Source organism: Lolium perenne, chromosome 4, assembly GCF_019359855.2.
Source record: "Lolium perenne isolate Kyuss_39 chromosome 4, Kyuss_2.0, whole genome shotgun sequence".
Taxonomy (NCBI): Eukaryota; Viridiplantae; Streptophyta; class Magnoliopsida; order Poales; family Poaceae; genus Lolium; species Lolium perenne.
This window is the reverse complement of record NC_067247.2, coordinates 192,006,512-192,150,690: the sequence shown is the minus strand read 5'-3', so window position 1 is coordinate 192,150,690 and position 144,179 is coordinate 192,006,512. Positions and strand designations below refer to the sequence as shown.

At 45.2% G+C, this 144,179-nt stretch overlaps 5 protein-coding genes and 1 long non-coding RNA gene across 6 annotated transcripts; 4 read left to right on the top strand and 2 right to left on the bottom strand.

Annotated features, from left to right (window-relative positions):
• Positions 1–27,180: 27,180 nt before the first annotated feature.
• Positions 27,181–30,577, top strand: LOC127295330 (uncharacterized). The gene is made up of 3 exons (XM_051325265.2): positions 27,181–28,499; positions 29,330–29,404; positions 30,211–30,577. The coding sequence occupies exons 1-2, from the start codon at positions 27,209–27,211 to the stop codon at positions 29,386–29,388; spliced, it is 1,350 nt and encodes a 449-aa protein (XP_051181225.1). The 5' UTR covers positions 27,181–27,208; the 3' UTR covers positions 29,389–29,404; positions 30,211–30,577.
• A 10,197-nt stretch (positions 30,578–40,774) lies between these two features.
• Positions 40,775–42,511, top strand: LOC139830576 (uncharacterized). The gene is made up of 2 exons (XR_011743167.1): positions 40,775–41,094; positions 42,265–42,511. It is a non-coding gene; the product is annotated as an uncharacterized lncRNA (long non-coding RNA).
• Positions 42,512–49,162: 6,651 nt separating this feature from the next.
• LOC127348911 (uncharacterized) lies at positions 49,163–51,647 on the top strand. The gene is made up of 2 exons (XM_051374769.1): positions 49,163–49,571; positions 51,323–51,647. Exons 1-2 carry the CDS (start codon positions 49,175–49,177, stop codon positions 51,406–51,408), a joined length of 483 nt encoding a protein of 160 aa, XP_051230729.1. The 5' UTR covers positions 49,163–49,174; the 3' UTR covers positions 51,409–51,647.
• Positions 51,648–54,328: 2,681 nt separating this feature from the next.
• LOC127295332 (uncharacterized) lies at positions 54,329–59,399 on the top strand. Its single transcript, XM_051325266.2, has 3 exons — positions 54,329–55,732; positions 57,359–57,434; positions 59,095–59,399. The coding sequence occupies exons 1-2, from the start codon at positions 54,469–54,471 to the stop codon at positions 57,430–57,432; spliced, it is 1,338 nt and encodes a 445-aa protein (XP_051181226.1). The 5' UTR covers positions 54,329–54,468; the 3' UTR covers positions 57,433–57,434; positions 59,095–59,399.
• A 79-nt stretch (positions 59,400–59,478) lies between these two features.
• On the bottom strand, positions 59,479–120,869 carry LOC127347596 (BTB/POZ and MATH domain-containing protein 1-like). The gene is made up of 2 exons (XM_051373763.1): positions 120,691–120,869; positions 59,479–59,743 (listed from the first exon to the last, which is right to left on the bottom strand). Exons 1-2 carry the CDS (start codon positions 120,867–120,869, stop codon positions 59,479–59,481), a joined length of 444 nt encoding a protein of 147 aa, XP_051229723.1.
• An 88-nt stretch (positions 120,870–120,957) lies between these two features.
• LOC127347598 (BTB/POZ and MATH domain-containing protein 6-like) lies at positions 120,958–121,542 on the bottom strand. Its single transcript, XM_051373764.1, has one exon. The coding sequence runs from the start codon at positions 121,540–121,542 to the stop codon at positions 120,958–120,960; it is 585 nt and encodes a 194-aa protein (XP_051229724.1).
• Between the last annotated feature and the right edge of the window lie 22,637 nt (positions 121,543–144,179).

Here is a 144,179-nt window from a genome sequence, read left to right as displayed (position 1 = left end):
AATCAAAAACAGGTGTTTATTGAGCAAATGGTTGTTTAAACTCCTGAATGAGGATGGAGTGTGGCAGGAATTGCTACAAAATAAATATCTGAGATATAAGACTTTATCGGAGGTTCATGCGAGACCTACTGATTCGCCTTTCTGGAAAGGACTCATGGAGGTCAAAATGGAGTTTTTTTCCAGGGGTTTTTTCAAAGTGGGTAATGGTAGCAGTACTCGTTTTTGGGAAGATACCTGGTTAGGCAAGACTCCGTTGGCCCAACAATACCCGTCACTATATAATATTGCTCACCACAAAAATGTCACTGTCGCACATGTCCTTGGTCAGTCGCCTTTAAATATTACATTTAGAAGATTGTTAAGTGGTACCAAGTGGTCGGCCTGGTTACAGCTTTGTCGGAAACTAATGATGGTACATTTGAATGATGATGAGGATCGTTTTGTTTGGAATTTGACAACAAATGGTTTGTTTACAGTGAAGTCATTGTATGAGGATATTATGTGCGACCATACCCCTTTCCTATGGAAATATTTATGGAGGGTTAAAGTTCCGTTAAAAATAAAAAATTTCATGTGGTTCTTGAGTAATAAGGTGTTGCTAACAAAAGATAATTTAGCTAAACGTCATTGGAATGGGTGTACAAAGTGTGTCTTCTGTGGGGAACAGGAGACCATTCAACATCTGTTTATTGAATGTCCTTTAGCTAAACTCTTATGGCGCACGGTTCATTTTACTTATGCTCTTCCAACTCCTACCAGTATTACTAATATGTTTAGTAACTGGTTGAATGGAGTAGATAGACAATCTAAGGCATTTATCCGGATTGGGGTTTCTGCTTTATGTTGGTCTATTTGGAGGACCAGGAATGATATAATCTTTAACAAAAAACCTTCTTTCCATTTTTTTGCAGGTTATTCATATGGTTTCCCATTGGGTTCAGCTCTGGGCCCTACTCTCACCGGAGGGGCAGCGGGATGCCATGGCTACTGGATGCACACGGCTCCTGATGGTCGCTCAGGATATCTTGTGCCAGGCTGGCTGGCATCTTTCTGAAGACTATGTTGATTAGTAGTCTTCTTATGCGTTTTTTTCGATGATTGGTTATGGGACCAGTCCTCGATGATTAGTGTTTTGTAAACTTTGTTACTCTAAATTCTATTAATAAAAGGCTGTGTGCATCATCACGATGCAGAAGCCGGGGATACTCCCCATTTCGAAAAAAATAAGCAGAACCAGGAAGCCGGCGAGTTCGACGACAACCGCGTCTCATCTGGCCCTATGACCAAGTCCGCCGCACAAGACGGAGAGGCGCCAACACGGCGGCCCCAAGTCCAACCAGAAACACGCCGCCGTTCGAAGCGGAAGCCGGCGAGTTCCAGGAAGACCACCCAGTCACCCAAACCCCTCCCCCAGTCGGCTCCACCGGAGCGATCCACCACCAAGAGGAGGAAAAGGGCCCGGGCCGCCGTGACGAACAGCAAGGGCGATGATAGGAACGCGGCGGCGCAGGAGGAGGAGGAGGAGGAATTGGCTTCCGATGCCTCCTCCGTCGCCGCGGGCGGGGCCTCGCCCACATACAGCTCCCCCCTCTGCGTGCCGAGACTCCACTACCAAATCACCGGGTACACTTCCGACGGGGAGGAGATCTACAAACCGATCGACGACGACATGAGCGTGCTCCGCGAATATGATGACAAAGATGCCAAATATCAGGCCAAGCTAGGTTTGCTACTCGATTCCCCTTTCCCCCTTTTCATTCCCATATGCAAGAACCAACACAAACATCATCGCTGCACTTCTATAAAAGTTGCATTTTTTCTCCTCTGCCTGCGTCTGAATGAACGCTGATTATCGACGCCTGCCCTGTGCATATCTGCTTGCAGCTCGCCGAATGAAACTGCCAACACTTGATATGAACATACCTTCTTCCTTCCTGGATGAACCGGAGATGGTTGCCACCCGTGTGGCTGCAGCAAAGACAATCCTTCGTGCAGCAAAATCGGTTCTGGCACTTTCCTCCTCTATAGGTACACCGAATCCTGCCTCTTACTTAAGAGCGTTCCAGATTCCACAAGTTGCTCTTGTCAGTCATCTAATGTGCACATATACATCTGCAGACGGTAGGATGTTACCACGGTGCTCTGGTTTTCTTATTGAGTATGATGAAAAGAGTAAAAGTGGCATTGTTGTGACAACTGCTGATTTAATCTGCTCAAGGAAATCCATAGACGATTGGTCAGGCAGAGATGTACATTGTCCTAATGCTAAGGTGAGTTGCTAAAATGACACCATGAAAAGTACTTGCGGTGACTGACTACTTACTGAAATTTGTGTAAAACCAATTTGCTACAAGATCTTATAGGAGCTGCTTGTCTTCTAAAATGACACCATGTCTTCGGACTTCTAGGTTCTAGTACCCTCAGTTCTCCCAGCAGGCTTGCCCTATTGATCATTATTAGGTTCAGGACATCAGTTACCAACACAAAGAATGCTGGTGATAATAACATGCTAAATAGATGGTCCATGCTGTTCAACATGATCGATGTGAGCGCTGCCAAACAGAGAAACAAGACTTTTGGCTGTACCAGATAACTCAAATAACACGGCTTTTGCGTACAGTTTTGCTTTAGCTGTTCTAATTTTGGAACAGCTCAATGAACTCTTGCTAGTGGTGTGAGGTAGCTAGTTGCATATTAAACGGGTTATGTTTGGCTTCTCTCCATAATATAGGAAATGTACTTATTTTGTCCAGAATGGTTGTCATCATGTGTTGTTGGTCTTTTTGGTAGCCATTCTCCCAAAATATAATTTTCTACTTCTTGCAACCACTGTTCCAGGTTTATGTTCACTTACTGGACAGTACTTCTGTTGAAGGATGCTTGATATGCTATCAAAAGGACTACAATCTTGCTTTCTTCAAGATTTCAGTGGGTCAGCCTATGCAGTTACTAGCTATTAATCGCAGAGTGGAATATGCTCAGGAGGTTTTCTTGCTCGGAAGAGATGAAAGTTTGTATCTGACCATAGGTCATGGCAGGGTGTTGCATTGTGATCGAAACTTGAATAACCGCCATCACTATATGAATGTGGATAGTACATCCTCTGAGGTGCAAATCATTCTCTGTCACGGGAATATATTTTACATGATTTCCCCATTTTAAGTTATACACCATGTTTGGCTGTACAAAGTACAAATGATCTTTTTATCTTGTATTGTAAATTTAATATTGTAAAATTTTCAGTGTGTGACCGGAGGGCCAGCTATTGATTTAAATGGAGAGGTTGTGGGAATGGCCAGTATGTATGCTAGAGAGGCTATTATACCTTCTTTCATTATACTCAAGTGCTGGCATTTTTGGAGGAGACATCAGTATGTTTTCCTTTCACCATAGTGTTGTAGTTATTTTTGTTTTGAACTTTTTGCTTGTTGGGGAGTTGCAATCTACCTATGCCAAATAGGTTAGTTATAAGAAAATAGTCATTACAATCTCATTGCTCATGTACGGCTGTTACTCTTAATGGCTTTTACCTGTTTTTTTTTTCTCTTGTCACATTTAAAAAATACAAAGTAGCTCACCTATGTGATTGTTGTCTTGTTTTATGTCCATGATGAAAAAACTGAATGTTTAAATATATTATTGTGAAAAGGGGTGGAATTGCAAAGTATTAGTTGGGCCAAAGATCAAAATGAATATATTGTGAAAAGGGATGGAAGGAAAGTACTAAGTTGGGCAGAAGAGGAAAAAAAATTCCTTCTGTTAGCTTCTAAAACGTTATTTACAATTGCATGATTTGTTAAACATGTTCTGTTTTGTCAACTTCAGATTTAGACTAAATTTTACTTCCTACAAATATGGTTCATTCAAGGGTTATATGCTCTCTCATGTCCCGTTCTGAACTGTAACCAATGATTATATGCCACAGGTGCATCCCTCGGCCTCATCTTGGATTGAAATTTTCAGCCATGAAGTTTCGAAGTGTTCCTCAGATAGATAAGATATCACGCGAGTATAAGATTGAGGATGGACTTATTGTTCAGGAGGTATATGTTCTTTAGTTGTAAAGTTATGTTTGCTTTCCTGGAGTTACTTTCCTTATCATGTATATTTTGTTAATCGATATTAGTTTAACTAGGTATCAGAAGGATCACTTGCTGAAGAACTTGGAGTCAGAGTTGGTGATATTGTTACATCTTTCAATGGAAAGTGCATTTCTGATACAGTCGAGGTAGGGTTTTATCATGGATTGCATGAATATAAATCATATTTATATTATGTTCATGGCTTATGTAATTTCTTGCTGCTCATATCAGTTGGAACATGTGTTACTGCGCATGTCCGAGGACCATTTCTACAAAGGAAAACGCCTCAATTCCAAAATGGATGTTAAGGTATTCATCTGTATCTTTCTAATCCCGATCTGGCTATTCATTCCTTCGTACAGATCAATAGTTGGCAAAATATTGGCACACTCTAACGGAATGTAATATTACAGATTGGTGTATTTCATATGCGCAATCGTGCTAAAAGAAAAATAACGTTATCAGTAAATGTATCTGACAGTGGAGAAGTAGTTTTGAGAGGTACATATATATCTTCATTTGATTCCAATTCTCAAGATGGTGCATATCGTGACATTTTCATACCAAGTTCTTAATTTTGTTCTTTTGTGGATGATTTGTAGACTAATAGAAACTCATAATAAACATCATATGTCAATTGTTAGGGCTGGAGCCAGAAATTGGACATAGGGGTGTGGGGTGCGGGTGGAAAGAAAGACACATTAATCCCATCAACTTTTTTGAATATGCATTTGACACAAATATTAGTCTTGAACACCGTGTGCAGCATAAATTTGTAGAACAAAAATTCATGTACATTTTTATGCCAAAGCATCTTGTGAGCTTTGTTTTCTCCTTACTAGGAAGTTGTAGCCATTTGGGGCCTAAAACTGTATTATGTTCCCTTAAAAAAACATCAGAGATTAAGCAGTAGTTGATAATATTTCCGTTAAAAGTATGGCATGAGCCCGTGCCCAAATTTTGGATGTCTAATAGTAGATTGAATTGTCATAGGTTTCTCCAGTGATTTCAATAAATTAAGCAACTCAACTCCTGTTAAATTTGTTACATAGCTCTACTAAAATAGAGAGATACTGTTTAGAGAGTGGTGATGGTAAACCGTAGACCATCATATCTTAGTATGCTTGATTTGCTTCCGTTTAAATCGAAACAACACATTTCCTTTGATAAATAAAGTTTTTGTTATCTAGGTTCTTATCTCATCAATCCCCCTTCTGGAGAAGAGATTCCGGTTCCACCCTGCCCAGGTAAGTCGTTCATGCTGTTTCTCTATTAATCTTAGCCTTGATGACCCGAGTTTATAGGGTATAATAGAACTTTGAGACAACATGGTTACAATCCTATTTGGCAAAAAAAAAACATGGTTACAATCCTAATTCCTGATCCTGACTTGGAGCGTGTATGTTTGGTCTGTGGCTTTTGTGGATGCAGTTCAACGAGGCTGGCTGTGCGATTGAAGCAGCTGGATTGAAGGAAGCAAAGCATGTTAGGCTAGCTTGCTTCTTGATTGGAATGGCTGGCTGCCAAAGGCATGGCTGAAAAATGATTTATCTGGGATACAATTTTCTGATTTTATATGAGGTAGCTTTTTATAAAGTATCGGATGTTCCTTATGATGATTTTATCCCTACATATTATGGCATGACCGTGTGCGGCTCGTTCTCTACATGTTTTTTTTTGTCAGTGGTTTACCATTTTATGACGACCTAATTTCAAAACATGGGCACCAAATGAGTAGGCTTGAATTCATAAATCTACATTTATGGAAAATATCTATCACTTGCTAGTTAATTTTACCTTACGTTTACATGAGCTTTCCAATTTACTTTGTTTCATGGTTGTGTCGGTGGATGGAAATAGGCCAGGCTAAAGTTTCACCTGCAGCTATGCATATATATAGGATAAAGATAAAGTTAAGATTTATGAGCAGCACATCCGTAAATACTATAAGATCTTGGTTTAACTGTCGCAGCATCAGACCAAAGCATTAAGATCAATGATGTTCTTGTTACTTCCAAGTGAAACTGTACCCGTCTTGCTGTCACTGAGTTTTACACTAATAGGAAAAAATATTATAGGGGCACGACTAATGAAAGCGGGCCACAAAAAATGCACGCTTGGGGAACGTTCGACCATCTCGTCGGAAAAGAAGTGCGGTGGGAAGCGAGAGAATGTGCGGAGAGTGGTGCTTCGTCGGCTGTTTGTGGAAGAAGAGGGGGGAAATGGTGGAATATATAGCTCCGACGAGTAGTGGCCACGTGGCGAGTAACGGCGCGCTGAAGCCGAGAAGGCAACGTTGTGTGTCCACTGGCCTGCCGCTTCGGCGAGTAATCTCGTGCGGAAGCGAGTTGATGCGTTGAAGCTGAGGAGACGATGGTTGACCGCGTCATGTGTCGCTGACCGGACGTGGCAGGGTGGGTTTCTTCGCGCGTCTTCTCGGCGATTCACACCCATTTTCTCTACATCGTTCGCTCCTGGGCGCTCCACGGGAAGTTGGGTTCGGCTTGGAATCGCCAAATGAAAAAATGGCTTAATCCGGCGAATTATGGGCTACTGGGGCCGCAGTTGGGAGTTTTAGATGAATCTGGCGATAAAATTCGGCCCGGGGAGGGGGTGCTAGGGAGTCGAGTGGAGATGCCTCTAAGGCTTAAGATCTCACTTCCTGAAGAGAAGACCACATCCTTATTCAAACATACTTTGGACCACTCGAACCTCGCTAAAGTTGTGAAGCGGTATCCCTAGGGTAGTGCACTGAGCATGCCCTAAGACCTCTCTAAATTTTCTTATTAATTAATAAAACTGATAAGTCTTTTGATTTGTTTCAAAAAAAGAAAAGGTATAGACGTAGTGTGCAGGCTTTGCAAGGGGCAACACATGTGGGGTGTGTTAGAACTGGTCCGATCTAGCGACGAAGTCTACCGTGTACTTGGTGAAGCTAGTTGATCTAGATTGCTTTCCTAGATAGCTAGCTTCAGCTACGTATCAACACACCAGCGAACGATCGATACTTGTGACGATTTATGTCTCGTCGGAACACACACGAAAAGACACGATTGTTGGATTGCTAGTAACTCCTAATCCTACACAAACTGGACAACACAAGACCTACTCGTATACACGGACGTATACCACTCATATACGACAATGCGCACGATGCCGTATTGGCATCGACGTGCTTAATTCCAACAATCACCCCCCTAAGCACGACATGCGCTTCACCACGACCCGGGTCCCAAATACGCCACTTACTTTGCGTAGGTGTTACCCTCGGTATTGCTTTTACCGTTTCGGCCGTCCTTGTCGACATTGCTTTCGTCATTCCTTGGATCTTCCATGTCACCGTCTTTTCTTTCGCCGGTTTCTCCATGGCATGACGCCGACCGTCCTTATTATCTGCGTCTCCAGTCGTCACATCTTCCTTGGTTCGTAAACACCGAGCTTGACCTTGCCCTTCTCCACGCTTTGTCCGGATTGGACTAACTATGAGAAGAGCCTCCGGTGAATACAAATCCAAAACATTACGGAAAATTTCCGCAGTTGGCCTTCGTTGTCTCTCTTCCTGTACTGTCGGATGAGATACTGAACTCACCATGGCAGGTGCGCTTGGTCCTAGCCGCTCCGGTGGCGACCCACAAACAGAAGCTGAAACTGATGATTTTTCTTCTGCCAACATGTGGCTAGCTGATCCGCTGCTTGCTGCTACACCACCTTAATACCTGATGCACCCGGTTCTTTTGGGTTGCATTCTTCTTTCACGTCTTCTGGGTTGGATGCCCCTAATCCTTTTACTTGCCCAAGCTCCTCACGTGGACCATTTCCTAGGCCTTGCCTCTCTCCTGGCCACACAACACACTGGATGTTTGGCCTCTTTGCTGGGTTGCACGAAACATCACCAAGTGCACCCGACACAAATTCTTCTGGCCTTTGTGGCCAAGCACTGCCTCTAGACGTGGTGCCTAGAGAAAATGCATCTTCTGGATCGTCTGCTTCTGCCGATGTCCTACTCCTACTCGCTTGATTACTTCCAAGCGTAGCACTGTCTTCTGGCTGTCTCGTACATGTACAACCTTCACTGGCAACAGCAAAGTTGAGTATTTCTTGGCATAACCGAGGCAATATAACGTGCATGTTTCTTCGCAGCTGGATGCCTTGATTTTTCTTCCTCGCAAATTATGTCATGCGTGACAGACTTGGATTTACGATCCAAGTCTAGGTAGTAGAGTCTGTTCTTCGACCTCTCCACCTTCATCATAAGCTTCCTTTGGCGATCATATCGCCATAGATAGTCATCTTCGATCACAATCTTGCATCCACGCTCCGCAAGGGTACCAAGACTGATGATATTTCTCTTTAACTTGGGAATATAGTACACATTAGTGAGTACCTTAGGACCGCCATACTGCATCTCAAGCAGGACATTGCCTCGCCCTGCGATATCGACCGTTGACCCGTCACCGAATCGAACGGTGCCTCCCACCGAGAGATCTAATTCTGAGAATAGGGACTTGTCGATGGTCATATGATTGCTCGCGCCCATGTCGAGGCACCAGACGTTGCCATCCGTCTTCGTCCCTCGTTTATCATGAAGGTAAACCTTCTCTTCCACGAGCGTCACAATCTCCATAGCCGGCACCGGAGGAGCTAACTCCTCCTTATACATCTGCTCGCACTCCTCGAGCATCAGCATCATCGGTCCATCATCTCCTTGCTGGGCCATGAAGGCCCTCTCCTTCGGTGGTTCTCGGCAATCAGATTTGAAGTGACCAAGCTTCCCGCATTTATGACACCTTACTTTCTTTATGTCTAACTTCCTTCGCGGTGGAGCTTCGTCATCTTCCTCCTCCTGCTCAGCGATGTACTTTTTCGCCGGGCGTTGCTTCTCCTTCCCGTTGCTGCGGCTTGTGGACCCTCCTTGCTTTTCTTTCGAAAGAGCTTCGTGAGCATCAAGTGCTCACTCTGGTCCGGGTCATCGAAGCTAAGCCGGATTCTCTCGTCGTGGGCCTTGAATCTTCCGACGAGATCATCAACCGTCAGTGTATTCAGGTCGAGACACTGTTCGATCGAGGTAACGATCTGCATGTAGCGCGTCGGTGCGGCACGCAAGAACCTTCTGACGTTCTTGACCTCATCCAACATCTCGCCATATCCCCTGATTGCGTTGATGAGGGTGACGAAACGGGCGGCAAACTGATCAACCGTCTCGCTTTCCTCCATCTTCAGATCTTCATAGCTTTTCGTCAAACTTTGAAGATGCGCTTCTCTCACGCGGATATGACCTTGGTGTAAGGTCTTGATCGTCTCCCATGCATCCTTCGCCGACTTCTTTCCGACGAGGTGATGCATCACGTCCTTCGGCACGACGGAATAGATCGCCGTTAGTGCTTTGCGATCCTTCGTATACTTTGCGCCTCCCTTGACGTAGTCATCGCCGCCGGGATCAACGGCCTCCTAGATCTCCGCAGCTTCCATGGCCACCTCCATGTTGAGGGCCCAAAGCCCGTAGTCCTTGCGATCAAGGCGCGGATACAAAGCCGGCCCCACTGTCTCCACCACCGGTGCCGATGTCTCACCAAACTTGGCCATCGCAATGACCTTCTTGTACTTTCAACAGATCACGGACGATGAACTCGGGCTCTGATACCAATTGTTAGAACTGGCCCGATCTAGCGACGAAGTCTGCCGTGTACTTTCCGGCAAGACAGACGCGTAGTGTATGTAGCGAAGCTGGCTTGATTCCAGGGAGACGCGCAAGTGCTAGCTGGTGAAGCTAGTTGATCTAGATTGCTTTCTAGATAGCTAGCTTCAGGTACGTATCAACACACCAGTGAACGATCGATACTTGTGACGATTTCTGTCTCATCGGAACACACACGAAAAGACACAATTGTTGGATTGCTAGAGGCCCGTGTCGAGCCTCTCGTAACACCTCTTTCTTTCTTTTTCTTAGCACAAATTACATGGGTTACAGGTGTATATATAGTAGTTTTTGTGTAGCTAACCTAGTAGAATTAGGACTCCTAATCCTACACAAACTGGACAACACAAGACCTACTCGTATACACGAACGTATACCACTCATAATTGGCATCGACGTGCTTAGTTCCAACATGGTGGTTTGCAGCATGCTGGATGCCTCTCATAATTTGAAGTTGAAAACAATTCAAGGAAAAGTGTGCGGATGAGATTAGGATGGGACTGGTGACGTAGTAGGCCCGGGGAGGGGTGCTAGGGAGTCGAGTGGAGATGCCTCTAAGGCTTAAGATCTCACTTCCTGAAGAGAAGACCACGTCCTTATTCAAACATACTTTGGACCACTCGAACCTCGCTAAAGTTGTGAGGCGGTATCCCTAGGGTAGTGCACTGGGCATGCCCTAAGACGTCTCTAAATTTTCTTATTAATTAATAAAAATGATAAGTCTTTTGATTTGTTTCAAAAAAGAAAAGGTATAGACGTAGTGTGCAGGCTTTGCAAGGGGCAACAAATGTGGGGTGTGTTAGAACTGGCCCGATCTAGCGACGAAGTCTACCGTGTACATGGTGAAGCTAGTTGATCTAGATTGCTTAACTAGATAGCTAGCTTCAGGTACGTATCAACACACCAGCGAACGATCGATACTTGTGACGATTTATGTCTCGTCAGAACACACACGAAAATACACGATTGTTGGATTGCTAGAGGCCCGTGTCGAGCCTCTCGTAACTCCTAATCCTACACAAACTGGACAACACAAGACCTACTCGTATACACGGACGTATACCACTCATATATGACAATGCGCACGATGCCGTATTGGCATCGACGTGCTTAATTCCAACAGTCACCCCCTAAGCACGACATGCGCTTCACCACGACCCGGGTCCCAAATACGCCACTTACTTTGCGTAGGTGTTACCCTCGGTATTGCTTTTACCGTTTCGGCCGTCCTTGTCGACATTGCTTTCGTCATTCCTTGTATCTTCCATGTCACCATCTTTTCTTTCGCCGGTTTCTCCATGGCATGACGCCGACCGTCCTTATTATCTGCGTCTCCAGTCGTCACATCTTCCTTGGTTCGTAAACACCGAGCTTGACCTTGCCCTTCTCCACGCTTTGTCCGGATTGGACTAACTATGAGAAGAGCCTCCGGTGAATACAAATCCAAAACATTACGGAAAATTTCCGCAGTTGGCCTTCGTTGTCTCTCTTCCTGTACTGTCGGATGAGATACTGAACTCACCATGGCAGGTGCGCTTGGTCCTAGCCGCTCCGGTGGCGACCCACAAACAGCAGCTGAAACTGATGATTTTTCTTCTGCCAACATGTGGCTAGCTGATCCGCTGCTTGCTGCTACACCACCTGAATACCTGATGCACCCGGTTCTTTTGGGTTACATTCTTCTTTCACGTCTTCTGGGTTGGATGCCCCTCTCCACCTTCATCATAAGCTTCCTTTGGCGATCATATCCCCATAGATAGTCATCTTCGATCATAATCTTGCATCCACGCTCCGCAAGGGTACCAAGACTGATGATATTTCTCTTTAACTTGGGAATATAGTACTCATTAGTGAGTACCTTAGGACCGCCATACTGCATCTCAAGCAGGACATTGCCTCGCCCTGCGATATCGACCGTTGACCCGTCACCGAATCGAACGATGCCTCCCACCGAGAGATCTAATTCTGAGAATAGGGACTTGTCGCTGGTCATATGATTGCTCACGCCCATGTCGAGGCACCAGACGTTGCCATCCATCTTCGTCCCTCGTTTATCATGAAGGTAAACCTTCTCTTCCACGAGCGTCACAATCTCCATAGCCGGCACCGGAGGAGCTAACTCCTCCTTATACATCTGCTCGCACTCCTCGAGCATCAACATCATCGGTCCATCATCTCCTTGCTGGGCCATGAAGGCCCTCTCCTTCGGTGGTTCTCGGCAATCAGATTTGAAGTGACCAAGCTTCCCGCATTTATGACACCTTACTTTCTTTATGTCTAACTTCCTTCGCGGTGGAGCTTCGTCATCTTCCTCCTCCTGCTCAGCGATGTACTTTTTCGCCGGGCGTTGCTTCTCCTTCCCGTTGCTGCGGCTTGTGGACCCTCCTTGCTTTTCTTTCGAAAGAGTCATCTACTGCTGCTTCGTGAGCATCAAGTGCTCACTCTGGTCCGGGTCATCGAAGCTAAGCCGGATTCTCTCGTCGTGGGCCTTGAATCTTCCGACGAGATCATCAACTGTCGTTGCCTAATCGACGGTACCTCGGAGGAGGGATCCTCACGAGGGGGAGAAGAAGTAGGGGCCATAGGGCGGAGTGCACACGGGACGGTGGTACGCGAGTTACCCAGCTTCGGAACACCTGCACGATGACAGGGCCTACTGCTGCTTGTCTGGAATTATCTGGGCGCTTTCGCGTTGTTACAATGAGTTGTGGTTGTGCCTCTAGGGCTCCCGGGATCCGGCTTATAAAGGCGCACGGATCTAGGGTTTACATGGAGAGTCCTAGCCGGATTACAGACAGCCTAGCTACGGTACAATATCTTGCCGCGCACGTCACGGATCCGCCTCCCATACACGTCGTACTGGATCCGGGTTCCTCGTGGGCCTCCATGGATCCGGGTTACTCCTAAGGTCGGTACGGATCCGGCCTGCTGATCCTGGGCTGGACTTCCTCCTTCATGATCAACAGCAACTGGGCCGCCCGATGGGCCACATGCCTCATCACCGTCTGTGGGCCACCCGGGCTTGCCGGATCTAGGCACTGTCGATGGTACACCCATGAAGTATACCCACAACAGTAGCCCCCAGAGTTCTCCGAGTTTCCCCTGCAGTTTCCGCCTTGCTGGTCCATCATGATCTCCGGCAAACGTCGGTAACGCGGAGAAACTTGAAGAGCTCCAACTTTGCATTTTCTTCTTTTTCCAACTTATAGCCGGAAAATGCTCCCATCCCGCGGGACTTCATCCATCGACGTTCCAAAGAACATTTCCGGGTTACTCCCTGCTTGAACGAAAGCCAATCTTATCTTCACAGAATTACCCGGAATCTTAAAAGACTCTAACGGTTTCGGAAATCCTTCATTTTCAGATCATGCTTAACAACGGAAGTTCCGTATTTCCCGCGCACAACTTCCTCATTTCCCGCGCTAAATTTTCGCAGATGCAAATCTTCAGCCGGAATTTTCGGGAGTGCATGGTTAAGTTACCTCCACGTCGTTTTACCGCATTTGACCTAAACACGTGTCATCCATCCAACGGCGCGACCGTTCAGTTTCCACCGTTGGATCCGGATCCCGAATCTCCGAGCGCGGCCTATAAATACCCCGCGGCCCGGTAAAAATTCATTCTTTCACCCCCTCTCACCACATCGTCTTCCTCCTCGCGCCGCGCCGCCCGCCAGATCTTGATTCCGGCGAACTTCGCCCCGGTGAACTTCGAGTGCCGCCGAACCAAGGCTTCCCTCGCTCCAAGATTCTCACGTTTGAACGGGAAACTCGCTCCGCCGCCGATTCGTGGTCACGCGGGCCGATTTCCTTCAAGTTCGGCGACCTCATCTTCCGCCGGACCTCCGTCGAGCCACCGCGCCATTAGCGGTAAGTACGCCGGACTTGTAGAAGACAACCTAGCGTAGAAAATAGGCTTAGTGATCCGGGTACTCAAACACTTTGTATGGGTGCAGCCGGAAGCATGCCACTCGAATCGTCACTTTGTACTGGTAGCTCTTCGAGTAGCCCGGATCCCAACCAAATAGAACCCATATGCCCGGATCCCATATCATTCCTGCCACCGTATGTTTCCGACATCAGACTAGCTCAACCTTTTTCCGCATCTTCCAGCACCGCTCCAAGCCGGATCCCTACCCTCCAAGAGCTTCAAGAAGAACTCGAGGGTCAAGCTCGGATGGCAGCAAAGGTGCAAGAGGCGGAAAACAAGAGGGCGTCCAAGGCCCGGATCCGCGAAGGAGAACGAGGTCAATGGTGGCCTTGCGCAACCACCGACGTGGAGCTTAGAGAGCTCCAAAACGAGGGAATGATCTCCACACACTGGAGTTTCGTTCGTGATTCCGACGCCCCCAAGCCAGAAGCCGGAGAAGTTGTCATGACCAAGGCTTGGGTGGAACGCGGACTTTCACTCCCTTGTTCGGAATTTTTTCTCTCCATCCTCAACACCTACGGGCTCCAGCCCCACAACATTTGCCCAAATTCATACCTTCTCTTGTCCAACTTCGTGACTCTCTGCGAAGGACATCTTGGGATCCGGCCAGATGTCAAATTGTGGCAATTCTTTTTCCGAGTGAAGAAAGAAACTAAGGACAAAGCAATGGTGAACTGCGGAAGCATGACGTTTATGCTCCGCCCCAACCGTATGTATCCTCCCCATGATTCACACGAGTCCGTCCGGTACTGGAATGCCGGATGGTTCTACGAGAAGAATGCTCCTGTTCCGGATGTCCACGAAGGCCTTCCCCAGTTCGTCAACGAACCTCCGGAAGAACTTGCAAGCTGGAGCTTCGTCCCTCCACTCGCCCTGACTCCAACCTTGGAGAAAGCTGCGCGGAGGATCTCCTGGCTAGTCCACGACGGACTTACCGGAGCCCAGCTTACACTTAGCTGGTTTACCCGGAGAATCCAGCCCCTTCGCTACAACGCGCGGCTGATGTGCGCTTACACCGGGGCGGATGATCTTCTCCGGGTTACCCGCCATGATCTTCCGGCTGACTCTCTGAAAAGAAGATTCAAGACGCTGGTGAAGATTCCGAGGGGCCAACAGGTCCCGGAACTGTTCAAGGATATCTACACGAACGATCAGTGTCCTCCGGTAAGCTTCGTTCTTTCCGTTGCTTCAAACTTCACAAGTTTTTAACTCTAACTTCTGTTCATTTTCCTTCCAGCTCAATACTTTGGCGGAGGACAACTTCCGCACCATCATTCGCGTCCCCGTCACCAGCGACACGGCGGAGGAGGCTCCGGAAGACGACGAGGAGGAAGAGGACCAGGCACCCCGCAAGGCGGCCCCTCGACCTACAAAGCGTCCCCGCGCCAAAGCTTCCGGCTCTGAAGCCGGAGCTAGCGGCGAGGCCTCCGCCAAGAAGCCAAAGACGACGAAACCACCTCCGCTTGACTCAAGGAAAGCGGAGCGTGCGCGTCTACGGATGCTCTCGACGGCTGGCCAGGGCACACGCCCCATCATTCCCGGCGCCCCGTAAGTTTCCGAGCATGATGCGATTTTTACTTTAGCGAAATTATTTCTTGTCTAAACCCTTTCACTTGTTTGCAGGAATCCGAAAACCGCTGCCACGCGGACCACCAGCCAGGAGCCCATTACGAAGTACATGAAGAAATCTCCGGCTGTTGGTCCCTCTACTCAGCCCACCCGCCGCTTCCCACCCAACTCCTCAACCGTCGCCTCCTCAGGCTGACCCATCTCCCCCGCCTGCCGCAAACACTCCACCGGAAATAATTCCGGTTAGCAGCGGGCATGTGGAGGAAGAAGATCCCAAGGCCAAAGGCCCTGCCCAAGAAGAGGCGGAAACACAAGGCCAAGGAGATGCGGAAGTCACTTCCGAGAAGGCTGGAGAGGGCGCTGGCGACATAGTCGTTTTTCCGAAGAACTTCGGAGATCCGGCGGACACCACTTCCACCCCCAAGGCGTATGCCACCAAGTTTTTTAACAAGCTGACTGAGGCGGAGAAGTGGGAACTTGAACAAGACCTGCTCAACGCCATGCTGAACAACGCCTGGGGGAAGCCGGATTCCAGGACATCGGAAATCCAGGACTTCAAGAAAAACATTGGCCAGTTCTGCGATCAACTTATCTGCAAGCAAAAGGTACTCCCCAGTAGCCCCCAAGCATGTAGGCGGAAACTCAAAAAGTAGTTAGCGCTTAAATGCTTAGAGAAAAATTACTTCCGGGAAAGTTTTTTAGAATGGACCAGTAGCCCCCAAGCATTATGGCGGAAAAGTTCCGGCAAGGATGCTTTAGAAGAAACCACTGCTACAGGCGGAATTTTTACTCCTGCACTGTTTAAATTTTACAGGAACAGCAGGCGCTGCACTACGAGCTGCACAAGAACATTGCCCTGCAGCGCCGCGTTACTCTGAGTCGCGGAAAATATCCGGACTCGAAGGATGAGAATGTGGAATCTGGCTAAACAATCGGCGGACGCCCAAGGTTGGTTTCCGCTTCATTGTTATTAACCAAATTCCGACTTCAAATTTGTCGTTAACGTATATTATTATAGGCGCATCCTCCTCCCTTGCAACAGCTTCGATCGAACTTGAGAACCTGCGCTCCCGTACCAAGAATTGGAGACGAAGCTAAAGGAGGCGGAACTTAAGAGGGAGCAGGCCGAAAGCAGCCGGCGGAGAAAACTCCGAGCATATCGGGAGAAGGGCGAGCTGGAGCTGAAAAAGAAAGCTGACAGCGAGACCATCAGAGGCAGCAAAAAGAGCTCAACGGACTCCGGAAATTTATGGAGACAGCGGAGCAACACTCGGGACTTGCTCAATGAGAACATCTTGGGTATGATATCGGAACCTTGTCAAGATATTTGCTCCGATTCTTTTTTACTTTGCGCTCAAATTGCATGCTTATATCCTGATTATCTTTTTATGTAGAGCCGCTTGGGTACCCGGAACAGCGCCGGAATTTGTTCCCACGAGACGATCTTCTGCAACTCGCGGGTGATGACTGCAAGGATCTCATCTCCGCCTCCCGCAAAATATGCCATAACTTGAACATCAAAAGGAGCCGCACTTGTGACGTGCGCAAGCTTATTGGTAAGATGGACGTTCTGCCGGAGCTGGTGACTGATCTGCAAGCATCTTCAGCCCGAGGCGCAGCTGCAATGGCCTTGACCATGTGCCTAGCACATACTCCGGGTCTTGATCTTGATGAAGTGACCACGGGCGTTCCTCCGGATGCGGACGTCGCGGCGCTCGGATGCAAAGTGAGCGGCTACGACACCCGCATCGCGCGCAGGATCCGGCACGAGGAATTCTACGACAAGGTCGTCCTCGCTGCTGACGAGCCCTTAGAAGCGGAACTTTTGAAGGAACTCGACGCCCAGGCGCAACCTGCGGAATCCGGAGCCGAGTTTACCTGGACCAGCTCCAAGGATGCGCCCCAAGAAGAACCCAAGACCAGCACTGCTGCTTCCGAAGAAAAGGAAAGTGAAGAAGATGTATCTTCTCCGGCCGAAGGCGCCAAGGAACAAGATCCAGAGGGCAAGACTTCTCCGGCTAAGGGGGAGTGAGAACTTTTATTCCTGCGGGAAAAACAATGCATCATTTTGGCCCCAGCGAGGGTTTGTAATAAGACTTTAAATTCTTAAGTAGCTAGGAACGAAACAATTATGCATGGGGCGGAAACACTTATCCTGCTATCCGTTAAATATTATGTGCATGTTTCGTTTTATGTCGGAAAGCAAGTGCTGACTTCGTTATTTTCCGGCTTGCTCGCTTGACCTTCCACGAGCCGGAAAACCTTAGCCGGAACGCCGCCAGCCGGCGACGAAGCCCAATGGCAGTCCGTCCATAACCGCGGAAACAAGCCCCCAGGCATAGGTGCCGGAAATCGCTACTAGGAATCCACGAGTTCGCAACAGATAACAACTTAATCAGAAAACTTAAGCTTACGTCCTAAAGGACGATTTTGAAAATCACAACTTTCATACACGCCTAGGCGGAAATATCCAGCTCTGCGGTTTTAGTCGGAAAAAACATACACGATCTAAAATGAACAAGTAAAGGAGGTAAAAGACTCAAAGAGTGAACCAGAAGCTTTATTTCATTGATCATGTATAACTATTACAGAGTTTAGAACTCGGAAAATATATGCTAAGTGTAGAAAGGACGTAGCTGTGCGATATTCCAGGGGCGATTTGTTTCATCGTAGATGTCATCCGGATCCTCACGCTTGCGTTTCCGGTGCCAGTTAGCAGGTCTATCCTTTAACTCGCGGAAATCAACAAGGTAGTACGACCCGTTATGAAGCACTTTGCTAACGACGAAGGGTCCTTCCCATGGAGATTGCAGCTTATGGTCTTTCACCTGTCGAAGGCGGAGGACCAGGTCTCCTGCCATAAAGGAGCGTTTCCGGACTCGACGACTGTGATAACGTCGGAGCTTTTGCTGGTAGATGGCGGATCTCTGGTCTGCTAAGTTCCGAGCTTCCTCGATCAGGTCCACAGATAGCTGTCTGGCCTCGTCAGCTGTTTCTTCATTGTAGGCGGAAACTCGCGGTGAATCGTGGATGATGTCGGAGGGAAGCACGGCTTCGGATCCATATACCAGGAAAAAAGGGGTAAACCCTGTCGATCTGTTAGGGGTAGTTCTTAAACTCCACAGAACAGCTTCCAACTCATCAGCCCAAGCTCCAGCTGCTCGTCGCAGCGGTCCTTCAAGGCGTGGTTTGATTCCTGATAATATTAGTCCGTTAGCCCTTTCAACCTGACCATTGGACTGTGGATGGGCCACAGATGCGAGGTCCAGCCGTATCCCCATTGTTTCACAATAATCCCTCAATTCTCCTTGAGCGAAGTTCGTGCCATTATCTGTGATTATGCTGTGTGGGATGCCGAATCTCATCACGAGGCTGCAGACGAATTTTAGTGCCGTAGCACCATCGGCTTTTCTCACTGGCTTAGCCTCGATCCATTTGCTGAACTTGTCAACAGCGACCAGGAGGTACTCAAAACCGCCAGGAGATGATCTTTTTAACTTACCAACCATATCGAGCCCCCAGACCGCAAATGGCCAGGTGATAGGTATGGTCTTCAGCTCTTGGGCTGGAGCGTTTGGTTGAGTAGCGTAGTACTGACAACCGCGGCAGGTCTTGACTATTTTATCAGCGTCTTCTTTAGCTGTAAGCCAATAGAAACCTAACCGAAAAGCTTTTGCAACGAGTGATCTGGGAGCGGCGTGATGCCCGCAGTCCCCTGCATGGATCTCTCTGAGGATTTCAATGCCATCTTGATTGGAGACGCATTTAAGAAATACCCCTGCTGCACTTCGTTTGTAGAGCTGTCCATCAACTATTGTGTAGGTTCTTGCTCGTCCCGACGATTCGTCGTGCGAGGACCTCGTCCTCTGGCAACTTTTGATCGATGAGGTAGTCCAGGAAAGGCTGGGTCCAAGCCGGAATGATAGCCATCACTTCCCTAGCCGGAGACACTGCCACCTCTGGGTTTTCCGGGTTAGCGCCCTTGACTGAGGGTATCCGGAGATGCTCCAGGAAAATGCCAGGCGGAATTGGTTTCCTGCCGGATCCGAGCTTGGATAGCATATCTGCCGCTGTGTTGTCGTCTCTTCTGACGTACTTGACTTCGTATCCGAGGAAGCACTTGGCGAGCTCGTCAACTTCGTCTCTGTAGGCCGCCATGACGGAATTTCTGGCGTTCCAGGTTCCGGCTACTTGCTGTGCCACCAGGTCGGAATCTCCACAACATATGATGTGCTTGATCCCCATTTCCTTAGCGATGCGCAGACCGTGAAGTAGAGCCTCATATTCCGCCATGTTGTTTGTAGCTTCGAAGTGGATCTGCAAAACATACTGCAGTTCTTCTCCGGTAGGGGACTTCAGGGTGACTCCGGCTCCTGAGCCTTGATGCTGCTTGGATCCGTCGAAGTGCATGACCCATGTTTCTGGTTCCGGCTCCAGACTTGCATCCGGAGCTTCTGTCCAATCTGCAACAAAATCTGCCAGAACCTGGGATTTTACCGCAGTCCTTGGCTTGTAGGCGATGTCGAAGGCAGATAACTCGATGCCCCATTTAGCTGTACGTCCTGATGCATCAGCGTTGTTGAGAATTGTTGATAGCGGAGCCTTGCTCACGACTGTTACTGGATGCTCTTGGAAATAATGCCTCAGCTTCCGGCTGCCTAGGAACACGCCATAAGCTAGCTTCTGAAAGTGAGGATATCTCTGTTTTGATTCCGTCAGCACCTCGCTAATGTAGTAGACAGGTCTCTGGACGTCATATTCATGACCTTCTTCCTTGCGCTCCACCACGATGACGAGGCTGACGACTTTGTTGGTAGCTGCCAGATAAAGGAGCATTGGCTCTGACTCTACTGGAGCTGCCAAGATAGGTGGGGAGGTAAGTATTTCCTTCAACCCTCGAAGAGCTGCATCAGCTGCGTCATCCCAGACAAATTTGTCTGTTTTCTTCAGCAGCTTGTACAGAGGTAGTGCCTTCTCGCCAAGACGGCTAACAAACCTACTGATTGCTGCAACACAACCAGTTAGTCGTTGCACATCTTTGAGACAAGTTGGCCTTTTGATGCACAGGATTGCCTTGATCTTTTCCGGGTTAACCTCAATGCCTCTGTGAGAGACTATGAAGCCAAGGAGTTTTCCGGCTGGAACGCCAAAGACGCACTTCAGCGGATTCAACATCATCTTGTACCTGCGGAGGTTGTCGAAGGTTTCTGTGAGGTCGCTGATCAAGTCGGATCCTTTCCGGGTCATGACCGCGATGTCGTCGACGTAAGCGTGCACGTTCCGGCCAATTTGGTCCTTCAGGCACCGCTGCATCGTACGTTGGTAGGTAGCACCTGCATTTTTCAAACCAAAGGGCATGGTAACATAGCAGTAAGTACCGAACGGGGTAATGAATGAAGTCGCCTTTTGGTCGGATTCCTTCATCCGGATCTGATGATACCCGGAATACGCATCAAGAAAACACAAAAGTTCCGCCCCCGCCGTCGAATCAATGACTTGGTCAATGCGCGGCAAGGGGAACGGATCCTTCGGGCAATGTTTGTTCAAGCCAGAGTAATCGATGCACATTCTTAGTATTTCAGTGTTCTTTTTGGGTACAAGGACGGGATTCGCGACCCAATCGGTGTGGATAACTTCTATTACAAAACCTGCTTCTAATAACTTTGCTAGTTCCATTCCTATGGCGCGGCGCTTCTTATCTCCAAAGCGTCGCATAGCTTGCTTCACTGGTTTGGCCCCCGGATTTATGTTGAGGTAGTGCTCGGCGAGTTCCCTAGGTACTCCGGACATGTCAGAAGGTTGCCATGCGAAGATATCCATGTTAGCGCGGAGGAACTCGACGAGCGCGCTTTCCTATTTGGGGTCCATGTTGGCTCCGACTGAAACCTGCTTGGAAGAGTCACCCGGAATGAGGTCATGCTTCTTGGTTTCTATCGCGGGCTTGAAGGAGGTTTTCTGCTCGGAGACTTGCTTCTTGGTGGTCTGCATCTCAGTCGGATCCACCGCGGCTCTGTAGCCTTTCAGCTCTTCTCCGGATATCACAGACTCTGCGAAGGCGGCTTCGCCTAACTCGCACTCATGAGCCTTTTTGTAGTCTCCGGATACGGTAATCATACCTTTAGGACCCGGAATCTTGAGCTTGTTGTAGGTGTAGCACGCTCTAGCGTGGAACTTGTGGTAGGTGGGCCTGCCGAAGATTACGTGGTAGGAGCTCTTGAAGGGCACAACTTCAAACGTGATCTTCTCTTCGCGGAAATTATGAACATCGCCAAAAGCCACGGGAAGTGTGATGCTGCCGAGGGAGTTCGCCTTCTTACCCGGAACCACGCCATGAAACTCAGTGTTGCTGTGTTTGAGCTGTTCCTTGGTGAGGTTCATCCGCTCTAGAGTCTCCAGGTACATGATGTTCAAGCTGGCTCCACCATCCATGAGGCACTTGGAGAAGTCATACCCATCGATGCGGGGACTTACAACCAAGGCGTAGCATTCCTTCGGCACAATTGCGGGATGATCCTTCCGATCAAATGTGCACGGGATTTCCGACCACCTGACGTACTGCGGCACAGCCGGAACTATGGCGTTCAGGATCCGGGTAGCTGACTTGGAGGCGCGTACTGTTGGGGTTCCGAGGAAAGTGTGGTAAGCCCCCACGCTCTTTTTGTCGAATGGATTGGATTTACCTGCGGCTCCCGCCTTGGGATCCGGCGAGTTATCATCCTCATCCATCGCCTCGGAACTATCGTCCTCCTTGTCTTTGTTCTTGCCCTTGCCACCTTTTCCGCGAGGGCGGTGCTTCCGGCGCGCTTTGTATCCGGCCTCCGGGTCGTTCTTTAGATCATTGACCCACTTGCAGTTGCGGTTGGTATGAGTGGACTTCCCTGTAACCGGATCCAGGTGGGCCAGGCAGGGCATGTCTCTGTACTCCTCATAGGTTTGCGGTGCGCGGGATCCGGCAGCAGTGACCTCGGAGGTATGCTGCTGACCCCTGCCGGCTCCGCCTCCGCGTCCGCGTCCTCTTCCGCCTCCTGGACCTCCGCGTTGAAATGCCATGGCGACCATCTCGGATCCGCCACTCTTCTGGTCATCAGGGTTCTTGCGCTTATGGCTGCTGCTGCCGCCGTTGTCACGGTTCTTCTTTTGTTGGTGCAGGGGGATTGTCAGGCTGCGAGATCACCGCCTCGCGTCGTCATCGGCGGCAGTGTGATCGCTAGCGATGGTGATCATGTCATCCAATGTCGGCTGATTTGCGTTGACCATGCAGTGTTAGCTTGGGTCGCCGCAATCCTCCTCGCGGCCAGCCCCCAATGAAGGCGTGCATTGCCGTGCGGTTGTCAACGTTCTCGCACTTCGCTTCGCATGCCAACCATCGGGTGAGGAAATTCCTCGATGTTTCGCCCTTCTTCTGGATGCAAGCCTGTAGGTCGCTTGTTGTGGCAGGTCTCTTGTAGGTGCCCCTGAAGTGTTTCTCAAAAGCGTTCTTCAGGTCGAACCAGCAAAAGATGGAATTCTTCTCGAGGTCACTGAGCCAGATCCGGGCTGGACCTACAAGGTACAACTGGAGCATGCGGCAGGCGATGTTAGGGGTTCCTCCGGCGAAGGTTACAGCATTGTAGTAATCTTCAATCCAGGTATCCGGCCTTTCGGTGCCATCATAATGCTTCAGATTTTCGGGTAGCTTGAGGTTCATCCTTGGCTTTGGTTCCTCTCGAATCATCCTGCCAAAGCACTTCGGGCCGATGTAGTCGGTTCTGTACTCGTTAAGGCGGTCCCGTGCGTCGCGCGAGCCGTGGCGAGGGGACTTTGAGCGAGAGCGAGATCTCCGGCCATTGCCTCCGCCTCCACCTCCGCCGCCACCGCTAGGTGGTGGTGAGGGAGACCTGCGAGGTGGGCGGTCTGACTTCTTGCTTCCGCCATCTGAATCTCCTCTGCCTTCCTGGTGCTGACTCCGGCTCCTGTGGCTGCCTTCGCCTTGGCGCTGGCTGCCCTGGTCGTTCCGGCGAGGCTCCGGGTCACGGCTCCGACGAGGCTCCGGGTCCCGGCGAGGTTCTGGGTCGTGGCTCCGACGAGGTTCTGGATCGCGGTTCCGGCGAGGCTCTGGGCCGCGGTCTTCGTTCCGACTCCTCCTGGGCTCGGGCTCATGAACATTGTTCTGATTCCGGCGAGGTTCCGGCGAGCGCTCCCTGTTTCTGTTTCTTGGCAGCACGTTGTCGCGGATAACGAGCGCACCATGCCCTACGGGCCTGGTGTTTCCGGCTGGACTACGGCGGCGAGGGGGTCGCGGGTAACCATTAGGTGGAGGTGAGGGGTTGCGGTATTTGTCTCTTCCGGAGTACATCGCGTCCTTTCCCTTTCTTGGATCCGACGGAGGCGTCTGTGACGGAACGGGGATCGGATTTGGGTGCTCCCTGGCCTTTCTTCTGCGCTCCGAGGATCCGGTGTGTGATTCATCGTCCTTCTGCGCGGTGGATACACAGTTATCCGGATTGGATTCCAACCTGCGCGGGCATCTCGCCTTGCTCGTCGCTGCACCGCCGAGGCGACGAGTGTGCGGAGATAGTTGATGTCAACTTCTTCGTCCGTCTTCTTCAGCAATTCCGCTGCTTTCTGCATGTTGTCCTTTGGAGTTTCCAGCGGCTGGTGATCTGCGGGCGTGTTGAAGGGTATCCTGCGAGGCGGAATTGCTTCTCTAACAATACGATCAGCCTCCGCCTGCGCATAGGTCATCTTTACCTCCCACTCAGCCCTCATGTTCTTGACCAGCTCGAGTGTGGCAGTAATCTCGCGGTCCTGTCTCTCGAAATTTTCCGTCCAGGCTGCATGATCTGCCCTTCCTATCCTTAACGCAGCTTCGGTATCGGCGAGCCTCTTGGCTGTGGCCAGCATTTCCTTTCTGGCGGTCTCTAGGGCCTCCAGATCTGCGGCGGCGCCCGGGGTTATAGGTGTGTTAAGAACTGCTCGCGCGGCCATCTCCTCTGCTGACAAGATTTCCTCCGAGGGAGAATCCCTTTGGGGTCGCACCCGAGACATTGGAGATCCTTGATGGGATGGTTGGGGGTCAGATTGGCTGACTTGGTCTCCGGATCCGGTTTGTCCCAGCGCTGCTACCGTTGCGAGAACCTGCTTGGGCTGGGCGGAGTCGACTTCAGGCTGCTCGCCGAGACCGTACTCTTCCAGCTTGCGGACGAAGTCATCAGATTCCACGGACGGGGTGTCTCCGGACATTGGGCTCAGATTGCCCAAAATCGACTCTTCAACCGGATCATCGCTTTTTCCGACAGGCTGAGCCTGATCCGGATCTGCGCTATTTTCCGGTGCCTCTACCTGCTCAGGACCAGCTCCGTCTTCTTGAGGGGCGGTTCCGGCGGTATGGGCCAAGAAGTGTACGAAGTGGCACCTCTGCTTTTCTAACACCTGGGAGACCCAGGCGGATCTCGCATTGGTCTTCCACCTTTGGTTCCTCGCTCGGGGCGGATTGGGTGGGCTTTGAAATTTCCAGATCCAAGGCGGAATCTTCCTTGGGAAGCTCCTGCATCTCAGATCGGATCTTCGCGACAGCGTCCAGCTCTGCGGCGGTCGCGTCTGCGTTACTTACCAGTGGGTTTCCGTCGGAATCGACAGTTTCCCCGATGAAGATGTGAATGCCGCCAATTGGGACGATGGAGAGCTTGACGGGGTTTGTCCTAGCCGGAATCCAGCACTCATCCGGAGGGACGATCGGCAGATTTCCGGCGTAAAGGACGCGCCCCACAGCGATGGTGTCGTCGTAGCTTCCCATGGCGGAACCCTCCCGGTTCCGGCCTCCAGACGCCACAGGCCCCACGGTGGGCGCCAACTGTCGTTGCCTAATCGACGGTACCTCGGAGGAGGGATCCTCACGAGGGGGAGAAGAAGTAGGGGCCATAGGGCGGAGTGCACACGGGACGGTGGTACGCGAGTTACCCAGCTTCGGAACACCTGCACGATGACAGGGCCTACTGCTGCTTGTCTGGAATTATCTGGGCGCTTTCGCGTTGTTACAATGAGTTGTGGTTGTGCCTCTAGGGCTCCCGGGATCCGGCTTATAAAGGCGCACGGATCTAGGGTTTACATGGAGAGTCCTAGCCGGATTACAGACAGCCTAGCTACGATACAATATCTTGCCGCGCACGTCACGGATCCGCCTCCCATACACGTCGTACTGGATCCGGGTTCCTCGTGGGCCTCCATGGATCCGGGTTACTCCTAAGGTCGGTACGGATCCGGCCTGCTGATCCTGGGCTGGACTTCCTCCTTCATGATCAACAGCAACTGGGCCGCCCGATGGGCCACATGCCTCATCACCGTCTGTGGGCCACCCGGGCTTGCCGGATCTAGGCACTGTCGATGGTACACCCATGAAGTATACCCACAACATCAACCGTTAGTGTATTCAGGTCGAGACACTGTTCGATCGAGGTAACGATCTGCATGTAGCGCGTCGGTGCGGCACGCAAGAACCTTATGACGTTCTTGACCTCATCCAACCTCTCGCCATATCCCCTGATTGCGTTGATGAGGGTGACGAAACGGGCGGCAAACTGATCAACCGTCTCGCTTTCCTCCATCTTCAGATCTTCATAGCTTTTCGTCAAACTTTGAAGATGCGCTTCTCTCACGCGGATATGACCTTGGTGTAAGGTCTTGATCGTCTCCCATGCATCCTTCGCCGACTTCTTTCCGACGAGGTGCTGCATCACGTCCTTCGGCACGACGGAATAGATCGCCGTTAGTGCTTTGCGATCCTTCGTATACTTTGCGCCTCCCTTGACGTTGTCATCGCCGCCGGGATCAACGGCCTCCTAGATCTCCGCAGCTTCCATGGCCACCTCCATGTTGAGGGCCCAAAGCCCGTAGTCCTTGCGATCGAGGCGCGGATACAAAGCCGGCCCCACTGTCTCCACCACCGGTGCCGATGTCTCACCAAACTTGGCCATCGCCATGACCTTCTTGTACTTTCAACAGATCACGGACGATGAACTCGGGCTCTGATACCAACTGTTAGAACTGGCCCGATCTAGCGACGAAGTCTGCCGTGTACTTTCCGGCAAGACAGACGCGTAGTGTATGTAGAGAAGCTGGCTTGATTCCAGAGAGACGCGCAAGTGCTAGCTGGTGAAGCTAGTTGATCTAGATTGCTTTCTAGATAGCTAGCTTCAGGTACGTATCAACACACCAGTGAATGATCGATACTTGTGACGATTTCTGTCTCATCGGAACACACACGAAAAGACACAATTGTTGGATTGCTAGAGGCCCGTGTCGAGCCTCTCGTAACACCTCTTTCTTTCTTCTTCTTAGCACAGATTACATGGGTTACAGGTGTATATATAGTAGTTTTTGTGTAGCTAACTTAGTAGAATTAGGACTCCTAATCCTACACAAACTGGACAACACAGGACCTACTCGTATACACGGACGTATACCACTCATAATTGGCATCGACGTGCTTAGTTCCAACATGGTGGTTTGCAGCATGCTAGATACCTCTCGTAATTTTAAGTTGAAAACAATTCAAGGAAAAGTGTGCGGATGAGATTAGGATGAGACGCTGTCTGCACAGCACCAGCTACTCTCTCTACCAGTCTACCACGGGGAAGGCAAAATGGGCAATTCAAACCTCTCGCTTTTTGCACAAAGAGCTAATGCACCCGCCGCAGTCTCCTTATATGGAAATTTATCTTCCATGGATTAACCCCAGTGGACGTGTCTAACTGACATATGGGCCCTCTAGATGCTCCACCAGCAAGGACCACGATGGAACAGGACCACGACGCTTTCATCGTCCATTCCGCCAGCCCTCGGTATCATTTGTGCTGTGCACACCCAGTACGTCCACAAGAACCGGACCTGCAAGAACAGAGAGCAGCAAAACCACCAGCTCCGGCGCCGCCCACCAACTCCGGCGCTCGCCGCCATGTCGCTCCGCCGCCTCCTAGCCTTCTCCAGCGCCTCCTCCGGCCACCTCCGCCGCTCCCTCTCCACGGCCGCCTCGGATTCTCCAGCTGGGGGCCTGTCTTGGTACATGCTCGAGAAGGTCACCATGGCCATGGGGTCGGCGGCGACCCCGTCCGTGCGCTTCGCCGACCCTCCGCGCGTCTCCGAGCTGTACATGCCCGAGAACCTCTTCGATCCCGGCGCCATCCCCGTGCCGGGCCGCCAGAGCGACACCGTGCGGATGCTGTCCGGCCAGGCCGGCTCCGCCAGCCAGGACGGCCTCCTCCTCCTCAACTACAAGGACATCCGCATCACGGCTCCCATCGTCGCCACGGAGCACCGCGGCAACCTGTCGAGGGGCATCCGGAAACCTACCGGCGGCCGCCCTGACCCCGCCGAGGTCCCCGACATGGCGCACTTCGTCTTCAACCCTTTCACCCGCGAGTTATCGCCCCGTCTCCCGGAGATCCAAGGCCCGGTCAAGATCAGCGACGGCTTCGAAGTGGGCCTCCTCACCCAAGCCGATGCCGGGCGCGGGCCGCCGGACAGGTACGCCGTGGCCAAGCTAGAGGGCGACGTGATGCTCCGGTTTCTCTCGGAAACAGGGGAGTGGGAAACCGTGCAGGGCTCTCCGTGCCAGCTCCCGGCTGCGGGGCGGCGGTTCTCGCCGTGCCAGGAGGTGGTGGCCTTCGGCGGCCGGCTGTGGTGGGTGGACGTGACCTGGGGCGCCGTCTGCGCCGACCCGCTCAGCGACCGCCCGGAGCCGCACTTCGTCGAGCTGCCCAGCGGCAGCGTGCTGCCTGCAGACGCATGCGAGCAAGCCATCCGCAGCTCAATCTTTCTGACTGAAGCTAACGGCATGAGCAAGATGTACATGCGGCTGCCCAACATGTGCCGCCGCGTGGGGGTCAGCGGGGGCTGCCTGCGCTACGTTGAGGTGTCTCAGACGGCGCCGTTCGTCCTCAGCTCCTTCGCGCTCGACGCCAGCCACAGCGGCTGGACGCTGGAGCACCGGGTGGCGCTCAGCCGTCTCTGGGCGGACGGAGCACACCCGTGGCTTCCCTTGGAAGGGGCCAACAGGCCGCAGATTGGCGCCCTTCACCCGTATGAAGCTAACGTGGTGCACCTCATTGTCGGCAAGCACATCCTAGCCGTGGACATGCACAAGGGGGAGGTCACTGAGCATGTTCCCTATAGAGGACACCATCAAGTCAGCATTTTACCATGTCCTGTTCCATCCTGGCTTCCAACAGCACGTATCCCTTCCATAGGTAAGTCAATCAATTGCTCCTTTATTTGCTAGCTCGGATATGTACGTTCATCATCATAATGCGGGAGTAGTCAAATTGTCGAGTCCCTATAATCTGTACTAAGCCAACGTGCGATCAGTTAGTACTGTACTAGTTTTAGTAACAGTACTCCCTGTCTGAAATTATTTCCCTTGATCTGTTTGGCATCAATTACTAGGATTTAGAATGGAAAAAGAAGAAGGTTTGATGGGAGAAAATGACAGTATGATCTCTTAGTAATTAGAAATGTTGATGCATTGATCATATCTGCTAGAATGTCGTAATACAAGTAAGGATGTATCAATGTTATCTAAAGCACAGTTCTAGTCTAACTAGTGATTCCCTTTCTCTTGTTGGGGTGCATGTATTTCGATCTTTAGCTCCCAATTCCAAACCATCTCCTTTTCCCCACGAGTCAACTAAGCTTAGAGGGTAAAATGCTTGGACTAGACAGGTTACTAAACATTACTTTGGTGTGAGTATTATAGAAATGGTAAGACTGAAATAGTTGAGAAACAAGTGTGTGGCTCAGTGGTAGAGAGTTGTTAGGAGTATAACAGTAACATATTTCCTTAGTATAGAACAAAGTTTGATAGCCCAATTTTGTTACATCATTTCAGCTAATACCATGTTAGGATTATATATCTCATGTTTGTGCATACATGCTATGTATACATGCAGATAGGCCAGCATATTTCAGCTCACTTATTATGCGGAGTGTACCACCTATACATTAGCATTACTAAATTTTGTGCATTATCATGTGGATGTTGTTTAAATTCTTGGACTTAATCAAAGGAACTTCTTTTCAGGCAAGAAGGACGTCTCCAAAAAGACTACATTGGCAGATGTTCTAGTCCGTTCAGACTGATGCCCAAAGAACTGAGGTATCAAGTTACAAGACAATGTCTGTTGGCTAATGCTTCTTTATTGACCAAATCTTACTAGAAGTCATACGTTTAGATGTTTAGAATGATATATTCTGCTTACATATATCTCTGACCCAACCTATGCAGCTTATGACTAGCACAAATACTTGGTGCACGTATGTATTGTCCAATATATTGGCATCACTAGCTTATCATTGGTTGGTTTCAAGTTGGATTTTTAATGGAACACACATGATTTTTTGGACTCAGAATAGTTACTGAATTTTATTACAGTATTGATGCCAGAAGCTGTCATTTGTTAAACAAAACAAGAATTATGCATTACTGTCTTATAGCAAACAACATCTGTTAACGCTGCTGCTGGAAGTTATTGACTGGTCCTAGTTTTTGTTAACTAGGAGACATGATTAAGTGCAAAACTACAAATTAGGCAAGACATCATTTAATGTATAAGATCCTGTCGAATGGTTAGCATTGTCATTATTATGATATTTTGTCTTACTAAATGTAGCCATTGGTCAAGCCTGAAATTCAAGCACGCTGTTGTTAACAAGTGATCACCGTGTCATACTCTGTTCCAATCAAGACATGGATAGATAATGAACATGTTCCCATGTGCCAAATACTACTATATTATCATTACTGAATGAAAGAAAGTAATATTATGTTAGTTTTGTTGTTTACTCATTTGTTTTGTATTTTTATGCATCACTTTTATTAATCCATTTCATTCTTTGCATTTGTTCATTTGAAACATCACTAAATTTTCTTATTTTCACCAATCTCTCTTATTTCATTTTCAGGTAACTACTCATTTAAGAAGCTGATGATGGTAATCTGCTGAAGTCTCTTTTTGCTAAAAAAAATCTTGAGGAGTTTAGCTGTTTCAAGAATTTGGTAACATTTTGGGGATACACTTGAGAAGCTTGGTTGTTGTAGCTTGCTGATGAACTATCTCGCTTTGGGGAAGATGTTGTGAGTTGTTCGGTTTCGAGTTCAAAGCTGAGACATTCCAGTAGATTTGCTCAACTAGTTAAGTATGTACTGACCATCGCTGAATTTTATGTTCGTTTCCAAAAACATTGTGCTCAGCTTTTTCATAGGAAAAGTTCAATGGAACCGCATGTTTGATTCTATTATGTTAAATATCATGCACCATCATCTACGATATGAGACATTTGTGATGGATTGATGAATTTCTTTTCAGTTTAACGGTATTCACCGTTACTATGAAAGGATTGGAGCCGGGAAAGAATAACCATGCTTAGCTATATTAAGATGAGACGCTCGACTCTTTGTAGTAAGTCACACGGAATTAACTTTTACCTACAAATTTAGTACTCCCAAGTATACTCTCAAGTATATATTCGCTTTTACTCTTATCAACAAACAGTGCACGACAATGCAGTTAGTGTACTACCAAGTATATATTCGCTTTTACTCTTAGCCTTTTTCCTCAGCATGTATTAGTGAATTAGCGAGTAGTGATCAAGGTGAGCACGGAAATCCTGAGTTTTGTGTTGTCTGGGACGGTGATGGCTGACAATCTGACATTCAGTCGTCGCCACATAATTCTGAAGTAACCCTGCTTGATGCTGCGTTTTGGAGCCTCGCTTGTGGGGCGATCATCTTGGTCTTACAGTTATCTCCCGGGAGAGATTTCTGAAACTTCTGCTAGTTCTCCAGTACAGAACTCTAGTCAGGGGCAGTCCGATCTTTTCCGTCCTCAGTGTTACGTTTCTAATCAAAGATCCATTGTGCTAAACTCGGACAAATTTCAGCTAAACTGAGTAGTGTAGGTGTTTCTTTGGATAATTCTGCGAATGAAATTATTGTGAGGTGTGTGAGGCCAACTTAGATGAGGTGGTGTTTGGTTCAGTTTATATGACCTAAAAAGCATCAAACCAGAAATCTAAGTCCACTTTCACAAACAAAATTTCTACGCCTAATAAAAAAGAAAAATCTATCAAAATCTACAATTATTTCCAAATGAATGACCTGTTTGAGAATAGCAGAGGTTTTCGTGAATTGCCTAAACACTTACATATTGTTGATTGTGTGTGGGAAAAATTGTTTGGATTTCGTCGCTATTTCTAAAATAGGTAGACGGGATTACTCATCAAGTCTCCTTTCTGGTCATTGACTTTACATGGATATGGACGCACAGTCTCCCGTAACCAACATACAAAAAGTTAGACTGAGTACTTATGGACTCAGACTATGAATCTAAATCGCCCAGTCACGGTATGGGCTCTCCCACGCATTGAGATTTTGTCGGACAATGCTCCACTCCTTTTGTCGGACCATGTTTCAAATGAGACGAAACCAATTTCGTTGTAAAGAGGACGACAAGAGATACACCCATAAGTGGGGGGTGATTTTCTATGAATTTTAGAGTGAAACCTCTGAATACGAGAAACTGGAAAAAACACTGAACTCAAAACCTCAACAAGTGATACAAGCCAAATACGTTTTCGATGAACTAGAGCTTGTCATTAAAATAACCACAAGCTCTAAAACACCACATTGAAAAGATCCAAATAACACCAAGAAAGATAATGCAAGGATTCAAAGGTTTGACCGCACTCCGAACGATACGATCTAGTTACTCACTCAAGAGCCTCTTGATAGAACGACATCTAGCCTATAAACCGGTCTCCAACTAAACCACAAGATCGGTAATAAAGAAACCCTATCAAGAGCAAACCGTAACCTTGCACATTCCATTTGAGCTCGATGATTACGATCTTGTCCCTAACAAGATGGAACATATTTCCTGATTGTGCTTGTCTGATGAACTCTTGCTGATTGCTCCCCCATAATCCACTATGGGAGAGCTTCTTCTTCGGTGCTTCTTCACATATCAACGAGCACCATATGAATGGCAAGCTTCAAGCATATGATCTCTATGAGTTGGCTTATCTTCAACTTGCACCTTATTTCTTCTTATTGTAACCTTGAAGCCAACATATGGTCCAAGCATTGCCTATGAATAACTCTACAAATATAACTCAATGCTCATATTAGTCTATAGGGATTGTCATTAATTACCAAAACCACATTTGGGGGCTCTATGCTCTTTCAATCTCTCCAATTTTGGTAATTGATGACAATCTCTATGAGAGTGTTTATATAAGAAATTTAAATAGCAAACAAGTTGAATACCTAGAGCAAACTCTCCCATAATATATGCACGTGTGAATAAACTTGAATTTCATTGCATATATTGGCAATCAAAGACTAGTGGAGTTTCCTCTAAATATTGAATCATGCAAAGCAACAAGATGCAAAGCATGAAAGGCAAATGTTTAAGCACGAAGCAAAGACATAAACCAAATTCCCTTAAACCCTCCAAACTTCTCCCCCATTGGCACCAGTTGCTGAAATAGGTGAAGAAATTTAGAAGGCCAATATAGTGAGAGCTCCTCCATAAGTTGTGAATTTCTTATAATGTGAGTGAAATCAAATGCACATATCCAATGACGAATATCCAGAGGAAATCAAACTATTACGAGGATCAAAGATTGCGAAAAGATAACAAAGTCAAGAAGCTTCAGCAAATAAAGAAAGCAATCAAATGAACCCAAGAAGATATCAAATGAAAGATAGATATTATGATAAGATCAAGAAGATTGCTTTGAATGATATGAGGAAGCTCCCAAGGTTTCTGCTCAAAATAGACAATTTGCATTAGAGTATCAAGAGCACAAACATGGAATCATCACTCTCACAACATTATTCAAAACAAAAGATACCAAGTGAAATAAAATCTTATGATCACCGCAAAAATGTAATTTAAATAAAATGAGTAAATTCCCCAAGGTACATGCATAAATTAGATTGGACTATTTTCGATCATGATTCTTTTGGCAATGAGATAGTGAGAAGAAAAAATACCAGCATATTAAATGGAGTGTTGTTTCCCATCCAAAGGATCAAGGAGCTCGAGGGGTTCATGTCCTTGAGGTTAAGAACATAGCCCTCCGAGGTAAATGGTTGTCTAAACTACTAACCGAAGATTGGGTTTGGAAAACCATTTTTAGGAGAAAGTATGTTGGCTCATGTGCGTTATCCCAAGTATATTGGAAACCTGGTGATTCACCTTTTTGGGCTGGAGTTGTGGCAACAAAGAAGTTCTTCTACCCATATGAATTTTTCTCTATTAAGGATGGATTTGAGATAAGATTCTAGGATGATAAACAGTTGGATAATACCACTCTTTGGGAACAATATCCTGAATATCACAAGGCTGATACTTTAGCTAAGGTGATGAAATATTTCCCACCGAATGTGACGCCGAGGCGAAACCTTGTTGGGCCCTGACCTGCATCTTGACATGCCTTGCTTCAGCGTTCGGCTTCTGTTCAATTGACACAAGGGTCTGATGAGTATCGATCTAATCTCAGGGAGAACATTATATTCTCTGTCAATTCCAAGTATAGAGCCTTGATTGCGCCGAGTGCGCCTGTAGTTAATAATAAAATTATCTGGAAAATGAAGATATCATTGAGGACTAAGGTCTTCGCCTAATAATTTCTTTGGAATGCCATCCATCGTCCTACAAGGAATGGTTCCATGAGAACTTGGCTTTATGTAGCTCTTCGAGCTTCTTGGATATACACAGATATATGTATCAAGATTTGAATCAAGATTTATTGGAAAAAAATGTATCAACATTTGAATGTAAGAATGCTTTGAGCTTGAGACTCCTAATTCGAAGTTCAAAACCTGTCAGGGAAAAGCTAGGCAAGTAGAGCCGTAGAGCAATCTCTAGGATTGGTAACACTATGCACGGTCGTGACGTCTGAAGAACAAGAAAGGTTGCGGAGCGCTACGGCCAAAGGCAATGCAAGGGAAAAAAACATCTCCACTTTATGGAAAAAAAGTTCAATGGAATAAATCCCGGTGGACCATCTTGACTGATCTATGGGTCCATAGAAGTTGTACGAGCGAGTGTCCAGTGAAACACGATCAATCGCCTCCGGCGATCCTCCACCACCACATTCCTGTGGTATCTAACCTGTTGCCCTAGCCTGAAATGTGGTAGTTTTCTGTAATATACTTTACTACAATGAATGGTTACATGTAGAAAAAGTTGGCTCTGCGTAGCTCTTGGATATATGCAAATGATTGCATCAAGATTCGAATTTAAGAATGTCTGATCCGGAGACTTGTAAGTTTTACTTGTATGTTGAGCCGGAGTTTGCAAATTCTCCTAAAATGAAAGTTGAAACTTTTCAGGCGAAAGCTTGGCGAGCAGAGGAATCTCTAAGATTGGTAACAATCTGCACGGTGATGAAGAAAAGGACAAGGCTGCGCAGCTCCACGGGCCAATGGAAAAAAAAAAGCGATTCAAAAATGAAAACCACCTCTTCTTTATAGTGGTATCTACTGTAAAAGCTGGGCGCACCTAGTTCACGTGAACCGGCTCTGCCGCGACCAAGAGCAGCAGCAAAACGGCAAAACCCTCTCCTTTCCACCAATTCCTGCTCTCACCAAGATGCAGCTCCGCCGCCTCCTAGGCCTCTCCGGCCACCTCCGCCGTTCCCTCTGCTCAGCCGCTACGCCTCCCCGGGATTCGGGTCAGTGGCACGGCTGGTCTTGGTACATGCTCGGGAAGATGATGGCGGGCGTGGGGTCGTCGCCGAGACCGTACGTGGTCATCGGCAACCCTCCGCGCGTCTCCGATCTGTACATGCCTGAGCATCTCGCCAAGACCCGCGGCCTCTCCGACCCCGACCCCGATAGCGACGTCGTGCGGGTCTCCTTCGGCCAAGCCTGCTCCGCGAGCGTGGATGGCCTCCTCCTCCTCCACTCCTACGACATCCGCGCCACAACTTCCCTCCTCGCCAAGCAGGGCGACAACAAGGTGCGGCAGCTGACCGGGCTCGCCGATCCCGACCGCCTCCCTGGCATGGCGCACTTCGTGTTCAACCCTGTCACCGGCCAGCTGTTCCGTCTCCCGGCCATCCAAGGCCCCAAGCCCAAGAAGAGCTTGGTCGGCTTCAACCTGGGCATCCTCACACACACCAAAGCCGATGCCGGGCGCGGGCCACCGGACAGGTACGCCGTCGCCGAGCTGGATGGAAACGCGGACGTGATGCTCCGGTTTCTCTCAGAAACAGGGGACTGGGATCTGGTCAAGTGCTCTCCGTGCCCGCTCCCGGCTGCAGAGCGGCGAATGGTGATAAGCCAGGAGGTCGTGCCGTTCAAGGGCCACATGTGGTGGGTGGACTTGACCTGGGGCGCCATCTGCGCCGACCCCTTCAGAGACCGGCCGGAGCCTCGCTTCATCGAGCTGCCCAGCGGCAGCGTGTTGCCTGCCGAAGCCGAAGCGATCCGCCCGAGGAGCCTGCTGCCTGACGCTGACCACTACTAGGGAAAAGCCTATAGGTGGAGGCAAGTTGTGCCGGCGCACCACCTTGTGCATGCGCCGGTGGAAAGGATTGCCGGCGCACCACATTTCAGCCGCGCCGGCGATGAAGGGCTACTGCCGGCGCACCTCGGGGAAAGGCTCGCCGGCGCTATTTCCTGGCATGGCCCCGGCCGATTCGGGCCAGGCCGAAGAATCATTGCCGGCGCACCGGCCCAGTGGTGCGCCGGTGGAAAATTTGCTATTGCCGGCGCACCCCTGGGCGTATATGTTGCCGGCGCACAATGGTCCAGGTGCGCCGGCAATAACCTGGCAGTTATTTCAGCCACCAACCAGCCCACTCACTCACACACTCACTACACTCCACTTCTCCACACAAACCCGAGCCTTCTCCCAACCCAGCTCATTTTTGCCCATTTCTATCCCCAATTTCACCAATTTGACCAAGCAAAATCAAATTTTTTGAGCAAATCTTCCCTTCCTACATGCATCTCCCACATCCCCCTATGTAGATCTAGATCTACTATCCCGCATTGACCGCTCAATCTAGATCTAGATCTAGAAAGTCGGCTTCCATACGCCATTGTCGCGGCGCGTCGTCTCGATCTTATCGACGAATATATCAAACAAATAGGTGATTAATAAACAAATTAAGGAATGAAATCGATGTATGTTGGACATTTGAAGAAAAGCTCTCGTGTGTGGCATATATATATGTTGTGCTTGTGCTTGTGTGTGTGTTGGCGTTGAAAATGAGTTGCCAACGTTGCGCCGAAATGTTGATTCTTCAAGTTTCCGTTTCGGCACATTTCTGGCGCTCCTATGTCCTACCGTGTAGGAAGGTCATGCCGAAATTTTCCGTGAAAACTACCGACGGATGCATGGTTCTAATGAATTATGTAATCTTACCATGCAGACGATAATGGTTATCGAGATGAGTGAAAGCATCGTGATGAGATATCTGAAACACGCGATCATCGACATGTATGAAAATAACCGCATGGAGGTATTGTGTCCGTGCCGGAGATGCAAACGAGGGAAATGGTTTGACCCGTATTCAGGCAAGTTGCAGGGGCACCTGCTCACTAATGGTTTCATGCATGGACACACTCAATGGATGAGTGATGATGGCGCGGAGGTCAATGGGGCGACGGCGGCAGGTGGTAAAAATGGCCGGCAAGAAGGAGGGCATCATGATACTGATGACGATGAAGAGTTTGTCGCACATGACGATAACCTTGACGACGACAATAACCTTGACGACGACAATAACCTTGACGACGACGAAGAGGTGCCGCTAGCTTCAGTCGTGCGAGACCCTCATCTTCAAGATCTGCTTCTCGAAAAGACGAAAGGCGCCAAGCGGAAATCAAAGCTTGAGCAACTCGAGATAGACTCGAATACTCGTTGTACGACTCAGGTCGCGGGTTGGGGAGTCTCGCTTGAGAGTAGCTCTCGATGTCTTTGCAGATGAAGGCGAAACACGGATGGACGGACACAAGCGTCGACGACATCCCGGAATACGTGAAAGATCTCCTTCCCGCCGGGAACACGTGTCCCGGTAGTCTAGCCGAGGCCAAGAGAATCACGTGCCCTCTCGACTTACCCCACGAAAAGTATCACGCCCGCATCAACGATCGTATCATGTATCGCAAGGAGCACATGGACAAGACCAAATGTCCCGTGTGTGAAGCTGAACGGTACAAGAAAGGGAAGAAGAAAGCTCCTCGGAAAGTTGTGTGGTACTTCCCGCCGCCCCGGCTTCAACGGTTCTACGCGGACCGCAAGGAAGCAAAGCTCATGCGCCGGCACGCAGAAAGAAAGGAGGCGTGTTGAATGATAAAGAGCGGATTGAGCACCAGTGCCGACGCACCCTTCGGATGCAAGCCAGTGGAAAGCATTAGACAATGAATTCGGAAGTTTTGGGGCAGATCCCGAAACATCAGGTTGGGTGCGAGCACGGACGGGTTCAATCCGTTCGGAAACCAGAGCAGCACACATAGCACATGGCCCGTGTTTGTATGGATCTACAACCTCCCGCCCTGGCTGTGCATGAAGAGGAAGTACATACAGATGAGTATGCTAATTCAAGGGCCGACACAGCCAGGAAACGATATCAACATGTATCTCGAACTATTAAAGGAGGAGCTTGAAACGTTGTGGGCGGAGGAAGGGGTAGATACATGGGATGCCGTCGCGGAAGAATATTTCCCTTTGAGAGCCGCGTTGATCACGACGGTGCAGGACTACCTCGGATACGGTTACATTTCGTGCTGTGTGCCATGGACACAAGGCATGTGTCGTGCATGGAAGAGACGATGTTTTTGCAGCTTGGTAAGGATGGCTCTTCGAAAACAGTTTACATGGGGCATCGAAGGTGGCTACGTAAAACTGACCCGTGGAGAAAGCGTGGAGATCTGTTCGATGGTACAAATGAACCCCGAGGACCTCCACGTAAGAAGAGCAGCGAAGAGATCGATACATTACCGAAAGGTTGGAAGGAGTGCCTGCGCCGGAAAGATTCGTCAAAAGCCCGGAGATAAGAAGAAGAAAAAGGAAACGACGCCGCTCATTGGTGTATGGAAAAGGAGGTCCGTGTTTTGGGACTTGCCGCATCGGAAAATTCTCGATACACCTCACTGCCTTGATGTCATGCATATTACAAAGAACGTGTGCGAGAGCTTGCTTGGCACTCTTCTCAACATGCCGGACCGGACCAAAGATGGGCCGAAAGCAAGACAGGACCTGAAAGTTTTGGGCATCAGGGAAGAGCTTCAGATCCCGCCGGCCCAAGAGGGACAAATGGAGGAGGAGGCGGACGGCGGTCGAAGCGCAAAAGGATTAAGCAGCCGACTATTACCGTCCCCCTCCCGCTTCACTTTTAGTCCGGCCGAGGTCGATCAATTTTTCAATTGCCTTGTAGGAGTCAGAGTGCCCTTCGGTTACTCCGGGGTAATAAGCAGATACATGGACCCCAAGAAACGAAACTTCAGCGGCATGAAGTCTCATGACTGTCACATGATGATGACGCAGATTCTTCCGGTTGCAATCCGAGGTATAATGGATGACCATGTCCGTGCAACGCTGATCGGGCTCAGAACTTCTTCGACGTCATAACTCGGAAGTCGATAAGCGTGAAGAAACTCGCAAGGCTCCAGGAAGAGATCGTGGTGATCCTATGTGAGATGGAGATGTACTTCCCGCCTGCATTCTTTGACGTGATGGTCCATCTGTTGGTCCATATAATGGATGATATCGTCAGTCTAGGGCCGGCATTCTTACACAACATGATGCCGTTTGAAAGAATGAATGGGGTCATTAAAGGATACGTTCGTAACAGGTCACATCCAGATGGAAGCATCGTACAGGGCTGGCTCACCGAAGAGTGCATCTCTTTCTGCACGAATTATCTAGACATCGAGGACCCCGTTGGTTTGCCTCAAAACAAGTACCTCTGTAGGTTCGAGGGAGTAGGCCACAAAAATGGAAGGAAGGAACTGCACGTGCACATGTCTGGTCGGAGTTCCGACTTTGACAGGGCCAACTTAGTAGCGCTACAACACATTGACTTGATCGATCCTTGGTTGAAAGAGCACAAAACCATGATAGAGAACAGTGGCAAGCCGATGATGACGGAAGCAGAAATATACAGAGAGCACAACTCCTCTTTCGCGCGCTGATTCAAAGACCACATTGTTGCTAATCCCCCACCAATGGATTCTGACAAGGATAAACTAGTATTGGCCTTGTCACATGGCCCCGCGCCCAACATCATGACTTACCAAGCGTACGATATCAACGGGTACACATTCTACACGGAAGAAAAAGACAAGAACAAGGTGTTTACTGTAACTCAGGGGTAACGATGGATTCCTGGACGGGTGACGTAAAGACTAGATACTACGGAAGAATCGAGGAAATCTGGGAGCTTAGCTACGCTGGGGAGAAAGTGCCGATGTTCCGTATCAGATGGGCTAAGAGCGTCAGAAAAGAAGACCGGTATTTCACCACCATGTTTCTACCCGAAGCCAACAAATCAAAGTCCACGAACGCCACCGCGCAGAATGAGCCATGGGTACTGGCAGAACACGTGCACTAATGCTTCTTCATAACCGACCCATCCAGGCCTAGCCGTGTTATCGTGAGGAGAGGCAAGAGGACCATCGTCGGAATGGATGGAGTCGCCAACGAGGAAGACTTCGAAGGACAAGTCGGAGACCCAATGATGGAAGAATCCGAGGACGAAGACACAACATACACCACAAGAAGAAGCAGGACCACGCTACCGAGGTCAGGTCGACCCTTAAAAAGAATAAGTCACGACACGGGGCTAAATTATTCAACGACGAGCAAGAAAAGCAAGAAGAAAGCGAAACACTCTTCTCAATCGATGATGTAAAACTTTATTTGCAATGTATAACTCATATTTTGTGTAATTCATAACTACTCATATTGTCATGGCCAATATTTTATGTATGACTAATTAATATTGTGTTGGTCAATATTTTATGCATGCATATATTTTGTGAAACACTCTTCATGTTTTTTACATAACTCATGCATATTGCTTTGTTATTATCTTGAAAAGTTAAGAAAAACAAAGATATAAAGAAAGAGAAAAGAAATAAATAAATAAAAATAGTATAGGATTTTGTAATGCAATATTTTATGTATGACTAATTAATATTGTGTTGGTCAATATTTTATGCATGCATATATTTTGTGAAACACTCTTCATGTTTTTTACATAACTCATGCATATTGCTTTGTTATTATCTTGAAAAGTTAAGAAAAAACAGTATACAGGAAAGAGAAAAGAAATAAATAAATAAAAATAGTATAGGATTTTGTAATGCAATTGTATACTGCTAATTAAACATGTCCCAGGTTATAGCTGTGCCAGGGTTATTGCCGGCGCACCACGTCCTTGCTTCGCCGGGGGTATACTTGTCCCCGGCGAACGTGTGACCTGGTGCGCCGGCAATAACCCTGGCACAGCTATAACCTGGACTTAACCGTTTTTCTTCCTTCTCCCCTGCCACATCTCGATCCCCCCTCTCTCTGCGCACATCGAGCACCGCCGGCCGGAGCTCTGCCGCACATCGTCCCCTCGCCTTAACCGCTCCGCCGCCGCCCATCCCCACAACCTTCCCGCACCCGTGCCCATCGCCAAAGCCGAAGCAACTCACCGAGGGCGCCGCCGCACCGAGGGAGCAGGAGGGCGCCGCCGCACACCGAGGGAGCAGGAGGGCGCCGCCGCACATCGAGGAGCAGGAGGGCGCCGCCGCACATCGAGGAGGAGGAGGCCGCCACGGTGAGCTTCCCTCTCCCCTTCCCTCCCCCTTCCCTCCCCCTTCCCTCCCCCTTCCCTCTCTCCTTCTGTTAGGGTTCTTCCTCGTAGGTTGCTAGGGTTCTTCCCTCTGATTCAAATTGGAAGAAATAGGGTTCAAATTGGAAATAGGGTTCTCTGGTTTGAATTTTTGAATGCTAAAAATTGGTTTCAAATTCTAGCAGTAGGTTTCAATTTTTCATTATAAGTTATATATAAAATTTTGAATGCTAGCAGTAGGTTTCATTTAATTGATTTAGTTAAATGCTAAAAATTGTTCTCTGGTTGGAAATTGTTCTCTGGTTGGAAATTGTGATATAGAAATAACTAAATGAAAAAATGTAAATAGCTAGTATTAGTTGGTTTAGTTGATAAAATTTGTTCTCTGGTTGGAAATTGTTACAGAATGCTAAAAATGTGTTCTCTGGTTTGAATTTGTTAGTTGAAAAATCCTAAAATGCTATTTCTGTGGAAGTATGTTAGTTCTTGATTAAATGTTAGTTCTCTGGTTTAAAAATGCCCAGGAAATTGATGCTCAGATGCTTCAAATTGATTTTGTTTAGTTAATTGGCCAGTGCATGTACAAGGTGAAGGAATGTCACTTTAATGCCAAGAATGCTAGCAGTAGCAAGTGTTAGGGTTAGGCATACATTTAAATGTTAGGGTTAGGGTTAGCCAAGAATGCTAGGGTTAGGGTTAGCCAAGTGTTAGGGTTAGCCAAGAATGCTAGCAGTAGTGGTTCTTCATTTAAATGCCTACTGCCAAGAATGCTAGCAGTAGCAAGAAAATTCATTGGTATTTGCTTCTTATTTTTTGAATAAATAAAAACTAATTAAGCATCAAATGCTACCAGTAGCAAGTGTTAGGGTTAGGCATACCTCACATTTATTCACTAGCAGTAGGTTTACTTTATTTAAAAAGAACAAGTGATATGTTCATTCTCTGGTTCATTTAAAAAGAACAAGTGCTATGTTCATTCAGAGAACTAGTATACATTTAAATTATATCCTACAATGATAATTATTACAATGGAAAACAAATCATTTTCAGCAATGATGCATGCATCAATGTAATTACATTTTACTCTCAATGTTAAGATACTGCTATTTTGATACCTCCTCTGTCTGCATTGTTACACGTTGTCTCAAAAAGTAGGTTGCAGTGGGATGGATGACAAGTTGAAGTGAGCACAGAGCTATTCTACCAATTTGATGCAAATGTTTGTGCTGTTTCTTGTGCTTATTTTCCTGGTACATTGCTGCTATCACTATGCTACCAAATGATGAGGTGCAGAAAAGTTGTAAACTGGATGTTAGTCTCATAGTTTGCAGAATGTTACACTGTGCTTGTCTTCTTGTTTGCTGAATGGAATAACTTGACAATGTTACTACTACTACTACTACTACTACTACTATTTACATTGTCAAATATGACTAATTTTTAGGCTTAAAAAAATATTCTTTTTGCTGATCAAAAACTAGTACTAGCATGTAAGGCTTGCTTTGATTCTACTATGCACTGTCATATCTGAATTTTCGAGTCACTAGTAAGGCCTGTAAACCAGGATGTTACTAGTTAGCCCTTTTATCAGTAGCAAGTACTAATAGCCAGTATTAGCATGGTATAGCTTTATTTATCTAGTACATATAACTCGTCCATGTAGGTTGAAAAATGCACACTAGTTAGCTCTGCAAACTAGGATGTGACTAGTAAAACCTTTGATCAGTAGCAAGAACTAATAGCCAGTACTAGCATGTAATAGCTTTTTTGATCTAGTACATGTAACTCGTCCATATAGGATTTGGCAAATGCACACTAGTTAGATATGCAAACTAGGATGTGACTAGTTAGTCCTTGGATCAGTAGCAAGTACTACCAGCCAGTACTAGCATGTACTCTGCCATTTATATGTTGTATGAAATTTTGTATGTCAGCATTTCCATTTTTATTTTAGTGTTTGGGAAATCTGTCTTATGATAGTAGCTGATGCTGCTGCTTATTCCTGTATCATTCATATCTTATGTTGCACTGAGCACTAAGCAGAGTTTGATGGAGGTTGTCAAGTGTTATTCACTATGTTCATTCTCTGGTTTTAAATGGAGGTTGTCAAGTGTTATTTTTATGCTGATGTAAAATGCCACTGTAATGTATATGCTAAAAAGCTAGCTACTGTAATTTATGTGGTGATGGTTATGGTGATGGCATGGTTATGGAGATGGTTATGGTTATGGTTATGGCATTTATATGTTTGCATTTCTGTTACAGGGATTGAGTTGCTATTGAGTGCCGGAATGTCGATTCATTTCCGTTCCGGCAATTCTAGCACTCGGCATGACCAATTTTTAGCAAAGGTCATGCCGAATTTTTCCGTGAATTCTAACTCTTTTTCGTCTTCTATTAGTGCAAGCCACCATGTCGTCTCAAGAAGAGTTAGAGGAGCACTACAATAGGCACTTCTTTAGGACGGAGGAGGATGCCGAGGCCGCTGGTGTTGGCGGCGACGAGGACCATGAGATGGAGGATGCCGCTGGGGGTAGTGCCGACGAGCCGAGCGGCAACGAGGCAAGCGCCGCCGCCGGGGGTAGTACCTACGAGCCTAGCGGCGATGAGGCAACCGGCGCCGCCGGGGGTGGCGGCGAGACAAGCGGCGACGATCCTAGCGCCGCCGCCGGGAGTAGTGGCACCGGGACAAGTGGAGCCAAGAGGCCGCGGAAGGCAAGGCGCCAAAACACGGTCGGCACCGGCAGAGACACAGTCACAGAGGTGGACCCCGCCAGTGGTTTGCCGGTGTTGCCTAAGGATGTTGCCAAGGGGTACGGCAACCAACTGGCATGTATCCTCCGAGAGGTCGTCAATCTCAACGAGACGGACCTCCGAGCTGAGAGCAAAGCGCCTTTGCGAGCCCAGCTCATTGCGAGGTTGCACGCACGATACAAGTTCCTAGGCGACTACGCCTCCAGTCATCAAACCAACAACATTGTGAACTCACAAGCCCTCCTGAAGTTCACCAAACACCTCAGCAGCTATAAGTACATGGTGCGGAGGCTGATTGCTGAGGGCAAAGGTTTCGAAGAGGTCCACTCCGCCTTTCCGCATGTCACCCAGGCGGACTTTGATGCTTTTGTGGCCAATGAAGAGCTACAAGCAACCAAGAATCGCAAGTTGTGGGGGAAGGAAATGCGGGAGCTTAACATCGGCAACCACAACCTTGGGAGCCGTGGGTACGAGGGAAAGGAGCCCTATTGGGCGAAGGAGGACGAGGCGTATGTAAATGCCGGCATTGAGAACCCTGGCTCAAGTACAAGGACCCGCTTGAAAGAAGATTCATCAGGTCCCGGTACCATAAGAAGAAACTAACCGGGGAACTTGTCACGGACCCGAAGGTCGTAACCGACATAATTTGGTTCACGAACGACCAGAAGGTCCTGGCGTTGGAGAAAAAACTGGTAAGCAATTTACCGGTTTTATTAGATCAAGTATCGTTCATATAATAGTAGCAACATTTCTAAATGGTTCGCGTTTCTTCCGCAGGAAGAAGAAAGACAAAGACTTTCTCAAGCCTCCCAAGGTGACGAAGGCTCCTCGTCCCAGGCGTCGACGGGCAGGGTAGCCTAGGACAAGCCTCTCGTACGGGCGCTAAACATCGTTAATGAGCATTCACCGACGAGAAGGCCGCATAGAGGCCGTGTGGCTGGCGCCGGTACAGGCTACAAGCATGGTCACTATGGCTTGTCGTCTGCGGCCGATAAAAATGCGCGTAATGAGAGGAAGCAGCGGGAGGCGGAGGAAATGAGGGAGTCAATCCTAGCCCAAGTCCAAGCTGGTTTGGTACCGCAACCGGTACCGCAACTCAAAGCTACACTCGCATTCGAAGTCAAAGCTGAAGTCGCCGCTGGAGTCCAAGCAGATTTCAACGCTCTACAAGCGTGGTATGAGGGTGGCAGACAAGGCCCCGAAAATGCAAGTGGTTAGCTTCAACGGCAGCAACTCGATGGTGCCGCCGTCCGCCGGCAATGACAATGTTATAATGGAGACTCCTCCGGCCGCCGGCAATGTCGCTGATGCTAGGGATTCACCGTCCATGCCGGGTAGCAGCCCCTCCGTCACTTGCACGCCCGCCGCCGCATGTGCTGGCCCGTCGACATTAGCCGAGCTCAACGCCCTCACGGTAATTAACTAATGTGTACATCAAGTTAATATATTAGTTTCGTCATCCTTGCCCTCTCTCTAACGCCATACACATGTTCTCGCAGGCGCTCGACGCCATGCACCTTTTTGATGAGAGTAAACGACGAACTCAAAGACGTCGCGAGGGGGTCCATCATTCGGCCCCTGGATAAGAAGTGGCACACACGAGATATGGCGGATGACGTTTACCGGGTTGAAGTGGATCGGGCGTTACCGGGCTATGAGGATTTGTTTCCTCCTAATCAACCGCATGGTGCCGATGACGATAGCCCGTTGAATCCGGCCTCACTGAAGGGTTGGGTACTGCTATGGCCGAAGACCCTAATTCGGATCAACACCTACTCGGGTCGACGGCAAGCAAAGACAAGCACCTTGTGGCGCCACATGTCAGCGTCCCTCCACGACAGCCAGCCGGCGCCCGTGGTCATCGCCCCAGAACGGCCACCATGCGCCAGAGGTCAGCGCCCCACCACAACAGCCACTGCGCCAGAGGCCGAGGAATATGAACGTGACAACTTCCAATGGGATATTCCTACGTCTTCACAAGTTGTCCATGAGGATGCGCCGGGCTTCAAATATGTGTGCTCCAAGAAGCTGTTCGATTCTCAAGAAACGGCCGATGAGGAGGAAAATCCCGAGGAGGTCGCCACCGCCGCCGTCAAAAATATGTTGAGCCCAAACACACTCCGTGCTACGGCCACTACGGCGATGGATGGTCCAGCACTACAACCCAAGAAGAGGAAGAGGGCAAATAAGAAGGACGCCCAAGACAAGGCGGCGGCGGCCAAATCCAAGGACAAGGTCCCACTCCTTGACAAGTTGCCAAACAATTGGCGACCTCTGCATCACTTGGGTCAACCGATGCTGCGGAGCATGTCGTGAAGAAACTCACCCCGGATATGAGGAGCTTGCATGAGACTGTCTTGCATGTGGAGAACCTTCTTCTCAAATCAAAAGATCCTGGTTACCCTCTCTTCGTGGCGAAGGTGCCAATCGGCATGAACTTCGTCGAGAAGTACCCCGCGGACTTGTGCTTCATCCGGTTCAACGACATCTTCGCATCTATCGCATGCAAGCGCTCCACTTTAGTGTGGTTCGCCTAGTTGCTCTTAGCATGTCTTCCCGCATTGTTAAGGAGGGACGCCGACCATCGCGATCATGGACCCCTTCTATATGCGGGAGAGCATCATCTGCAACCCCGGGGATCGCGCGATTGCCACCCAACAGGTCGAGGATTTCATGTCGGCGAACATTAAGAAGGGCGCCATTCTCATCCCTTACTTCCCGAGTAAGTAATCACTGCTAGTCCCCCATCACCATTCTATCCTATATCTCCATTTGCATTTCCAAAGGTTAATCCGTGTGTTTTCCGCAGAGACAAGTTCTGCACCCTCATCGTCGTGCACCCGCAACACTCGCATGCAGTCTATCTCGACTCGGGTAGGGACCGCAAGAAAGACTACTCCCACATCAGGGCCCTTCTCAATGATGCTCTCACCGGCTTCGCCAACAAGGCAGGCCCTCAAAGTAGAGAGGAAATCCCGAGGAGGCTTCGTCTTAACCCACACAACCAACTTCCCTGCCTCAGTGCAGCCGACGCCCGACAATGGGATGGACGCGTGGTACGCCATCCTTCGATGCAGGAGTACATAAAGTACGCAGATGACATGTTGCTGCCAGATAATCTCGTAAACAGGTTTGCAAACATGGCGGATGTCCCCGATAGAGAGATTAGAAAGAACTGGGGTCGCATCCAGCAGTTCATTTGCACGATAATCCTGCAGGATGTCAACAATAGGTCTGGCGAGTTCTTCTACGGCTATGGTCTACCACCTAATGACGAGATAGACCTCCGCTTGGAAATGTCGCGTGATGAGAGGCCGTTCAACTCGCTTGAGGGCTGCCGTCCATTCCCCCCTAGGCGTACAACCTGATCCTACGACGGGAACACTTGCTAAAGCTTGAACGATATGTCCTTGAACTTCCGTACTGTAATAATTGTTATATATTCCCATAGAATCGACTAGTTGCTTTTATTTAGTTGTATGAATGTGCATGTGAACATGTGTCTGTAGTTTCATTTACTTTGCTATATATTTCAAGATTATGGCGTACATAGCTTAATAATTATTTGCATTTACTCGACCACTACTTGCCTCGTATTTGGAGTTCGCCGATGATTAGAATGTTCGGTCAATCGTACACTCGGGGGTGGAGCCAGTGAGCCTTGGTGCGACGGCCACAAGTATCAATCTATTGTGCATCCTACCTAGCCTCACTGACTCCATCCCTGGATGTTAATATTTGTTTTGACCGACAAAGTATGAGGCACGCTATTTAATTCGTACTACTTGTCTTCTATTTGAGTTCGCACTTCTTAATTGCATTGGCCGATGATTAAAATGTTCGGTCACTTGTACACTCCGGGGTGGGGCCAGTGAGGCTTGGTGTGATGGCCACAAATATCAATCTATTGTGCATCCTACCTAGCCTCACTGACCCCATCCCTGTATGTTATTATTTATTTCGACCAACAAAGTATGAGGCACATGCTATTTAGTTCATACTACTTGTCTCTTATTTGAGTTGGCACTTGTTCATTGCATTGGTACTAACGTTTTACTTGTCTTGTGAATGGAGATGCCGACGACATATGTCGTGTACAAGGGGAGGGTTCCTGGAGTCTACGACGACTGGGAGGACTGTCGGAGACAGGTGCACCGTTTCAGCGGCAACAGCTACAAGGGATACCCCACTAGGGTGGAGGCGGAAGGAAGATACGCCCGTTATCTAGCGGGAGAGATGAGGGACATGAGGAGGAACCGGATGAAGACCATGGCCTTCGTGATGATGGTGACAAGGTATCAACTTGTCAATGCCTATGGATTGTAGGCTAGGGTTTAGTTGGAAGTAGAGGGTAAGTAGATCTCGAAGGTTTCAGCCGGAAAGTACTCAACGAATATGAAAACTAGGGTTTGCAGACAATGATTCGATTGATTCTTCGTCCCTCGACTCCCCCTTTATATAGGAGGTGGAGCCGAGGGATTCGTGCTATACAAGTTTACAGAGTCCGGGACGGTTTCTAACTCATCCCGCCAGATTACAAACAACACTTTCTATTACAACTCTATCTTTCCTTAGTAAATCTTGGGCTCCCGAATCTTCTTATTCTTCGGGTATTGGGCCTCCAGTAAACCCCGGGTACCATCTTCGGCAGGCCCATTTGGGATGCCTATGTCAGATGGTCATGACCATGTTGGTCATGTTCTATGTGATTCTAGTTTAGGTTAGGACCTACATTGTGAGGTGTATGACGATACTTGTGACGACTATGTACCAAGACTTCTAACTTTGTGAAACTTCGCCGTTCGGTGTTGCATATGCACATGTGTTGTATGAATCAACACATTCCGAAACGAGACTTGCGTATTTGTGTACTGATACCGAAATGAAACTTGGCTCTCTATGTGCTTCTCATATTGCATGTAATACTGTATAAATATGAACTGCGTTGTAAATATATACTGCTGTCAAATATGTATTGTAATATGCTGGAAAAAAGATGGAAAAAAGAATTTTCGAATTAATTGCCGGCGCACCTAAATGACACATTGCCGGCGCACGTGGCATGCGCCAGTGCTGGATGCACTACTGCCGGCGCACCTGATTGTGCGCCGGTGGAATATATCTTTGCCGGCGAAGCTCTGTGGTGCGCCGGCAGTAGCTGACATATCGCCGGCGCACAACCAGGTGCGCCGGCAGTGTCCGTTTATCACCGGCGCGTTCGCACCGGCGGGCTCGTGGTGCGCCGGCAATGGGCGTTTTAGGTGCGCCGGCAATGGGCCTTTCCCTAGTAGTGGACGGCAATGTGTGGTGGATGAAGGCGCCCGCCATGTACCGGCGCGTCGGGGTCACCAGGGACTGCCTGCGCTACGTCGAGGTGTCTGAGGAGGAGCCGTTCGTGCTCAGCTCCTTCCTTCTCGACGCTGACGGCAGGGGCTGGACGCTGAATCACCGGGTGCCGCTCACCATGCTCTGGGCGGCCGATGGGGGCTACCCGTGGCTACCCTTGCAGGGGAAGATCACCAGGCCCAAAATTGGCGTTCTTGATCTTGGTAACATCAATGTCGTGCACCTCATTGTTGGCGACCACATCGTCGTCGTGGACATGCACAAGGGGGAGGTTCTCACGCATTGTCCGCGTGAAGGCGACATCAAAATTTTGCCATGCTATCTTTCACCGTGGCTTCCGACATCCCCGATACCTTCGGCAGGTAGGCAGTCTCACTTACTCGTTTATTAATTTGGCACCTACATTTCATTTCAGCTTTACATTCCGTTGGAGGCTTTCGCATTGGATCATTTGTTTATGGAGTTCTTTACCAGTGTTCTTCCATGCCGTGGTAGTAGTTCTTCATCATAATGTTACTGTACTAGGTATCAAAACTGTTCCTTGGATTACGATTCCAAAATAATTCTATCTACAGCTCTCAGTTTGGCAGCTAATAGTATTTACTATTTACGATGGAAAATCTTAGTTGAAAGAGAGAATGTGGCAATGTGTGATTGTTTCGTAATTGCGAAAATTAGAAATGTTGATGCATTCATCTTACAAACTGAAGTATTCCAGCAAAAGCAGCATTTGGCAATGTTATCCGGAACACAACTATAGAGCCACTAGTGATTTTCTCTCTCTTCTTGGGTTAAGAATGCTCTAATTATTTGGAACTTCAATTCTCAATTCTTAACTGCAGTATGTTCGTTTCCCAACGAGTCAGCTATGCTTTAGATGGTAGAATGCATGGCCTAGACAGGTATCTAATCTAAGGATATCTCTTGTGTGCTAACATTTGGGCAGGCCAACTTCTGAACTAGCTCTATCTGACCAGGTAGTAAACTAGTTAAAAGATTTATATCATTGTTAGAAAGATGACAATGGTAATGGCCGGTATGAACTTTAATCTGATAAATGGTACGGTTCCAGTCCCTGTGATATTTGCAGTCTGCTGTGTATTCTGGTACATAATTTAGCTGACTCTGGGCAAGCTTTGTATAATTACGCGGAAAAAATCAAATAGAGCTGTCTATTCTGGTTAGCTGACTCCCTTTATTGGTCATTCGAACACTATTAGATTTCTCAGTTCCCTGTTTGGTAGTACTTGTGACACGGCAATAATCAATGAAGGTTCTGAAGACGTGTTGTGTGATTGTTGATTAGTTAGGTGTATGAGAAATGGTGAAACTGAAATACTCTACAAGAAACTGTATTGCTCAATTGGAGGGAGTTGCTAAAAGTATAGTATTTATATATACTCTTGGGAGAAACCGAAAGCTGGCAACTGTAAGCATACTAATTCTTGTTGGGTGAACTGATGGTGTGTATCAATACCAGTCCCTCAAAAATCCATTCACTGAGTTGTATAATATTTGCGATGCACAATCTGTTCTGCTTCATAGTTTAGCTAGTTATGTGTGGAGTTTATCCTTTAACGGATGGTAGAGTGAAAGTGGCAAGTTATGTACTGTTGCTACTGTGGAGCAGTTGCCATTAACATATTCTCAGCTGAGGTTATGAGAAGAAGGGAATCTTTACAAGATATTAAATCAGACATCTTCATATGAAATGTTTTGGAAAGCTAAGATTGCAAGATAGATTAAGCCCATGTCAAATGATTCTGCTCTTACTAAAGATAACATTTTTTTTCGAGAATGTCAACATCCTTAGGAGAATTTGGACTGCTGTTCCTATTTGCTGTGACTGTAACTACCAAGAATTTATTCAGCATTTTCCTTTTTGCGATTAAGCGGCTTACAAATACATTTTGGGGTGTCCTTACCCCATGGGTGCTAATTGCAAACCTGGGAATTTATGCCAGTTCTGTTGCTTGATTAAAAGATTATCCCCTCTGTGGGAATATTGTTTATGTGTGTGGGCCTCCAGCTGTCCAGTTGAGCTTACTTTGATGACTTACTTATTTATCTATATATCCTGAAGTTATCTGACCGTTCCTCAAATATTGGGCAGGGATGTACAAGGATGCCAGTGGTGAGGTTCGTCAAGATGCTAGTAGCGCCATGCCCAAGCCTCCATACCCTTACCGGCTTAAGTGATGGACAGGATGGAGCCGTCTGATGTCTTTCGATAGTGATGTTATGTTGCTCTCTTGGGTTAACTGTAACATGACAGCTGGCTTGTGCTGCTTAGTGGTGGTTTAGTTTCCTTCAGTTAGTTTGTTTGAGTTGGATTTGTAACGTTGCCATGCTGTTTCCTTAACGGGTGATTGGACGTGAGATGATGATGAACTTGGTGCGTGCCCTTTCAAGCTCAACTATCAAACTGCTTAACTTCCTGGGGGGACTCCGAATCTTGAAACTGAACCAGCTTTTGAACCTTGTCTGTTGAGTTATGCGAGTAATGGAATTTGAGTTTTTTTTTCGAAAAGGAATCTGAGTTATGATGGTTCGAAAAATGTTAGCCTAACATAAGTTGAAAGCATGAATTGAACCCAATAATCATCAAGTGTTTAACTCCTTTAAAATACAGAAAGAACCATTATCTAAGACATCCTGGTTTGAGAAATGAAACAAGTTCTGAGTGTCACTGTCAAGACTGAATAGCAGTACTGGGTTTTTGTAGGTTCAAAAAATTCTTAGATTTGCATGGTTGTGTAGCTTAAAAAAATCCTTAGATTTCCAAGACATGCGTGTACATTGCTTCGGTGACTTGGTGAAGCGTTCACGGAGGATGAGGTTAAAGTGGCGGTGGACAATACCGCTAGCGACAAGGCCCGGGGACTGGATGCTGATACATGTGCCTTCTTTAATTAAAACTTGTTGGAGCACAATCAAAATTGATGTCATGGCGGTCATCAATCAATTCTCTAACTTGCGCACCAACAATCTCCATTAACTCAATTCCGCAAACGTAGCCCACATCCCAAAGAAAGAAGGAGCTGAAGAGATTACCGACTTCCGCCCAATAAAACTAATCCATGCCTTAGCAAAACTAATCTCCAAAATGATGGCCACTAGAGTACTAGACTTTCCGCGTTCATGAACTTGCTTGTCTTCAATGCTCAAAGTGTCATCATAAAAAAGGAGTATCCGCAACAATTTCTTGTATGTTAGAAACTTCGCAAAGAAATTGCACAAGACCAAAACACCAACACTTTTTTCAAGCTTGACATCAAAAAGGCGTTTCATTCGATGAGATGGGACTACTTAATGGAGTTGCTACAACATTTGGGTTTCAAAAGTAAATATCAAGATTGGATTTCAGCTCTTATAACAACATCCTCTTCAAGAGTACATCTTAATGGCCTTGCCGGAGATCCGATTAAGCATGGTAGAGGGCTTCACCAAGGAGACGCCTATCCCCGCTCCTCTTAGTGTTGACCATTGATCCTCTTCACCATATCCTTTGCAAGGAAACCGAGCAAGGACACCTCCATAAGTTGCGCGGAAGGGCGCCCACGATCCGCACCTCTCTCTATGCCGATGATGCCGCCATCTTCATGGCTCCTAACAAGGAAGATATCAACTACCTTCCATCAATTTGGAGATGTCACCGGGCTAGTAACAAATTGTGCAAAAATTCAAGTGGTGACCATTAAATGTGCGGATCTTGATCTTGATCACATTCTACAAGCTTTCTCGCATTCCCACGCAAATTTCCAATGAAATACCTTGGCCTTCCTCTTTAGGTAATAAGGCTAAAGAGAATCCATTTCCAGCCTCTTGAAGATAAAGTGGACTCCAATCTCTTTCCATGGATTCGGAAGCATGTAACCATGGCTGACCGTGCTACTCTAGTGAAAGCCGTCCTTATAGCATCGCCATCTACTTCATCATCGTGCTTAATATTCTGATGGAAGTTATCATGAAAATTGATAGCATAAGAGGAGCCTTCCTATGAGCGGCGTGTGACAAAGTTACCGTGGGGAAATGCAAAGTAAATTGGGAAACGGTTTGCAAGCCAAAAGTGTATGGGGGCCTTGGCATCCTCAATCTTACAAAGTTTGCTTCGGCGCTTCAAATGAGATGGCTATGTCATGAATGGAATGATGAGGCAAAACCATGGGTGGGGTTGGGAAACCCTTGCACCCATCAAGACAAAGAGCTTTTCGCCGCGCCTACTAGATTCACCACTGGAAATGGAAGAAAGCTCTTTTTTTTGGAGGCCCTTGACTTGATGGAAGACGGCCTAAAGATATTGCCCCTCCCGTTTTTTAAGACTCGCAAAGGAAGAAATGCTCTGTGAACAAGGCCTTGGAGAAAAAAATGATGGGTCACACAAATCAACTTGCAAGATGGCCTCTCTCTTGAGCACATCACACAATTTGTCACCCTTTGGGAAATGCTTCAATCGGTCCATGTGGAGCCTTATTATCCTAGACTCCATGTCGTGGAAGTTCACCAACATTTGATGCTATTCGTCCAAGTCGGCATACACCATGCGACTTTTGGGTCACCCAGATTCCTCAATTCCTTCTTTAGCTTGGAGACCATGGGCTCCCCCTCAATGTATTTTTTTTTTTGCTTAGTTGATCATCCAAAATGGAGTTTGGATGGTGGATATGGTTGAAAAAAGAGAATTACAGAATTTTGAACGTGCAAGCTTTGCGACAATTTCAAGAATCCGCCTCCCATTTACTTTTCAAATGTAGGTTCACCATCCGTGTGTGATCGAGTGTGGAAAATTGGCTTGGACTTCATGATGTCGATCCAAACACTTGGTATTATAGGCGAAACGTCAAAGGAGTGGTGGACGGAGAAGATGGACAAGCATGGACAAGGGAGAAAGGCGGTCACTTCACTTGCAATGTTGATATCTAAAATGTGTTGTCTTTCGAAACAACAACTCTGACCCCAAAAATGCAAGCTTTGAATAATGTAATGTCGCGGTAGTAGGCTAACTGAATTTGAATGGTGAGTTGAAGTTGTAAACATTCTTCCAAATTGAAAGTTTAAACTATTACAGGGGAACTTCCGGGTAACACGACCATGCCGCTTTCGGCGTCCAGTTCCAGTCCACCACTCCCTGCCATCTAAGCTGCCAGCACCCAGTCCACATGACGACATGAACCAGAGACCTGCAAGGCTGCCACGACCAAGATCGAGGAGCAAACTGCAAAACCCTCTCCCCTCCCGGCCGGCGTCGCGTCCACCAAGATGTCGCTGCGCCGCCTGCTTGCTTTCTCCGGTCGCCTCCACCGTTCCCTATGCACGGCCGCCACGCCTCCACCGGATTCGGGTCGGGGGCTCTGGACGTGGTACATGCTCGGGAAGATGACGGCGGCCATGGGGCCGTCGCCGAGCCCATGCGTGAGCTTCGTCGGTCCTCCCCGCGTCTCCAAGCTATACATGCCCCTGAACCTCTCCAACGCCAGCGGCCTCACTGAGCCCGACCCCGAAGGCGACGTCGTGCGGGTCTCGGTCGGCCAGGCCTGCGCCGCCAGCCAGGACGGCCTCCTCCTCCTCAGCTGCCAAGACATCCTCGTCACGGCCCCCATCCTCGCCAAGCAGGGCGGCCACAAGGTGCGGGATATGACCGCCGCCGCCGACCCCGACAGCGTCCGCCTCGCCAGCATGGCGCACGTCGTCTTCAACCCTCACACCGGCAGGCAGTGCCGTCTCCCGCCCATCCAAGGCCCCAAGAGGATCTTGGCTGGGTTCCACCTGGGCATCCTCACCCAGCGCGGGCCACCGGAAAGGTACGCCGTCGCCGAGCTGGACGGGAACGCCAACGTGATGCTCCGGTTTCTCCCGGAAACAGGGGATTGGGATCTCGTCAACTGCTCCCCGTTCCAGCTCCCGGCTCAGCGGCGAATGGTGCCAACCCAGGAGGTTGTGCCCTTCCGAGGCTACCTGTGGTGGGTGGACGTGACCTGGGGCGCCATCTGCGCCGACCCGTTCAGCGACCGGCCGGAGCCTCACTTCATCGAGCTGCCCAGCGGCAGTGTGCTCCCTGCAGACACACACGACCAAGTGCTCCGCCGCCCAAGGAGCCCGCTGCCTGACGCCGAGGGCAACGCGTGGTGGATGCAGGCGCCCGCAATGTACCGCCGCGTCGGGGTCAGCGGCGGCTGGCTTCACTACGTCGAGGTGTCTGAGGAGGAGCCCTTCGTGCTCAGCTCCTTCGCACTCGACGCCGACGGCAGCGGCTGGACGCTGAACCACCGGGTGGCGCTCAGCCCGCTCTGGGCGGATGGTGGCTTTCCATGGCTACCCTTGCAGGGGGAGACCAGACCCAAGATTGGCGTTCTTGATCTGGCCAGAGACGATGTAGTGTACCTCACTGTTGGCCAGCACATGGTCGTCGTGGACATTCAAAGGGGGGAGGTTGTCGAGCATTGTCCGCTTGAAGGCGGCGACGTCTGCATTTTACCATGTATGCTTACCTCGTGGCTTTCAGGATCTCCGATACCTTCGGCAGGTACACTCAATTGCTCGTTTAATTGTTTGCTTGCAAGGATTTGTTCATCATAATGTGACAATGGTGCCAATCGAAGTATTCCTTGCATAGATGGACAATAGTGATTCAGAATTATTTCTAAAGCTCTGTCTGGCATTAATTAGGATTTATGACTGAAACTAGTAGTTTGATAAGAGAATCTGACAAAATATGTGATCTTTTTGTAATTGCGAACATGACAAACTTTGATGCATTCATCTTAGACACTAAAGTATTCCAACATAAGTAGGATTTAGCAATGTTTTCTAGAAAACAACTACTTATAGTCCCAGTACTGATTACCTCTCTCTTCTTGGGTTACAAAATGGCGCACTTATGTATAACTCTAGTTCTAAATTCTAAACCATGTTCTTCTCCGAAAGAGTCGGCTTAGATTAAAATGGTACAATGCTTGGACTAAACAGGACATGAAAGATCCCTTCAGTATCCAGAACATTAGGACAGACCAACTGCTAAACCAGCTCCCTGTGACCAGACAGCAAACTAATTAAAGATTCATATATAATCGGTAGAAATATAAAAACTGGTAATGGTAAGCATACATAATTCTGATCTGATAAATGGTATGGTTTATGATATTTTCAGTGATCAACCTATTCCAGTTCATAATCTGGCCAATTATGGGAAATCTTTGTACTTTTGTAAGTAGCAATTAGCAACTGTAAATTTGTGATGGCACCGACAAATAGTAAAGGTTCTGAACAGGACTGTGATTGCTAATTAGTTAGGTGCATGAGGTAAGGCAAGAATAGTTGGAAAGTAAGTTCACAGTCCAACTTTTTTTTTGAGAAGTGGTAAGATGAAAACTGGTAATTGTAAGCGTACATAATTCTGATCTGATAAATGGTATGGTTTCAATCTGTTATAGACAAAATGTCTAAGATTTATGAAATTTGCAGTGTTTATCGAAAATAATGAAATTTGCAGTGAACAACCTGTTCTGGTGAATAATCCAGCCAATTGTGGGCAAGGTTGTATTTGTAAGTAACGATTAGCGAATGTGAATCTGTGATGGCACCAACAAGCAGTAAAGGTTTTTAAGAGGACTATGTGATTGCTAATTAGTTAGGTGCATGAGGTAAGTCAGGAATAACCGTGAACAAGTTAGCTGTTTCGGACAATATCATGTTAACAGGATAAAAAACGTTGACCAACAAGGGAATGATCCCTCCCTTAGCTATAAGCTGTTAGGTGCTAGGCGGGGATTCGAACCAGGTGGGCTGGCTGCGCACTCACTAGCCTTGCCACTGAGCTAGCACTATATATGTTATGGTTACTCACATGAGAAAATTGATTTGGCAAGTCCCAACTTTTCCAACAACTGGCAGTAAAACAAAAGTTGTCTTCCATTGCTAATGCTCTCAAGATAATATCACAAGATGTAGCAGAACACGTTACCAGAATCACAGCTAATTTACATCTCAGGTTTATCAAATTGTCATTTGAACATAACCAAATAGACCAGCATATCGCAGGTCAATTATTATACCCAGTGCACTTGTATTTGTACACTTATAAATTGGTATGCATTATCATGGTGGATTTTGTTGAAATTCTTGTACCTTGATCAAACAAACTTCTTTTCAGGAAAGAGTGATGTCACAGAAAAGAATACATTGGCAGATGTTCTGGTTCGGTCAGACAGAGTCCAGAAGAAATGAAGGTACCGAGATATCAGCCAATGTATCTTCGCTAATGCTTCTTTAGTGACCCATTCTTACAATATATCATAAGTTAATATGTTTAGGATGTTGTATTTGTCTTACATTTGTCTTACACAACCCATGCAGTTTATGCCATGAACAAAACGTGATGCGCATATTTTTTCACAGTACTATGTATTGCCCAATATATGGGCATCGTACTAGCTTGTCATTGCTTGATTTGTTTCAGAATACTTATAGAACTACAGTTCAACGGTCGACGCCAGATGTTGTCATTTGATAGAGATAACATCTGCTTCGCACTACCTTCTTATAGCGCAAAACCTGTATTGATGGTGCTGCTGAAAATTGTTGATTGCCCTTCGTTCTAGCACAGGCCTTTCATCGATTTATATTGTTTTTTCTAACTAGCAGGCATGATTAAGAGCAAAACTACAAATATTAGGGAATGCACAGTGTAATGTATTAAAGCCACTGCTTATCATCGTAAACATTATGGCTATTATATTTCATTTTCCCGAAATACTGACGCCGGTAAAGCCTGAAATTCATGCATGTTAACAAGTGAGCACCGTATAATTTTGTGCTTCAACAAGAAATTGACAGAATATAAACATGTTGCCCATATGCCAAGTACTACTATCATAGTGTTGTTTACTACAATTATTTTGTTTTTTTCTGAATCATTCAGGAATATTTTTGTGAAATCCTTCTCATTCTCTTCATATGTTTATTAAAACTACCAAGGTGTCCTGCACAATTTTCTGAGCTAGAGTTCTTGTTTTGTACCGTTGTTTACATTACTTTTTTTTTATTCTGGCATTGTCTCATAGAAAAATTTGTGAAATTTCTATTCACATTTACCAAAACTTTCTTGTGCTTCTGTCTCCAGGACATTCTGATTTTAACCTCATCTTTGGGGTCCTTCTCTTTGATGTTCTAGAATGCACATGAATTTCAGTCAGATAATAACTAATGTTAGCAGCATGTACTCTAGAAAAATGAATTTCAGGTGTACCATAGAAACAATTCTTGCAGGCATAATTGTTAATTATGCAGTTATGCTAAATCCTCGTGAATACATATCTAAGAGTTCTTGTGTCAATCACCTACTTTGTTTATGGAGGATAGAAAAATTGATTGGCCAGAACTTATATTTGTACATTGTTATTAGAATGAAAACCGGTAGTGGTAAGCTGTACTGAATAATGTGGTACCTCTCCCGTTAAAGACAGGTTCCCTGGGTTCCATGATATTTGCAACGAAAAATCTGTTCTTGCTCTATCTAATTCTGGGTTTGTTTTATATTGTAGCGGATTGTTGAAATGTTTAATGAAAGTTTGCAAAAAAAAAAATTATGCTCCAATTTGAATTGTTACTCTTGCGGAGCTGTGAGCATGCCATGTAATACAATTCTACTGTAACTCACATCCCTAGGAAATATTGGACTGGGATACTCTTTACTGTTTCCATTCAGTTTTGTACGACCAAGTGGTGCTAAATATGTATCAGGTAGTGACATTTCTGCTAATAGAAACTTGGCAATTAAAATATACAATTTTACAGAAACGCTATATGAGTCTATGTTGGCCAGGCTTTTTTTTTTAATCTGACACATTGGTCTATTCTCATTCTGAAGTGCGGTCAAAAATTGTGCAGGATGTGCAAGGATGGTACATTGGCACCCCTGAGCAAGTTCGCCAAGATGATGTTTCTTCAGGCTCCTGTTGATGGACAGAGTGTTGCTCTCTTGGGTGAACTGTAATATGATATAGAGCTGGCTTATATTTTTTTTGTGATAGTTGCTTGGTAGTAGCTTGATTTTCTTCACTTAGCTCAATCGCTTGGTAGTTGTAATGTCGGTCTGTTGTTTTCTTCATGAGCTGACATCTCAACTATCAAACTGTTTAATCTCCTGCACCAACTCTGAATGCTGAAATCGAACCTATCGCTGACCTTGTTTATTCGGTTATGCAAGAAATGGAATCTGGGTTGATCTCTGTAATCATGGATTAACTAAACCCAACAATCATGGAGCACTAGTTAGCTTCTTTCAAGTTGCAGCATTAACACCATTCTTAACGAGAGAGGGCCAGAGGGGCAGCTTGCCTTGAGGTGCTGAAAGCCGTCGCTCGCCATGACCGCGTCCAGGTTGCCCGGAACCCACCGGAGGAAGTAGATGCACGCCTCCTTGAGCACCCGGCAGCCATGCTGCTCGGCTAGCGTCAGGGTGGTCGCCACCGTGCTCGTGTAAATCCTGTCACACAGCATGTCCTCGCAGATCAACTTTAGCCTTTCGAGGCCATACCTGTACGCCGCCAAGAGCAGCCGAGCAGGTGCTGCTGTTAGATATTATAAAAGGCTTTTTATGTCATATACATGTATTAATACGATCTGTGTATTGATACAAACTCTGTAACAAACCCTGTACGGTTTGTTCCCATATTAGCACGCAGCCCGTGCTATCTCCACGCACGGTTCCAACCCTAGTCTATTGACATGGTATCAGAGCCTCCTTCTCCGATCTCGTGAACAACCCGAGCGCTTCAGCGTCTCCACCCTTCCCGCCGGCGATCGTCGGTGTAGGACCACCAGAAAACCTCAAACAACCAGAAACCCACAACCAGAAAACAACCTCGGTCGCGATCTGCTGCCGTAGGATCTCTCTCCAAAACAAACGACGATTCCCACAAACACACACACCCGACAAATCCTAGATCGAAACTACAAATCTCAGTTGGCGTCTTCTCAGCTCGGCTCGGCTGCAGCCTCTCTCACAGCCGCCCTTGGATCGCCCCCGACGGAGAAGCTGTCCCGTGAAAACCACTTGTTCTGGAAGACGCAGATTCTTCCGGCGCTTCGCGGTGCGCAGGTTATGGGGCTGTTGAACGGCACCGATCTTGCCCCGCCAGAAACCATGGAAACAGAGGATGCAGATAAGAAGAAAATCACAGTGCCCAGTCCGGAGTACGCGGTCTGGCTGGCTCGAGATCAGGTCGTCCTCAGCCACCTGGTGAAGTCACTAGACCCAGATCTTCTCGCCCAAATTATCGGGCTTGAACATGCGCATCAGGTCTGGTCCAAGATTGAAGCTCTTTTTGCGTCGCAATCCCGCGCCCGAGTCAATTTTTTGCGCGGGGCGCTGATCAACACGAAGAAACTAGAGATGACCGCTCGCGAGTATATTGCCAAGATGCAGTCTTTTGCGTCCGAGCTAGCTGCTGCGGGGAAGATAGTGGACGATGATGAGTTGAAGGGGTATATTCTGGGCGGTCTTGATCATCGCTACACCTCTCTGGTGGCCTCGATCAATGCTGTTCCTGCCACTACTTGCAGATACCTGTTCACAACTTCAGGCGTTTGATGACAGGCAAGAGGCGCTTGCACAGGAGGCGTCATAGGCCGCTGTTTTCCAATCTTCAGCCAATATCGCTGCCAAAGATGCTTCCAACTATCCCAGACGTGATGAACCTGCACGTCATGATGACCGAGATGACCGGCAGTACCGTCGAGATGACCGTGATGATCGCTCATACCGCAGGGATGGTGGCGGGTATAACCGCCGTGATGATGGGGGATATAATCGTCGTGATGGCAGACAGTATCGGGACCGCCGTGATGACCGTGGATACCGGCGTGATGACCGAGACATGCAGCGTCGCGATGGGCGCTACAGACGTGATGATGATCGTGGTGCTCCTAAAGGTGGCAGAGGTCGCGGGCGCACCCCTACTCGATTTGTTGATACTACTTGTCAAATCTGCAAAAAGTATGGGCATCCTGCGAGTGACTGTTGGTGGCGGTACGCTGATCGTGATCGTGATGATGATGATGAGGATCGCCCTCGCACTGACAAGGGCGCATATGGTGTTGACACCAACTGGTACATGGACACTGGCGCTGGCGCCACAGATCATATTACTGGACAGCTAAACAAGTTGCACACTTGAGATGATTATAGGGGGCGTGATCAAGTCCACAATGCCAGTGGCACAGGTATGATAATACAACATATTGGTAATTCAACATTGCATATCCCTCATAGTTCTCTACACTTGCGCAATATCTTACATGTTCCTAGTGCCATCAAAAATCTACTTTCCGCTCATAAAATTGTCCTAGACAACAATGCCTTTATTGAAATTCACCCTTTTTTCTTTTTGATCAAGGATCAGGACACCAAGCAAATTCTGTTTAGAGGTCCCTGTCATGGCGGTCTATTGTGACGCCCCGGAATCGGTATCCTGAGGATTCCAGCGAACCCGCCGAAATCCGCACGATATCGATTCAGAGACGCCCTCCGACACGACATGCGCGACGAATCACACACGTGATGCCAGAGGAATTAACACGAGCGGTAACATTACAACAGGATTACAATAGAACCTACAAGATACATATATTACAACAACGACTCCAACGAGTCAAGATACAAATATACAATACAAAGATCCAAATCATACAGAAGATCAAATACGTCCGAGTACGGACAAGATACAAATTGGACTAAGAGTCCTGAAGATAACCAGTGGCGTCCATAACCCTACCCAGGCCAAGCCGGAAGGGTAACCTTGCTAACGCCGTCTTCATCGAACATATCTTCATACATGCCCGGTTATATCCCGTAGAAGCAGCAATAAGTACGGGTTCGTACTTAACAAGACTTCTAGACGTATAAGCATTCGTCAACCAGTCGTCATTTGTACTTGAGGCACGCAGTGGACTTAGAGAACGCAAGAGGGATGTCATAGGCAATATGGTGGAGTTAAGCGGCAGCGCAAGCACTAAAAACCTATAGAGACACTCCACAACATTCGCCTAATCAGAGAAGGTGAGAGAGCGCATAAGGTAACAGATAAAATACTACACAAACATAACCCAGCCGATTACACATATCCCCTTCAACAATTGCGAAGATGCAATGTAAAAGGCACTCAACGGTGGACAAGTTTTATTGGGTATCGGTTGTAGTAATGCTATATTACTACGCAAGTTATTAGCAGATTATTAGCAATAAGATAACAGTGTAAGTTGTTCTATGATCAAGCTATACAATTCCAAGTCATCCATAACCGCGGACACGGCTTATCGATAAGATGTACACCCTGCAGGGGTTGCCCAAATGTAACCATACGCATGCTCGAACCCACTTACTACAGATGGAGTCTCACATCAAGACCGTTCCCAATGCAAGAGAAAGTTTAAGGGGAGCCACCCCGCTAAGCTACCCGTGACGAAGTTCGGCCGTACTCCGATACGGACCCAGAGGTTTGTGTCAACGGCTAAGCTAAGTGTGAACAACTTGCTGTCGCTAATCGTTCCACGATATGAGTACAGTACATAATATAAACACCCGAAGGCAACAGGAAGTAAAACGTGCATCGTGCATATGGGCAAATAAAACCAAGGTTGTGGCTCCCAATAAACAGACTCGAGGAAAGGTAGTGGGTGATGGGGGTCCCACTCCCCCACGTACGGGTAGAGCGCTCAATCTCGGAACAGATAACAAGAACTCGGGTCCTAGGGGACATTAGCAAGTCAAAGTTCCGATGCTTTCGCAAAGGGGCTCACAGATGCCTCTGCTTACAATTTTAGTTGTTAACAATAAAATAAAGCATGTGTATCTCCAACAACTAATATAGCATGTGATAACCTTCCAACAACCCAACATATCCCGATAACAGATCGAGATAAACAACAAAGCCTAAACACGCCTACGACTCGCAAGGCTCAAACATCAAGCAATGGCTATGGGTAAGGAATGATACATATAGGAGTATTATGGTAAACAAGTGGAATAGGACACGTGACTCGATAAAGAATCGCATCATAGGGATAGCAATGCGAGGGAGAGAGTAAAATAGGCGAAGAGAGGGGGCTCGCCTGTGAAAAGCTGCAGAAGAACTTGTCGTATCTCACCACACCACTTCGCGATCTTATCCGGGAAGAAGCAAATGCTGGAACACACAACGTATGCAAGTCTTACTACTACGGATAAAGAAGATCCAGCATGTTCATGATGATATGCATGACATGGCATAGATGGTGCAATGCATCTTATCCAATTTAATCGGAGTCGCAACTCCGAGCAAACAATTATTAGGTTCGAGTTGTATTTTCTACCGACAAGTTAAGTGTTGATTAGCATGGCATATCATGGCATAGGTTCGCTACTTCAAATTTAAACGGAGCGGGGAAACCCTAGTCGGTGTCCGAAATACTCCGCATATATGTTAGGTGAACATGCATAACTATCACGTCATGACATGATGCGAGATGCAAACAAATGTATGGATGACATATTCATGTTCAGCACATTTTTCTGATCAATTTTCATATATAAAACATTTTATTTCGAGTTATATTTTGGAAGATATGAATTTTACAAGATTTGTATATTTTCTGCAAAAACAAAACGGGAAGGGACGAGCCGGGCTGGACCTGCACTGTCATGGGCCCGATCTGGCCTGCTGCGGGCGGCGGATAGCTTCTGGTCGCAAGGCGGGCGATGGACTGAGCCGGCTGATCTCGGGCCAGGCCCATGGGACGCCAGATCTGATTCAGGAATTGGAAACAAAAAGTTTGGCTTAATAAGCCAGAAGTGGGAATTGAACCCAGGATCTGCACGTTTAGGAACAAGGAACAAACCAGATGGGCTGATGCATCTGTTGTTAGATAGAATGGGTTGCGTAGCCTTTTAACCCAGGCCGACACGGAAGATCTGGGAAGAGTCTGCCATGGCTGAGCTTGCAGACGAGTTTCGATCTGAGGCTTCCGAGCGAACTGGGACGAGGAAGTAGGCGTCGGGGATGCGCCTCAACGCAGGGAACCAGATGGTGGCAGTGCCGAGTCTAGGGGGTCGCCGGAGAGACACCGCCGGCGAGGACCTGCGGGCAAAACGGTGACCATCATCGTTGGATCGAACGAGAGCACGACGGAGAAGAAGAAGATGTCCACGAGAACCAGGAGATCACCGTGAAGCTGATTGGAGGGTCCCTGAGGTCGGAGAAGACGTAGGGCGGCCGAAATCGAAGAAGAAAGGCGGCGTCCCGCGCGAGGGAAACATCGAATTGGCGACGATTGAAGGCCTCCCGGATCGATTCCTTGTACAAGGACGTAAAGGACGATGAGGCGGAGCTCTGGATGGTCTCGGTTCTTCGAGGGGCGGCCTGGAGCACCGGCGCCATGGAGAGGATGATGGTGGCAGTGGAGTTTTTCTCCTGTTTCGTTTGCTCATAGAGAAGTGAAGAGAGAAAGGGTGGAGGGAGGTAGGTGGCGGCGGCGTGGAGGGGAGAGGGCTAGGGTTTGCTTGGCTTGGAGAGGGATTAAAAGGGAGGGGAGGGAGCAGGTGAGCTGGTGATGAGGACATCCCATCTCTTGATACAACCGCTGTACCTACAGCCACACAAATACAAGGACCAATCACTCGAGCTCGTGCCAACCAACTTAACTATCAGGTACTTTCGTTTCTTGGAACTATTCCTCACATACATGAGAATATGATGCTGCCTAAATCAGATATGTTTGTTACTCTTAGGAATGATGGACCAAGCATGGATGAGGAGGACAAGCATTGGAGCATGATCACACATGGAGGAGATGGTAGCAAGCGTTTAAGGACTGAAGATGACGCTGCAAGTGGAGATTTCAGAACTTTGAAGCCACCATAAGAAGAGATGAAGACATGAACGAAATATAGAGTTTCCCACTTCATAATTTCGTCCATAGCATGTTATGATGCTGCATCACCTTTAGTTTTGGGCCAGGCCCATGTCATTTTCGCAGGAATTAAGTCAGCCACTTTTTAGAGTCTGTATTGAAGGGGGAAAGGCCTTCTAGGGTTTGGTTCGACCACCATACGTATGGTTGGCCGAAACCCCACCTTTTCCTCCTTTAAATACCCCCATAGCCGTCACGTTTAGACTCGGATTTTGATTAGATTAAAAGTTAGCCATCGCTGCAACTTTCGTGTACTTCTTTTGAGGCCAACGCTCAGAACAAGACCGACTATTCGGAATCCCACCTTTTTCAATAAAGCTTCCATCTTTCATCCGCAATATTCTGATTGCATCATTAGTTCTTACTTGTTCTCGATTTCAGGTAGGAATTAAGACCCTCGCTGGTCAGGCTGATCGTGCATTCGCAAGATCAGTAACTCCCGGAGATTGTCCTAGCGATTGCATTGGCGCACGAGCTTTGTACGTGTAGTCGGATCGTCAAGCACGAACTCCACCAACAAATCGATCTATCCACGTCTCATCGAAAGATCGGCCACCTTTGCCCTATCAAGTGGTATCAGATTTCAGGTTGCTCGGTGAGAATTTACTGTTTTCCTAGTGTAGATTGCATCTGCCATCATACCCATAAACCACAAAAAAGCAAAAAAAATACTGTTAGGGTTTAGATCATATCGTCCCATAAACCCCTTGCCACGCCTTGCATTGTCTTTTCAGTTTTGCATCGTTGAATTTGTGTCTGCATCTTCGTGTCGAGTTGCTGGTCTTAGCGTCTAGTTCCTTTAGAGTTTCGAGTTCTGGTCATATATGTTACGCCGCCGCCGCCACTCGCACCTTACGCAGATCACCGCCGTCATCGCCATATACACCTGCCACATACTTCCGCCATTTCCATATACACCTGCCATATATTTCCGCCATCACCATATACATCCGTATACACGCACCACCATTATTGTGTCCATAGTCGTGTCCAGATAATCGCCGCCTTCCGGTTGTGAGTAGAAGATCAAAAAAAAAGTTGCGAAAAAAAAATCGCAAAAAAAAAAAGAAAAAAAAGTCAAATCCGCATCCCAGTCGGGTTTGACCCGATTTCCACTAGTCAGGTCGATTTTAGTCCGAATTGGGCAGTTTTCGACCGCAAACTTTGACCGAGCGTAACTTTTGCATACGAACTCCGTTTTCGATGTTTTACCAGTCAAAATCACCGGGAGAAAAAGTTCTATCCAGCCACAACAACTTTGTAGTTGTGCGGCTTCCGGAACTCTCAGAATTGCTGAAAAACGTCAGGAATGTTGAGATTTTTGACTTTTAAGTTTACTACCCGACAATTCCTGTGTTCTTCACTTATATCTTGCGTTTGAGCTATTCCTTTGTGCTTGTTGGAGCCAACCACCACCATATATCACTCCATAGCTGCTCGTTGCTTGTGTGCCGCGCCGTGACATCGTTGGTGAACTAGGCTCGCGTCTCTAGTACGGTCTAGCCTAGGACCAAAGACCGATGCCGTTGTTGAGCATACTTTCAATATTGCATTGCTGTTTTGACAATTGCTGTTTTACTACCATAATAGCCTTCCTACAGCTCTACATATTATCTCCACGTGCACTGTGTCGACACCTGGTAATCGCTTTGGCAATCTTTGGAGACGCTGATCCTTGCTGGTTGTTACATCGCCTTCCTCCTGTTTGGTAAGAACTTGTAAGAGCTTTGTATTTTGCTTGACGAATTGCGCGTGAACCACCATATTCTGTAGTTTGTAGGCATATGCATTTGTGCTTTTTTGTGTACTAACCATGTCAGGACCAGTTGATCCGGCCGCTGTTGGCCCGGCCAAGATGACGTCTGAGCAGTTGCATGCTCATTTCACCCACCTTTTGGGCGGGCATGCACGCGACACCGATGCGCGCATTGGTGACGTGGATGCCAAACTCACCGACGCGCTGGACAAGCTGGATGGCCTCGAGGCAGCTTTCAACTCCAAGCTCGACGCCAAGTTCCAGGAGCTTTTGACTCGGTTGCCGCCACCTCGCGACAATGTGCAATGACGCGCACGCCGCGTTCCTCGTGCGGATGTGCCTGCGGGTACCGCTCCGGCTGCCGCAGCCGCACCTGACGCGCCTTCTGATGAGGGATACGAAGACTATGAAGCGGACGCGGATGAGCAGGTCGAGGAGAACGTACTGGACGGCGAGGAAGTCGAACAACCTGCACCGGGTCGTCCACGACAACTGAACCGTAACGCTCGTCCACCTCCACGCCCGGTACGTAATGATGATGATCATGTTGCTAAACTTAAATTGAATATTCCGCCATTTGAGGGTAGATATAATCCTGATGCATATCTTACATGGGAATTGGAAGTAGAACAACGCTTTGCATGTTTAAAATACCCTGATCACTTGCGTGTTAGTGCTGCTACTTGTGAGTTCAAAGATTTTGCTTCTATTTGGTGGTCTGAACATTGTAGAGCACGTCCTGCTAATATTCCTACTACTTGGGTTGGTTTAAAACTTGCTATGCGTACTCGTTTTGTTCCTCCACATTATCAGCGTGATTTACTTAAGAAATTGTCTCGCTTAGAACAAGGGAAAAATTCTGTAGAAGACTATTATCAAGAATTGCAAACTGGTATGATTCGCTGTGGTGTTGTAGAGGATAATGAGGCTATGCTTGCACGTTTCTTTGGTGGTTTGAATAAAGAGATTCAACATATTTTAGATTATAAGGAGTACAACACTATTACTCGCTTGTTTCATCTTGCTTGCAAAGCTGAACGTGAAGTGCAGGATCGTCAACCGCCATGGAGAAGAGCTAATGTTTCTGCAGGTCGTACATCGTCGTGGTCTCCGCGACAATCAGTGCCACCATCGCGTGGGACTGCACCAGCACCTACTACTTCCAAGTGTACCGCGCCTGCATCACGAGCACCACCTGCTGCGACTCCACCACCATCTGCTGGTCCTCCTCGGAGTTCATCTTCCATGGCCTCCACAGGGAAGACGCGCGACATTCAATGTCGCAAATGCTTGGGATTTGGTCACATAGAGAGAGAATGCAGAACAAAGTGTGTGATGTTGGTGCGTGAAGATGGAGAATATGATTCTGCAAGTGACTTTGATGAAGATACATTGGCCCTTATTGCTGCACGTGATGGTGCCAATTCTGATTCTGAGAGAGAGATAGAGGTAATGGATGCTGACACTGTGATGACCCACAAGTATAGGGGGTGTATCGTAGTATCTTCGATAAGTAAGAATGTCGATCCCAACGAGGAGCAGAAGGTGTTGACAAGCAGTTTCGATGAAGGATTCACTGTAAATGCTCACAGACAAGTATTCAGGGGGTTTTGATGTAACAGTTGAATAAAGTACGAGTAAGTAAAGTGCGAGAGTAATAATTGCAGCGAGTGGCCCAATCCTTTTTAGCACAAAGGACAAGCCGGTTTGTTTACTTATAATGACCAAACGTTCTCGAGGACACACGGGATTTTAGTCTAGTGCTTTCGCTACATACGGCTAAATAATCTTCATTGTTATGATAAGTGTTGTGTGGGTGAACCTATGCTAATGTACCGCCCTTCCTAGGACTAATACATACTTGTGATTATACCCCTTGCAAGCATCCGCAACTACAAGAAAGTAATTAAGAATAAATCTAACCACAGCCTTAAACTACGAGATCTGCGATCCCTCCTGCATCGATATACCAACGGGGTTTAGGTTTCTGTCACTCCGGCAACCCCGCAATTAGCAAACGAATACAAGATGCATTCCCCTAGGCCCATAAATGGTGAAGTGTCATGTAGTCGACGTTCACATGACACCACTAGAAGAATAACACCACAACTTAAATATCACACCATTGAATATTACTCAACCATAGTTCACTACTAACATTTGGACTTCACCCATGTCCTCAAGAACTAAACGAACTACTCACGAGACATCATATGGAACATGATCAGAGGTGATATGATGATGAATAACAATCTGAACATAAACTTGGTTCAATGGTTTCACTCGATAGCATCAACAACAAGTAGAGATCGATACCGGGAGAGTTTCCCCTATCAAACAATCAAGATCAAACCCAAATTGCTACGGCGATGACGGTGTCCAGCGGTGGTGACGGCGGTGATGATGGTGGAGATGATGATGATGGTGATGGAGATGATGTCCAGCTCGATGACGGTGACGATGGCGTCGATTTCCCCCTCCCGGAGGGAATTTCCCCGGCGGATTCCTGCCCGCCGGAGAGCTCTTTTCGCTCTGGTCTTCTCCGCCCCGCAGAGGCGGCTGTCCCTCTTCGCGAGGTCCCCTCTGTGGCGTAGGTTGTCGGGACGACGGATTTCGCGGAGAACAGGAGGCGAAAGGGGTCGTGGGCCCCCCAAACCACATGGCGGCGCGGCCAGGGCATGGGCCGCGCCGCCCTAGGGTGTGGGCCCACCCTGGGTCCTCCTGGCCCCTCCTTCTGGCTTTCTTCGTCATCTTGAAAAATAGTATTTTTGGTATAATTTTCTCCCACAGTTGATCTTCCGAAATATTGCGTTCTGACGGTGCTTTTTCCAGCAGAATCCTGGCTCCGGTGCTTGATCCTCCAATAATGATGAAACATGCAAAATAGATGAAATAACATAAGTATTGTGTCCCAATATGAAATATATCAATGAATAACAGCAAATTATGATATAAAATAGTGATGCAAATTGGACGTATCAACTCCCCCCAAGCTTAGACTTCGCTTGTCCCCAAGCGAAACTGAACTCGATAGACAGGACCACATGTTTATGGAGTGAAGAGTCGATAAATAAAATACGGACAAGAAGCATCATATTCATTCACACAGGACATTATAGTAAACAACCTCTTATAACTCATCTTGAAACAAGTATAAGGTAATCACAAGTAAAGGTGCATAAGAAATCATAATTGGTGATGGCAAACTTCGTTCTTGGTCAGAGAACAATTAACAGATTATATTTATCTCATTGAGCAGCGCTCTCATGTTAAAGTTTATAAGGCACAACTTGCATACTCAATCATAATGGTCTTCTCATGATCATTGATAACTTGCAAAGCTATATTCATTCAGATAAAACTTGTACTAAACAAGGAAGAATAAAAGACATGATGTAGCAAATCACAATATAATGGTTTGATCACAACTACTCAAATGCTTGCTTGAGATGGAGGGAAATAGGTTTACTGACTCAGCATAAAGTAAAAGATAGGCCCTTCGCAGAGGGAAGCAGGGATTAAATCATGTGCTAGAGCTTTTTCAGTTTTGCAATCATATAAAGAGAATAAAAGTAACATTTTGAGAGGTGTTTGTTATTGTCAACGACTGGTAGCGGGTACTCTAACCCCCTTGCCAGACAACCTCCTAAGAGTGGCTCCTATATTATTTTCATTTTGTGTGGCACTCCTTCCAACCTTTCTTTCACAAACCATGGCTAACCGAATCCTCGGGTGCCTGCCAACAGTCTCATACCATGAAGGAGTGCCTTTTTATTTTAGTTTTATTATGATGATGACACTCCCCCCAACCTTTGCTTACACAAGCCATGGCTAACCGAATCCTTCGGGTGCCGTCCATCAATCACATACCATGGAGGAGTGTCTATTTAGTTTGATTAATTTGGGACTGGGAATCCCAATGCCAGCTCTTTTTGCAAAATTATTGGATAAGCGGATGAAGCCACTAGTCCATTGGTGGAAGTTGCCCAACAAGATTGAAAGATAAAACACCACATACTTCCTCATGAGCTATGAAACATTGACACAAATAAGAGATACTAAGTTTTGAATTGTTTAAAGGTAGCACATGAAGTATTTACTTGGAATGGCAAAAAATACCATGTAATAGGTAGGTATGGTGGACGCAAATGGCATAAGTTTGGGCTAAGGTTTGGATGCACGAGAAGTATTCCCTCTCAGTACAGGTCTTTGGCTAGCAAGGTTAATTAGCAAGCATAAGAGTCGAGGGAAACAAACAAATATACATGTGATAGAAACAATCATGCATCTTCCTTGTAAGCACAAACAATTTTAACTTCAGAATAATAAGCTATGAGCTAACAACAAAGACAATGAAACATCTACATGTATTTCTCTTTTCTACTTAAACCTCAAAGTGTTGTTGCTATTGACCGATGCTAAGTTTGCCAAAACCAAATAGATTTATTCAATGCTCCCAAAGTGATACCAATACTAACAACAAGGTAAATCATATGATAGAGATTGCAAACTAGAATAAGATGTGCAATATGTAAATGATAAGACTTCTCATTAATATTCCATAACGATAACTCACACCAAGGGATACATAGACAACCAACTAAAGGAGAGATACTTCCAAACGCAACCCATTTTATATGATATCTTCCCTACTCATGATATGACACTACTTGACAATAAAAGTAAAAGGTAGTGATAATGTGATACCGCGGCACTCCCCCAAGCTTGGAACAAACCAAGGGGATGCCAATACCGATGATGAATTACTCCTGCGGAGATGGTGGTGATGAACTCCTCCCGCGCTTCTTAATAAGCTCCTTCGTCTTTAGTTTCTCAGCTTGACAATTCTGCACTAAGATTCGGAGAGATTCATTGTTATCTGAAGTTGGCGATGACGACCTTGTGATGCGAATCGAGTGGTATTCAATCATTCTTCGGAGACGGCAATTCTCCTCCTGGAGTATCTCCACTTCTCTTCTTAGAGCCCGATATTGATCACAAAACTCATCGGTAATCCGTAGCACTTCTTCCATCATGGGGAAGGAGTCGAGGCTAAGAGCGGGTGGTAAAGGTCCCTGCAGGTTATGAGAAAAAGAACGTCGAGTGTCAACAGATCCCACCAAGATTTGCTTGCTCCCTCCGGCTTGCTGCTCTTGTCTTGATGGCACCTCCTTCACTTCTTCCTCCGAAAGCCCCTTGCCCTTGATGTTGGAGGCCATGGTGCTTCTAGACCGAAAAAGATCCTGGCAGAAACAGCTCGAAACAAAACACGTCGAGAACACGATATACGGACCTCCAGGGGTCCGGGGGATTATATAGCAAAATTTTTCGCAACAAACGGAAAGTACCAGATCGAACCAGAGTCGGAAAGGGGCGACGGGGCGGCCAAACCATAGGGCGGCGCGGGCCCTGGTCAGGCCGCGCCGGCCTATGGTGCCACGCCCTCGTGCGTCCTTTCCACTCCGTTTCGAACTCGTAATTTTTCATATTTTCCAAAAACAGCGCAAATATTGTTCGGAAAGTAAATTGCGTACTTTTCATTACCAGTACTGTTACCTATTCAAAGTCGAGTTCTGGCGGACTGTCAATTTGCCCTTTGATGAAAGCTTCCGGTGTTTCCACTTGAATAATATCAACATCAACATTATAGGAATCACCTGAGATATAATGCTTGAGTCTTTGCCCATTCACCACTTGCGTAGCATTGCCTTGGAGAGAGCTAATTTTGATTGCTCCTGAACGATACACCTCCTCGACAACATATGGTCCTTCCCATTTCGAGAGTAATTTCCCTGCAAAGAATCTGAGACGAGACCGATACAATAGGACTTTATCCCCAATATTAAATTCTCTTTTGATAATCCTCCTATCATGCCATTTTTTAACTTTCTCTTTAAAGAGTTTAGCATTTTCATAAGCTTCACTTCTCCATTCATCTAGAGAACTTAATTGCAACAACCTCTTATCACCGGCAAGTTTAGGATCTTTATTTAATTCTCTAACAGCCCAATAAGCTTTGTGCTCTAGTTCTAAAGGTAAATGACAAGCTTTCCCATAAACCATTTTATAAGGTGACATTCCCATGGGATTTTTGTAAGCAGTTCTATAAGCCCAAAGTGCATCCTTCAATTTACTAGCCCAATTCTTTCTAGTTTTATTAACAGTCTTTCCCAAAATAGATTTAATCTCTCTATTTGATAATTCTACTTGACCACTAGTTTGAGGATGATAAGCGGAAGCAATCCTATGATTAATACCATACTTAGCAAGAGTTTTTCTAAAACCTCCATGAATAAAATGAGAACCTCCATCAGTCATAATATATCTAGGTACTCCAAATCTAGGAAAAATAATATCTAAAAGCATTCTTAAAGAGGTCTCACCATCAGCACTTTTTGTAGGTATAGCTTCCACCCATTTAGTAACATAATCAACAGCAACAAGTATATGAGTGTTACCTTCCGAAGACGGAAAAGGTCCCATGAAGTCAAATCCCCAACAATCAAACGGTTCAATAACAAGAGTATAATTCATGGGCATTTCATTGCGTCTGGAGATATTACCAACCCTTTGGCATTCATCACAAGATAAAATAAACTTTCTCGCATCCTTGAAGAGAGTTGGCCAATAAAAACCTGATTGTAGAACCTTTTGCGCGGTTCTTTCTCCGGCGTGATGTCCTCCATAAGCACTACCATGACATTTACTCAATATCTCCTGTTGTTCATATTCGGGGACACATCTTCGCATAATACCATCCACTCCTTCTTTATATAAGTGTGGGTCATCCCAGAAATAATGCCTCAAATCATAAAAGAATTTCCTCCTTTGCTGAGCTGAAAAGGTTGGAGGCAAGTACTTGGAAACAATAAAGTTAGCATAATCAGCATACCAAGGACCTGCCTCGCGAGCTCACCTTTATTACAGCCAATTGTTCATTTGGAAAACTATCATTAACAGGAACAGGATCATAAGCAATATTTTCCAATCTAGACAAATTATCATCAACAGGATTATCAGCACCTTTCCTATCTACAATATGTAAATCAAATTCTTGCAAAAGAAGTACCCATCTAATAAGCCTCGGCTTAGCATCTTTCTTTGTCATTAGGTATCTAATTGCAGCATGATCAGTATGAATAGTAACTTTTGAATCAACAATATAAGATCTAAATTTATCACAAGCAAAGACTACAGCTAATAATTCTTTTTCAGTTGTAGCATAATTTCTTTGAGCAGCATCAAGAGTTTTACTAGCATAATGAATAACATTCAGTTTTTTATCTACTCGCTGTCCAAGAACAGCGCCTACAAAGAAAATCACTAGCATCACACATAATTTCAAATGGTAAGTTCCAATCAGGAGGTTCAACTATAGGAGCAGTTGTTAAGGCTTTCTTAAGAGTTTCAAAAGCTTGCTTACAATCATCATCAAAAACAAATGGTACATCTTTTTGAAGAAGATTAGTAAGAGGCTTTGAAATCTTGGAGAAATCTTTAATAAATCTCCTATAAAACCCAAAGATGACCAAGAACACTACGAATACCTTTAACATCCCTCGGATAGGGCATCTTCTCAATTGCTTCAACTTTAGCTCTATCAACTTCAATACCTCTCTCGGAAATTTTATGTCCCAATACAATTCCTTCATTAACCATAAAGTGGCATTTCTCCCAATTAAGAACAAGGTTAGTTTCTTCACATCTCTACAAAACTTTATCAAGGTTTCGCAAGCAACTATCAAAAGAATTCCCATAGACGGAAAAATCATCCATGAATACCTCTACAATACTTTCACAAAAACCATGAAAAATAGCAGACATGCATCTTTGAAAAGTAGCAGGAGCATTACATAAACCAAAAGGCATGCGTCTATAAGCATAAGTTCCATAGGGACAGGTAAAGGTGGTTTTCTCTTGATCTTTAGCTTTAACCGCAATTTGTGAAAACCCAGAATAACCATCAAGAAAACAAAAATGAGTATTTTTAGACAATCTTTCCAGCATTTGATCAATAAATGGTAAAGGGTAATGATCTTTCTTAGTAACTTTGTTAACTTTTCGAAAATCAATGCACATTCTATACCCTACAACTACTCTTTGAGGAATGAGCTCATCATTATCATTAGGCACAACAGTCATACCTCCTTTCTTGGGAACGCAGTGCACAGGACTAACCCATCTACTATCAGCAATAGGATATATAATACCAGCTTCAAGAAGTCGTAATACCTCATTCCTTACCACTTCCTTCATCTTCGGAATTAGACGACGCTGATGTTCAACAACAGGCTTTGCATCATCCTCCATATTAATAGCATGTTGGCAAATAGAAGGAGAAATCCCTTTCAAATCATCAAGAGTGTAGCCAATAGCTCCTCGGTGCTTCTTCAATATTTCCAATAACCTTTCTTCCTCAATCTCTGAAAGCTTAGAACTAATAATAACAGGATATATTTTCTTATCATCAATATGAGCATATTTAAGATTATCAGGCAAAGGCTTTAAATCAAAAACAGGATCTTCCTTTGGTGGCGGTGTTGTACCCAAATCTTCCACCGGTAAATCATGCTTGAGAATAGGTTGGCGAAGAAAAATTTCCTCAAGCTCATCTCTTTCTTTCCTAAAAATTTCACTCTCGCTATCCTCCAAATGTTGCTGCAAAGGATTATTAGGAACAAGAACAATAGATGCACATTGCTCCATTTTAAAATCATTACTAGGCAAATCAGCTTTATAAGGAGTTTTAGTAAATTTAGAGAAGTTAAACTCATAAGATTCACCAGCAAATTTAGTCAAAATTTTCTCTTTCTTGCAATCTATAATAGCTCCACAAGTATTTAGAAAAGGTCTACCAAAAATAATAGGACAATAATCACTAGCAGCAGAACCAAGTACCAAAAAGTCAGCAGGATATTTAATCTTACCGCATAAAACTTCCACATCTCGAACAATACCAATTGGAGAAATAGTTTCTCTATTAGCCAGCTGAATAACCACATCAATATCTTCAAGTTCACAAGAATCAATTTCGTGCATAATCTCCGTGTAAAGCTCATACGGAATAGCACTAACACTTGCACCAATATCACATAATCCATAATAGCAATGATCACCAATTCTAACAGATAGCATAGGAACACTAGCTTGTTTGGGTTTATTAGGATGTGAAACAATATTAGAAGCATCTTCACAGAAAATAATATGAACATCCTCCACATTTTCAGTCACAAGATCTTTAACTATTGCAACAGCAGGTTCAACTTTTATTTGTTCTTCGTGTTCTACAGGTGTTTCTTTTCACTTTTATGAACCGCACTATTTATAACAGAGTACTCCTTCATTTTAGCAGGGAAAGGAGTTTTTTCAATATAAGCTTCAGGAATAACATGATCAGCAGTTTCAACTACAACGCATTTATTAATAGATGAATCAATTTTATCTTTATACGGTTCATGATACTTATCAAAATTCTTCTTAGGCAATTCATAATGAGAGGCAAAAGCTTTATAAAGATTTACAGCAACTTGAGAATCAAGACCGTATGTAGCACTCATATTACGAAATTTATCAGTATCCATAAAAGCTTCAATGCATTTATAATCATAAATTATACCTGATTCTCTATCCTTGTCGTTCTCCCAACCTTCAGTATTTTCTTGGATCCGATCAAGAAGGTCCCTTTTAAACTCTTCTTTGTTGCGTGTAAATGATCCAGAACAAGAAGTATCCAGCAAGGTCTTGTCTTGAAAAGAAAGTCTTGCATAGAAATTATCAATAATAACATTACCAGGAAGCTCATGAATGGGGCATTTGAGCATTAAAGACTTCAATCTCCCCCAAGCTTGGGTAATACTCTCTCCATCATGAGGCCAAAAATTATATATGCGATTCCGATCCTTGTGAATTTCACTTGGAGGATAGAACTTAGAATAAAACCGGGGCACAATATCATTCCATTCAAGAGAATCCCCATTATCCAGTAATTTATACCAATGCGCCGCTTTACCAGACAGCGATAAAGAGAATAGTTTCTTCCTCACTTCATCCATAGCAATACCTGCACATTTGAATAACCCGCATAATTCATGCAAAAACAGTAAATGATCACTGGGATGGACAGTTCCATCCCCTTCATAGCGGTTATCCATAACACGTTCAATAATTTTCATAGGTATTTTATATGGTATTACTTCCTCACATGGCGCCTCATCCACTACCGTTGCAGTAGTAGTAGATTTCCCAAATAAAAATTGAAGAGAAGATCTCTCCATAATGACTTATAGCAGCAGGCAGAAATAAAATCAGCACAACAGTAAAGGTTTTCCTTACCAAGTCCACTTACCAATAGCGCTTCACTCCCCGGCAACGGCGCCAGAAAATAGTCTTGATGACCCACAAGTATAGGGTGTATCGTAGTATCTTCGATAAGTAAGAATGTCGATCCCAACGAGGAGCAGAAGGTGTTGACAAGCAGTTTCGATGAAGGATTCACTGTAAATGCTCACAGACAAGTATTCAGGGGGTTTTGATGTAACAGTTGAATAAAGTACGAGTAAGTAAAGTGCGAGAGTAATAATTGCAGCGAGTGGCCCAATCCTTTTTAGCACAAAGGACAAGCCGGTTTGTTTACTTATAATGACCAAACGTTCTCGAGGACACACGGGATTTTAGTCTAGTGCTTTCGCTACATACGGCTAAATAATCTTCATTGTTATGATAAGTGTTGTGTGGGTGAACCTATGCTAATGTACCGCCCTTCCTAGGACTAATACATACTTGTGATTATACCCCTTGCAAGCATCCGCAACTACAAGAAAGTAATTAAGAATAAATCTAACCACAGCCTTAAACTCTGAGATCCTGCGATCCCTCCTGCATCGATATACCAACGGGGGTTTAGGTTTCTGTCACTCCGGCAACCCCGCAATTAGCAAACGAATACAAGATGCATTCCCCTAGGCCCATAAATGGTGAAGTGTCATGTAGTCGACGTTCACATGACACCACTAGAAGAATAACACCACAACTTAAATATCACACCATTGAATATTACTCAACCATAGTTCACTACTAACATTTAGACTTCACCCATGTCCTCAAGAACTAAACGAACTACTCACGAGACATCATATGGAACATGATCAGAGGTGATATGATGATGAATAACAATCTGAACATAAACTTGGTTCAATGGTTTCACTCGATGGCATCAACAACAAGTAGAGATCGATACCGGGAGAGTTTCCCCTATCAAACAATCAAGATCAAACCCAAATTGCTACGGCGATGATGGTGTCCAGCGGTGGTGATGGCGGTGATGATGGTGGAGATGATGATGATGGTGATGGAGATGATGTCCAGCTCGATGACGGTGACGATGGCGTCGATTTCCCCCTCCCGGAGGGAATTTCCCCGGCGGATTCCTGCCCGCCGGAGAGCTCTTATGTCTATGGTCGTCTCCGCCCCGCAGGCGGGCTGTAACTCTTCGCGAGGTACCCTCTGTGGCTTAGGTTTTCGGGACGAAGGATTTCGCGAAGAAAAGGAGGCGAAAGGGGTCGTGGGCCCCCCAAACCACATGGCGGCGCGGCCAGGGCATGGGCCGCGCCGCCCTAGGGTGTGGGCCCACCCTGGGTCCTCCTGGCCCCTCCTTCTGGCTTCCTTCGTCATCTTGAAAAATAGGATTTTTGGTATAATTTTCTCCCACAGTTGATCTTCCGAAATATTGCGTTCTGACGGTGCTTTTTCCAGCAGAATCCTGGCTCCGGTGCTTGATCCTCCAATAATGATGAAACATGCAAAATAGATGAAATAACATAAGTATTGTGTCCCAATATGAAATATATCAATGAATAACAGCAAATTATGATATAAAATAGTGATGCAAATTGGACGTATCACACTGCTGATCAGTACAGGAGCTTAGTTGCACAGCGTGTGTTGAGCGTGCAATTGAGCAAAGCTGAGCATGATCAACGCCACAATCTGTTTCAAACAAGAGGTGTTGTAAAAGAGCGAGCTATAAGGATCATTATTGATGGAGGGAGCTGCAATAATCTGGCTAGCGTTGACATGGTGGAGAAGCTTTCTCTTTCTACAAGACAGCGCACACATCCATACTCCATTCAATGGTTTGAGAGCTCTCGGAAGCTCAAGGTAACAAGAACTACACGTGTGCATTTTACTATTGGTACATATTCTGATTTTGTTGATTGTGATGTTGTACCTATGCAAGCTTGTTGATTCCGAGGATTTTCCTGAAAGTTGGATTTCTGCACAAAAACGAGACACCAGAACAGTTCTACTGAAAACAGCGTTAGTCCGTGTTAGTTGCATCCAAAATACACAAATTAGAGGCAAAACAATAGCAAAAGTGTTCGGGAAAGTAGATACGTTTTGGACGTATCAACTCCCCCCAAGCTTAGCTTATTGCTTGTCCTCAAGCAATTCAGTTAACAACTGAGCGATAAAAGAACTTTCACGAACACATTTGTTCATATGATGTAAATATTCTCATGCTATGGCTAACACTTAGGCAGTTCATAATAAGATACATGCAAATAAGATCATCTAATAGCTATGTCAATCATGGAAGGGTACCAACAATTAATAATAAGCATCATGAATCATGTCTATAAGCAGGACTGCAATATTCATAAAAGAGTATGATAGAGTGGTATCTCGCTTGCCCATATTTGATCAGCAAAACATAAATGCTCAGGCACCTCTGAAGTTCATAGAAAGACTAGAAATAGTGATTGTCAAAGATAAAAGCATCAAAGTTATACCGCAATCAATCATATTTTGAGACAAGCATATTATACTAAGAATGACAGTTGTGCTCTCAAGAAAGTGCTCAAAGAAAGGATGGAGACACAACATAAAAGTAAAAGATTGACCCTTCGCAGAGGGAAGCAGGGATTAACATGCGCTACAGCTTTTCATTTTTAAAACAGGAGTAAAATTATTTTGAGAGGTGTTTGTTGTTGTCAACGAATGGTAATGGGTACACCAATTACCTTGCCAACCGGACTTTCAAGAGCGGCTCCCATGAAGGACGTTATCTCTACCAGCAAGGTAGATCATCCCTCTTCTCTTTTGTTTACACACGTATTTTAGTTTTATTATGGGTGACACTCCCCCCAACCTTTGCTTACACAAGCCATGGCTAACTGAATCCTCGGGTGCCTTCCATCAATCTCATACCATGGAGGAGTGTCTATTTGCAAAATTAAGTTGCTTACTGATGAATCAGAGCAAAACATGTGAAGAGAATTATTAATGAAGTTTGATTAATCGGGGCTGGGAACCCCATTGCCGACTCTTTTTGCAAAATTATTGGATAAGCGGATGTGCCACTAGTCCATATGAAAGTCTGTCAAGAGTAAATGACAAGGTTGAAAGTTAAACACCACATACTTCCTCATGAGCTATGAAACATTAACACAAATTGAGAAGCATTTTGAAGGTTTAAAGGTAGCGCATGAGAATTTACTTGGAATGGTTTGAAATGCCATGCATAGGTATTTATGGTGGACACTTTGGAACAACTTGGTTTTCAAGGGTTTGGAAGCACGAGCAGCGTTCCCTCTCAGTACAAGTGAAGGCTAGCAATAGAATAGGGAGCGACAAATCAAGAGAGCAGTAACTGTCATAATCATGCTTGCGGCAAAATAAATTAACGGAGGCATAAAAGTGATACAAGAACTCTGAAACAATGTAAATCATAGAGGCTTAATTGACTTTTGTTTAGTCATATGCATGCGTGAGCATGTGCCAAGTTAATTCAAATGAATTATTCAGAGGAGGATACCACAATATCATACCTACTTATGAATAAAACAGTGCAAGCAAACATCCATGACATGCTACTCATATTAATAAATTGGAGCTAAACATGAGAGATCATGAACTACTAGACTTTCTTAAATGACATATACCTCACATGAACCAACTAAGCATGCTCACATGGATGAGTATATGTACAAAAATGAAAACAAATAGAGTTCATACCAGCCTCTCACCACAATCCAATTGTCGTAGATCGTCATTATTGCCTTTCACTTGTGTAGCTTGGATAATATGAAATGAAAACCACGCTCCAGCCACCGAAGACCATTGAACTCATAATGAACTTTACAAACCAAAGAAGAACAGCAAATATTTTTGGAGTTTTCGAATTGGAAACAAGAACAAAGGGAAGCAAGCAAACAAAGCAAAATCTTTTTGGATTTTCTTATAGCAAACTGGCAATAGCAAATAAAGCGAAATAAATTTAAGAAACCAAAACAAACAAATGATAAAGAGAAACAACATAAATATTTTTGGTCTTTTTGTGTTTTGGGAAAGATACAAAGCAAAAAACAAGAAATGGCAAACTAGAAAAGTCACATAAACACAAAGCAGCAGAAATTCATCAAACTTGACAGCAGTACAGTACTCGATTTTTAATAAATTCTTCCACTGCTCAAATCGAAAAGTGTTCAACTAATGCAAGTTAGATAATAACCTGGGGAACATGCACAAAAATTGGCTTCGCAAAATATCGTTCTGGCTATTTTTGAGAATTTTTTTGGTAACAGTCCAGAATCTGTTTTCAGGCAGCACTTCCCCAAATATCATCTTCCTCTCATTAGAAAACCACTCAAAGAAACTAAACAAGTATGTTCAAGTATCCAGCAACCATAATATGCAAAGAATGAGTGATGCCGGTATACCTCCCCCCAAGATTAGGCTTTTGGCCTAAGTGGAGTTCAACCCCAGCGAGGGTCGCTGTTCCACGCCGGTGGATCACGCATGGCGTAGTCATAGCGAGGTCCCTGTGCAGAAGAAAAGCGTGGAGGTTCCACATGTCCAAAATGTTGATGTGAGGAACTTGCTGCATCGGATAATGAGTCGAGGTGTTCCTCGGCCTCCGTGTTGTCTCTTGCATGATGGCCTTCTCCCTCTATGTACGCATTCAGCGCACCTTCCGTGACTGACCAATCCTCTCTGGAATCAAAATTAAATAGAACAGGCGCAGGCAATCTTACTAGTTTTTCAGTTTTCTTAGTTGTTCTCCAAGTCTTCTTGTAAAATGTTATCTTGTAAGACAGGTTACCCAAATTAGATGAATCAGGAACAAATTCATGTTTAATCATAGAGACTATGTCAAGTTTTTCTATGGAAAGTTGAATATCAAGATGATGAGGTTCTACACCATGCAAGGCTAGTAAACGAGAGGCGATGAGACCTCCACAAATTCCGCCTTTCTCACGGTTAGTATCAAGTATGTAGGCTATCAATGCACCCAAATTATAAGCCCTATTGCTTTGCAGTGCAGCAGCCAGAAAAGCTAAATCCTGAACAGATAATTTACTACCATTCTTTCTAGCAAGAACGCATTTAGTAATGAAATAAGCAAAGTAGCGGATAGCTGGGAGTTGAATGCTACTGATTTTACCGCCATCCTCTGAGAAACCCCTTCCATGACAAATCATCTCAAAGAGGTTTAAAAGCTCTCGCGGCGATCCCCTTATCTTCTCGCATGATCCCCATTGCGGTACTCTAATTGCTGTACAGAAATCATTGAATGGCAAGTTGACAGTTTTATTATAAATCTTGTACTGAACCATGGGGTTAGATTGCGACCAGTTGAACTTAAAATCCTGCACAACAGACATAGTCAATTTTGCATATTGGCATGGTTCTCCGTCAACGAAATCATTCAACCCTGCACGAGAAATTAGATTCTGAACATCTTCCAAGATTCCTGCACTTCTCATGAAATCTGTGCACGGGTAGTAAGAGGGTTATACTCCCTCTTCGTGGTTCACTCTCATGACTTGTTGCACCTCCAATTCTTGTTGGTTTAGTTGATGTTTATTCCATTCCATTTTCTGAAATTTTCAACAAACATTATAAAATTTGATTTGATGACATATAATTGAGGGAAACTACTATAGGAATTTGCTAGAGTACTAATCATGCATCAAAACTAGTTTATACATCTTAGAACAAGCATGCAAGCTCACTAAACATGTTACCTACAGCAGCAAAATATTCAAGATATACTCAACCAAACAAAATTCTACTTGGATAATCGGAGGAGTCACATACCGGAGAGCAAATGTGCCAAATTTCAGACAGAAATCTGGGCTGAGCAAAGAGATCGAGAAATCCTGAGCTCTTGAGCAAAAATGCGAGTGAGAGAAAGCTGGTGCTGATTTTTTCGGGAGAGAGAAGAGTGTGGGAGGAAGAGATGCTGAAGTGGGGTAAAGGGGGACCCACACACCAGGGTGGCGCGCCCCCCTTGCTGGCCGCGCCGGCCTGTGGGGTGCCACCCTGGGTTGCCCCACTGGTCATCCCCAGGTACTCCCAGGTGTATTTTCGAAAAATAGGACCAACGGTATAATTTTTGTGAATTTTTGAGAACTTTGAAAAATGCACATTTCTGGGTATTAAGTTTATTATTACTGGACAGGAAATTTTTTGAAATCTCTAATTAACTAAGGAACTTTGCAAATCAAAAGTGCTACAGCAAGTAAAACAAGTGGAGGAAGAAAGAAATGTTATTCACCTCCTCTATGCATATAAAAAGTATTCGTTAACAAGGTTGATCAAGTCTTGCCACCGAATAATTTTTACATAGCATAAGAAGAAATAAACCTCAAATCAATCATGTTACCTTGAATTGTATTGATATGGATCCAATCATAAGATTTTGATATTCTTCTTTAGGCTCATATATAGGACAATCGATAGTTCCAACTTTGATAGTTCTCACATTAGAAATAGTATTAACTCCGCATACTTTATCAATCCTCTTGGGGAAATAGACGGTGTGCTCCTTATCATCAACATTGAAAGTAACCTTTCCTTTATTGCAATCAATAACAGCCCCTGCAGTGTTAAGAAAAGGTCTCCCAAGAATGATAGACATATTATCATCTTTAGGCATTTCCAACACAACAAAATCAGTAAATATCAAGCAGTTATTAGTAACTTGAACAGGAACATCCTCACATATACCAACAGGAATAGCAGTAGATTTATCAGCCATTTGCAAAGATATATCAGTAGGTATCAACTTATCTAAATAATGTATCTTATAAAGAGAAAAAGGCATAACACTAACACCGGCTCCCAAGTCACATAGAGCAGTTTTAACATAATTATTCTTAATAGAACAAGGAATAGTAGGTATACCTGGGTCGCCCAACTTCTTTGGAACTTTGCCATTGAAAGAGTAATTAGCAAGCATAGTGGAAATTTCCTCATTGGGGATTTTCCTTTTGTTAGTAACAATATCTTTCATATACTTTGAATAAGGAGGCAATTTAATAGCATCAGTCAAAGGGATTTGCAAGAATAAAGGTTTCATCCAATCACAAAATTTATTATAGTGTTCTTCTTCCTTTGATTTTGGTTTCTTAGCAGGAAAAGGCATTTGCTTTTGCACCCAAGGTTCCCTTTCATTACCATGTTTCTTAGCAATAAAATCTTCTTTAGTATACTTTTTATTTTTAGCATGCTTTTCAGGTTCATCTTCAACCTCTTCTTTATCAGAAGCATCATTCTTATCATTATCATTATTGTTATCATGTTCATTACCACTTTCAGTTTTAGCATCGGAAATAGAAATACTATTAGGATCATTAACAGGTTCAGAGGATTCTACAACATTTTTATGTTTCTTCTTCTTTTTCTTAGAAGGAGCACTAGGTTCAATGCGTTGAGAATCTTGTTCAATTCTTTTGGGATGCCCTTCAGGATATAGAGGATCCTGGGTAGAGACACCACCTCTAGTTGTTACTTCATAAGCATGTTTCTCTTTAGAATTATTTTTTAGCAAGTCATTTTGCACTTTAGTGAGTTGATCAATTTGAGTTTGAACCATTTGAAAATGTTTAACAAGCATCTTAACATCATTGGAGGTTCTCTCCACAATATCATGCAAATTGCTAATAGCTTGAGAATTTTCCATTAGATGATTCTCTACTCTCATATTAAAATTTTCTTGCTTAACAATATAGTTATCAAACTCATCTAAGCATTGCGCAGGAGGTTTTGAATACGGAATATCTTCCCTAGTAAAGCGTTGAAGGGAGTTTACCTCAATCATGGATGAAGGGGGAATTATCTCACATATATCTTCTATGGGAGGTAGATTCTTCACATCTTCGGATTTAATACCTTTCTCCTTGAGAGACTTCTTGGCTTCCCTCATATCTTCATCATTCAATTTAATTAAACCCCTCTTCTTCAATATTGGCGTTAGAGTTGGTTCAGGCATAGTCCAATCATCATGATTCCGACCTATTTTAGCCAATAATTCTTCAGCTTCGTCTGGAGTTCTTTTCCTGAAAACACAACCAGCACAACTATCCAAATATGCCCTAGACTCAATGGTTAGTCCACTATAAAATATATCAAGTAGATCATTCTTTTCTAAATCATGTCCAGGTCGAGCTCTGATAAGAGAACAAAATCTTGCCCAAGCCTCAGGCAATTTCTCTTCATCTCCCTGGTCAAATCTATAAATTTTCTGTAAAGCAATATGTTGAGCACTAGCAGGAAAGTATTTTCGAAAGAAAACATCACGCAAATCAGTTGGACTTTTAATAGAACCAGGAGGCAAATTATTATACCAAGTTTTAGCATCATCCTTTAATGAGACAGGAAATTTTTTAGCGACAAAATAAGTACGCATCTTGACATCATCATAAAACAAGCTACTCATAGAAGAAAGTTCAATCATGTGTTCTACAGCACTTTCTTTTTCAGTACCACAAAAGGGTGCTTTCTCTACAATAGCTATATGAGATAGATCAAGAGAAAAATCATAATCTTTATCCTTAATGCATATAGGAGATGTGGCAAAGTTAGGATCAGGAGATAACTTATGTCTAACAGTATATTGTGTGAGAAACTTTTTAATTTTACTTGCATCAGTAATAGAATTGCATTTATCAATAGAATCATCATTAAGCTCCACATAATCCTCATCAGGATCATCACTAGAATAATCAAGTTCAGGTGAATTAACAGGTGTAGCAGCATTAGGAGTTTCAGTATTTTCAATTTGTCTAGACCTAGCAATTGTAGCATCTAGAAAAGATCCCAATGAACCACTATCATCAAGCACAGCAGAAACATTATCAATATTATGAGAGTTTTCAGATTCAGCAGAAGTACCAGCAAGTGAAGCTTGCGGCGGTGAAACAAGTTGACTTATCACAGATGGTGAATCAAGAGTAGCAGAGGTAATCAGAGTTGTACCTTTTCTTGTAGTGGAAGGTAATATGGCGACTTTAGGATCGCGAGTTTTACCCATGATGGAGAATTTGCAGCGAACAATATCAATCCAAGTGAACTTCCAAATAAAGCTATGCTCCCCGGCAACGGCGCCAGAAAACAGTCTTGATGACCCACAAGTATAGGGGATCGCAATAGTCTTCGCGGGTAGTAAAACCCAATTTATTGATTCGACACAAGGGGAGACAAAGAATACTTGAAAGCCTTAACAGCGGAGTTGTCAATTCAGCTGCACCTGGAAACAGACTTGCTCGCAAGAGTTTATCAGTAGTAACAGTTTTATAGCAGTAGCAGTAGTGAAATAACAGCAGCAGAGTAACGAAGACAGCAGTAGTGATTATAGTAAACAGCAGGATTAAAATACTGTAGGCACGGGGACGGATAACGGGCGTTGCATGGATGAGAGAAACTCATGTAACAATCAAGCAGGGCATTTGCAGATAATAATAAAACGGTGTCCAAGTACAAAGCAATCAATAGGCATGTGTTCCATATATAGTCGTACGTGCTCGCAATGAGAAACTTGCACAACATCTTTTGTCCTACCAGCCGGTGGCAGCCGGGCCTCAAGGGAATCTACTGGATATTAAGGTACTCCTTTTAATAGAGTACCGGAGCAAAGCATTAACACTCCGTGAACACATGTGATCCTCACATCACTACCATCCCCTCCGGTTGTCCCGATTTTTGTCACTTCGGGGCCATTGGTTCCGGACAACGACATGTGTATACAACTTGCAGGTAAGATCATAAAACAATGAATATCATGATGAAACAATAACATGTTCAGATCTGAGATCATGGCACTCGGGCCCTAGTGACAAGCATTAAGCATAACAAGTTGCAACAATATCATCAAAGTACCAATTACGGACACTAGGCACTATGCCCTAACAATCTTATGCTATTACATGACCAATCTCATCCAATCCCTACCATCCCCTTCAGCCTACAGCGGGGGAATTACTCACACATGGATGGGGGAAACATGGCTGGTCGATGGAGAGGCGTCGGTGATGATGATGGCGATGATCTCCTCCAATTCCCCGTCCTGGCGGAGTGCCAGAACGGAGACTTCTGGCTCCCGAGACGGAGTATCGCGATGTGGCGGCGTTCTGTAGGGTTTCTGGCGACTTCGACTTCTTGGTCGCGATTTTTAGATCGAAACCCCTTAAGTAGTCCAGAGGAGGGCGTCGGAGGCCGGCCGAGGGGGCCACACGCTAGGGCCGCGCGCCCCCCTCCTAGGCCGTGCCGCCCTATGGTGTGGGGCCCTCGGGCCTCCACCTGGCTTGCCCTTCTGGCTCCGTGAGTCTTCTGGAAAAATAGGACCTTTCGCATAAATTCCGAGGATTTTCCTGAAAGTTGGATTTCTGCACAAAAACGAGACACCAGAACAGTTCTGCTGAAAATAACGTTAGTCTGTGTTAGTTGCATCCAAAATATACAAATTAGAGGCAAAACAATAGCAAAAGTGTTCGGGAAAGTAGATACGTTTTGGACGTATCAGGAGGGATATGATTTATTAAACCATATGAGAGGGAAAACAAAAGTAGATTTTATTTAAAAATAATTTTATTTGATAAAATCTTGTGGATGATATGATGCATGATGCATGATGATGCATGAAAGAAAAGAAACAGACAAAACTAATAGGGGTACTACCCTGGGCCGTTACAATCAACACCACTAACAAGGAACCTCGCCCCGAGGTTCCACCTCAAGGTACGGGGGAGAGAGGTGAACTATCGGACCTTCTGGCGACGTGTCGATCTCCTCGACACCACTAACAAGAATTGTTGCTCCATGTAGAATGGTCGACACTACCAACAAGAAGTCGTTATTCCGCTGTTGATGATGATGCACTTCTGCTGAGACCCTCCGAAGATCGGTCCTAATAGGTGAGGCAAAGATCGTCCAACCCGCGTCGAAACCTAAGACTCGGAAAACTCAGATAAGAGAGAAGACTCAAAACTCGCATAGGTAAGATGAGAAAGAATATAGATAAGGAGAAAAATCAGAACTAATCAGATCTATCCAATGATTTTTAGAAAATAGGTTTGACACTAGACACAACAACGTCCGTTGGCAAGGTTATTCTACAGGCTGGACTAGTGGGGTACCATCAACCTGGGCTCTGATACCAACTTGTGACGCCCCGGAATCGGTATCCTGAGGATTCCAGCGAACCCGCCGAAATCCGCACGATATCGATTCAGAGACGCCCTCCGACACGACGTGCGCGATGAATCACACACATGATGCCAGAGGAATTAACACGAGCGGTAACATTACAACAGGATTACAATAGAACCCACAAGATACATATATTACAACAACGACTCCAACGAGTCAAGATACAAATATACAATACAAAGATCCAAATCATACAGAAGATCAAATACGTCCGAGTACGGACAAGATACAAATTGGACTAAGAGTCCTGAAGATAACCAGTGGCGTCCATAACCCTACCCAGGCCAAGCCGGAAGGGTAACCTTGCTAACGTCGTCTTCATCGAACATATCTTCATACCTGCCCGGTTATATCCCGTAGAAGCAGCAATAAGTACGGGTTCGTACTTAACAATACTCCAAGACGTATAAGCATTTGTCAACCAGTCGTCCTTTGTACTTGAGGCACGCAGGGGACTTAGAGGATGCAAGAGGAACGTCATAGGCAATATGGTGGAGTTAAGCGGGAGCGCAAGCACTAAAAACCTATGGAGACACTCTACAACATTCGCCTAATCAGAGAAGGTGAGAGAGCGCATAAGATAATAGATAAAATACTACACAAACATAACCCAGCCGATTACACATATCCCCTTCAACAATTGCGAAGAGGCAATGTAAAAGGCACTCAACGGTGGACAAGTTTTATTGGGTATCGGTTGTAGTAATGCTATATTACTACGCAAGTTATTAGCAGATTATTAGCAATAAGATAACAGTGTAAATTGTTCTATGATCAAGCTATACAATTCCAAGTCGTCCATAACCGCGGACACGGCTTATCGATAAGATGTACACCCTGCAGGGGTTGCCCAAATGTAACCATACGCATGCTCGAACCCACTTACTACAGGTGGAGTCTCACATCAAGATCGTTCCCAATGCAAGAGAAAGTTTAAGGGGAGCCACCCCGCTAAGCTACCCGTGACGAAGTTCGGCCGTACTCCGATACGGACCCAGAGGTTTGTGTCAACGGATAAGCTAAGTGTGAAGAACCTGCTGTCGCTAATCGTTCCACGATATGAGTACATTACATAATATAAACACCCGAAGGCAACAGGAAGTAAAACGTGCATCGTGCATATGGGCAAATAAAATCAAGGTTGTGGCTCCCAATAAATGGACTCGAGGAAAGGTAGTGGGTGATGGGGGTCCCACTCCCCCACGTACGGGTAGAGCGCTCAATCTCGGAACAAATAACAAGAACTCGGGTCCTAGGGAACATTAGCAAGTCAAAGTTCCGATGCTTTCGCAAAGGGGCTCACAGATGCCTCTGCTTACAATTTTAGTTGTTAACAATAAAGTAAAGCATGTGTATCTCCAACAACTAATATAGCATGTGATAACCTTCCAACAACCCAACATATCCCGATAACAGATCGAGATAAACAACAAAGCCTAAACACGCCTACGACTCGCAAGGCTCAAACATCAAGCAACGGCTATGGGTAAGGAATGATACATATAGGAGTATTATGGTAAAAAAGTGGAATAGGACACGTGACTCGATAAAGAATCACATCATAGGGATAGCAATGCGAGGGAGAGAGTAAAATAGGTGAAGAGAGGGGGCTCGCCTGTGAAAAGCTGCAGAAGAACTTGTCGTATCTCACCACACCACTTCGCGATCCTATCCGGGAAGAAGCAAATGCTGGAACACACAACGTATGCAAGTCTTACTACTACTCATAAAGAAGATCCAGCATGTTCATGATGATATGCATGACATGGCATAGATGGTGCAATGCATCTTATCCAATTTAATCGGAGTCGGAACTCCGAGCAAACAATTATTAGGTTCGAGTTGCATTTTCTACCGACAAGTTAAGTGTTGATTAGCATGGCATATCATGGCATAGGTTCGCTACTTCAAATTTAAACGGAGCGGGGAAACCCTAGTCGGTGTCCGAAATACTCCGCATATATGTTAGGTGAACATGCATAACTATCACGTCATGACATGATGCGAGATGCAAACAAATGTATGGATGGCATATTCATGTTCAGCACATTTTTCTGATCAATTTTCATATATAAAACATTTTATTTCGAGTATATTTTGGAAGATATGAATTTTACAAGATTTGTATATTTTTTGCAAAAACAAAACGGGAAGGGACGAGCCGGGCTGGACCTGCACTGTCATGGGCCCGATCTGGCCTGCTGTGGGCGGCGGATAGCTTCTGGTCACAAGGCGATGGACTGAGCCGGCTGATCTCGGGCCAGACCCGTGGGACGCCAGATCTGATTCAGGAATTGGAAACAAAAAGTTCGGCTTAATTAGCCAGAAGTGGGATTTGAACCCAGGATCTGCACGTTTAGGAACAAGGAACAAACCAGATGGGCTGATGCATCTGTTGTTGGATCGAATGGGTTGCGCAGCCTTTTAACCCAGGCCGACGCGGAAGATCTGGGAAGAGTCTGCCACGGCTGAGCTTGCAGACGAGTTTCGATCTGAGGCTTCCGAGCGAACTGGGATGAGGAAGTAGGCATCGGGGATGCGCCTCAACGCAGGGAACCAGATGGTGGCGGTGCCGAGTCTAGGGGGTCACCGGAGAGACGCCGCCAGCGAGGACCTGCGGGCAAAACGGTGGCCATCATCGTTGGATCGAACGAGAGCACGACGGAGAAGAAGAAGATGTCCAGGAGAACAAGGAGTTCACCGTGAAGCTGATTGGAGGGTCCATGAGGTCGGAGAAGACGTAGGGCGGCCGAAATCGAAGAAGAAAGGCAGCGTCCCGCGCGAGGGAAACTTCGAATTGGCGATGATTGAAGGCCTCCCGGATCGATTCCTTGTACAAGGACGTAAAGGACGATGAGGCGGAGCTCTGGATGGTCTCAGTTCTTCGAGGGGCGGCCTGGAGCACCGGCGCCATGGAGAGGACGATGGTGGCAGTGGAGTTTTTCTCCTGTTTCGTTTGCTCACAGAGAAGTGAAGAGAGAAAGGGTGGAGGGAGGTAGGTGGCGGCGGCGTGGAGGGGAGAGGGCTAGGGTTTGCTTGGCTTGGAGAGGGATTAAAAGGGAGGGGAGGGAGCATGTGAGCTGGTGGTGGTGATGGTGACAGGAGAGAGAGCAGGCACGCGCCTCTCGTGCTCCTCTCTGGAGGATGACGACAAAGAAAAGAGAGAGGTGGAGACCGAAGGGGTACGGTAGGAGGTGGGCTCAGAGGTGGACTGCTCCAGGGGGTTAGTTGGGCTAGGGAAAGAAAGAGGAGAGAGGTGGGCCAGAGAGAGAGGGGCCCAGGAGAAGGGGAGGGGTTTTATTAAATGAAAAGGAGGAGGGGTATGATTTATTAAACCATATGAGAGGGAAAACAAAAGTAGATTTTATTTAAAAATAATTTTATTTGATAAAATCTTGTGGATGATATGATGCATGATGCATGATGATGCATGAAAGAAAAGAAACAGACAAAACTAATAGGGGTACTACCCTGGGCCGTTACATCTATACCCCCTTGTGCCCATTGCCGCAGACTCCCACAAGCATGCATTCATCACCATCAAGCCGTCTTCATCCACCTGGCAGCATCGTCTAGGCCATCCATCTTCATTTATTGTTCAACAAGTTCTTAGGAAGAATAACTTGCCATATACTCCTGAAATAAATCCCTATGTGTGTGACCCTTGCCAACAAGCAAAGAGTCATCAGCTACCATACCCCATTTCCACTAGTGTTTCTACCGTTCCTTTGGAACAAGTCTTTTCTGATGTATGGGGCCCAGCTCCAGCCTCTGTTGGCAAACACCAGTATTATGTAAGCTTTATTGATGATTACAGCAAGTTCACTTGGGTCTATTTTCTTAAGAAAAGATGTGATGTTTATCAAGTTTTTCTTAATTTCCAGCAACTTGTTGAAAGGAAATTTGGTCACAAAATTATTACTATGCAAACTGATTGGGGTGGAGAATATGAAAAACTTCATGGTTTCTTCCAAAAAGTGGGCATCACACATCACGTCTCTTATCCACATGCCCATCAACAGAATGGCTCCGCTGAGCGTAAGCATAGACATATTGTAGAGGTTGGCATTGCTCTTCTTGCTAACACCTCTATGCCTCTCAAATTCTGGGATGAAGCTTTTCTTACCGCCACCTTCCTCATTAATTTTCTTCCTACAAAAGTCCTTAACCTTATGTCCCCAGCTGAAAAACTGCTCAATGTCAAGCCCAATTATGATGCTCTTCGCATTTTTGGTTGTGCCTGTTGGCCAAATCTTAGACCCTATAATCAGCGAAAGCTCTCTTTTCGCTCTAAGAGATGTGTTTTCCTAGGTTATAGTCCCCTTCACAAAGGTGTTAAGTGCCTTGATGTCTCCACTGGTCGCATATATATCTCTAGGGATGTTGTATTTGATGAAAATATATTTCCTTTTCAGTCTCTTCATCCTAATGCCGGTGCACAATTACGGGCTGAAATTCTTTTGCTCCATGATTCTCTATCATCTACACCATTCACAAATGAGGGTATACATGTTGATCACCATATGCATATTGTTCCTGTCACTGATCACTTACAGTTGCATGATGATAGTACAACATATACTAGCCAAGATTCTGCAGGTTCTGGTGCAAATTTAGGGACAAACGGTGAAGAAATGGCGGAGATAGAGCAAGAAACAGAGCAAAACAGACAAAACAAACAAAACAGCGCTTCAACACATCCCGAAGCTGATCCCTATGTGACAGAAAATTTGTCTGCGTCTGCAGATTCCTCCTTGGATCGCACGGATCGCACACAGTCCCCAGACGAATCTGGCCTTGACCACCTGCTGCACACCACGTCCTCGTCGCAGCCCGTGGTGGCCGACCGGCCTGGTCCCAGCTCACGCGACACCGCGCGGTGTTGTGTGCCAGTGCACGGGACTTTTCCCTCAGCTGGGGACCGCCATGATGACACTGACGTCAGGCGCACACGGGCCGCCTCTCCTGCGTCGTCACACATGCAATCAACTGATCCCGAGACAGATTTTTCTGCAGATTCCTCTGCTCCTGACGCAGACGCAGGCACAAATTCATCAGCTGGCACCAGTTCTGCAGGATCCCCTGTGGCGACCGACCCTATACGCTCTACTGCACCAGCACATTCAGCACCTGCTCGGCCTAGTACACGGCTCCAAAAAGGTATTCGCCAACCGAAACAATATACTGATGGTACTGTTCGCTATGGTCGCTATGGCTTGTTTACATCTTCAGGGGAGCCCGATTCCTTAACTGAGGCACTTAGTGATGATAAGTGGAAACGTGCAATGGATGAGGAGTATGATGCCCTGGTACAGAACAAAACATGGCATTTAGTACCACTCAACAGACATAAAAATATTATTGACTGCAAATGGGTTTACAAAATCAAGAAACATGCAGATGGCACTGTAGAGAGATACAAAGCCAGACTTGTTGCCAAGGGTTTCAAGCAAAGGTATGGTCTTGACTATGAGGATACGTTTAGTCCTGTTGTTAAAATTGCTACAGTTCGGCTTGTTTTGTCTATTGCTGTATCTCAAGGGTGGAGCCTAAGACAACTTGATGTCAAGAATGCGTTTCTCCATGGCGTTCTGGAGGAGGAAGTGTATATGAAGCAACCACCTGGGTTTGTAGATTCCCGCTTTCCGCATCACATTTGCAGATTAGACAAGTCTCTGTATGGTCTAAAACAGCAAGGTTAAGTGCTAAACTGCAAGAGCTTGGTTTTATTCCCTCCAAAGCTGATACATCGTTGTTTTTGTTGAACAAGCCGGATATAAAAATGTTTGTGTTAGTATATGTTGATGATATTATTGTGACAAGCTCATCTGATAATGCCACATCTACTCTACTTCGGAAATTGAGTGATGACTTTGCTCTCAAAGACCTTGGTGACTTACACTTCTTCTTGGGCATTGAGGTAAAGAAAGTATCTGATGGTATTACTTTTACACAAGCTAAATATGCTACTGATCTGTTAAAAAGGGTTGGGATGTTACAGTGTACTACTTGTCCAACACCTTTGTCTACAACAGATAAGTTATCTGTGACAGATGGGATACCTCTTGGCTCTGAGGATAGCACAAACTATAGAAGTATAGTTGGGGCATTGCAGTATCTCACATTAACACGGCCTGATATATCATTCTTAGTGAACAAAGTGTGCCAATATCTTCATGCTCCTACTACTGCACATTGGACTGCTGTGAAGCGTATTTTGAGATATATTTGAGGTACTATTCAGATTGGTCTCACCTTTCAGAAATCTTCATCCTGTCTTCTCAGTGCTTTTTCAGATGCTGATTGGGCAGGAGACGTTGATGATAGGCGCTCCACTGGAGGTTTTGCTATATTTCTTGGTCCTAACTTGATATCATGGAGTGCCAGGAAACAAGCCACTGTGTCCAGGTCTAGCACTGAAGCAGAATATAAAGCACTGGCCAATGCTACAACCGAATTAATTTGGGTTGAAAAGTTGATCAGAGAATTGGGGATATTACTTAGGCAGCGTCCGTGTCTTTGGTGTGATAATCTTGGAGCTACATATCTGTCTGCAAATCCTATATTTCATGCAAGGACCAAACATATAGAGATTGATTATCACTTTTTCAGGGAAAGAGTGGCTGACAAACTTCTTGATATTAAGTTCATTTCTACAAAGGATCAGGTCACCTACGGTTTCACTAAAGCATTAGCTGTGAGGGATCTAGCAGAATTTAGACGTAATCTCAACCTCTCCCGAGGTTTAGATTAAGGGGGGGGGGGGTGTTAGATATTATAAAAGGCTTTTTATGTGATATACATGTATTAATACGATCTGTGTATTGATACAAACTCTGTAACAAACCCTGTACGGTTTGTTCCCATATTAGCACGCAGCCCGTGCTATCTCCACGCACGGTTCCAACGAGAGAGGGCCAGAGGGGCAGCTTGCCTTGAGGTGCTGAAAGCCGTCGCTCGCCATGACCGCGTCCAGGTTGCCCGGAACCCATCGGAGGAAGTAGATGCACGCCTCCTTGTGAAGGAGATATGCCCTAGAGGCAATAATAAAGTGGTTATTATTATATATCTTTATGTTTATGATAAATGTTTATATGTCATGCTATAATTGTATTAACCGAAACATTAGTACATGTGTGATATGTAGACAACAAATAGTCCCTAGTATGCCTCTTAACTAGCTTGTTGATTAATGGATGATTAGTTTCATAATCATGAACATTGGATGTTATTAATAACAAGGTTATGTCATTGTATGAATGATGTAATGGACACACCCAATTAAGCGTAGCATAAGATCACGTCATTAAGTTATTTGCTATAAGCTTTCGATACATAGTTACCTAGTCCTTATGACCATGAGATCATGTAAATCACTTATACCGGAAAGGTACTTTGATTACACCAAATGCCACTGCGTAAATGGGTGGTTATAAAGGTGGGATTAAGTATCCGGAAAGTATGAGTTGAGGCATATGGATCAACAGTGGGATTTGTCCATCCCGATGACGGATAGATATACTATGGGCCCTCTCGGTGGAATGTCGTCTAATGTCTTGCAAGCATATGAATAAGTTCATAAGAGACCACATACCACGGTACGAGTAAAGAGTACTTGTCAGGAGATGAGGTTGAACAAGGTATGAAGTGATACCGATGATCAAACCTCGGACAAGTAAAATATCGCGTGACAAAGGGAATTGGTATCGTATGTGAATGGTTCATTCGATCACTAAAGTCATCGTTGAATATGTGGGAGCCATTATGGATCTCCAGATCCCGCTATTGGTTATTGGTCGGAGTGAGTACTCAATCATGTCCGCATAGTTCGCGAACCGTAGGGTGACACACTTAAAGTTGGATGTTGAAATGGTAGAACTTGAATATTGAATGGAGTTCGAATATTTGTTCGGAGTCCCGGATGAGATCCCGGACATCACGAGGAGTTTCGGAATGGTCCGGAGAATAAGATTCATATATAGGAAGTCATTTTATGTGATTTAAAATGATCCGGAAGGTTCTATGGAAGGTTCTAGAAGGTTCTAGAAAAGTCCGGAAGAAACCACCAAGGAAGATGGAGTACTGGAGGGACTCCACCTCCATGGCCGGCCAACCCTAGAGGGGGAGGAGTCCCAAGTGGACTCCCCCTATGGGGGCCGGCCACCCCCCCACATGGAAGGGGGGAATCCCACCCCAAGTGGGATTCCCACCTTGGGTAGGTTTCCCTATCACATGGAAGGTTTTGGGTTCGGGTCTTATTCGGAGACTTGTAGTCCAACCCTTGGGGCGTCCACCTATATAATGAGGGCCAAGGGGAGGGGGCCGGCCACCCCAACAACCACCAAGGTGGCCGCACCCCTTGAGGCCGGCGCCCCCCTCTCCCAAACCCTAGCCGCCCCTCTCTCCTCCATAGCTCCCGCACGCTTAGCGAAGCTCCGCCGGAGTTCTCCACCGCCACTGACACCACGCCGTCGTGCTGTCGGATTCAAGAGGAGCTACTACTTCCGCTGCCCACTAGAACGGGAGGTGGACGTCGTCTTCATCAACAACCGAACGTGTGACCGAGTACGGAGGTGCTGCCCGTTCGTGGCGCCGTGATCAAGATCTTCTACGCGCTTTTGCAAGCGGCAAGTGAACGTCTACCGCAGCAACAAGAGCCTCATCTTGTAGGCTTTGGAATCTCTTCAAGGGTGAGACTCGATAATCCCCTCGTTGCTACCGTCTTCTAGATTGCATCTTGGCTTGGATTGCGTGTTCGCGGTAGGAAAATTTTTGTTTTCTATGCAACGTTATCCTACAGTGGTATCAGAGCCGTGTCTATGCATAGATGGTTGCACGAGTTGAACACAATGGTTTTGTGGGTGTTGATGCTCTTGTTATCTTTATTTTGAGTACTTTGCATCTTTGTGGCATAGTGGGATGAAGCGGCTCGGACTAACTTTACATGACCGCGTTCATGAGACTTGTTCCTCGTTCGACATGCAACTTGTATTGCATAAGTGGCTTTGCGGGTGTCTGTCTCTCCTACTATAGTGAAGATTCAATTTACTCTTCTATTGAAAACATTAGTATCAACGTTGTGGTTCATGTTCGTAGGTAGATTAGATCTCTCTCGAAAACCCTAAACCACGTAAATTATGCAAACCAAATTAGAGACGTCTAACTTGTTTTTGCAGGGTTTGGTGATGTGATATGGCCATAATGTGATGATGAATATGTATGAGATGATCATTATTGTATTGTGGCAACCGGCAGGAGCCTTATGGTTGTCTTTAAATTTCATGTTGAGTAGTATTTCAAAGTAGTTGTAATAGTTGCTACATGGAGGACAATCATGAAGACGGCGCCATTGACCTTGACGCTACACCGACGATGATGGAGATCATGCCCGAAGATGATGGAGATCATGTCCGTGCTTTGGAGATGAAGATCAAAGGCGCAAAGACAAAAGGGCCATATCATATCACATATGAACTGCATGTGATGTTAATCCTTTTATGCATCTTATTTTGCTTAGATCGCGATGGTAGCATTATAAGATGATCCCTCACTTAAATCTCAAGATAATAAAGTGTTCATCCTTAGTAGCACCGTTGCCAAGACTTGTCGTTTCGAAGCATCTCGTGATGATCGGGTGTGATAGAATCAACAAGTGCATACAACGGGTGCAAGATAGTTTTGCACATGCGGATACTAAGGTGGCCTTGACGAGCCTAGCATGTACAGACATGGTCTCGGAACACGTGATACCGAAAGGTAGAGCATGAATCATATGGTTGATATGATGAACACTTTGAGGGTTCGCCATTGAAATCACACCTTGTCTCGTGATGATCGGACTTAGGTGCAATGGATTTGGTTCGTGTGATCACTAAGACAATGCGAGGGATATTGTTTTGAGTGGGAGTTCACCTAGATTTTTAATTATGTTGAATTAAAAATTTGAACTAAATTTGTCATAAACTTAGTCTAAACTTTTGCAAATATATGTTGTAGAGATGGCGTCCCCAATCAATTTTAACCAGTTCCTAGAGAAAGAAAAACTTAAGAGCAACGGTAGCAACTTCACCGACTAGTTCCGTCATGTGAGGATCTTCCTCTCTGGCGGAAATCTGCAATATGTGCTTGATGCACCGCTAGGTGACCCTCCCGTAAAACCGAAACCGATGAAGTAAAAGCTGTTTACGAGACTCAGAAAACTCGGTACTCTCAAGTTCAGTGTGCCATCCTGTGCAGTCCGGAATCCGATCTTCAAAAACGTTTTGAGCACCACGATCCTCATGAGTTGATGAAAGAGCTGAAAGCTATTTTTGAGACTCATGCGGCCATGGAGTGCTATGAAGCATCGAAACATTTCTTCAGCTGTATGATGGAAGAAGGCAGCTCCGTTAGTGTAATAACCTAGAACATAGGAACAACGAAGGGTAGATTTAGAAATGGGATGTGCATTTCATCGCAAAACGGGGGAAATTTTCGCGCTTTATTGCAACTAAACCTAAGAGGGATCGAGGTTCTCTCTCATTTTGCACTTAGGGTTAGGCAATGTGAGTTAGGGAAATTTCGACATGATCTCTTTTGTATCTTGTTGATTTGGGGAATTGATTTCATTTGACAAGTGCTAATACATTTAACAATAAGCATTGAACAATATAAAATAGAATTCATAATTTAAACACAACTTATGAATTCAAACAACTTTGAATTTCAAAGTGAATCATAAATACAATGTTTATTCCAGAATATAAATATTAAATAAATCAAAAGCTCATAAACAAAAACTTGGGCTTTATTGATATCACAACACAAATTACATTGTCTTTACAAAATTCTTGATACAAGAATTGATGAATAATAAACAGAAATAAAAATGAAGATTACAATATGATTCCTAAACTAAAACCTAGACTATATGACTTGAAGTATTTCTTCATGGTCATGTCCATCTTCAAACCTGCAAAACAAAGAATAAACACTAGCCAGAATGTTAGTGTTAGCCAAAGATTCATTTTGGACAGTTAGCAAATAACACAAGATTCAGTTTGGACAGTGTAAACTATCACAGCACACTTGTGCTTGTCCAAAACCATGGACAGCACAAGATAAGGGCAGCAGCAGACCAAACACGAGCACACACCAGGGCTCAAGTTTCAGCATATGAGAGCACACAGCTCAAGTGTCTTTGGGCAGCAACAGCAAAGCCATGCATCAGCTTAGTCACCAAAGCAAGCCAGGCTTGTGTGTCAAAGCAAGGATAGAAGCAGGGTTCATATAAAAGGAGCACAAACCCTAGAAATCATAACCAGTCGACCAGATAAGATTCACCAGGTAAGGGTGAAGCAAGAACAAGCTCAGTTCATCCAGTTCTTGAGCAAGAACAGAACCAACACACACAACCACTTAAGCCACCAGAAATCATGGTGACCTAGAAGATCATCCAAGATCTGGAGGTGAAGGGCTGTGAACAAACCCAAGTCTGCATCAACAAAACATTTCTTTCTAGGAGCTGGAACAAGGTATACCTAGTTCCTGGAAAAGATCCAATGGATCTAATCCATCATATGCATGACATAGTCATGGGGTTGAGCAGATGCTCAACAGGGTGAATCATCACTTGGTTTTCACCAAGGATCATTGCTAGTCTAAAAAGCCACCAAAATAGAAACCATCCAGATATGAGATCTTGTGCCTGAAGCAAGATCTGATGCACGAATAGCACCAAGAGATGAGTTACAATAAATAGCAGCTAGTATAGACTACACGAGAAAATCCTAGGCACATAACCATCGGTAAAACCCTAGATTTCTTCACGTGCAAGCATATTGGCATTCATAGTTAGTATGATCCCCAAATATGCAAGCAAAGTTGAGTAGCCAACAAGATCCAACCAATCATGTGAGAAACCAATCAGTAGCAAGGCTACTGAGGTCACATCACACTTAGCACAAATTAAAAGAAAGCCAAATAGATCACATCACTATCCAAAGAATGGATTCAGACTCTAATTGCTTGTAAAAGAATCATGAACAGCAAATTCATATACAAGCAAGTCATTTAAATCATCAACGCTAAGCGAGTTCATCATAATTTAAGTAATACAAGCATGAATTTATCACAGATCCATGCTAAGCATAATGATAGCACCTTTGTTAAGCAACACGATTAATCTATAGCCACTAGAACAAGTCTAGGTAGCTAAGATAAGCAACAACACAAGTAAGCAAAGACAAAGTGATGCTTGAGCATCGGCATCACGGATAATTAACTCATATAGACACGATGTGCTTGATAAGCAATCATCGACAATCAATTGATCAAATGGATCAATTATAGCAAGCCAAGCTACACAGGGAAGTTAGCCAACAAGCAAGGAATGATCCAATGGATCATTGGCTTGCAGAGGTAGTACTGAATCATATCACAGGCACCTCTGGCACACACACAAGTGTCACAGATGCATCACAAGTACACCTAGACAAGCAAGCATGATAGACCAGTAAGCATAAGCAAGTCGTAACCAAGCATAGCATGGCATAGTTAGCTATTGAGCAAGCACAGTAGAGCATGGCAAGTGTAGAGCATGCTAGGAGTAGCAGAGAAGCAAGCACAGCATGAACAGCAAGCAAAGCAGCATGTGCCAGTACGATAAATGGTAATTGGGCCATGAGCTTGCAATTAACGAAGCACGTGCAAATTGCATAGGAATAGCATAGCTCTGTGTGATCACAGGATCACCAGAGAGCAGCAGAGCATGAGGAGGAAGAAGAACAGAAGCATGGGAGGTGCACAGAAGAGGTAGAGGAGAGACAACACTTACTTGCGCCTGGAAGCAGAGGCTAGGGCATGGCGAGGCAGTGCTCGCGCGGCCCTAATAGCTGCAAATCCAGGGTAGGCGCCGACGTTACGCCGGCGTTACACCAACGAGCACGAACATCACCACAAAGGCGGCAAGACGGAGACGATGGCACTGGTACTGCAAGCAGCACCGCACCAGGTCGGTCTCAGGGGGCGCGTACGTCGACGGCGAGGACGAGAGTTCGCCGGAGAACCACCAAATCGTCCGAGGCGATTCTCCAGTGGATCCAGATCGGAGGCGATTCGCCAGGAGAGGACGAGAAGGGAGAAACTGCGCGGACAGATCGATAGATCTGCTCACGGCGGTTCAGGATCGGTTGGTGGCTACGGCGGAGGAGGCCGGCGATGGCCGGAGCAGGGCGGCGGCCATGGCGGCGACGCCATCGCCACGGGAGTCGCCAGACGGTTAGGGTTAGACGAGCGAGTGAGAGGGCCAAGTGAGAGTGAGTGAGGTGGGCCGCTTCGGCGCCACCGAACCCAAAAGGGGGCCAGCCTTATTGGGCCGTCCCTGGGTTAAGTTATTGGGTTGGGCCCAATAGGGGTCCAGAGGGGTATTTTGGTCTTTTACATTTAATAAAAGATCAAAACTTTACTAAATTTTAATAAATCATAAACAACTCTAAAAATCCAATAAAAATTGGATTTATGAATGAAAAATAAATCTTAACAAGAATAAAATATGAAATGGAATTTATGAAACAAATTCAAAATTATGAATTTTCAGAATTTAAATAATAACTTGGAATTTAAAATTATTATTTCCTTGTAATTCAAATTCAAGGAAAAATCTCAAATAAGTTCAAATATTTATTTTCAAACATTTCAAAATGAAATTCTACTAATCCAAGTCATTTCGTTTGAAAGAGGGTATTTTTCCTTAAAAAATACTATACTCCTTTTTATTCCAAAAACTATAGAGTTCACTCTATAATTTCAAATTATTTTGGAATGACTAAGGTAATCATCAAGTAAAATCATTTTACTTTGAATTGTTGTACTTTGTGTGAATCACAATGATTAATACTTTTAAATCAATTGTAAATTACCGTCAAAGACATAAATCTTAAATACAACCCTAAATTGTAATAACTCATTGGGGTAAAGGAATTCAACATAAAATAATCCATCCATGATTGCATTATTTGGATTTTTATAACATTGTCCTTACGGACAATGATGCTTGTTACGTAACCCGAGGTCCAGGTTCCATCAATCGCATTGAACCGCACTATCTCGCAGTCCACGTGCAAGTTCACCCTTGCTCATGTCAATTTGATTATTTTCTACTACTTTAATGCAAAGCTATATACTTATCATTCCTGCATCGCAAATGAAATGTTATTTTCCAACTATGAATATGACTATGTGGCTGGCAATGGAACCATGGTATGTGTTGATATGGTGGAGGTTCCATTGTAGTGGGTTATATCACCCTAGGATTAATTACCAATGCCGTCCAGTGATTCTAGCGCCGTACAAACCGCGTTGACCATGAGATCTATAATGGCTCTGGAAAAGCCAGCTGTATCTTTTCCCTTCTGCACGCCAACGGATCGGAGAGCCGGTGGGGTCCGGAGGCACCGCCATGATAGGTTGGGAAATCCTTTTAAATCCCCATCCAATAGTGATGATAAGCTCTACGATCTATGAGGGATTGTCCGGAGTACACCATGAGTAAAGCCGTATTATCGGGGGAAGTCTACTGGAGGTGTACGGTTGGACAAAAGGGTGGGTTTGCAGTCGCGGAGAAGGCGGTGTGGGCTTGGATCTTTATACCTGGCCTCACACCAAAGGAAGTGTGAACGGGGGCAAGTCCCTGCGGATGGCAAAAAGGGTGAGATCTCTTGTGGGAAAAGTAACGCACCTCTGCAGAGTGTATCAAATTGTGGCTGTCACTCCCTGTTCCGGGAAGGGAACTGCGAACGCGGCAGGAAAGGAACTCCACGAAGTTCTGGTCAACCTGTGAAGACTGACGGGCATAGTTTTCATAATAAAAGCAACCTTTTGAAGAAATGTTTTCAAAACATGCATTGACCTGCGATTTCCTGTTCAAGGGTCGTAGCTAGTGCATCTAACACCTTTTATTCTTTTAGAACGTGCTGAGTACCTCTGTACTCACTTTCTTTCGACACGCATGCTAGACCGTGATCGGAAGTGGAGGCTATCAACGATGGAGCACCAGAAGGAAGCTACGAGCTGGTCTACGAAGAACCTGATCTTACCGGCGGAGTGGAAGGCGTAGACTATGGGATAGTCTACGGACCAGATGACACGGAGGTGGAGGAGTAGTGACATACCCTAGCATCATAGAGCCGAGCAACATAGAACTTACCTAAATAACTTGTTGAGCTCTTTATATTTGTTATGAGTTGTAATCGTACTTAAGTAGTATCTTAGGGTGTTCTCATAGGACCTGTGAGAATACCAACTTGTTAAGACAATGTTTGTAATAAAGTATGGAGTGTTATGACCTGCAATGTTTCTGTTGTACCACTCTGAGGGATATGGCAATTTGTGAGGAAGCCCCTTCACAAAGATCATATCAACGACTTGTATACTACAACATGCAGTGGTATGCTGGGTCACCGCAGCTGGTATCAGAGCAAATGTTGCGACCTTAGGTTGGAAAAACCTAGTATAGGGAAGAAACCTGTAGGAGTCTAGTAGAAATAGTAAAGGATTCTCTAGAAATATGGTGATTATTCACTTGAGAATAGCAAAACCATATATTTTAGTGCGATAATTCTTTATTATAGCTATTATGATGCATTATCATTACTAATATTCTGCTTTTGTATACAGCCATAATGGCGAACACTTTTCCTAAGAGGACTTTGAGGAAAGTTGAGGGTTGGCTCGGTGATTATGATGGACCAATAACAGCTCTCTGTGTGGGATGCTTTGAAGGAACTTCATTGTGATCCACGGATACCCGTTATCAAGTATACCTACTATGATGGGGAAATCCTAGCCAAGTGCAGTATCGGTCCAACTACCGGAAAAAGCTGCGATGAGTCGTATAATGCCATACGGAGAAGCCAAAACTATCACCACAAACCCTACCATATGGGCCTATTCAAGGCGATCCTTGAGATAAGGCAGCACAAGTCGAAGAGAACTCCTATGTTCAGAGTTTTCTCATATACCTCATGCCGAGGAAGATGAGGATCCTACTACGAATCATTTGGTGTTAGCACGAGAAGTCCTGAAGCTGCAAGACAAAGACATGGATAGCTGTAAGTCTTTATTGACCACGATGTATCTTTTACACATGAAGATGAGAGGTGAGATTGACCACATGCTAGCTGAGTTCACGGACCCTGATAAAGTCCAAACTCGGATGCGAGATTTGAGGCACAACCACAACATACTACACCTTTCTTTAACCCAGACAGCGATGTAGATTTGAGTGACCAGTGGTCCAAGAGAAATCCACTTACAAGAGATCCACTTACACCTAACTTTGTCCCGCACTATCCACACGTGTCAGCATCGTATGATACTGGATATGGAGGAGACTATTCATGGAACATAAACTGCTCGGAGTCACCGATCGAGAACTCGACGGGTTGGCGTTTCGGGGAACCTTTCGGTGATGAGGAGGAGCCAATTCCATGTGATACAGGAGATGAGAGTGATGCGGTTAACCAGAATGTTAACCAAAGCTTTGAGCAGAAAGAGAAAGACACCAACTCCATTTCCTTAGATTTGGAGATGGGATTACCCAAAACATCCCAGTACGTCGTAGGTGAGAGTTCTGGAACAAAGAAAAAGAAGAAGAAGAAGTTGAGGGGTCAAGTGAATAGGAATCCTCCATGGATGACTGGAGAAGAGGAGCTGTATTCCACTGGGGATATGTATGAATCTTTATCTAGTTACTTTGGCATGACAGATCTCTGTCTCGGCATTTCGTCCGATTCAGACTACATACCTACGGGAAGAACTTTCATTCCGGACGGTCTTCGGAGGACAAAGCCGTTGTGCGGATGGACCCCAGGGATGTACGCGGAGGCGAGCTATGATGAGGAGGAGTAGAGCTCCAATGAAGAATAAAGTAATCTAGGTGGTATTGTATTAGAACGTATTTTAGATTTCCGTTGGCTTGGGCTTGGAGCCAAATAAGTGGTTTATATGTACCACATGTAATATAAGTTTGTGAGTGTGTTATGTATTATACGGTGTATATACATAATAAATGTTTGTTTTGGATTTGCTTCTTGATTTCATTATGTGACTAGTTCTGGGCAATGAGTTGAGCTCAGAAAACATTTGCATGGTGTAATTATGAGTAATCGCTCTTTGTTACAGGACTAGGGGGAAATGGCGTTAGTAGAAACCGAAGAGGCTCGCAGAGAGCGGGAAGCCAGAGAGAAAGAGGAGGCAGATGCAGCAGCTAGAGCAGAAAACGCACCACCACCACCACACCCAATGTTGCACCCAGACTTCCAACAGTATATGAGGTCAATGGAGGAGGATAGGAGGCGTTACCGGAAAGCGGAGCAAAAACATGCAGGATTTCTTTACCCATGTCATTAATGATAGGGGTAATGAAGGCAAGGGAGTAACTCTATCGGACTTCCAAAATGCAAGACCACTACCATTTACATCAGCTCCAGAACCAATGGACGCTGAAGATTGGCTCATGGATACTGAACGGAAATTGAAGACCGTTGGTTGCAACGATGAGGAGAAGATCGGATATACCACTTATCATTGTCGGGACCAACGACATCATGGTGGGAGAACCTTGTAGCAGTACACCCTCCAGATAAGGTATTCACCTGGGAGGAGTTCAAGAAGAAGTTTCGGGATGCTCATGTTCCGGACAGCGTGGTGGAATTGAAGAAAAGGGAGTTTGAAGAACTAAGACAGAATACTGCACCAATCATGCAGTATGTTCGGGATTTCAATAGGTTATCCAGGTATGCACCTGAGGATGTAGATACTGAGGAGAAGCGGAAGAAGCGGTTCATGAAAGGCATGAATCCATACATGAAGATGCAACTGAGGTTGGCACGAACTGCCGAATTCCAGGAACTGATTGACTCGGCAATCACTTTCGAGGATGATTACCGGCAAGTCCAAGAGGACAGGAGGAAGAGGGCTCGTATAGAGCCAAGGAAGTACCCAATCAGTAAACCAACACCTGATCGGAGTTTCAAACCCCGATACCGACCTACTACTGGTAATCAATACAACCGGGGAGGTCAGAGTCAGAACCCAAATAAACAGATCATCTGCAACAATTGTGGCCTGAGAGGTCATTTGCAGAAGGATTGTCAGAAACCCAGAATCATCTGTTATGGTTGTGGGAAGGATGGACACATCAAGCCGGATTGTCCAAACAAGGCGTCCTGGAGCGGACAGAGCTCTGGAGGACGAGGTGGAAACAACAACAACAACCGCAACAACAACAACAACAACCGCAACTACAACAACAACAACAATAAGAGGGGAAAGCCTTATGGAAAGCTGAATTGCACATCTTTGGAACAAGCGGAAGAGTCGGATCAAACAGTCTTAGGTACGCTAAGCATTCTTACTCATCCTGGCAAAGTATTATTTGATACTGGAGCAACCACATCATTTCTTGCATTGGAGTTTGTGGAAAAATTCGGGCTTAGATGTTCTAAGTTAGAAACCCCTATAACTGTTCTATCCGCGGGGGGAACGATCTTAGTAACCCACGTGAAAGAAGCACAAGTCCTAACCATATGTGACTGTGTGTATTTCGCGGACCTATTCATCATACCCATGAAGGACATATCAGTCATCTTAGGGATGGATTGGTTGACAGAAAATGGAGCGGTGATTAACTGTGGAGACAAAACAGTATCACTTCGCAACTCCATAGGAGGTCGAATAGTGTTCCAAGGAGATAAGTACAGTGAGTTGGAGATCGGATTGGAACTCAATAGCTTGAAGGAAGTGAGAATTGAAGATATTCCTGTAGTGAATGAGTTTAAGGATGTATTTCCTAAGGAACTACCGGGAATGCCACCCGATAGAGAGATAGAATTCACAATCGATCTGATTCCAGGCACAACACCAATAGCACAACCACCATATAAGATGGGGCCAAAGGAGTTAGTGGAACTAAAAGCTCAGATAGATGAACTGGAACAGAAGGGATTTATTCAAGAAAGTGTGTCACCATGGGGTACACCAGTTATTTTTGTGGATAAAAGAGATGGAGGAAAGAGAATGTGTGGAGATTACAGAAATTTGAACAATGTAACTATTAAGAATAAGTATCCTTTACCTAGAATTCAAGATCTTTTTGATCAAGTTCAAGGAGCAGGAGTCTTCTCAAAGATAGATTTAAGGTCAGGATACCATCAAATCAAGATCAAGAAGGAGGATGTACCAAAAACAGCATTTGTATCAAGGTATGGACACCATGAATACTTGGTTGTACCATTTGGACTAACAAATGCACCAGCAATTTTCATGAATTTGATGAACAAGATATTCATGAAGTACTTGGACAAGTTTGTGATAGTGTTCATAGATGATATTCTAATCTATTCCAAAGATAAAGAAGAACATGCCAAGCATTTGAAGATAGTTCTGCAAACTTTGAGAGAACATCAGCTATATGCGAAGTTTAGCAAGTGCAAATTTTGGTTAGATAGTGTTGAATTTCTTGGACATGTTATGACCAAAGAAGGCATAGCGGTGAATCCAAGCAAGGTTCAGTCCGTATTGGAATGGAAATCACCTAAAAATGCTAAAGAAATACGAGGATTTCTTTGTATGGCAGGCTATTATCGGAGATTCATAGAGGGATTTTCGAAGATTGCAGGACCAATGACCAAGTTACTCAAGAAAAATACTCCATTTGTATGGGTGATGAGTGTGAAGCCAGCTTCCAAACACTCAAAGATAAGTTAACCACAAGACCGGTATTAGCGGTTCCTGAACTCGGAAAGGATTATACGGTGTATTGTGATGCTTCCAAGAATGGACTTGGATGTGTTCTTATGCAAGATCGGAAGGTAATAGCTTATGGATCAAGACAATTGAAACCACATGAACACAACTACCCAAAGACATGATCTCGAGTTAGCGGCGATTTGTGTATGCTTTGAAGAGTTGGAGACAATTTCTATATGGGTCCAAGTGTGAGTTATACACCGATCACAAAAGTTTGAAATATTTCTTCACCCGTAAAGAATTAAACATGAGACAGAAGAGATGGTTGGAGTTGATTAAGGATTACGACCTTAAGATCAACTATACACTGTGCAAAGCTAATGTAGTAGCGGATGCCCTAAGTAGGAAGAGTACGGAGAATCAACCTACGGAATGGGAGATTCCAAAGGAACTGCGGAAAGCGTTAGAAGATGCTCAGATTTTGTTTATTCAAGGTGATGTCAAAGGAAGTATAGCACCCATGAGGATTATGGATGAGATGTACTCAGACTTGAAATATGAGATTATCCGAAAGCAAGCGGATGATTTGTTCATCCAAGAGGAAATCAAGAGGATTGGCGAAGGAAGACCATCAGAATTCCATCTAGGGGATTTTGATTCATTATACTTCGAGAAAAGGATCTGTGTACCGGATGATCCGAAGTGAAGTCAGTCATATTAAAAGAAGCACATGAAACCCCTTATTACATAAATCCGGGAAGTACTAAGATGTATATGGATTTGAAGGAGATGTTCTGGTGGAACAACATGAAAAGAGAAATAGCACAATATGTCTCGGAATGTCATACATGTCAACGAGTGAAGGCAGAGCATCAGAGTCCTGCGGGATTACTCAAACCACTAGAGATACCGGAATGGAAATGGGATGAAATAGGAATGGATTTTGTTCTTGGTTTACCAATGACTAGTAAGAGGAAGGATAGGATATGGGTAATAGTGGATAGACTCTCCAAGAGTGCTCATTTCATAGCCGTAAACACAAAAGATACTGCAGAAAAGCTTGTGGATATTTATGTGAAGGAAATTGTGAGTAAGCAATGGAGTACCAAAGAAGATAGTCTCAGATAGAGGTTCGATTTTCACATCAGCATTCGGAAACAACTACAAGAATCTTTGGGATCCAAGTTGGATTTCAGTACAGCATACCATCCACAAACCGGAGGACAAACCGAAAGAACCAATCAGATACTTGAGGACATGCTTAGAGCTTGTGCTCTGAACTTTGGAGGCTCATGGGAGGACCATTTACCTTTAGCGGAGTTCTCATATAACAATAGTTATCAGAGTAGCATCCAGATGGCACCGTACGAAGCATTGTACGGAAGGAAGTGTAGATCACCAATTTGTTGGTATGAAACCGGAGAGAACAAGGAATTTACACCGGACTACATCAAGGAGAGACAAGACGTCATCGAGGTGATCCGGGATAGACTCAAAATAGCCCAGAGTCGTCAGAAGAGTTACGCTGACTTAAAGAGAAGAGATTGGGAACCGAAAGTGGGAGACATGGTTTATACGAAGGTTAGCCCAATGAAAGGACTTAAGAGGTTCGGAGTGAAAGGAAAGTTAAGCCCTCGATATATTGGACCATTTAAGATAATCGGTCGAATCGAGGAACAGCTTTTTGAGTTGGAGTTACCGGCACAACTAAGTCAAGTTCATTATGTATTTCATGTATCACAACTCAGAAAGTGTTTGAAGGCACCGGACGATCCTATCACATATGAAGAAATAGAATTGCAATCTGACCTAACTTATGTAGAAAGACCGGAAAAGATTTTAGAAGTACAGTGGAAGAAGTTAAGGAACAGGCAATCAAATACGTAAAGTGCAATGGCAACATCATCTGAGCGAGAAGCAACTTGGGAGACGGAAGAAGAATTAAGGAAGTCTTACCCGAGATGTTCAGTACCAATCTTAACTTCGGGACGAAGTTTCTGTTAAGGGGGAGAGGCTGTAATAACCCAGAACATAGGAACAACGAAGGGTAGATTTAGAAATGGGATGTGCATTTCATCGCAAAACGGGGGAAATTTTCGCGCTTTATTGCAACTAAACCTAAGAGGGATCGAGGTTCTCTCTCATTTTGCACTTAGGGTTAGGCAATGTGAGTTAGGGAAATTTCGACATGATCTCTTTTGTATCTTGTTGATTTGGGGAATTGATTTCATTTGACAAGTGCTAATACATTTAACAATAAGCATTGAACAATATAAAATAGAATTCATAATTTAAACACAACTTATGAATTCAAACAACTTTGAATTTCAAAGTGAATCATAAATACAATGTTTATTCCAGAATATAAATATTAAATAAATCAAAAGCTCATAAACAAAAACTTGGGCTTTATTGATATCACAACACAAATTACATTGTCTTTACAAAATTCTTGATACAAGAATTGATGAATAATAAACAGAAATAAAAATGAAGATTACAATATGATTCCTAAACTAAAACCTAGACTATATGACTTGAAGTATTTCTTCATGGTCATGTCCATCTTCAAACCTGCAAAACAAAGAATCAACACTAGCCAGAATGTTAGTGTTAGCCAAAGATTCATTTTGGACAGTTAGCAAATAACACAAGATTCAGTTTGGACAGTGTAAACTGTCACATCACACTTGTGCTTGTCCAAAACCATGGACAGCACAAGATAAGGGCAGCAGCAGACCAAACCTGAGCACACACCAGGGGCTCAAGTTTCAGCATATGAGAGCACACAGCTCAAGTGTGCTGGGCAGCAACAGCAAAGCCATGCATCAGCTTAGTCACCAAAGCAAGCCAGGCTTGTGTGTCAAAGCAAGGATAGAAACAGGGTTCATATAAAAGGAGCACAAACCCTAGAAATCATAACCAGTCGACCAGATAAGATTCACCAGGTAAGGGTGAAGCAAGAACAAGCTCAGTTCATCCAGTTCTTGAGCAAGAATAGAACCAACACACACAACCACTTAAGCCACCAGAAATCATGGTGACCTAGAAGATCATCCAAGATCTGGAGGTGAAGGGCTGTGAACAAACCCAAGTCTGCATCAACAAAACATTTCTTTCTAGGAGCTGGAACAAGGTATACCTAGTTCCTGGAAAAGATCCAATGGATCTAATCCATCATATGCATGACATAGTCATGGGGTTGAGCAGATGCTCAACAGGGTGAATCATCACTTGGTTTTCACCAAGGATCATTGCTAGTCTAAAAAGCCACCAAAATAGAAACCATCCAGATACAGATCTTGTGCACAGAAGCAAGATCTGATGCACGAATAGCACCGGTAGATGAGTTACAATAAATAGCAGCTAGTATAGACTACACAGTAAAATCCTAGGCACATAACCATCAGTAAAACCCTAGATTTCTTCACGAGGCAAGCATATTGGCATTCATAGTTAGTATGATCCCCAAATATGCAAGCAAAGTTGAGTAGCCAACAAGATCCAACCAATCATGTGAGCAACTTGCCGTAGCAAGGCTGCGAGGTCACATCACACTTAGCACCAATTAAAAGAAAGCCAAATAGATCACATCACTATCCAGTAATGGATTCAGACTCTAATTGCTTGTAAAAGAATCATGAACAGCAAATTCATATACAAGCAAGTCATTTAAATCATCACTGCCTAAGCAGTTCATCATAATTTAAGTAATACAAGCATGAATTTATCACAGATCCATGCTAAGCATGACAGTAGCACACTGTTAAGCAACACAGTTAATCTATAGCCACTAGAACAAGTCTAGGTAGCTAAGATAAGCAACAGCACAAGTAAGCAAAGACGCAGTGATGCTTGAGCATCAGCATCACCAGATAATTAACTCATATAGACACAGTATTAGCCAGTAAGCAATCACTGACAATCAATTGATCAAATGGATCAATTATAGCAAGCCAAGCTACACAGGGAAGTTAGCCAACAAGCAAGGAATGATCCAATGGATCATTGGCTTGCAGAGGTAGTACTGAATCATATCACAGGCACCTCTGGCACACACACAAGTGTCACAGATGCATCACAAGTACACCTAGACAAGCAAGCATGATAGACCAGTAAGCATAAGCAAGTCGTAACCAAGCATAGCATGGCATAGTTAGCTATTGAGCAAGCACAGTAGAGCATGGCAAGTGTAGAGCATGCTAGGAGTAGCAGAGAAGCAAGCATAGCATGAACAGCAAGCAAAGCAGCATGTGCCAGTACCAGTAAATGGTAATTGGGCCATGAGCTTGCAGTTAACAGAAGCACAGGCAAATTGCATAGGAATAGCATAGCTCTGTGTGATCACAGGATCACCAGAGAGCAGCAGAGCATGAGGAGGAAGAAGAACAGAAGCATGGGAGGCGCACAGAAGAGGTAGAGGAGAGACAACACTTACTTGCGCCTGGAAGCAGAGGCTAGGGCATGGCGAGGCAGTGCTCGCGCGGCCCTAATAGCTGCAAATCCAGGGTAGGCGCCGACGTTACGCCGGCGTTACACCAACGAGCACGAACATCACCACAGCAGCGCGGCACGGAGACGATGGCACTGGTACTGCAAGTAGCACCGCACCAGGTCGGTCTCAGGGGGCACGTACGTCGACGGCGAGGACGAGAGTTCGCCGGAGAAACACCAAATCATCCGAGGCGATTCTCCAGTGGATCCAGATCGGAGGCGATTCGCCAGGAGAGGACGAGAAGGGAGAAACTGCGCGGACAGATTGATAGATCTGCTCATGGCGGTTCAGGATCGGTTGGTGGCTACGGCGGAGGAGGCCGGCGATGGCCGGAGCAGGGCGGTGGCCATGGCGGCGACGCCATCGCCACGGGAGTCGCCAGACGGTTAGGGTTAGACGAGCGAGTGAGAGGGCCAAGTGAGAGTGAGTGAGGTGGGCCGCTTCGGCGCCACCGAACCCAAAAGGGGGCCAGCCTTATTGGGCCGTCCCTGGGTTAAGTTATTGGGCTGGGCCCAATAGGGGTCCAGAGGGGTATTTTGGTCTTTTACATTTAATAAAAGATCAAAACTTTACCAAATTTTAATAAATCATAAACAACTCTAAAAATCCAATAAAAATTGGATTTATGAATGAAAAATAAATCTTAACAAGAATAAAATATGAAAATGGAATTTATGAAACAAATTCAAAATTATGAATTTTCAGAATTTAAATAATAACTTGGAATTTAAAATTATTATTTCCTTGTAATTCAAATTCAAGGAAAAATCTCAAATAAGTTCAAATATTTATTTTCAAACATTTCAAAATGAAATTCTACTAATCCAAGTCATTTCTTTTGAAAGAGGGTATTTTTCCCAGAAAAATACTATACTCCTTTTTATTCCAAAAACTATAGAGTTCACTCTATAATTTCAAATTATTTTGGAATGACTAAGGTAATCATCAAGTAAAATCATTTTACTTTGAATTGTTGTACTTTGTGTGAATCACAATGATTAATACTTTTAAATCAATTGTAAATTACCGTCAAAGACATAAATCTTAAATACAACCCTAAATTGTAATAACTCATTGGGGTAAAGGAATTCAACATAAAATAATCCATCCATGATTGCATTATTTGGATTTTTATAACATTGTCCTTACCGGACAATGATGCTTGTTACAGAACCCGAGGTCCAGGTTCCATCAACTGCATTGAACTGCACTATCTCGCAGTCCACAGGCAAGTTCACCCTTGCTCATGTCAATTTGATTATTTTCTACTACTTTAATGCAAAGCTATATACTTATCATTCCTGCATCACAAATGAAATGTTATTTTCCAACTATGAATATGACTATGTGGCTGGCAATGGAACCATGGTATGTGTTGATATGGTGGAGGTTCCATTGCAATGGGTTATATCACCCTAGGATTAATTACCAATGCCGTCCAGTGATTCTAGCGCCGTACAAACCGCGTTGACCATGAGATCTATAATGGCTCTGGAAAAGCCAGCTGTATCTTTTCCCTTCTGCACGCCAACGGATCGGAGAGCCGGTGGGGTCGGAGGCATCTTGCAGTAGGTTGGGAAATCCTTTTAAATCCCCATCCAATAGTGATGATAAGCTCTACGATCTATGAGGGATTGTCCGGAGTACACCATGAGTAAAGCCGTATTATCGGGGGAAGTCTACTGGAGGTGTACGGTTGGACAAAAGGGTGGGTTTGCAGTCGCGGAGAAGGCGGTGTGGGCTTGGATCTTTATACCTGGCCTCACACCAAAGGAAGTGTGAACGGGGGCAAGTCCCTGCGGATGGCAAAAAGGGTGAGATCTCTTGTGGGAAAAGTAACGCACCTCTGCAGAGTGTGTCAAATTGTGGCTGTCACTCCCTGTTCCGGAAGGAGGCTGCGAACGCGGCAGGAAAGGAACTCCACGAAGTTCTGGTCAACCTGTGAAGACTGACGGGCATAGTTTTCATAATAAAAGCAACCTTTTGAAGAAATGTTTTCAAAACATGCATTGACCTGCGATTTCCTGATCAATGGTCGTAGCTAGTGCATCAAACACCTTTTATTCTTTTAGAACTTGCTGAGTACCTCTGTACTCACTTTCTTTCGACACCCTTGCTAGACTGTGATCCGGAAGTGGAGGCTATCAACGATGGAGCACCAGAAGGAAGCTACGAGCTGGTCTACGAAGAACCTGATCTTACCGGCGGAGTGGAAGGCGTAGACTATGGGATAGTCTACGGACCAGATGACACGGAGGTGGAGGAGTAGTGACATACCCTAGCATCATAGAGCCGAGCAACGTAGAACTTACCTAAATAAGTTGTTGAGCTCTTTATATTTGTTATGAGTTGTAATCGTACTTAAGTAGTATCTTAGGGTGTTCTCATAGGACCTGTGAGAATACCAACTTGTTAAGACAATGTTTGTAATAAAGTATGGAGTGTTATGACCTGCAATGTTTCTGTTGTACCACTCTGAGGGATATGGCAATTTGTGAGGAAGCCCCTTCACAAAGATCATATCAACGACTTGTATACTACAACATGCAGTGGTATGCTGGGTCACCGCAGTTAGTGAGCACATGCTCGCCATGACCGGGCATGCGAAGAAACTCAGTGACTTGGGAATAGTGATTCCTAACAGACTGGGGATTAATCGTGTCCTTCAATCACTGCCACCAAGTTACAAGAACTTTGTGATGAACTACAATATGCAGAACATGAACAAGGAGTTACATGAACTCTTTGGCATGCTAAAAGCTGCTGAGATTGAGATCAAGAAAGAGCACCAAGTGTTGATGGTCAACAAGACCACCAGTTTCAAGAAACAGGGCAAGTCTAAGGGAAAATTCAAGAAGGGTGGCAAGAAAGCTGCCACGCCTCCTATGAAACCTAAGAACGGCCCTAAGCCTGATGCTGAGTGCTATTACTGCAAGGAGAAGGGACACTGGAAGCGTAATTGCTCCAAGTATCTGGCTAATCTGAAGAGCGGCCTTGTCAAGAAGAAGAAAGAAGGTATATCTGATATACATGTTATAGATGTTTATCTCACTGGTTCTCGTTCTAGTACCTGGGTATTTGATACTGGTTCGGTTGCTCATATTTGTAACTCGAAACAGGAACTAAAGAATAAACGAAGACTACTGAAAGATGAAGTGACGATGCACGTTGGAAACGGATCCAAAGTCGATGTGATCACTGTCGGCACACTTCCTCTACATCTACCTTCGGGATTAGTTTTAAGCCTAAATAATTGTTATTTTGTACCCGCGTTGAGCATGAACATTATATCTGGATCTTGTTTAATGCAAGACGGTTATTCATTCAAGTCTGAGAATAATGGTTGTTCTATTTTTATGAATAATATCTTTTATGGTCGAGCACCAGAAAAGAATGGCTTATTTCTGTTAGATCTCGATAGTAGTGATACGCATATACATAACATTGATGCTAAGCGAATTAAATTGAATGATAATTCTACTTATATGTGGCACTGTCGTCTTGGTCATATTGGAGTGAAACGCATGAAGAAACTCCATACCGATGGATTACTTGAATCACTTGACTTTGAGTCACTTGATAGATGCGAAGCATGTCTAATGGGAAAAATGACTAAGACTCCATTTTCTGGTATGATGGAGCGAGCTACTGACTTATTGGAAATCATACATACCGATGTGTGCGGACCAATGAGCGTAGCATCGCGCGGTGGTTATCTTTATGTTCTAACCTTCACAGATGATCTGAGTAGATATGGGTATATCTATTTCATGAAACATAAATCCGAAACTTTCGAGAAGTTTAAGGAATTCCAAAGTGAAGTAGAAAATCAACATAACAAGAAGATTAAATTTCTACGATCTGATCGTGGAGGTGAATATCTGAGTTATGAGTTTGGCATACATTTAAAGAAATGCGGAATACTTTCACAATTGACACCGCCGGGAACACCACAACGAAACGGTGTGTCCGAACGTTGTAATCGAACTCTCTTAGATATGGTTCGTTCTATGATGTCTCTTACTGATTTGCCGTTATCATTTTGGAGTTATGCATTAGAGACAACCGCATTCACTTTAAATAGAGCACCATCAAAATCCGTAGAAACGACACCATATGAATTATGGTTTAATAAGAAACCTAAGCTATCGTTCCGGAAAGTTTGGGGTTGCGAAGCCTATGTAAAGAAGTTACAACCGGACAAGCTAGAACCCAAAGTGGAGAAATGCGTCTTCATAGGATACCCTAAGGAAACTATAGGGTACACTTTCTATCACAAATCCGAAGGCAAAATCTTTGTTGCTAAGAATGGAACCTTTCTTGAGAAAGAATTTCTCACTAAAGAAGTGACTGGAAGAAAAGTAGAACTCGATGAGATTGATGAATCTATACTCGTTGATCAGAGTAGTGCGATGCGGAAGTTGTACTGTACCGCCTACACCGGCAACAGAGGAAGCTAATGATAATGATCATGAAACTTCGAACGAGGAAACTACTGAACCTCGCAGATCGACAAGGGAACGTGCCACTCCTGATTGGTATGATCCTTGTCTAAATGTCATGATTGTGGATAACAATGATGAGGACCCTGCGACGTATGAAGAAGCGATGATGAGCCCAGATTCCAACAAATGGCAAGAAGCCATGAAATCCGAAATGGGATCCATGTATGATAACAAAGTATGGACTTTGGTAGACTTACCTGATAGCCGAAAGGCTATCGAGAATAAATGGATCTTCAAGAGAAAAACAGATGCTGATGGTAATATTACTGTCTATAAAGCTCGACTTGTCGCAAAGGGTTTCCGACAAATTCAAGGAGTTGACTACGATGAGACTTTCTCACCTGTAGCGAAGCTAAAATCTGTGAGGATTTTGTTAGCAATAGCTGCATTTTTCGATTATGAGATTTGGCAGATGGATGTCAAAACGGCGTTCCTTAATGGAGACATTGAGGAAGAGTTGTATATGGTACAACCCAAAGGTTTTGTCGATCCTAAAAATGCTGACAAAGTATGCAAACTTCAGCGTTCAATCTATGGACTGAAGCAAGCATCAAGAAGTTGGAACCGACGCTTTGATAAGGTGATCAAAGACTTCGGGTTTATACAGTGTCATGGAGAGGCCTGTATTTACAAGAAAGTGAGTGGGAGCTCTGTAGCATTCCTGATATTATATGTAGATGACATATTATTGATTGGGAATGATATAGAACTATTAAGCAGTGTAAAAGGTTATTTGAATAATAGTTTTTCAATGAAAGACCTTGGTGAAGCATCGTATATATTAGGCATCAAGATTTATAGAGATAGATCAAGACGCCTAATAGGGCTATCACAGAGTACATATCTGGACAAGATTCTAAAGAAGTTTAGAATGGACGAAAGTAAGAAAGGGTTCTTACCTATGTTACCAGGCAAGGTCTTGAGTAAGACTCAAGGACCGGCTACGACAGAAGAAAGAGAAAGGATGAGTAATATCCCCTATGCCTCGCGATGGGATCTATCATGTATGCCATGCTATGTACTAGACCGGATATAGCACATGCTGTTAGTTTGACTAGCAGATATCAAAGTGATCCAGGAATGGAACACTGGACAACGGTCAAGAATATCCTGAAGTACTTGAAAAGAACTAAGGATATGTTTCTTTGTTATGGAGGTGACCAAGAGCTCGTTGTAAGTGGTTACACCGATGCAAGTTGGAACACTGATCCTGATGACTCTAAGTCACAGTCTTGGTACGTGTTTATATTGAATGGTGTTGCACTAAGCTGGGCAAGCTCGAAGAAGTGCACGGTGGCGAAGTCTTCAACAGAATCAGAGTACATAGCGGCTTCAGAGGCTTCATCAGAAGCGGTATGGATGAAGAGGTTCATTGTAGAGCTCGGTGTGGTTCCTAGTGCATTGGACCCATTAATCATCTACTGTGATAACATGGGTGCCATCGCCAATGCACAAGAGCCAAGGTCACACAAGAGGCTGAAGCATATCAAGCTGCGTTACCACTCGATTCGCGAGTACATCGAAGATGGAGAAGTAAAGATTTGCAAAGTACACACTGATCTGAATATAGCAGATCCGTTGACTAAAGCTCTCCCTAGGGCAAAGCATGACCAACACCAGAATGCCATGGGTGTTAGGTATATTACAATGTAATCTAGATTATTGACTCTAGTGCAAGTGGGACACTGGAGGAGATATGCCCTAGAGGCAATAATAAAGTGGTTATTATTATATATCTTTATGTTTATGATAAATGTTTATATGTCATGCTATAATTGTATTAACCGAAACATTAGTACATGTGTGATATGTAGACAACAAATAGGCCCTAGTATGCCTCTTAACTAGCTTGTTGATTAATGGATGATTAGTTTCATAATCATGAACATTGGGTTATTAATAACAAGGTTATGTCATTGTATGAATGATGTAATGGACACACCCAATTAAGCGTAGCATAAGATCACGTCATGAAGTTATTTGCTATAAGCTTTCGATACATAGTTACCTAGTCCTTATGACCATGAGATCATGTAAATCACTTATACCGGAAAGGTACTTTGATTACACCAAATGCCACTGCGTAAATGGGTGGTTATAAAGGTGGGATTAAGTATCCGGAAAGTATGAGTTGAGGCATATGGATCAACAGTGGGATTTGTCCATCCCGATGAAGGATAGATATACTCTGGGCCCTCTCGGTGGAATGTCGTCTAATGTCTTGCAAGCATATGAATAAGTTCATAAGAGACCACATACCACGGTACGAGTAAAGAGTACTTGTCAGGAGACGAGGTTGAACAAGGTATGAAGTGATACCGATGATCAAACCTCGGACAAGTAAAATATCGCGTGACAAAGGGAATTGGTATCGTATGTGAATGGTTCATTCGATCACTAAAGTCATCGTTGAATATGTGGGAGCCATTATGGATCTCCAGATCCCGCTATTGGTTATTGGTCGGAGTGAGTACTCAACCATGTCCGCATAGTTCGCGAATCGTAGGGTGACACACTTAAAGTTGGATGTTGAAATGGTAGAACTTGAATATGGAATGGAGTTCGAATATTTGTTCGGAGTCCCGGATGAGATCCCGGACATCACGAGGAGTTCCGGAATGGTCCGGAGAATAAGATTCATATATAGGAAGTCATTTTATGTGATTTAAAATGATCCGGAAGGTTCTATGGAAGGTTCTAGAAGGTTCTAGAAAAGTCCGGAAGAAACCACCAAGGAAGATGGAGTCCCGGAGGGACTCCATCTCCATGGCCGGCCAACCCTAGAGGGGGAGGAGTCCCAAGTGGACTCCCCCTATGGGGGCCGGCCACCCCCCCACATGGAAGGGGGGAATCCCACCCCAAGTGGGATTCCCACCTTGGGTAGGTTTCCCTATCACATGGAAGGTTTTGGGTTCGGGTCTTATTCGGAGACTTGTAGTCCAACCCTTGGGGCTTCCACCTATATAATGAGGGCCAAGGGGAGGGGGCCGGCCACCCCAACAACCACCAAGGTGGCCGCACCCCTTGAGGCCGGCGCCCCCCTCTCCCAAACCCTAGCCGCCCCTCTCTCCTCCATAGCTCCCGCACGCTTAGCGAAGCTCCGCCGGAGTTCTCCACCGCCACCGACACCACGCCATCGTGCTGTCGGATTCAAGAGGAGCTACTACTTCCGCTGCCCGCTGGAACGGGAGGTGGACGTCGTCTTCATCAACAACCGAACGTGTGACCGAGTACGGAGGTGCTGCCCGTTCGTGGCGCCGTGATCAAGATCTTCTACGCGCTTTTGCAAGCGGCAAGTGAACGTCTACCGCAGCAACAAGAGCCTCATCTTGTAGGCTTTGGAATCTCTTCAAGGGTGAGACTCAATAATCCCCTCGTTGCTACCGTCTTCTAGATTGCATCTTGGCTTGGATTGCGTGTTCGCGGTAGGAAAATTTTTGTTTTCTATGCAACGTTATCCTACACCTTGAGCACCCGGCAGCCATGCTGCTCGGCTAGCGTCAGGGTCAATCCTATCACACAACATGTCCTCGCAGATCAACTTTAGCCTTTCGAGGCCATACCTGTCCGCTGCCAAGAGCAGGTGCTGCGTCATCTCCACCGCCTCGTCTGCGTCTACTAACTCAGGCCACGAGTCAGTGTAGATGAACTCTAGCATGGCCTGGAAGACCCTCGGCTCCATGTCGTCGATCCGCAGGTGCGCCGCGGCATTCTCCGGCATAGGACCGAAGAGCTGCGCCATGAAGAGTGAAGACCGAGGAACGAGTAGCGAGCATGTACCTGTGAGCCGAGAAGAGCTCGCCGCCGACCTCGAACGTCACGTCCCCTTCTCATTGGCTCCTCAGGAGGGAGAGGAGCTGCCGTTGCAGGTCGGATGGCGGCACCACGACAGGCCGTGGAGCGACCATGGGCTTCCCGTAGATATTGTTGACGATGACTTCGCACCTGACCCTGAAACAATCATCTCTTAGGTATCTCTTCAAGTCTTGGCCCGCGATAAACCAGCGATACCCATATTGGTCTTTGGAACCGAGGCGGCGGATCGTGGAGCTGTTTCTTCTGTAGGACGGCACCGGCTCCCCGTCCTGGTCGAGCAAGCTGACGCTGAACTGCGCCATGGTGGCCTCGTCCTCGATGCCACTTCCACGGTGAAGCTGCAGGAAGACGGAGACCCAGCCGGCATCGGACGAACCCTTGCAGCCGTCGGGGTAGATCTTCGCGCACCAGTTGCAACCCCCTTCATCGAACTCGCTGATGTGTAGGCGATTGTACTCACTGACCTCGGCGATGAAGCAGATGATCGAGGGCTTGCCGCTCCACACCAATTGGGAGGCGGTCCACTGTGGCGTTGGCCTATCGGCGGCGGCGTGACTGATGTCGCCACCGACGGAAGAAGGAGACGGTGGACGTGACATAACGCCATGACGTACAAAGAAGATCACAAAGCTAAAGCTAGAACACAGAGTCCGCCATACATTGTGACACATTGGTTTTAAATAGCCGGCTATAGGCTATCGCCGCGGTTTTCCAAAACAGCTATAGCCCGGCTATAGCATGACTATAGCCGCTATTTAAGGACTTTGGCATATTTAGTCGGACTATAGCAGTTAGCCGCATCATGCAGGAAAGGCTATAGCCGGGCTATAGTGTAATATCCCAGGTATTGGGGTTACAAAAATACAGGAACACAGATGTGTGCATTGCATTCATGCATAGAAAATCCAGGGAATTTTCGCGCTTTAATTTAAAACACAAAGAGATCAAGGTTTCGCTTGTGTTGATGGGAATTGACTAAGGTCATCGTCATGAGTGCGATAAACTTTGACATGACCTTTGTTGATTTCAGAACTTGTGAGAAAGGCAAGTGAAACTTGACTCAAATATAAGTGACAACTATGCAAACAATAATTGGAATTGGGGTTCCAAACAATCATCTACAATAAAATATAAAAGAAAATTCAAATAAGTATTTGAATTTAAATTTGAATTCAGATTATAACTTTCCAAATATAATTCAAACTATGTTGAATTAAGAATAGGGAAATTACATTCTATTAATTGAATACACATTTACAAAGTTATTACAATATCCAATATTAATACAACTTACAAATATTACAAGAATAAAATACAGAAAGGAAAACTAAGCTAAACCTATCTAAATATCTTCTATTCTTCTTTTGTCTTGTACCTACAAAACAACCAAAGAAAAACCCAACAGAGAAGTAATGCCAAGTGGCTATGTTAAAAATAAAGAGAGATGGAGAAGGCAGATATTTTCATCTGCCGAGCTGATCTATAAGGGGAGATGCACACGGTCATATCCAGCAGCCATACAAGCACACAGCTTACACATTGCATGCATGTCTTGCTGTCGACCAAGGACAACAAGGGGCCGGGTATAAAGGCATGTTACTTGTAGCTGCCTATGAACCACACTCTGATCATGTCCATCAACAGGATAAGGGTAGCCCAAGAACATCAACTTTTCTCCATCCAAACCTCCAGCAACCATCATGAAATGAATCAGGAAAATAGTAGTATCACCAATCCAAATCAGAGCAAGTATCAAGATCAGGAGGAGCAGGCTCAAGTCGAGGTGGCGAAGATCCAACAAACCAGAAGATTAGCAAGATCATCGTCAACAAGCCAATCTAGATCAAGAAGCTGGAAAGAGCCTGGAACAAGCAGATCAGGAGCTAGGAGGAGGTGCAGTCAAACAGGCAGTCGATCAAGATTATCAACACCAACTATATCACTTTGCTACAACAGGTTAATCCAATGATTTAACATAAGCATCTTAGCATACTAGCTTGCACAACTAGGATCAGGGGAAATAAAGAGAAGAATATACCACACTCCATCAAACCACCATTCAACTAGATTTTCATCTAGGAGGATGGAGAGATGGATTTTCTCTCAGATATGCATAGTAGTGCTATGCTAAGTCATCACAGAGAATTAAAAGCGAAGTCATAGTATTTGTTCTTATCCAATATTGTGCCTCAGTCTTTGCATCATTGGCAAGGCAACCAAATCAAGATAATATCTGTTCTTATGAGTTACTATCCAAAAGAGAGAAGCCAGTAGGTAAACCTTGTCATGGGAGTTGGCCAAGCAATTGCTTTGCACCACCACATACACATATAGGATATTCCACACACAAGACGGTCACATGATCATTGAAGCTTTTGAATTCCACAGCAAGACCATCAGAAATATACACATGCAGGGTCAAGAGATCTAGCAAAAGCATCTGTTCTTATCAATATTAGATCACAGAAAATTGGCAGGGACAAATAGCAGCAGATCATACTGTTTAAATCTACTGCTATGTACACTCCACTAGGGAGGCATCACAGCAGCAGATCTAAAAGCAGCAGAAGCCACCAAGTAGTTTAACACAAGTACATAGACCTATTTTCCTCGCTTGCATAGCCAGAAATCATTCAAATTAACCACTGACAGTCAGTAACCACACTTGCAATTCAAATCAAATGAAATCAAATCATTTTCCTAGTTAATTCAACTTGGAATCATCACTGTCATATATTCACTGTCAAATTGGACACCTACAAAATCATATCACCAGTGATAGGGAGCAATACCAATTCAGAGATATAAAATAGCATCACTGAATATGTAGCACAAATGCACATCTATCAAGCTTGGCAGACTCAGAATGATTCAAAGTAATCAATAAGCCACCAACAAGGCATCTAGCCACAACAAGCTATCAATTAAGCCCAATCATATTTAACCAGAAATAATTAGACAGAAGCCACACATGCTTAGGATGTCTACATCATCCAAAATGGAGCAATTTACACAAGCACAAGCCACCCATGCATGATCATATGCAGAGTCAAGAAGGGGAATTAGCTCACATTGCATTCCAGAGAAGAGATGTAGGAGCCGACGCCGAGGTTGCGCCGGCAGCACCGTCCCGCCGGTGTCAAAGTCAGGGATGCAGTGGCAACAACACACCACCACCACCAGCAAACCATCACCGCACTAGTACACCACCACCATGCCATTTCTACTGCCACAAACCCTCACATATACCAGTACAGAAACACAATAGCAGCAGGTCGATGACGCCGGGGTTGCAGAGAATGCCATCCAGCCAGCGTCGAATATCAGTAGTTGAGGCGAGCGTGTGTGTGTGCGTGGCGGCGATAGGAAACCAGCGGAGGCGAAGCAGCCTGAGCTCGGGCAGGTGCGCGGCAAGGCCGTAGTGACCAGAACCGGCCGGAGTAGGGGCGGCGTCAAGCCTGAGGGTGTTGGCGGGGAAAAAGGGTGGCAAGGCCACGCCGATAAACAGCGGTGCCCGCCAAGGCAAGCGACGGCCAAAACCATCAACGGTGAGCTAGGCTTCCTGAGTTGGGGGCGGGTGATTTTGACCGCGAGGATCAAATCGAACAGGGGAGGCAGTAGAGAGAGGCGAGGCGGAGCAAAGCCCTAGATCGCTGGCACCGGAGAGGGCCGGGAGCGGCCGGGGAAAAGCGGCGGCGCGGCCAGGCCATGGAGGGCTCGGGACCTGCGCACTTGAGAGAAGAGAGGGGGGCCGGTGGGGGTTCGGTAAAGGAGAGGACGACTGAGCCTCGACGACATGTGGCGGCGCCGGAAGCGGCTGGTGACGGCCGGGGCGACGGCCGGCGGCGCGGCGGCAGCAGCGCATCGCCAGGTGTGGTTGCGAGCGAGAGAGGAATTGAGATTGGTTCGCATCCGGTCCAGGTACGAGAGAAAAACGAGAGATGCGAGAGACTTGACGAAGTGAGTTGTGCTGGTCGTGTACATGTACGTATACGTGTACATGTGCGTAAACCCAACCCTGTGTCCGTGTGTGATACTACTAGGCCCATTGGGTTAAATTCTAATAACCAATCAAATAATCCAATAGTATGTACATTTTTTCTAAATCGCTCTAACACATCAAATTAAACCTTTTCTTTTAATTCTAAATGCAATTAAAATTCAACAATTAGAAAAACTTTCCAAGTTAAATAAAAACCAGTAAATAAATCAAGAAAATATTAAAACTAATTTTCTTTATTTGTTAAATTGATAAATCCTTTTTAGAAGGATTAAAACCCTGATTAATAATTACCTTAATTATTAATCCATTAAAAATAATAAAAAGCCCCAATCTAATATTATTTTTATTTCAAAGTTATTAATAACTTCAACTTTAAAATAAAGTTATTACCTTAAGAACTTTATGGTAGATTAGGAAACCCTAGTTCCATTATACATAAAGTAGTAGTTTCATCATTTTATGAGGAACCCAAAATACCCTAATTCATTTAGAAATCCTAGGTCCACTATTTCATGTGAACCTTAATCTGTTTCTAAACCTAAACCCTAGGTTAGAGCATGTGATCATGATACTTTGATTTCATAGCTCCATAGTATCAATTAAACAATTGCCAAGTCTTCATAAAATAATAGAGACCCATCTCTAATACATTGGTATTACATGTGTTCATGCCTAGCTGATCAAACAGGACCAACCCTAGTTCCTATCTTCTGAGACATCAACCTTTAATCATCCTTACTTAGCATCACACCATGGTGAGGAACCCTAATAGCAACCATACCTACTATTTTGCACTACATAACCCTGTTCCACTAAACCCTGCTAGTATGAGATAATTATTAATCATCATATTTAGGAAACCACCATTCCTTACTTAGTAGATCCAATATCAAACCCTAGACAACCTCAACCCTAATTGCAATACTTCTTATTACTTAAGAAGTATGTTCTTCAAAAGTTATTCTTTTGAAGTAAATAGAGAGTATTCATCAACCCTACCTAACAGGACCTATCAACCCTAGCTACCTAGCACCAGCAAGATGAACCAACCTTGATAGTAACCATGTATAAATAATTTCTTAGGATGCCTAGGCTTAACTCAACCTTACAAAACCTAGGTGTCGATGAATCCAACATTGTTGTGATTCATCTAATCCTTATTCCAGAAGCTACTTGGAACCATAGTCAACCATAGAATTCCCCAACCTAACTATCATACTTGTTCTTTATTAAAGAACATGTTCTTCAAAAGTTATTCTTTTAAATTATATAATAAGTAATCATTAACCATGCACTATAGGACTTAAAATTGACAACTGCTCTTTACTTATTATACAACTACCATTCCTTAGGTGTGTATGATTGTTACTATGCATGTTACCACTTGCTCATGATTCTAATACAACAAGACCCTAATAAGAACCTTGTTTGTGAATCACTCTAAAAGTGCAACACACCCTGAACTGATCATTACCACTCACTAATCCTAAATCATCGGGGTTAGTTCACGCTTAGAGCGATTGCATCTCATACTTATGCATTATTGCATCCTTGCCAATCTTTTAAACATCGTCCTTACCGGACGATGATGCTATTTCAGAATTTGGAGTTATTGCGTATCGAATACCTTGCCTGCATAATCTTGCAGTCAAGAAAGGCAAGTTCATCACTTGCTCATGTCATTTGAGTATCTTTATCAAATTACTTGCAAAGTACTATGATTATCACTATTGCATAAAAACCAAAACCACTATTTTCATAACTATGAATATGACTATGTGGTGGGCAATGGAACCATGGATTGTGTTGATATGGTGGAGGTTCCATTGCAAGGGTTTATATCCATCTAGGATTAAACAACAAATGTCGTCCAGTGATTCTTGTGCCGTAATACCCGTGTTAACCATAAGATCTGGAGTGGGACGGAATAGTCAATTGTATTTCCACCTCTTGTACATCAACGGATGCGCTTTACCGTAGACCCTTGATCCAAGAGAGGACAAGTGGTACCCTTGATCCAAGAGAGGACAAGTGGTAGGGTGGGGGTCCCGATGAAGTCCCCACGGTAATTGCGGTCTATGATGGGTTGCAGCTGCCGGCGAAGGAGTTCATGGTAGAGACCTGAACTGTTGTCGTGGTCGGGGTCCACCCGTAAGTGGGAATAATGGGACCGGCGAGGACCCAGGGTCGGAGTTTGCAGCAAAGGGTGGGTGTATGAGGTAGCGGAGGAATATGATTGGCTATGACCTTATACCGGGCCTCACACCAAAGGAAGTGTGGACGGGGTGTATGCCCGGTTGGCACCAAGGTTAAGATCTCTTATGGGTAAAGCAACACACCTCTGCAGAGTGTAATGAATCGTGACCTGTCACTCCCTGTTCCGGGATATGGAACTGCGAACGCGGCCGGAAAGGAGCTCCATGAAGTTCTAGTAAACCGGTGAAGGCTGACGGACATAGTTCTTCTGAATAAAAGCAACCTTTTGAAGAAATGGTTATGAAAACTTGCATTGGTATTAGACTTTTTGGTCTAATGCTGTAGCTAGTGCATTAAACACCTCTTTCCTATAATGAACTTGTTGAGTACGCTCGTACTCATCCCACTCTTAAATCCCCTGCTTAGATATGGAAGCATCGAAGGAGGATCTACAGTGCAACTCGAAGGCCAAGGAGCCAACAACTACTTCACGAGACAGGACCCTATCAGCGGAGTCAGATACGTCATCCAACAAGGAGAAAACCTAGATTAGCAGTAGAAAGGAACTAGCTTCCTCAACCTAGCTCCTACTTAGCTAGAATCTATTCTTAGCCTCTATAGCTAGTCAAATACTCTACAAATAGAGTTCGTGATAGAATTAGACTACGAGTCGTTCTTCTGGAGTTTATTTGCAGATTTACCTCATTGTAAAGTAGGAGGCAGTGCTGATCTTATGTAATAGAGTCAATGTTGTAATTCTATAGACATACCTTGGACCCGCATATGTTTCTGTTGTACCACTCTAAGCGATATAATACTAGTGGAACGGTGTTTGATTGGTGTTATATCAGACTTGCATACTACACCATGCAGTGGTATGCCGGGTCACCACATATAGCCAGCTATTTAAAACAGATTGGCCGCCATTGTAAAATGTGTTTTCTCGATCATGTTCTGCAACTGTACCAGTACTACACATCACGTTAATCTGGATAATTGTTGTGTGCGATATACACCTATGGTAGGTTCCAACTAAATCACGGTAAACATGGAAACAATCAATGGCATTTAAGCCCATTTGATCAGCGTTAATCTGAATCGTTTTTGGGAGGCTTTTTTTAGGGATCTTTCAGTCGATAGATCACCCCCGATCGTCTCGACTACTACCTTACAGGCCCTTCATTCTCAGCCCAACGATCTTGCTTCTCTTCGTGTTAGTCCGGCAGTTGTAAGCCTGCTAGAGTCAAACTTTTGTTCGTCAAGGCTAAAGGTGATGGAGCAAGGGAGATATATATCCACTGTGTTTTGGATAACTATTTTAAGGCTTGTAGTAAGCTATTAATTTATCAAAGTCATATGTTTTTTTAGTAATTATAAACGCTAGCGTGAAACTACGAGACATGAAGTTGAAAATATTATGAATGTTTCAACTTTCAAATGAGTCACTCGAGGAAAAGTACTTAGGGATACCATCTTATGTTGGAACTTCTCAAAATGGGGCTTCCAAGTTTGTAAAGGACATAATCTGGAATAAAGTTAGAGGATGTTGAGATATATGTTAAATATGTGTATGAGTAGTGCTACAATTGAACTTGCAATTATCTGGAAGGTTACGTGTTGGAGTCAAACTCTGTAACCTGGCATAATATATAAATACATCAAGGGTAGCCAAAATAAACTAAACACAAGTTGTAGGTTAGACACATGATTGTTTTTGGGGATGGTCCGGCGCCCCGGGCTTGTCGTCGACGGTTTTTAGCCCCACGGATGTAGGCTTTCGTCGAACTGCGTTATCAAATCTTGGTGTTATTTTGCTGTGATTGTTTGTCCTCGGTAGATCGATTTGGCGCCTCCAATGTTAACAGAGGATGGATGGAGAATCTTCTCTTATCGGGTGGAAAGTAAGTTTTGATTAAATCTGTTGCACAATCGGTGCTAGTGTATTCAGTGTCTTGCTTCAAACTTCTTAGAGGCTTGTGCATGCACATAAATTCTCTAATTCGCACATTTTAGTGCGGAAGTAAACAAAGAGAGTGAAAGAACATGGAGCCCCCATGTGTGGTTTTGGTAATTGATGACAATCCCTATGGACTAACGGTTGTATTGAGAATCTATCTTAGGTCGTGTCCATAGCCATGTGTTGGTCTCAAGGTTGCAAGATGGAGAAGATCGAGGACAATGAAGAAGACCGATGAAGAAGGTGTCGAAGAGAGATGAAGACGGTGTAGAAGATGAAGAGAGACGAAGACGACATAGAAGATGGATGAAGACGGTGGCGTGCATAGAAGATGGATGAAGATGGTGGCGTGTATGTTGGGAGAAGAAGGTGGCATGTACAAGGATGAAGAAGATGAAGACGGAGCTTGTCGACTCGAGGAACGCGCAAGGATAAGGTTTGCGCTCAATAGGATAGTAAGTCGCATCATCGGAGAGAGCTCAAACCTTGCATGTATTGCATCGTGTTTCTTGGTTGTTCTTGGTTCTTATCCATGAGATGGGTTAGAGCTTGTGTTCATTCTCATGACAAGCTCTAGCTCATCGGAAACGGATTCCAGATGCATCGCATGTTGCATCTGCGAGGGTGATGATTTTCCCGATATGCCATATTGTGAGGTTACACCTCTATGACCATGAGAAAATCATCACTCACTCTTCCATGTTTTCACCTTGTGTAGTGATAGCTCCCGTCGTCCTCTTTCCGGTAAAATTGGTTTCACCGCATTTGGAGTTTCCTAGCCCGAGTTATCGCATTTCCCGTTTTGCAGGAAAAAGAAAAAGAAAAAAAGGAGCGGTAGTACCGCTTGGGCTTCCGGCCCAGTACCAGACAGCCCTCCCAGCGTTACTGGACCCGGAGCTGTACCGGGCCAGTACCAGGCCGGTAGTACCGTAACCATTACGGTACCAGGCTGGTACCGGGCCGGTACCACCGGCCCACCTCCGTTTTTCTTTTTTTTTCTTTTTCTCCGTCTTGGGCCGCCGCTGGCCGACCGGCCCAGCTCCCGCGCGCCACGCTCGCTCGCCTGGGCCCTGCCCCGCGCTCGCTGCCAATCGCTCCACGCCAAGCCTCGATCGGGAGAGCCTGGGCGTTGACCCGCTGCTCCCCTCGATCGCTGCGCGCGCTGGCGCTGCTCCCGCGCACACGCCCTTTCACACACGCACGCGTTTCAGCTGCTGGCTGCTGCTGTCGCGCCGCACGCTGCGCTGCCTGCTGCTGTGCATGCTCTGCGGCCCCACCTGCTCTGCTGCGCTGCTTCGCTGCTGCCTACCCCTGCTGTCCTCTCTCTCTTTGCATCCGATTTTGCTCCAGATTTAGCACAAGTGGTAGTACCGCTCCGCGGAGCGGTACTACCGGTTTTGGGCCGATTTTCGTCTGTTTTCTGCTCAGTTTGCGCGCGAGCGGTGGTACCGCTTTGACAAGCGGTAGTAGCGCTCGGGCGAATCTGACTGTTTTTCCAGCCCTAACAACTATATGTATTTTGGCCCCCCTATTTATACCCCTCTTCCACCTCCGATCCAACTACTTCTTCCCCTCCATTCTCTCACCTCCATTGTTGACCTTGAAGTGTTTGATCCTCCTCTTAATCCCCCCACTATCCCTTGCATATTTTTGGGAGAAAGGAGAGAGGAGATCTAGATCTAGAGCTTCACCAATTGAATCCCTCTCCAAGTGAGGGGATCTTGCTAGATCTAGATCTTGGAGTAATTTGGTGTTCCTCCTCTATTTTGTTCTTCCTCCCTTATTCCCCCAATAGCTTTTGTAGCTTTGTTGGAATTTGGAAGAGAAGAACTTAGGCATCTTAGTGGTGTTCTTAGCCATTGCATTAGGTGCATCGGTTTGGGTTCTCTCCGGGGTTTCGGTCTCGTAGAGGGCGTGTTTGACCTTAGTGGTGTTCTTGCCTTCATGGCCTTGTTACCTTTGTGGTGTTACAGCCTTTGTGGCCTTGTAGCCTTTGTGGCTTTGTCGTCTTTGTGGCGTGGTAGCCTTTGTGGCGTTGTTGCCTTTGTGGAGTGTGTTAGCCTTTGTGGTTTTGGAGCCAGTTCTGGCGCGTTGGAGTCTTTGCCGGTGTGGCGTGTTGTAGCCTCTTGTGGCCTTGTACTTGAGAGTCTCCGTGTTGTGGAGTTGCCTCAAGATTGATACTTGGGAGTTTGCCCGAGCTTGTACGGGTTCAGTGATCACCCTCAAGCTACATTGAGTGTCTTGCTCCACAAGAGGACCACCATATGTTCATCAAAGAATGTGGATAGACCCATACGAGCAATTTGATGAACGGAGAGTAAGTTGTAACCAAGGGTCTCGACAAGGAGGACATTCACAAGTGAGATGTCGGGTGTTACCACCACCTTGAGGAGAACAAAAAAATTATGTAGATGCTCAATCTGTATTGAGTGTCTTGCTCCACAAGAGGACCACCATATGTTCATCAAAGAATGTGCATAGACCCATACGAGCAATTTGATGAACGGAGAGTAAGTTGTAACCAAGGGTCTCGACAAGGAGGACATTCACAAGTGAGATGTCGGGTGTTACCACCACCTTGCCAAGACCCAATACCTTAGAGCACGTGTTATCGCCTTATGATACGGTAGAGAGAGAAGGCTCGAGGTCGACAACAATATCCTTGCTTCCGGTCATATGACTTGTGGCTCCACTATCAACCACCCATTTAGCGCCACCGGAAGCATAGTCCTACAAGGAATCAAGTCTTGGATTTAGGTACCCATTTTTCTTCAATGGGTCCTAGCATGTTAGTAACAAGGGGTTTGGGAACCCAAATAGTCCAATCAACATTGTCCTTTTGAGGACCAATAAAGCGAGCACGAATATGTCCATAGTAATCAACAAAAAGAACATTAGAAGGGTTGTTAGAGCCGGCGAAACCCGTCGAGGCGGAGTTGGGTACTCCATCCCTTCTTGAGCTAGCATTGCTCTCTTCAAGGTTGGTCTCCATGTTCTCCTTGTTCTTCTTCTTGGTCCTCTTCTTCCTCTTCCTCTTTGGCTTGGTAGCCACTCCTCCTTCATTGCTCGAGCCCTCTTTGGCTCCATCTTTAGCTTCAATGATTCCTTCCAAGTACTTGGCTTGAACTTGGAGTCTATCAACTTTGGCCTTCAAGCGATTGACTTCATCTTCATGCTCCGGGTGAGGATGGCAAATATCAAACACTTGGACTTCCTTTGCCTTGTTCACCTGGAAGTGTTCCATCAAAGCTTCTTCTTGGAGAGCGTTCATCTTCATGAGCATGTGCTTGTCATTCTCCATCTTGGCAATGTCACTTTCATGAGTGCAACATGCACGGTCCTTGCTCAAAGGAAAGTACTCCTTCAAAGCTTCTTCTTGCATGGAGTTAACCTCCATGAGCTTGGCTTCCCTTCTCTTCAAGGCGGCAATTTCCTCCTCATGATCACAACATGTGTCCTTCTCCTTGCTCATGCGGAGACATTCCACCAAAGACTCTTCTTGCTTGCTACTCAAACTCAATAGCTTGGCCTTGGTGATCTCAAGAGCGGCAATTTCTTCTTCATGGTTGCAACATGAGGTCTTCTCTTTGAACAAGCGGTAATATTCATCCAAGGTTTCTTCTTGAAGAGCAATTGACTTCCAACATAAGAGCATTGTGCCTCCTCAAGGAAGTAACTTGATCAACAAGCTCATCATGACAAGGATTGAGGTCTTCATCATCTTTTTCTTTGTTGGCTTCCTCAAGAGAGAGCATCTTCTTTTTGAGCTCACCAATCATCTCAAGAGCATGGCCTCGATCCTTGGTGAGTTGAGAGACAATAGCTTCTTTGGTGTCTTGAAGGACGATGACGCTAGCTTCAAGAGACATGCGAAGATTTCGTTCATCATCAAGCTCCTCTTTGAGGGAGGCAATCTCATTTGCTGCTTCCCTTTCCAACTTCTCCCTCTCCTCAATAAGATCTTGTGCCGCACCAAGTTGGGCTAAGAGATCCCCAACATGAGTCTTGGTATCCCCTTTCATGTTAGTGAGAAAAGAATCCAAAGAATCCAAACCCATAATCTCACGTTTGACGGTGAGACTAGTGGCATCATCAATATATCTAGCATTAGTCAAAGATGATGGTTTGGAAGGGGATTTTACCTCCGTAGATACCTTTGCCATAAGGCAACGAGCATTGTTGGTGATGAGGTTCTCATTAGGAGAGTCGAAGAGGGAGATAGAGGGAGTGGAAAAGGCGATGGCGGCCACTCCCTCTCCTTCCTTGTTGGAGCGCTTGTCCTCATGTTCTTCATCCTCGTCGGAGGAGTACTCTTCACGAATGATGAAGGCTCTAGGCTTCTTGTTGGAGGGACCTTGTCATCATCGGACCTTGGGGAGAACTTGGAGGATCCTTTGGAGAGTGACTTGAACTTATCCTTGCGGATAAGCCTTCCACCATGATCTTCTCTTCTCTCAAACATACAATCCGTGACAAAATGATTCTTGTCGCCGCAATTGTAGCATGTTCTAATTAAGATGACTCTGCCCTGATGGCGATAAAAACCTACCAGGACTAATGATGGCGACGACGCTCGCTAAACCCTAGCACCGGCGATCTTCCTGGTTAGTCGTGATCGAGCCCATCTGCTCCGATCATTCTCTCCGGCACCTTGCCCTCTCTCAGGTAACATCGTTCTCTCCCCTCTCTCTGATCTCCCCATGGCCTCTCCGTCATGGAAATGGAGAGTCAAGTTTTCCAAAACCTCCGATCCGGGACCTTCGGATCCTGAGGTTTTCATGGGGGAATTGCATCTCTGGATTTTGAAAGATTGGATCACTCTCGTTTCTGCATCTGGGGTTCCGATCATTGGCAAGTTTTTAACGGATAATGAATCAGTTACAATTGGATCGGTGATCTATTTCTCATCCTATCAAGCCAAGGTGGTTAGCTGTATTCTCTCTCCTGACCTGGATTTAAATGGATCTGAGTCGCGGGATCCAAGGTTGTCTTATGATTCATGCATGTACCCGCACCTGATCAAGTCATGGAAGATCACTTACTCCACACAGCGTGATTTGGATCGTGCAAGAATGAAGGCGTATGATGGCACCCTAAACCTTTATGAGGATATCTTAATGTTGCGTGATGCAAAAGGTGGTACAATTGGGGTCAGAACCAAGGAGAAGAAAGATTCCTTTAGTGTTGGGGCCAAGCTGCATTTCCCTAAGCATGTGGTTCGCATGGGTCTGCCTCTGGCCTATCCTAAGCCTAAGATGGCTTCACATGAAACACCTACAATGGCCTCACATGTGATTAAGTGCTCCTCCTTTGCTCAAGAATGTGATACAAGTAATCCACCCATGGTTAATCAGTTGGCTAGCTCAGCTAGCTCAGAAGCACATCAACAGGAGGACAAATCTGTTCATGAAGTTGAGAGTTCATCCTCTGTTTATGCATCGCTAAAGTTGGGTCTTGATTTTTCACACGGCAGAAACTTCTCTAAGGATGTGCAACATAAGTTTCATTCAACTGTCCACCCTTCCAGAAACACAGGTCATTTTATGATGGTAGTTTCTTTTGCAAGGGCAAATTTTCGTATGGATGAGGATTTGGTGGCTTTGGCTTTGGAAGCTTCCCTTGGTGGTTTCTGTGGTGAGCTCTTGGTTTCTTCCTTGCGGGACAGGGTTTTCTCTTTTGCTGTTGCATCTAAGGAGGTTGCTTTTCATATTCTCAAACTCAAACAATATCGGTGCCAACAGTTCAAGTGCTATTTTCATTTATGGGGCCGTGGAGGGCCAAACTGGGTTAGAGAATTCTATTTTTGGCAGAAGGAGTGCCAATCTGAATGGACACTAGTGAGCCCTTCCAAGAGGGTGGTGCAGCTAGGTCTCTCTGCTATGAGTAGCTCTAAGCCAAAGTCGGCGGTCCAGAATTCCAATGCTCCTAAGCGGCAGCTGGCATTTGCTGATGAACTCTCCTATTCTGCATGCAAGGGTTACCAGAAGCCTGTGCCTGTGAAGATTGTACCTACAGCAGAACGAGACACTGAAGTCCAGGCTGCTAATCCTACTGTCAATCCTCATAGTGAATCACCATCGACTGAAGTGCATGATGAGGATTTTGCTAAATTGATAGATGACATGGCTTTTCAGGTATGGAAGTGTGGTCGTTGTCTTAGCATGAAACATCTGGTACGTGATTGCAAGAATGATATTCGTTGTCGGGCCTGCTACAGTTATGGGCACATTAAAAAGCAGTGTCTTAATTATCAAAAGAAGTCAAAGGCCCAAAAATGGGTTCCTAAGGGATCTGGCCCATTACCGAAAGGGGAAGCGCCTAGACAAACCCCTGCCGTTTCGGCTTCGCCTGGCAATATTCCTCTTTCCTCGGCACCTCCGGCTGTCGTTTTGCCGTCGCCTCATTTTACTCCAAACCTAGATTCATCTGCTGCAATGGCGGTGTTTGAGGTGGATCCTACTCCTTGGTTGCCCTGGGGTCACCAGGTCATCGATGGTGGGCCAACGAGGTTGCCGCGGACCTACTACAATGCGCTGCATGACCCTCTGGAGCAGCATCAAGATTTCTGCATCGCCGTCGTCGAGCCAGCTCCGCCGCCAGCTGATGAACTATTCTGGAGGCAACAGGTGCTTAATCTTCTCATTGGTCCTCTGAACCGTAATGTCTTGGATAATCAACCAAGTCTATTTGGAGCCGGCCTCTTTCAACTCAGTAGTCCCAATGCGGTTAATGCTCTGGTTCAGCACGGCCATTATCAACTTCTTAATCGCTTCGTTCGCTTTATTCGAGCTGATGATGCTCCACAGAATCATAGGGCTGCTTTGGGTTTCCGTAGAGGATGGCTGATGATTTTAGGCACGCCTCCAGATTATAGAAATGACTTTGACATATCCTCTGCTGTGGCTACTTTTGGAAAATTTCACCACTGGAATCGTGATGATCCTATCAAGGAAAGAATCTTAGTTTATGCCTCGTTTGCCTCTCCAGCTCTAGTGCCCAGGGATGTTGTGTTTGGAAAGTTCTCCACGGTAGGAGGTGTGAGGGAGTCGTGGACTGCGCCTATCTTCATTTTGTCTGCAGACTTTGCTGAACAGTTGCCTGCTGATGAGGACCCCATGCCGCCTGATGGTAACCCTCATCCGATGCCAGGCAATCTGCAGCCGAATTTGAACATGTTTGTGGGGCCACAGTACCCTGAAATTGGCTGGGATGCTGTCGAGGAGCAGCCAGAAGTACCGCTAGAGGAGCCTATGCAAGCAAATGAGAATCACATGGTGGAAAATCAGCTGTCTATGGTGATGGATCTCTCTGATAACTCGTCTGGTTCAGTGAATATGGAGGGTGCTTTGCAGGGTCCAGGAAACTTTAATGTTCTGCAAGTAGGGCGAGTGGAGCTTCGTCCGATTCTGCCGCCTCATATGATGTGGTATAAGTTGATGCTAACCTACTTACCTGAATTATATGCCAAGACTATCCCTCTGTCCATGCAAATGTCGTCTTTTTGATATGTCAAGAGAACATGGGAAATGGCATTTCAGATTGGCAGTTCTCTTGCTTCTGGGCCTGCTAGCGATAAGAGAATTTTCTTCACGATTAAGCCGAGAGCTGTTCCAGGGGATTTCTGTTTCAAAGCGCAGGGAGAGTTTCTTACTAATGTCTCTGAAGAGCGAGTTGGTCAGGACAAGGAGCTCCAGGATATCTCGAGTGGTGTTTCTGTTCCTTCTACAGAGGAAAGTTCACCTGATGCTGCAAAGTCTATGTCCACTTTCTGTCTTGGTTCATTTTCTGTGCCGCCTGCTGTCAAGGTGACAGTTCGGAAGCGAAAGACGGTGATGCTCATTGATCCAGCCTTTCATCGTGTGACTCGCAGTGTTTCTTCGGGCAAGGGCTTCAGAGCGACGCCGATCAAGGATCTGCAGCCAAGACCGAAGAAGCGTACAAGGAAAGTGGAGTCATCATCTATTGTTGCGGCATCTGTGGGTAGGAATTCGGAGGGATCGCAGTCATCTGGCAAGAAGACGGGTGAGACTGGCGTGATGATTTCAATTCCTGTGATGCAACATATTGGAGAATTACTGCAGATGGACCCTGAAGAGCTGACGGTGGCGAAGCTTACAGCAAAGCCGCAGGATGGTGATGCCTCGCCCAGTAAATCTGATGATTAGTGATCAACTACATTTTCAAGGGTGCAATGGTTCTATTGGGTGCAGTGATATGATTTTGGAAGTGGGTCTAGCTGTTCATGTTTATTTTGGTGGAACCTGTCACTTAAACGTTGCTATGATGCTTTTGGTTCAGTGTGTAATGTGGGTTGGCTACGCTGATTCACTGTTGGGATTCATGATCTATGTTGCTTAATGAATTGTCGCTTTTGGTCAGTCTTGGGTTGGAATATTAGGGGAATAAATGCTGAGGCTAAACAGTTAAAAGTCAGGGAAAAAATGGAGGAGAGTAATTGTGCTATTTTATGCCTGCAAGAGACAAAGAAAGAGTCCTTTGATCGCAAATTTATAAGGGGTTTTTGTCCGCGACGTTTTGATAATTTTGTTTGTTCACCGTCTGTGGGAGCGTCGGGGGGGATGGTCGTGGTTTGGAGTTCGGCTATGTTCACTGGGACGCTAATTGATCTGCAGAAATTTGGTATAATAATTAAATTCACCTCGGTCCATTCCAATCAGCAATGGACACTTGTCAATATTTATGGTCCGTGTCAGGGGGAGGACAGAGATAATTTTGTGCAGTGGCTATATAACTTGAATGTTCCTGATGATGAAGATTGGTTGTTCATGGGTGATTTCAATTTTATTCGTTCACAAGATAACAGAAATAAGCCGGGAGGAGACATTAATGACATTTTTCTTTTCAATGAGATAATAAATCACTTGGGTTTAATTGAATTACCACTTAAAGGCAGATCATTCACTTGGTCTAATATGCAAAAGGAGCCACTATTGGAGCAGTTAGATTGGTTTTTCACGTCTGTAAATTGGACAGATTCATATCCCAATACTTTGGTTCATCCTCTTGCAAAAACAACTTCGGATCACGTCCCATGTAATGTAACTATTCAAACCTCCATTCCTAAGGTCAGACTGTTTCGTTTTGAGAATTTTTGGCCAGAGCAGCCTGGGTTTTTGGAGTGTGTCTCTAGTGCATGGCAGAAGGAGTATGTAGCAACTAATGCAGCGGCATTGCTTGTTAAGAAATTGAAGGGGCTGAGAGCTAGCCTCAAGAAGTGGAAAACTAGTTTGTCCAGGCTAAAGGATTTAATTGCTAAGTGTAATTTGGTTATTCTGTTCTTTGATAACTTGGAGGAATACAGGAATCTATTTTTGCCTGAGGAAAATTTCAGAAAGTTGGTCAAACAACACCAGGATAAATTGTTGCATGCTCAATACAGATACTGGAAAAAGAGGTGCACCATTCGATGGATAAAGCAAGGGGAGGAAAATACAAAATATTTCCATGCAATGGCAACAGAAAGGTATAGGAGAAATAATATTGCATCTTTGAGGTCTGAGGATGGGAGGCAAGTTAGTAATCATGATGAGATGGCAGGTATCTCTTGGAACTGCTATAAATCTCGGATGGGATCTTCTCAAGGTATTGAAATGAAATTTGATTTAAATGCTCTTCTGAAACGAGTGGATGGTTTGGATGACCTAGCAGTGCCTTTCACTACAGAAGAAATGGACAAAGTTGTTAAAGTAATGCCAGTTGATAAGGCCCCTGGACCTGATGGTTTCAATGGTTTATTTATGAAGAAATGCTGGCATATTATCAAACATGATTTTTATAATCTGGCTATGGAGTTTTGCAAGGGCACTATTAATCTTGAGCATATTAATACTTCATACATTTCTTTAATCCCTAAGAAGCAGGCAGAAAGTATTAATGACTATAGACCAATCTCTTTGACAAATTGTTGTCTTAAGTTTTTAACAAAAATGGCGGCAGATAGATTTCAGAAGGTTATCATGCAATGTATACATAAGAACCAGTATGGGTTTATTAAAAGCAGGACAATTCATGACTGTCTAGCTTGGACTTTTGAATATATACATCAGTGTAAGGCTTCCAAGAAACCAGTGGTAATTTTGAAACTTGATTTTGAAAAGGCCTTTGACACAATTGAGCATGAGGTGATTTATGAGATTCTAAGGAAGAAGGGTTTCAGTAAGGAATGGATTGCATGGGTAAAAATGATTCTTGAGTCTGGAATTTCTTCAGTTTTGATCAATGGGGTTCCTGGCAAACAATTTAAATGCAAGAGGGGGGTAAGGCAGGGTGATCCTCTTTCTCCTTTGCTTTTTGTTCTTGGGGCAGATTTGTTGCAGTCTGTAGTGAATGATTTACTACAAAGAGGTCTGATTTCATTACCCATTCATACTGGTGATCCAGACTTCCCAATTATTCAGTATGCAGATGACACCTTGTTGATAGTTCCTGCTGACAGTGTTCAGTTGTCTGTTCTCAAGGGAGCCTTACAGGATTTCAGCTCTTCAACTGGTTTGAAAGTAAACTTCCATAAATCATGCATGTTACCCTTGAACTTATCTGATGAGGAGGTGGCAGTTTTAGCCAGGGACTTTGGTTGTGAGGTTGGGGTCATGCCATTCACTTATTTGGGGTTGCCTTTGGGGACTACTAGGCCCTCCATGCAGGATTTGTTACCTATGGTTGATCGAATGGAGAGGAGGTTGACAGCAAGCTGTTCTTTGCTAGCTTATGGGGGGAGGCTTCAGTTGATACAGTCTTGCCTAAGCTCGATGCCTATTTTTTTCCTATGTACCTTGAGCATACCTATTGGCATTATCAAGCAACTTAACAGGATTATTAGGTAGTGTTTGTGGAGAAAGAAAAAGGGGGAGTGTACCACTAATCAGTCTTTGGCTTCCTGGAATATGATTTGCAAACCGAAACAGAGTGGAGGCTTGGGGGTTTTGGACTTTAAGTTGCAAAATGAGGCACTCTTGTTGAAGCACTTGCATAAGTTTTTTAATCGTGCTGATTTGCCTTGGGTGCAGTTGGTTTGGAATTACTATCCAGAAGGGGTGCCTCATGCTTCTAAGCTTTGTGGGTCTTTTTGGTGGAGGGATGTGATGAAATTATCTGACCTTTATAGATCTGTCACATCAGTCACTATCAAGGATGGGAGCACAGCTTTATTCTGGGCAGATAAGTGGAATGGTATTTGTCCTCAAGAGAAGTTTCCCAGGCTCTATTCTTTCTCTTTAAATCAGACTCTTTCTGTCAAGGAGGCACTTTTAACCCCTGATATTAATGATATGTTTGAAAGACCTCTGTCCAGTCAGGAAGCCATGGAATTGTTAGAGTTGCAAAACTTGATTCAGGATGTGGTTTTACAGCCTAATGGGAAAGATGAATGGAGAACTAATTGGAAGGACGGCAACTATACTGCTCAACGCTTTTATCGTCATATCTTCAGTAATGTCACCTGTGATAAGGTGTATCATTGGATTTGGAACAGTAAGTGTATACAGAAGCTTAAGGTGTTTGCCTGGCTGTTAATGAGTGATCGCCTCAATACAAAAGATATGTTGATAAGGAGACACTGGAATGTCACTTCAGATCATCATTGTGTTCTTGGCCATTCACACACGTATGAGGACAGAATTCATCTATTTTTTGATTGTGTGTTCAGCATGAGGATATGGGCTTATTTACAGATTGATTGGTCCATGGGGGTAACCATTGAGGATAAATTTATACATGCAAGGAAAGAGTTTGGAAAACCTTTTTTCACAGAGGTGGTCATTTTGGCAACCTGGTATATTTGGAATCAAAGGAATGGCAAGATTTTTCAGCAGCAAAGGCCATCCTTTAGATCATGGAAGAGGGAATTCATTAATGGTTTGTATCTGCATAAGCATAGGGTCAAGAAAAAGGAGGTTGCTCAACTTCAGGCTTGGATTGATTCTCTACCTTAGTTTCTTTTATGTTTTTCTTGTCTGTACATATGTAACTTTGCTGTGCTTTGTTTTTAATAAATAATTTGCTGTGAGGCTTTGCCTCACAGTTCTCTTTCAAAAAAAAATTTGTAGCATGTTCTTCCCCTTGGCCCCTCCCTTGGGCTCTTGGAGAAACTTCTTGGAGAGTCACGTGATCTTCTTGGTCTTGTGCTTCGGGACATGTTTCCATCCCAAAATTTCTTAGCGGCAAGAGACATGTGCTCATTATAGTTGACCTTGAGATCATCCGGTCCCCACTCAACGGGATCCTCATCACTTTCACTAGCTTCATGTACCTTCATCTTCAATGCAAGGTTGGGCTTGCGAGAGTTGTGGGCGCGAGCAACAAGATCCTCCGCATTCTTCTTGGAAATGTCCAAAGCGATGACTTTGCTAAGGACTTCATCGGATGTCATAGCACGGAAGGAGGCGTTTTGGCGGATGGCCGTCAACTTCACTTCCTCATAAGGGAGGAGAGCGTTGTAGAACTTGCGCTTGATCCAATGGTCATCCACGAATGTTGCTCCAAGATCTTGCATTTGTACGGCAAGAGCGATGAGGCGCCGATACATTTCTTCGGGGGACTCTCCTTCAATCATGACGAAGTTGTCGGCCATGTTGTTCACTTCATCAAAACGAGAGCTTTGGATGCTTGCATTTCCGAGGAAGAGCTTCTCAAGTTTATCCCATGCTTCCTTGGCAGTCTTGAGCGAGCGGATATGAGCACGGTCCTTGGGCGTGATGGCCATGTGAATCATGTTGATGGCGGTGGCGTTGAGTTGGTTATCCACCACATCTCTTCTTGTGAAGTTCTTTGGATCTCGTGGTGAATAGCCCTCCTCGATGATACACCAAAGCTCAGTAGAAGCGCTGCGCACATGAGAACGCATTAAGAATTGCCAATTCTCAAAGTTGTTTGACTCAAGTAACGGTGGTGAACCATGCGACAAGATATGCGGCATAGGTATTGGAACGTTTATGGTGTAATCATTTGGTGGTGGCACCGCATGATAACCCCCTAGACGTTCCGCAACCGGTGTCTCATCATCCTTCCCTTTTGTTGAAGTGCCGGTCTCCCCAAGCCCTTCCTTTTGTGGATCTTTTGTCGCTTGCGCGAAAAAATCAACAAGAGGAAGGGGGTTAGATTTTGGTGGGGGATCCTCGGCACTTGCTTTTGGTGAAGGGTTTGGTTTTTGTACAACCAACTCCATCATCATCGCCTTCATTTGGGCAACGATGGATGACTCCAATTTCTTGAGGTCATCCAACGTAGCCGTCGTGGAATCGATGGGCGATGATGGAGCGGGTGGCACAAGGGAAGGTGACCCATTCTTATCCGCCTCTTGTTCGGCCTTTTCTTAGGCGGTAAAGCCCGAGCAAGAAAACCTTGCTCTGATACCACTTGAATGGATCGTAGCGAACAAGAGGGGGGGTGAATGGCGCTACGGCAAGTTTTAGCCTTTTTCAATGTTTATGCAACAGAAGGTGAAGGTGAGAACTTTAGCAATAGGGGTGATCCTACAATGATTATCGGACAAGTGCAACAAGTAAAGGAAACAACAAGATAACAAGAGTAAGGGGCGAGACAACCGGGGGCGCGAGGCGAGTCGAGGTTTGTTTCCCGCAGTTCCTTCCACAATAGGAAGTACGTCTGCGTTGAGGAGGTGCTAGTCTAACACAAGAGACTAGACAGCCACACTGCAAAGGAAGGCCTCACCTTCTTCCTCGAGAGAGCTCCACAAAGGTGCTCTCCCTCTTCCACTAAGGCACCGGTCGAGGCGGTGATTCCTTCACAAGGTTGGGGCGAGCTCCACACACAAGGATGCTCCCAACACCCTATGGAGCTAGTACATCACCAAGCTAGACTCCATAGCTGCACATCTCCAATGCTCCACCATAGGAACCCTTCCAATGCCCCACCAAGGAACTCTTCCAATGCTCCACCAAAGGAACCCTTCCAATGCCCCACCAAGGAACCCTTCCAATGCTCCACCAAGGAACCCTTCCAATGCTCCACCAAGGAACTCTTCTCCAATGCTCCACTAAAGGAACCCTACCACCAAGATCCACTAAGGAATAGCTAGTATTGGTGAAATCTCTCTTGGTAGAACTATAGATCGGGGTCTCCTCCACCAATCCTCAAAGTTTGGGCAAGATTGGTTGGATGGTGAAGGAGATCCTCAAGGATTAAGCTCAGCAACAATGGAGGAGAGAGAGGGGGAAGAGATAAAAACGTGTTGGGGAAGAAGGAGCCCTTAAATAGGCTCCTCCAAATCCAACTGTTATGTCCAGTTTTTGCCTAAGCGGTACTACCGCTTCTGGGAAGCGGTACTACCGCTCTGAGTTCGAATTTCCCCAGATCTGGTCAAAGGACACAGAGCGGTACTACCGCTCGAGGTACCGCAACATGGTCCAAACCTTACTAGACTCAAAGCGGTACCAGGGCGGTACATCCGTAACTAGTTTACGGTACCTAGGCGGTACCGTGAGCCGTACTAGCGCTCGTGAGCGGTACTACTGCTCCAGGTACTGCAGAGGTACCGCAACTCGTTCTGTGGGACAATTTCAGCTCAGAACTCAGAGCGGTACCGTGGGCGGTACCTATAGGGGTAGCGGTACTACCGCTACAGGTACTGGTAGTACCGGCCTGGCTAAAACTGGTTTTCTTCCTTTTCTCTCCAACCATGTTACCTCGCTAAACACACACAAAACCAGAAAACCTATCAACTATGCTTCAGTCTTCCGATCTTGACGTGTCCGGCGAGGTCACCGTGCTCTTGCAAATCTAACAATGATACTCATGGCACATGGCGAGATTACTCAAGTGTTGTCATCAAACACACAAAACTTGGGGTTTAAAGTTTGCTCTTACAGAGTATTTTTACCAAATTACTTGCAAAGTACTATGTTTACCACTACTGCATAAAAAGCAAAACTACTATTTTCATAACTATGAATATGACTATGTGGTGGGCAATGGAACCATGGTATGTGTTGATATGGTGGAGGTTCCATTGCAAGGGTTTATATCCATCTAGGATTAAACAACAAATGTCGTCCAATGATTCTTGCGCCGTAATACCCGTGTTAACCATAACATCTGGAGTG

Bases quoted from the DNA above. Each gene is read 5' to 3' on its own strand.
- LOC127295330 (XM_051325265.2), top strand. From the start codon at position 27,209: ATGTCGCTCCGCCGCCTCCTAGCCTTCTCCAGCGCCTCCTCCGGCCAC. The intron at 28,500-29,329 runs GTAAGTCAATCA...ACTTCTTTTCAG, and splicing joins AGCACGTATCCCTTCCATAG to GCAAGAAGGACGTCTCCAAA.
- LOC127348911 (XM_051374769.1), top strand. From the start codon at position 49,175: ATGAAGGCGCCCGCCATGTACCGGCGCGTCGGGGTCACCAGGGACTGC. The intron at 49,572-51,322 runs GTAGGCAGTCTC...AATATTGGGCAG, and splicing joins ATCCCCGATACCTTCGGCAG to GGATGTACAAGGATGCCAGT.
- LOC127295332 (XM_051325266.2), top strand. From the start codon at position 54,469: ATGTCGCTGCGCCGCCTGCTTGCTTTCTCCGGTCGCCTCCACCGTTCC. The intron at 55,733-57,358 runs GTACACTCAATT...ACTTCTTTTCAG, and splicing joins ATCTCCGATACCTTCGGCAG to GAAAGAGTGATGTCACAGAA.
- LOC127347596 (XM_051373763.1), bottom strand. From the start codon at position 120,869: ATGGCGCAGCTCTTCGGTCCTATGCCGGAGAATGCCGCGGCGCACCTG. The intron at 59,744-120,690 runs GTATGGCCTCGA...GGCGGCGTACAG, and splicing joins CTGCTCTTGGCAGCGGACAG to GTATGGCCTCGAAAGGCTAA.
- LOC127347598 (XM_051373764.1), bottom strand. From the start codon at position 121,542: ATGTCACGTCCACCGTCTCCTTCTTCCGTCGGTGGCGACATCAGTCAC.